This window comes from Akebia trifoliata, chromosome 6 (genome assembly GCF_017979445.1).
Source record: "Akebia trifoliata isolate Shusen 1 chromosome 6, ASM1797944v1, whole genome shotgun sequence".
NCBI lineage: Eukaryota > Viridiplantae > Streptophyta > Magnoliopsida > Ranunculales > Lardizabalaceae > Akebia > Akebia trifoliata.
The window spans coordinates 8,860,711-8,963,340 of NC_141380.1; the positions used below are offsets into that span (position 1 = coordinate 8,860,711).

The 102,630-nt window shown below is 34.2% G+C and overlaps 7 protein-coding genes, 1 long non-coding RNA gene and 1 pseudogene across 11 annotated transcripts; 4 read left to right on the forward strand and 5 right to left on the reverse strand.

Annotated features, from left to right (window-relative positions):
• Positions 1-8,348: 8,348 nt before the first annotated feature.
• On the reverse strand, positions 8,349-10,549 carry LOC147400102 (peter Pan-like protein). The gene is made up of 3 exons (XM_086445709.1): positions 9,988-10,549; positions 9,266-9,388; positions 8,349-9,166 (listed from the first exon to the last, which is right to left on the reverse strand). The coding sequence occupies exons 1-3, from the start codon at positions 10,122-10,124 to the stop codon at positions 8,860-8,862; spliced, it is 567 nt and encodes a 188-aa protein (XP_086301835.1). The 5' UTR covers positions 10,125-10,549; the 3' UTR covers positions 8,349-8,859.
• Positions 10,550-10,780: 231 nt separating this feature from the next.
• Positions 10,781-14,892, reverse strand: LOC147400103 (uncharacterized). Of its 2 annotated transcripts, none has more exons than XR_015179527.1 (3): positions 14,665-14,892; positions 13,670-13,769; positions 10,781-13,483 (listed from the first exon to the last, which is right to left on the reverse strand). It is a non-coding gene; the product is annotated as an uncharacterized LOC147400103 (long non-coding RNA). The 2 variants fall into 2 exon arrangements; XR_015179528.1 differs by having other exon boundaries at positions 10,781-13,488.
• A 30,434-nt stretch (positions 14,893-45,326) lies between these two features.
• LOC147400104 (beta-fructofuranosidase, insoluble isoenzyme 1-like) lies at positions 45,327-53,425 on the forward strand. Its single transcript, XM_086445711.1, has 7 exons — positions 45,327-45,575; positions 49,158-49,166; positions 49,267-50,129; positions 51,757-51,915; positions 52,030-52,268; positions 52,898-52,991; positions 53,099-53,425. The coding sequence occupies exons 1-7, from the start codon at positions 45,395-45,397 to the stop codon at positions 53,276-53,278; spliced, it is 1,725 nt and encodes a 574-aa protein (XP_086301837.1). The 5' UTR covers positions 45,327-45,394; the 3' UTR covers positions 53,279-53,425.
• A 4,932-nt stretch (positions 53,426-58,357) lies between these two features.
• Positions 58,358-59,049, reverse strand: LOC147400105 (small ribosomal subunit protein eS17-like). The gene has a single exon (XM_086445710.1). It carries the CDS (start codon positions 58,950-58,952, stop codon positions 58,527-58,529), a length of 426 nt encoding a protein of 141 aa, XP_086301836.1. The 5' UTR covers positions 58,953-59,049; the 3' UTR covers positions 58,358-58,526.
• Positions 59,050-64,758: 5,709 nt separating this feature from the next.
• On the forward strand, positions 64,759-67,862 carry LOC147400106 (large ribosomal subunit protein eL42-like). The gene is made up of 4 exons (XM_086445715.1): positions 64,759-64,850; positions 67,209-67,388; positions 67,470-67,544; positions 67,640-67,862. The coding sequence occupies exons 1-4, from the start codon at positions 64,848-64,850 to the stop codon at positions 67,697-67,699; spliced, it is 318 nt and encodes a 105-aa protein (XP_086301841.1). The 5' UTR covers positions 64,759-64,847; the 3' UTR covers positions 67,700-67,862.
• A 253-nt stretch (positions 67,863-68,115) lies between these two features.
• LOC147400107 (uncharacterized) lies at positions 68,116-72,089 on the reverse strand. Of its 3 annotated transcripts, none has more exons than XM_086445714.1 (4): positions 71,962-72,089; positions 69,481-69,760; positions 68,732-68,785; positions 68,116-68,524 (listed from the first exon to the last, which is right to left on the reverse strand). In XM_086445714.1, the coding sequence occupies exons 2-4, from the start codon at positions 69,679-69,681 to the stop codon at positions 68,291-68,293; spliced, it is 489 nt and encodes a 162-aa protein (XP_086301840.1). In that variant the 5' UTR covers positions 69,682-69,760; positions 71,962-72,089; the 3' UTR covers positions 68,116-68,290. The 3 variants fall into 3 exon arrangements, with proteins under 3 accessions (XP_086301840.1, XP_086301839.1, XP_086301838.1); XM_086445713.1 differs by lacking the exon at positions 71,962-72,089 and adding an exon at positions 70,542-70,561; XM_086445712.1 differs by lacking the exon at positions 71,962-72,089 and having other exon boundaries at positions 69,481-69,866.
• Positions 72,090-75,185: 3,096 nt separating this feature from the next.
• On the forward strand, positions 75,186-81,339 carry LOC147400108 (transcription factor DIVARICATA-like). The gene is made up of 2 exons (XM_086445717.1): positions 75,186-75,648; positions 80,614-81,339. The coding sequence occupies exons 1-2, from the start codon at positions 75,239-75,241 to the stop codon at positions 81,101-81,103; spliced, it is 900 nt and encodes a 299-aa protein (XP_086301843.1). The 5' UTR covers positions 75,186-75,238; the 3' UTR covers positions 81,104-81,339.
• Positions 81,340-82,606: 1,267 nt separating this feature from the next.
• On the forward strand, positions 82,607-89,996 carry SWC2 (DNA binding protein SWC2). The gene is made up of 12 exons (XM_086445716.1): positions 82,607-82,943; positions 83,258-83,327; positions 84,355-84,426; positions 84,516-84,559; positions 84,637-84,934; positions 86,471-86,546; positions 86,666-86,785; positions 87,002-87,070; positions 87,247-87,289; positions 87,712-87,777; positions 88,493-88,694; positions 89,303-89,996. The coding sequence occupies exons 1-11, from the start codon at positions 82,876-82,878 to the stop codon at positions 88,683-88,685; spliced, it is 1,119 nt and encodes a 372-aa protein (XP_086301842.1). The 5' UTR covers positions 82,607-82,875; the 3' UTR covers positions 88,686-88,694; positions 89,303-89,996.
• Positions 89,997-98,024: 8,028 nt separating this feature from the next.
• LOC147400110 (U2 spliceosomal RNA) lies at positions 98,025-98,130 on the reverse strand (annotated as a pseudogene).
• Positions 98,131-102,630: the final 4,500 nt, after the last annotated feature.

Here is a 102,630-nt window from a genome sequence, read left to right on the forward strand (position 1 = left end):
TCAATAATAATCAAATGATTGGTCTTCGTTAATGATCAACAACCAACTTGAGTCGGAAAACACGGTCAACCAATTATGATAAATTGTTAGAACGACCATAAAATCAGGAACTAACGGTGAGTTCCACACTGGTTAAGTACTAGAGCATCGATATTCAAATCGACATTTTTGTATTGGTCATGTACCTTGTCATTCTTATCGCATACACCACCATGATTAATATTTTTATGACATGTTTATGTTTCTTTCATTTTATTATGAGGTGGAGATATTTCGTTACTATTTTATTAAAGATTAGTATGTTTCGAGTGTTATTTGTTTTGTTTATTTATTTAAAAACCTGCATTATTTATAATAGATTAACTTGTTTATTCATTCATATTAGAACTATTAATTTGAAATATGGCTTTATTATTTAGTAACTTCCATATTACTCACCCTACGAACAAAATATTACAGATGTCTCAACTACCGAGATGCATATTCTTGATGAAGAACATTATATAGAGGGATCGTAAGATCAGGATGATGAACATTAGTTCTGTTATATGTAAGTTGAGATTTGAGTTTAGTAAAATTATTATATGTAGTTTTAAACTTCCTTGTATATATTAGCATCATGTGTGTTGTATATTTTGTATGTATATGTCCAGAGAGAGAGAACTAATGTTTATGACGTTAACAACTGTTGATTAATATGAGATATGTAGTTGATCTATATACATTTTTTTGTTGTAATTATAGTATGTTTTTAAGTGATGTATATTCGTTATGGTATGATAGTTGGAAGGTTGTGGATATATGGATTTTGATTATACAAGTATATTTCTACAGGTGAAAATTTCTCATAAATCCAATTTTTAGGAGAAATTATGTCGAATAAACGTATATCGTATTTTCATAAGTCTAATTTTTATGGGAAACTCTATGTATTTTTTAATTATTTTTTGCTCCACCTTCGATATTTGGGAAAATCTAATCCTAAATCAGGAGTATGACATTGAACATAATTTTAGATCATCTTGACCTCTCCCTATTGCCTTGGATAGGAGTTTGGAAGACCCTTAGGCTTAAACTTGTCCCAAATCTTAAAGTTCTCAATATTTACAACAAAACCTCTATATAAAATATAAATGAACTCTACTCTCATTAGACTTAAAGGTCTTTCACTCACCTAAGACCTCACCAATCATGATGATCAAGATGATAGGATTGCAAAAGGTCTTAGTTTCTAGAGAATTCTTTGAGGAGGGTAAAAGAGTCTTATGTCTTTGTCTTTGGGTCAGATCGTAGAGAATTAGGCTAGATGACATGTAAATATGGATGAGGATTTTGGGTATTAATGTCATTTAGCTCAACTAATTTTCTAACAATGTAGGGTTAATCTAATCTTTGCTCACAAATTCTAATGAATTATATGGGTTGGACAAAGTTGTCAACACCTCTAGAATTTAGTCTAATTACATTGACTGTTCTAGGATTGAGGATAGACTTATGGGGCATAAGTGTAAATTACCTATATTAGGCTCTAACAACTTAAGGTTAGGGTAGTTATTACACTCACGTGGGGATCAAATTGACCTAGGGTCCTTGTTAGAAGAAAATGAGATTTTACCAAAGAACCTTGGTGATGGATTTATTAAGGACTTAAGCTATGGGTAAAAAGGTAAAATAGGGAGATTTTTTTGAGGGAAAAACAATTAAGAAATGGGTTAAAGGGTAATTAATCTTAACAAATTCAAAGGCACATAGGGTTTAAAATTGTCTAACAAAATTAGTCTTAAGTAATCAACAACCAGTGCAAATTTTCCTTCTGGTCATTGATCACCTTCATACTATGCAATATATTTCTTTTAGCCATTGGTAACTTATGGCCAAGCTAAAAAATGAAACTTGACCATTGGTTGCCTCTATACAATGCATTTTATTAATTTGGCCATTGGTAACCTTTGGTAAGGTGAAAAATTAAACCTGGTCATTGGTTACCTTCATAGCAGATCAAAATCATTAAAATACAATTATTTGTTGGCTCAACAAGTAATTCTTACAACCATTAAACATTGTCTTGAGTCAAGTCCCTTCTCAGAAGGTCTTTAGTGTTTTTGGGCTCGGCATAGACAAAAATGAGGTGTCTACAGGGAGAATTCAAGAAAGTTGATGGTGAAAAATTGATTGTTCAAGATAAAATAATTATCGAAATTCTTATTAGCACGGAAAAGACTAGAAGGAAAGAATCTCAAATTCAATTTGATGAGGATAACATATTCGGTAGGGAAGAACAACAATAATAAAAAGATCATCCTTCTAACATAACCCAAGGAAGGCCAAAAAGAAACATCATATCATCTCAAAGGTATGGATGGAAGGATGAAGTGCACTTTACACTAGTGACAAGTGAGGAAGATCTCTCTAATTAAGTCAATTATAAAGGACAAGTTCGAGCATTACTTGAACTTGTTTAATCTCATTGATTATTAATATTGGAAGACACTTCCCATTTGAGGTACATAGAGATGGAAGGTTTTTCGTTAAGGTGGATGTGTTATAAATATATCGAGGTTCTAAAGTATTCAAGGGTTGAAGAGTTTTTTCGTCAAGGTGGAGATTGTTGGAGTATTACTAAAAACATGTTGGACTCGATCCAAGTGTGTGTGTGTGTGTGTTTTTTAATCGATTCAAGATAATTTGGGTTGAACTTGTAACTTTTGTAAAGTGACTCACTTTGTGATGCTTTTAAAAGGGACTTCGTTTTCTTTTGTTTTAAGACTAACTCCAAGTATAAGTCTTTTCTAGATAAGAGAGTAGAAAAAGAGAGAAAACCAAAAGAAGAGACATTGAGAGGTTTGAAAAAATTGAGATCTAGAAGAAGGTGAAGCTAAGTGATAAAGATGACTCTTTTATATCGAGGTGTCTCATTTTCTTTATAATGAAATCGAGTTCTAAGGCTCAAACCTCCATGGACGTAGGTTTTGGGTGAACCACGTAAAATCTCGTGTTATGAACATAGTGTTCTTACTCTTTCTTTAAATGATTGTTTATTTACTTTGCATTTGCAACTATTAGTTGGATTATCCTCCACTGTCATTATCAAATAAGGTCTTGGAAGGTGTGGCATATAAAGTATTTGATTAAATACATTTTTTTAAAATTTTGAATTTCCTTACCATATCTTTTTCTTACTTGGAGTCTTTCTTACACATCTAATAGGTAATCCATGAATTTATTTTTACATGAATTTGCATGATTCAAATGGTTAACATGGGAAAAAGATATGTCAAATCCTCAACCTCCACATTCAAATCCATGTAACAAGGAGGATTTTCTCCGTGTAGGACAGCCATCGCTAATAGGGCACCAACCGACACCTATCCCAATACATAAGGTACTGTCACTCCTTATTATAATCATTTTCTGTAAAAAAAAAATATTCACTTGTGAAAGAGAGTTGGTGCAATCCATATTCCACACCTTACGCCATTAAGTTATTAAACACAACCATGGTTTGACACTCGAAACCTATTTCTATAAAGTTAAGGTGTGTAGAAATATTTTATTTTACTTTTATATATTTCTTTATGGATATATTTGCTTGCTGGAATTACCAAATCATCATTTACTATTTTTGGATTTAGTTCTTTTAGTTTAATTTGCATGTTAGATTTTATTTTTTTTTTAAATATAAAAAGAGAATAAGTGAAAATATTATCATGAGATATAGAAATTTTGACTAAGGTGAGTCATATTTTTTATGGATTCAAGGAACAATTGAATCCCCATTTCATTCTCTTGAAGAAACCATTAATAGAAATGATGTTTGTGTGGGAGCCTTGTTGCATTACATGAGAAATGAAAAAATCAACAGGTCAAGGCCCATGAATTTTAGAAATTAAATTTGGATGGCCAGCGCTGTTGAAATTCTTGATCTTTCCTACATTTGACGGTTTAGAATCACATTTTTCCCATCCTCAATTAATTTGATGGTTTTGATTTGTTGAAAACAAAAATTCGACAATGAAAATTTTGATGCCTTGGTCTATCAAATTTTATGAAATTCGACAACCTTGGACCGTCAAATATGGATTTTTTTCACGTTGTGTTGTGGATGGCTTCTTCTTAACGACGTAGTCTATTTATATGCTCGATAGTGTAGAACGTTGTTTCTGATGGACTAAATTGCATATGGTAGCCAGTTGAGGTCAAAATTCACAAGGTTGATTTTCAAGTCGATTCTGGTATTAAGTAACTTAAATTTTTGCTAGGTTTAGATAACCTATGATACAAAGTTTTTACGACTACCAATACAAAAATAAAATGTTTTTACAAGTAGTTCTTTTAAAAAATTTAGATATTATCTACCATGTTTGATAAACAATTAATCCAAACCAACTTAAGATCACATCAAGCTGAATTGTGATAGTTAAGAAGCTCCAAGAGAACGTGGATTAAGATAGTGAGAGTCGATATAAATATATAGAAAACATGATTTTAAAAGATTGAATTGAGAAATAAGATTTCTTCAGCATAACTAATATGATGAAGATGATGATCATGAAATAGCCTTAATTAAACAGCCATGTCGATGTCGAAACTTTGAGTAAGAGAAAATAAAAATATTAGGCATCTATTTTATTATGAGCTATGAAAATAAAAGGTTTTCAAAAGTTTTAAAATTGTTAAAAATAAAGAGTTCTCAGGTTTTTTTTTTTTTTTAGTCTTTTTCTTTTAAACCATCCTAACATCAGATCTGAGATATTTTTCTTTATTTTTGGAACTTTAACTTTATAAATGTCATTCACATGGCTAATTAATTATTTCTTTTTCGAAACTTTTAAATTTCAAATAGAAACTTTTAGCCTTTTAGGCGCCATGTGAAGATAGGAGACATAAATAAGTATTTTAAATAGGTTAGTACACGTTACTTTGCTGGAGACATTTCAACATAGCTGACAGCAAGGATTGTCCTTTGAATATTGGTTTGAGATCTGATCATCATCTGTCGATCCACATGGATAGTTAATTATTAGAGATATTTAGAAAAAAGTGATCAACTTTGGATGAATTTACAATTCCAGCTCACTGTTCATATTAATTATCAAAACGTGAACAATAACGAATTCCAAGATTTTTAAAGTGACTATTTCACTTTGAACCTGCGAAATAGTCACTTCGTTCTGAATTTTTTTTAAAATAAAAATGTGATTATTCAATTTGATAATTAAAATGAAAAGTGATCAGAATCGTAAATAACTCATTTTCTCATTTACAGGGCATGAAATAGTAATTCACCCAAATTATCATTTATAAAATGATTTTTATTTTTCAAAAAATTTAAAATAAAATAGAAAATTTTCTAAGCTCAATGTCAAACCACCACTTGGTGGTTAGGTGAAAAACAGATTTTCTAGGTAATAGTAAAGACTTCTATACATATATCGAAATACCTTCACATCTCGCCCTTCCACTAGAGATTATAATTTTGCTTTTAAAAGTAATATATTATATGGGGAGAATGACTTTGAAGAATTCTTTATTGAGAATTTGTGCCGAATAATCCCTTAATAAAGAATTCTGACCATTTAAGTCTTATTTAATAAAATATTAATTTATTAAGAATTTTTTAAAGTTTTTTAATAAAAAAATATCTGAAATACCCCTTTAACAACTTTACAAAGTGTTTGATCTAAAAATATAGGGACTCAAATAAAAAACTTAATCAATTTATTTAATTATTAATATTTTTGAGAAAAATAAAAAATAAATATGTTATTTATTAAAAATTATTCATAAATTTAATATAATTTTATTTGATTCATTTGTGTCGACTTGCTAATTTTGATTTGAATCAATTCAATGAACATTCAAGTCGAGTTTTCAAATTATGTTTTAATTATTTAAAATTTAAAATAATTTATATATTTTAATAAATCTAATATACAAAGCCAATTTATTTAGTTATTAATAAATCTATGTGATTTAAAAATTACTAGCTTTGATATGACAAATAAGTTTTTTATTTTTTTAATTAATCTATAAGAGATGACCATAGTTAGGGTGAATATCATTAATTATAAAACATAAGAGTAGCTCAAATATTTTCAAATGAACACGTTTTTTTATTAACTTCAAAAATTATTAAAAGGATAATTATAGTATTTTCGCTTCACAAATCCTTTTTAATATTTGATAAATTGTGTACTAAAGAGTCCATAATTACCCTTTAACGAGTGCTGATTTTCTAACTACAAAGTCTTCACTCGGTCAATACTCGGATGATGTGGCATGTACAAGGAATCACAGATCTTTTTCCTTGGGATACGCAACTGCACATTTTTATTCTTTGTTTTTTCTTGAAACAGTTTTCTTCATTCAATAGGTCTGTTGATGGGCTGTGTTTTGATCTAGACCAGCCCAGACTATTATGGACAGTTCGGGTAGTAGTACTAGGCCCATTTAAATATCAGGTAAAAGTAATTGGCCCATTCATGCTTAGGTTCAAGCTCAGCTTTGGGAGCCTCCGAGCCCAACCATTTAGACGATCAGGGCTTCGAGTAGGATTTTGAAGCCCGATTTAAATCGGGCAATTCACAGACCAGCCCATATATCTTCCATGATTTTTTGGATCGTCGAGAATAAAAGTCATCCAGATTGATACTAGATCATTTCTAGTTAATTGATTTGGACATTTTTTTTTTTTTATGATGAAATAAATCATGAATATCTATATTAAAAAAATAGGATTCAATTTATGCCCATATCAGTAGTGAACTTTGCAGTTATTAGTTTGACTTCAATTAGAGGTATTTGATAAGGACGTAACCATGCAAATTGCAACATTTATTTTATTATTTTTATAAAGTAGAATAATTGCCATTTGCATGGTGGTTCACCTCACCAAGACTTTCTTTCTTTATTTTAAATTGGTTGTTAAATTGCAACGTTTATTATTAGTATTTTTAATATGAGTTGGGGACAAAGTGCTACGTATTAGGAATTGACATTATATATTTAAAAAAATAAAGAGAAAATTACTTAAAAGGACCCTCGTGGAGGGACTTTTTTCTAAATAATCCCTAAGTTTTTGTTATTAGTTGAACGGGATATTTAGTAAACTTTTTCTTTCTAATGGTCTCTCAAGACCATTTAAATTTTCACCCAAACTACCCGAACTTTTGAACTCACCACTATTTTCATAAATAAATAAATAACTCGATTCCCGACATCCAATCGTTGCATAAGAGACACCATTTGCATCGGGGAAGATAGAATAAGCTAGAATCTGCATTTTTGAAGGGTTTTATCGAGAGACATGTTTGATTTAGGTTTTTATTGGGTAGTTGAATTGTTTTTAACATAAAAATCTGATATTTATGGTTCATTTTGATTTGAAAATGAAAATAGAGTTTGATTTTATCATTTTTATGTTTTTTTTTTTTTAATTTCCGTCATTTTCTTGTTGGAGAAGACGAATGTTAGTTTTATATAACGTCGAGTTCAAATTTTATTATTGTTGAGTTTAGTAGTATTAATAATATGAACTCATTATAAATTAAATCACCATTGAGTTCATATCTGTAGACATTCCATTTTTGTATCTGCCTAATTCGACAATTCGTCATCCAGTTGTTGTGGATTCCTAATGATGAGCATAAAAGAACTCGAAGACTTGTGACTAATGTTCTTAATTCCTTCAGTTCTAGTCTTTTCATCCCCCCTACTCGTCACGATTTGACATAGAAATTTACGCACGCTTAGGATCGCTACATCTTACGCCCGACTTAGCAAGTACATACGCATAGGTTCACTACACAATACGATAACTTAGAGATCACGCTACACTAGGAAAATACGACCTCGGAACTTAGAAATAATCACACAAGGAATGAAAGAAACCTCACGCTAAAATTTGTAAAAATTTATAAAAATCACCCAAATGACAAAGATACACTACGTTATAATGCGTCAAAAACGACTGTCCAAGACAGTCGTTTTTTAAAAATACGATTGCCCCTACAGTTGCAAAAAGAGTCGTTTTAAAAGGAGTGATTTTTAAAAAGCGACAGACCAAAACAGTCGGAAAAAACGACTGTCCACAGTAGTCGAAAAAAAACAACTGTCCACGACAGTCGGGAAAAACGACAATCCATGACAGTAAAATTGGGATATAGCGACTGTCGGCATTAGGATATAGCAACAGTCGGCGACCATCGCTATAGGATATTTTGTTTTAAAAAAAAATTATTTTACACCTGCCCCCCTCACATATTGCTGAATATTGAAGATAACTCTATGTGTTGACATTGATGACCTACACCCCAACTAACAACATGAAAAGACTCAAATGCCCCTCGTTACTCTCCAACCCAATCCAATTTATGTCGATTTAAATTATTAACACTACATAATCATGTAGAATTATTTGGAAACATACACTGATGTTCGCTTGAGCTCCTCAAATAATTATAAAGACGCACTCAAATGCATCCTATATCAAGCCGATTAACTGAATCAATCCTTTATTAAAGGTACAAAACCGAAAGCTAGTATTTCCTTGATGGACTATGAAACTCTCATACTCCATAAATCATCCCTTGGTGAAGACACTTATCAATGATGCATGAACATGAACATTCTTTGGAAGTCCGATGTGCATCATAACAATGGCGGGGCAGTCTTGTCACTTGGTCTCTAGAGTTGCCAACTGGAACTAATCTTCCTCGCCTGATTCCCCATTTTCCTGATTTTCCTGCTTGTTTGTCCCATCTTCGTTTCTTGGAGAAGAAAATAAAAAAGCGAACACATGGAAGAGAACTCTTCAGAGGAGAAAGACAGCAATGTGTGTGTCGAGGAAAAGCTTTCATCCTATTTAATCGGATTTGTAACTAGAAGCCCAACAAAACAACAAAGCATCATTGGATAGTTTACAATTGCTTGTGACAAGCATCGATAGCAGGAGTCATGCAAATTTGACTTACCATATTCACTGAATATGATTCCACCAGAACACAAGCCTTCTTCAACTTTAATGAGTTGAAGAGTCATCCTCGGTCCAATCTCTTGAAGCTTGACAGTACTTTTTGTAGAAGCCCGGTTTACTCTACCAAGATCATTTGCAAGACTCACTGTTGCTGCTTCATCATTCACTTCACTTTCTGATCCATAACCAGCCCTTCATAGAAAATAATAGACATAGAAATCACTACATAGTGCGAGACAAGACGGATGGATGTTATAAAGAGGGGGGGGGGAGAGAGAGAGAGAACCTTACCTAGTAACAGAGTCACTCACATCTTGAAGAGTCCTCAAGTCCGGTACTTGATGGTTCTGCACAAATTTCCTAATTATACGAAAGACACCAACAGATACATTGATGACAACAAGTTCAATATACCTGGATAACATTTTTAATGTTAATACCACATATTATATACATTTTCAAATTAATTATGTTCAAATAAGGAGAGAGCATAAACAACATGTATGAAAATCACAACATCAGATATGAATTTTGGAACTATAGGGATGATCAGTTTGGGATCATTGAGACTTTGCTGGAATTTTCTCATGGTAACATTGAAACTTGGAGTAGCATTTAGCGTGCATTGTGTATCCTATGTTTGACTTTTTCATTTCCCATATTTTGTATTAAGTATAGTTAATTAGGGGGAGGAATCGTGTCAATCTCGGTTTTGTAAAGAGGCTTATATATATGGCCATGCATCTCTCCCATTTGCAAGTTAAATCAGTGAAATTTCTGCCCATTAGTACTATCACTTTGCCTCATTTTCCTCTAAGATTCTTTTATTATTGGTATCTCTCCCATGTAATTAAAAGATTATAAGTAATTAAACGCCATGTAATGCAGATATATAGGATTCATGTTGCTGACCCCAATAATTGGGATGAGGGGTTGATGATGATGTGTGTACGTATTTTGGAGTAAAATATATATATATATATATATAGAAAACAAATAATTATTGAACATACCTCCTCTGCACTAAACGGATGAAGCGTTGGGGAGGAACAAAAGTACATTGCATATCAACTAGTGCAACCACCATCTTCTTTGCTTCATTCTTAAACACGTCCAATGCAGCACTTGCAATTGCCACAATCTGGAACATATAACCGAGTGCAGATCATTGAGACATATGGGTTATAGATCATACACTTCTTCTCCAGACTTTTTCTCTCTCTCTCTCTCTCTTTTCTGTTTTGTTTTTTTTCTCTCTCTATTTCTGACACGTAAATTTTCATTCAAACATCAGTTGAGTTCTCAACAGGTGCAGCATTGGCGCTCCCTCCCAACTTGGCTCGCTTTGCTTCATAATTTTTAACAGCTGCTTTTATTGCATCCTCTGCAAGCATGCTGCAATGAAGCTTCACTAGGGGCAGTGAGAGATGTTTTGCAATTTCCCTGTAATATCATTGAAAAATACGCGGTAGGAAAAAAAAAGGAAGTGTGAGCAAGAAAAATCTTTTCCAAGTTTGGGTGTTAAAAATGTTAAATAGCCACCCCCATTAACCATAAAGAGACTTAGGGAAGTGAACATTTAAAAAAAAAAAAAAACAACCAAAAAAGATGACACTAAAAAATGATGGAAAGTTGTTTAAGAATACATTAGTCAATAAACACAACCAAAAAAGGGCACGTAGATGAGGATGTAGGAAAAGAAGCAAGTTCAAAGTAGTCATGGCTACTGTTCAGATATATTCAAGACTAGAATTGATGTCCCTAAAAATGAGAGAAGTTATCTAAAGCATCCATAAAATCCCCCATAGATCCCCTTCAGTCATATAAACAAATAGATTAAGTACCTGAACATTTTTCTCTCCCCACTCAGGAACAGCACAAAGCAAACGAATCAAAATCTCTACTGACTGGTCAAGGTCTTGAAGACCTTCTACCTCTTGTTTTAGAGACAATTGCTGCAAAAAAACACTACTTATTTACTACAGTAACAATAGTCCCATTCAAAAACAATCAGGGACAATCTAAATGACTCAACAAGACATAACTGTCCAACAGCCACATATGAAATGTCTGATTAAAGAGCAGAGTGCAATTCTAAAATAACAATAAAATTAATTGTCATTTTAGGCATCAAATGCCAACATTTCTGTTAAACCTTTTTTTATAGGTATAAATATATTCAATAGAAAACGACCAAGATGACTAGCCATAAAATGTTACAAGGAAGACACTACAATCTACTACTCCATTAAATTACAGACCCTATCCCATCTATATAAGGAATCTTCGAAAAATAGACCCCTAACTTCTTAGGTCACAGAAAATGAAGAAGAAGATAGGAGGTCTCATGGATCAAATGACTTCCAAGGTCGTCCACCTTGGACAACTTGAAATCATATATGACCCCAAAAAAAGGCATTTACAGTTAAGGCAAACTAATAATCCCCAAGTGCATCTTATCCACATATTAGAACTTCCCAAAGGTTCTAGTTGCAGTCAATATTGTTTCCTGGACTGCAACTCCTCATGTTTCAGGCTTTACCATTTCTACTTTAGTGTTTTAGGTTCCAGCATTAGTTTTTCAGGAGAACATGAGTGATTACAACACCACAGTACCTTACCACACTTACTAACTCTATGGTGTTGGGGAAATAGATGCCTCTTTTGACCTATGAATGTGTAAACAGTTCAATGCAAGAAGCAAACATCCAACCATCTTTTAACAATCAAACCAACAAAGTCCATATATCAACTTAAATGGAAAATACAAAAATAAAGAATTTCCCAGCTCCTCTAAAACAAACGTTTGAGCATACGTGCACAAAATTTAGATAAAATGCTAAACACTAAAGTAGTAGGAAATTTGTAAAGCTTTGACTTAAGTTCAAATAAAACAAAAACAAGAAATTTTGTGTGCAACTTATGACCTAGTCTATCAAAAAGTCTTAACTAGCAATGTGCACCTCCTTTAGTAATGATCCTTCCAAAAGGAAAACATTCTATTTTGCTTTCGAAGAATGATCTAACAAAAAATAAAAATATCCTTCAAAGAATCTTGTGTCAAAAGCAAGATAATCACCATGGACATCCCTAAGGAAACATTGCCAGTAAATGGGCATTTCTTATCAATATATGTCCTTGAAAACAAGAACACAGTTATGTAATCCACATTACATAACGCTTCTATAGGATGCACTCACAATTAATAGTCCAATGCTTACAACACGACATCAAAATGAAAATTCAATTGCTCTAAACAAAGAGTAAAGCACGACAATAACAAGAGACAAGGGTAGGCAGAACCTACCCAAAATAATAAGCTTTCTTTATTTCACAATATTCCTCAACTCTACCATGGGGAAGCATTTCCTTTTGAAGTACCTCTTTGGCATACCTACAAAGGACAGAAGCATGTAGTTCTCCTAAACATACATATCTTCACATAGACAACGTACATCATGAAGACATGAACAGAACTATGAACTATACATACTCAATCATTTTTTCCTTCATCACACCTATGGTGGATCCCCCTTTCTAAGTGTGTAAGCATTTTGTTGAGTAAGTGAGTGCCTTAGTGAAATCAAAGGAACTCCTTGGACTCTTAGGTGAGGCTATATTAGGGGATTAGCTTGAGTGCCACACATACTCTCTGCGACAAGAGGCTAAGTTAATGCCAATGTGAAAAAGTATATCAAATCTTGAAATCAAATATAAATACATTCAGACAAAATCTTCTTTGAGCACTTGAAGAGCATAATAAATCAAGTAAAAAAGGCTATTTCCTGCCAACATTTTTCTTTATAATCTAGAACTCCAGAAATAGGAAAAAAAACAAAACACTTTTAGCTCAAGTAAGATAAATCAAATCAATTTTTTGAAAAAAAACATCCTTCAATTGGGTGTCTGGTCCAAGTTTCAATTTTCCTAATTACCAAATCTCAACAAACCATAACAAAACCAATCAAACTCTAATTACAAAAAAAAAAAAAAAGATATACTCAGATCATTCAACAACCATAAAGTAATTCGATCCACCAGCACAAGCACATATCAAATCTGTGTGAAGCATTAAAGTAATGTAATTCGTTTGATTGAAAATGTTTCATCTGATAGTGTACAACAATTTCTTTAAAGAGACAATTTCAATGCTATATGCTTAACATGAACTATTGTATGTGAAATATATATTTCCCCATTTATGGGGCTTATCAAATGTGAAACTTGTTGTTGGTTTCAGACAGTAATACAGTTGTTTGTGTCTTTTGTTCATTGGTCATGAGTCTAGATAGTGCCAAATGGTATAAAAATAAAACTTGAAAGTCATAATATCACACAAAACAGATATCAATCGAACCATCTCAATTATATCGAAAACATATCTTAGTTCTCTTATACATGCAAGAAACATTGGAAAAGTTTTAGTTGTAACCTTTTGTTCTTTTGCCAATGTTTGAAAATGGAGCTAGACCATTCGCCATTTCAAATCCAAGTGAAAATGTACCCCACCTATCCTGTGAATCCATAAGTTAGTTACTTTGTATATATTATAGCTTGGAACAAGAGACATACTAATTCACGATAAAGAATAACTATGAGTGCATCAACTCCAACTAATCAGAACAATTCCAGGAATGTAAGTGATTGGGATTTGGGACACTGCTCCATAAAAGTCTAAAACTAGGACCAAAATACCTCTAGAATAGTGTCAGCACCAAAATCCTTCCTCCACTGAATCATTTCAGCCCACATGTGTTTTGCTTTATCAATTTTGAAATTTCTTGCTTTCAAAAATCTGCAATTAACAAATATATAATATTTCATAACCAGGGCCAACAAAACTCAGACGAGGAATATATATATTCTTGAGGCATACCTATAATGCTTTAAAGAAGAAATTAAAATCTAGACAACAAGCATCATTTGGATTTAGTAGGTCATTGTTGCTTAAGGTTTTGGTGAATTAGTGTTCACCATTGAAAAATGAGTAATTTGAAGGGGAGTTAGGTTCCAATTGTTAGATTTTGATTTAGGTTCTGACTTATTTGTTTATTGTTAATTAGAATTAGGTTATGGAAACTGATTTTAGAATCTCATGTTGACTATATTATTTTTAACAACTGATTTTAGAATCTAGATAAAGAATATCATTTTTGCGAACTTTTTATTTATTTATAGTAATTGATTTAAGATTGTCAGAATTAGATCATGGTAACTGATTTTCAGAATCTGGTTTGGCTGCATTGTTTTAATTAGTAATTGATTTTATAAACGACATAGATCCCACTGAATTTGAGCAGAGCCAATGTTAATGAGTGGAATTGAAGAAAAAAAAAATTGCAAACAAAATTGAAAAAAGTAATAGATCTTCTAAAATTTTCAGAAAAAGAGGTATAGTCAAATCTCAAATTGATAAATATGAAAGATAATCAGATCTAAAATTGAGCTTAAAGAAGGGTAAGAAAGGTAAGAACTCATGTTCAAAACTGAAATTAAAGAGATGTAAGAACTAGATCATGATATAAAACTCCATAACCAAACTCCATCTTATTGTTAAGAACAAGGGATCTAATTGCAGCTTGCAACAGAACCAAACAAAACCCTAAAACATGATTTAACATTGAAGAAAACGTTTGAAACCCTAAATTAATTAAGGAAAATCAGAGATTCAATAAAAAACTTTAATATACCTGAAGATTCGATCACAAACCAAGCAAAGGGAGGGAGATCCAACAAATCACTAAAACCTTCGATCAAACTCCGATCGATTCTGCCCTAAAATTTGCAAATCGAAACTTAGAGAGAGTCGATCATAGAGAAAGAGATTCAACAGAGAGAGAGTTGATCAATCTCTCTAGATCGAAACTTAGAGAGTTGATCTTCTAGATCGAAACTTAAAGAGAGATAGATTCGACAGAGAGAGAAAGAGAGAAGAACGACTAGAGAGCAACGGAGTCAAGACAAAGATAAAGTTTACTTAGTGAGAGTGAGAGACAGATCAATGAGAGGGAGAGACAGAGATAGAGTTTATCAATAAGAGTGAGACAAAGAAGAATGAGACGAGCTTCTGTAAACAAAGGTAGGAAAAAAAATTTAGAGTGGCTATTGGCACCCCAACTTTTACTACTTATCGTTGAAACCATGGTTAAACGACAACCTTTAGCAGTCGTTTTTAGAACGATTCCAGTGTCGTCAAAACCTCAATATGACGTAGTGATACCCCTCATAAATTTTGGACTTCCGAAAAATCTCGAAAGTACCTCCATTGCACTCAAAATATGATTTCGAGTCTAATGAGACCCAAATCGATGAAAACAGATAAATTTGTAAAAATCTATAAAATCACTCAAAATGACGAAAATACCCCTCATAAATTTTGAACCTCCGAAAAATCTTAAAAGTACATCCATTGCACTCATAATATAATTTCGAGTCTAACGGGGTCCAAATCGACGAAAATAGAGAAATTCAAGAAAAATCACCAAAATGACCGAAATACCCTTCAATGTCCAATTTTAAATTAGAAACCTGATTCCTAGGAAAACATGATAAAATAGAGGTCAAATTAAAAATCAAAATTCAACTAAAATTTAAAATTTAAAATCAAATTAAAAATCACTCAACCAATTAAAATTAAAATACAACCAACAAATTAAATACAATCGACGAATCAAATTAAAATTAAATCGACCAATCAATAATAAAATCAAAATTAAATTAAATTGAATCGACCAAACCAAATTAAAATTAAATTTTAATTGAACAATCAAAATTTGAAATTAACATGCAACCAACAAATTAAATTTAATCAACGAATAAAATTGAAATCAAATCGATTAATCAATAATAAAATCAAAATTAAGTTAAATTGAATCGACTAAACCAAATTAAAACTAAATTTTAATCGAACAATCGAAATTCGAAATCAAATCGAAATGCAAATTTAAACATCAAATTAAAATGTCTACAAAACATAATTAAAATTTAAACTCAAATAATAAAATTTAATTAAGTAAAATAAACCAATAAAATGAAAGTTAAGTAAGGGTCATCGTACTACGAGTAGCGTGGGATCTCTACCCCCCATTCTCTATAAAAAAAAAAAAGAGAAAGAAAATAAAATAAAATAAAAAGCGTGGGCATTCTTCTTCTCCTCAACATCTCCAACTTCCTCATCTTCTTCTCAAACTTCTCCAACCTCTTCTCCATAACTACCAATTCTCTCATCTCTCCCTCTATCATGTTTGATGGTAGAATCACTATAAAAATAAATGGGAAACAACCATTAAAGGAGGGGATTTTCTATTTGGATACGTTCCATACGTAAAAAAAATTTGCACAACCCAAGCTCCATTAAAAAAAAAACCAGCAATTCCATCTTCTTCTTTCAAGCTTTCCATTGACGTTCTCTATCCCTCTTCCTTCACTATAAAAAAAACAGTCGTAATCAAGCTCTCCATTAAAGTTTTCTCTCCCTCTCTCTTCACCATAAAAAAAAACCAGCCACAACCTCACCTCCATTAACATCTTCTTCGCTCCTCAGAAAAAAAAAACTATGATTTTGGAGAAAGATTCACATAGCAAACTCGCAAGATCACGACACTACTCATAATCTATTTTGAGTTCTTATTGAAGGAATCCAAGCGTTTAAAATCATTTGACAAAGGTAATTTTTTTTTTTACTTTTTTATTTTATTTATATATTCTTGATTTCATAATTTTTTATGCACCCGAATTGATTCACTAATTTTTAGGGTATACATGGCGTTAATAGCAATCTTTAATTTTTCGAAGTATTAGTGGATCGATTCATTGATTTTAATGTTGGTAGATCGATTGAGTTAATTTTTATACAAAATTAGATAGCCAACTCATTGATTTTAATCGGATCGATTCACTGATTTTGTGATATTAATGGATCAACCGATTGATCGTTAACATTATCGGATTAACTCACTCACGTTGTGATCAACTCATTGATTGTTGATATTAATCAAATTTCATTGATTAAAAAATACGTAGGTTAATTTACTGGTTTAGATGTACGTGACGATTTAAAATATCAAGTTTCATTGATTAAAATTGTTGAGTCGGCTCATTGATTTTGTATACATTAGAAATTTAAAATCGAAGTTTTCTATGAAATAGGCACGTGAGTCAACTCATTGATTTTGTATACATTGGAGGTTTAAAATAGAAATTTTCTATGAAATGGGCACGTGAGTCAACTCATTGATTTTGTGTACATTGAAAATTTAAAATCGAAGTTTTTTATAAAAGGGGCACGTAAGTCAACTTACTGATTTTGTGTACATTGGAGGTTTTAAATAGAAATTTTCCATGAAATGGACACGTGAGTCAACTCACTGAATTTGTATAAATTGGAAGTTTAAAATAGAAATTTTCTATGAAATGGGCACATGAGTCAACTCACTGATTTTGTGTACATTAGAAGTTTAAAATAGAAATTTTCTATGAAATGGGCACGTGAGTCAACTCACTGATTTTGTGTACATTGAAGGTTTAAAATAAAAAATTTCTATTTAATGGGCACGTGAGTCAACTCACTAATTTTGTGTACATTGAAGGTTTAAAATAAAAAATTTCTATTTAATAGACACGTGAGTCAACTCATTGATTTTGTGTACATTGAAAATTTAAAATCGAAGTTTTCTATTAAAGAGGCACGTGAGTCAACTCACTGATTTTGTGTACATTGGAGATTTCAAATAGAAATTTTCTATGAAATAGGCACGTGAGTCAACTCATTGATTTTGTGTACATTGAAAATTTCAAATCAAAATTTTCTATGAAATGGGCACATGAGTCAAGTCACTGATTTTATGTACATTGGAGGTTTAAAATAGAAATTTTCTATGGAATGAGCACGTTAGTCAACTCACTGATTTTGTGTACATTGAAAATTTAAAATCGAAATTTTCTATGAAATGGGCATGTGAGTCAACTCACTAATTTTGTGTACATTGGAGGTTTAAAATAGAAATTTTCTATAAAATGGGCACGTGAGTCAACTCACTGATTTTGTGTACATTGGAAGTTTCCAATCGAAATTTTCTATGAAATAGGTACGTGAGTCAACTCACTGATTTTGTGTACATTGAAGGTTAAAAATCGAAGTTTTCTATGAAATGGGCACGTGAGTCAACTCACTGATTTTGTATACATTAGAAATTTAAAATAGAAATTTTCTATGAAAGGGACATGTGAGTCAACTCACTGATTTTATGTACATTGTAGGTTAAAAATCAAAATTTTCTATGAAATTGGGCATGTGAGTCGACTCTTGATTTTAGTACACGTGGCAATTCACAAAAAATCAAAATTTCTTTGATTAATAATTTGTGGGTTAACTCATTGATTTTACTTCAAGTGGCAATTCAAAAAATCAAATTTTTTGATTAAAAATGTGTAGGTTAACTCATTGATTTTTTGTGCACATAGGAAGTTTAAGATCGGATTTTTTGTCTGATAAAATGTCATCAATAAGCAAATTCACTAATTTTGTTTACATGGCATTAAAAATTGATTTCATATTCTTCCAAATGTGACTGAATCGATTTACTAAATTTTGGTGCCACGTAAGCCTTATCAATCGTGGGATTCCACCATGTGAAGTTCGAGAATCCACGTAATTATTTTAGTCGTAAGACTTGTTTGGTAAATACGATACAATTTAATGATGATGTGAAGTTCGAGAATCCACGTAATTATTTTAGTCGTAAGACTTGTTTGGTAAATACGATACAATTTAATGATGATTGGACCCTAGTTTGACCTTTGGTCTTTAAATATTGACCGTAGGATATTTTTGGATTGTAATAGAGACTGATCATCTTGATCAGGTGGGTTCGGTGCCTAACACCTTTCAAAACTTGTAATCTGACCCCTTACCCGTTATTCATGGACCAACCCAAGCCATTTTGGAGTTATCTATGATTCCTAGACCTAAACTAGGTGGCGACTCCCTATTCTTTAAAAATCCTCAATTGGTGTAATCGGACCCTATTCGTTATGCAAACAAACGGCGAGGCGATTTCAATATGTAATTAAATTATAAACTCGATGGTGATTATATTAAAATCAAGTTCATAATTTAATTATATATGAACTCTATTGTAATTTAATTTCCGTCAAGTTCATAATTCAATTGGTACATATGAACTCGATGGTAATTATTATAATCAAGTTCATAATTCAATTACATATGAACTCGATGGTAAAAATACTATGAACAAAACCTTCATAGAAAGTGTAATTTGGTCATACTGTCGAATTCGATAGTAATATAATTGAATTCAATGATAATTAATTGAAGTAGATTATAATATATTTCAAATTCGATGGTAATTCATTTAACTAAATATTTTTATATTAAAATATATGATTATTGTATATAAATGATTCAGTTATCTCGTGGTATTGACGTTAAAGATTTTTTGAACTCATAATATGGTATGTATTATGTTTTTTTTTTTTTTGTTCTTATTTATTTTTTTATCAATAGTATAGGGAAAAGGAACACTCTGCTTGAATATTGGTAACCTATAGATACCTTATTTTTGCATTTGCTCGATTCGACAATCTGTCATCTAATTATTGTGGATTCTTAATGATAAGTGCAGAACATGCAGAAAATCGAAAGCTATGAGGGTTGTATCCCAATATCTTTCAATTCCCTCTATTTCTTTTCTAGTCCTCAAGATTTCACCTCTCTTACTTGGCATGTTTGACATAGAAATTACTCGCGCTTAGGATTGCTACATTCTACACTCTACATTCAATTTAACAATTACACATGCTTAGGTTGGCCGCACATTTTTGTAACTTAGAGACCTCGCAATGCTAGTTAAAGATGACTTCAAAACTTAGAAATAAGTATATTAGGATTAAAAGAAGTTGCATGTTGAAATTCGCAAAAATCAACAAATTCAGAAAATCCCCTTTGTAAATTCTATACCTCTTAAATGTCTCGAAAGTACCAATGTTGTACTCGAAATGTGATTTTAAGGCTAATGAGACTAAAAATAATAAAAATAGATAATTTTACAAAGAATTACAAAAATGACTAAAATGCCTTTTGATATTTGATACTTAGGAAACATGACTAAAATTAAATTTTCGACAACATTCACGCAAATAAGAAAATCTAAAAACCCCCAAACTTGGGAAAATCAAAAACAAAAATTCACATAAAAAGATAAAAAAATTCACGTAAAATGATAAAATTTGAAAAATTAAAACATTAACAGCATAATTAACTTAATCAACTAATCAATCAAAATGATATGAAAATTAAAAATCTTAACAAATTAAAAGCCCTAAAAAAAGATTTAAAAAAACAAAAACAAAAAAATGAGAGAGATTTACTGGGCAATTAACATACTTATTGTAATTTTGTGACAAAAACTCATTCACTTTATGAAGCTAGCCTAGCATAGCTAACCTAATAAAATTCCAAAGCTTACTAAAGGTTGTTGAGTCCACGTGGTTCATCAAATTGACAATCTAATAGATTTCAAAGGAAAATTCAAATTTAAAAATAATCCTTTTCTTGTTGAAAATGGGTGGTTAATGAATAAAATTTCATGGTGAAAACTAACTTTATGAGTTTCTAAATTCTTAGAATTTTCATAAAACTTTGAATCATGATTTTTTAGATGGTATGGATTGATGAAATTATGCCCCAACCAAAGGTATGGAAAGCAACGAAGTGTACCCCCTTTAATTTGACTTTGAGGCATGGACCTGAAAGCGCCCTGGATCCGCGGGGTGCGCGGATCCGCTTTTGACCTTTGAGGTTTGGGAGTCGCCACCTAGTTATTACGGTCTAGGAACCAAACATTGACTCTAAAAGGAAAAAGAAACTAATCTACGAAAAATAAGAAACTAAGTCCGAGGATCACGTTACGGAGTTGGAAGGTGTTAGGCACCAACCCCGCCCGACAAACGCCGGTCTCTACTAATTCCCAAATAGAACTACATTGCTAAAAAGACCTAATCAATAAAAAAACAAAAATACTTACCTTTTTCGAATGCAATGATTTTTTTCCCTCAGATCTGATAGAACAACTTCTTGTACAGTATTCCTCGCTTCGTTCTATCACCGGATCTGATTTCTGATCTCAAAGTTGAGACATTTCTTTCTTAGATCTGAATTCCTTGGATTTGTTTATGGGTTTCTGGGTATTTTTGAAGGGTTTCTAGGTGTTTTTTAAGTTAAAATTGAGGTATAGGTGTTAGGTAAGGAGTTGGGACTTCAAAATTAGGGTTTATGGTAGGCTAGGGAAGCTTTTTGACCTACTTCTCTTAGAATTTATGATTTGATACGAAAATGGGGTGTGAGAACCCTTATTTATAGATTTTTTTAAGGATTGATTTAGATAGAATTAGTGTTTAATTAGAATTCTTTTAGTTAGAATTGTTTAAGGTAGAGTTGTATTTTAATTAGAATTATTTTAGGTAGAATTATATTTTAGTTAGAATTCTATTAAATAGAGTTATTATTTAATTAGAACTCTATTAGGATTTTGACTTTTGATCTTATTTGATTGACTTTAAGATTTTGACTTTAGTCTTAATTGAATGACTTTAATATCTTGACTTTAGTCTTACTTAATTGACTTTAATTTTGACTTTAGTCTTATTTGATTGACTTTAATACCTTGAATTTAGTCGTGCTTGGTTGACTTTAATTTTTTGGAGAACCCCCCTCTATTATATCTTTAATTCTTTGGACCCTCAAATGGAGGGGCCCTTGAAGAAATATCTTGGTAACCCTCAACAATTTTGCCTGAGAGCCTAATTTATCGATTTTTTTTGTTCAAAATTTTAAATTAATTTCATTAATATTTCACTTTAATTATTTAATGTTTTATTTATTAATTTCAAAATTTTTAATTATAAAAATTGTGAAATTATCGTTTTGCCCTCGGAGAGGACTTTTCGCTTTTTAAGTTGATTTTTGATGTTTTAGGATGTTTTAGAATCGATTTTTCGTAAGGAATTCAAATGAAAATATTGGTTTGTGTCATTTATGAAATTTTTTGTGTGAAATGATCATGAACTTTATGAGGGGCATTTTCGTAATTTTGTCGAATTCTCTGAAAATTGACGAAATGATTTATTTGGTTTCGATTTGTTGTTTTATGTGTTTGAATGAGTTTTCTTAAGCGTAACGTAGGCTCTAGGGATGTTTTAAGGTTAGGGGTATTTTGCTAATTTGAACATTTTTTAGTAATTTTTATCGTGAAGCTTCTTTTTGTCTGAAAAATGATAATTTCTAAGCTTTTGGGGTTATATTTTCCTAGCGTAGCGTGGTTTCTACAGTTTTGTCAGTTCGAGATACCTCATCCGGATTTCTGAAACATATCTGGTAACAAAATAAAGCAATGGAATATACATCCATTATTGGGAATCGTTGCGATCGGGTTGACGAGTTGATTAATCAAGCAAGTGTAAAAATGGGGTGTCTACAGGACCCCACTCCAAAGTGTGTTGGGTAACATACTACGTAAAGTAAGGAAACAAGTGAATTTATTTTTAATAAAAATGTAACAGTCGCTGTTGGGCAAATCGGTAAGAAAACATTAATAATTATACTCTTAAGGAAATCTCTTCCAACCCATTGGGCCCCACGAATCACATTACAGAAACTTTGAAAAGGAGAAAAAAAGAAATTAATAAAGAAAAGGACACGTTAAAAGTTTTTCTAGAGAATTAGATATTATTTTCTCATACATCACACGAATCATGAAAAGAGATAAATTAGAATTCCTCGTAAGAAGCCATCCAAGATTTTTTTTTTTTAATTCTTTCATACCTAGATACCTAGGACTGTCAACGGATGCTTATCAGTTTGGATATAATAATATTTGAATTCGAATTCAAAATTTTTATCTGATATCCGAATTCGAATTCGAATTTAAAGGATGTTCTAAAATTCTATCTAAATTCAAATCCGATTATCCTATGAAATATCAGATAATATCCAATTAGAATTTGAATAATTTGTATATTAAAAAAAATTACAATTTTTCCTTATCCAATTGATTTTTCATTATTAAAAAAATATATTATATATTATATTATGTATATAATAAATAAATCAAATAAAATAATATATTTTATGTTATTTATATAAAAATAATTCAAATAAAATAATATATATTATATATTATTTTGAATCAGATATTATTGGATTCAAAATGTTAATATTTGAATCCGTATCTGATTCGGATACCAACTGTCACGGTCGTATTCGTTTGAAGCGAGGTCATGCGGCTTAAGGGATGCTAATCCACAAGCAAGCCTGTAAAAATGATCGTACACCACAAACGTAGCTAGCAAACAAGTAAACTAAGCAACACAAGGCAAAGTTCGGAGATAACTTTGTTGATATAATATTGAGATTACATGGTATAACACGTAATAAAAGCAATAGATGTGGTACAAGCAATAGATGATCATATGACATGCGGGACTTCCATGTAGCTTTGCTCGAGAGCTTCAGTCAACGTGGATGTAGGCCAGGGATTGGGAAACACTAGACACTCTTCCTACAAGGATGCTAATATTCTTTTCCTAGGTTTCCAGAAGGAAACATCAAAAGTGAAGGTCGGTCATACTCCCTTTATTACAAAATTGTCACTAAACTAACATAGTGAGCCTTACATAATATTACATGGGTGCTCCCAGGTGACTCTAGGACGAGCTACACTTAAACTCTAGGTGTCAGAGTACATGGTCGTTACAGTCTCCCCCACCTATTCTGTACACGTTCTCGTCGCATTGTCCCTGACAAATTCTTCAATCTTCTGCTTGAAAAGTTATAGGTTCTCTGCACTTTCTCAGGTAGCTTTACATTCTGGTATGTTCTTCCATGTAACGAAGTACTATATGTGTTGTTGCTTGCTTGAACTGCTGTTAACTTGACGCTCTGCGAGAACTTTGTCGACAACATGCTCTGGCTGGATTGCTGAATGAAAAGGTGTACGTGTTGAAATGCTGCACGCTGGATCTGCATGGAATAACTTGAGACAGCTAGCATGAAAGATAAAGTGATCTGTCTTGAGTAGAACTAAGTCACCAACTTTGAAACGATCTGGTCGAAAATGTCCATCAACCCATTTTTCAAATTTCGACTATCCATTGACACCCCCTACAAATACCCACGTGATGGACTTGTCTAGGAAGTTTTTTTTTTTTTTTTTTAATCTTTCAAACGTTCCAAAATTAAGTTATTAAAACATTATAAATAACTCACCCAAAATACTTCTAAAGCAACCTCTATAAGAATGGAGGTCGAGCCTGGCAAAAAAGGGGGCCTGATACGAGAACCCCTCTCTCTTTCTCTCTCTCTCTCTCTCTCTCTCTCTCTCTCTCTCTCTGATAAAGGACAAACCTTTCTTTCCCCCTACGTTTCATCTCTCCCGTATTTCAATCCACCCTCACACGTTTCATTTTTTTTTTCTCAAATCACCTCTTACACCCACACTCTTTTACTCTAACGACTTCTTGCAGCAACCACCACCGAGCAATCTATCTCTTTCGTACCAATTACTCTCTCAAGATCGGAAGAGGTTCCACATTGCTCTGTCTTATACATAGTAGCCCCCAATTTTTATATTTCATCATTCTCTGGCTCTTTGATTATATCTCGAACCTCACTTTGCATAAAGAAGATTTGTTCACATCACATCAGCGATTATTTTTTTATTGATTCTTTTCAAGAATCTATCTACGATAATTTGGTCATTCTTGTAAGGTTTTGCTAGGTTGGTCACCTCAACTGGCCTAGTGTTGTTATTAATGAAATGCTACTTATCAAAAAAATAATAATAATTTGGTCATTCTTATTCAAAATAAGGCAAGCTTGTAAATCAACCTTGAATCATCTTTCATATTGATCGACTTATTTTTCTTGTGCAGATTTTTCGATCATACGCGATCTTGATTTCATGTATTTCTTGAATCCAATAATCAATCGATTTCTTTAAAATATAATCATGCTTCTTTTAACGATTTGCTAATAATTGAATCGATTTGATGCTTGGGAGTTATGTGGCATGTATAAAGAAATGGCTTGATTAAGAATTAAGTAGATTCATTAGAATTTTGGGTTAACGAACCTAATAAAATTCAGATTTTTCATAGATTAGTGATCGATTAAAATTTGAAAATTTTCATGGGTGGTGTGCTCAATTAAAAATTCAGATTTTTCATAGATTGGTGATTGATTAAAAATCCAGATTTTCCATAGGTGGTGATCAATTAAAAATTCAGATTATTTTTATAGATTAGTGATTGATTAAAATTCATATTTTTCATAGATTGGTGATCAATTAAAAATTCAAATTTTTCATGAGGTTGGTGATTGATTAAAATTTCAGATTTTTCATGACTTACTTAATCAATTGAACTTTTGTTCTCTTAATGAAATTTGTGAATCGATTTGCTCAATTTTGATGAATAAGGGATACCCATTATTCCTTTATGCCACGTAAGTTTGGAAAATTTGATGATGGAAGTTAAGGTTTTTCAATTTCTTCAATGCATGCAATTTTAGAAATTCGAGTGGTGAAACCTTTTTGAGGAAATCATAGCAATGGGACTTGATTTGTTAACACGGCATAAAATAACAATGATGTTTGGACCCTATCTTAACCTTAGTCTTTACTTGTTGACCTTAAGATATCTTGGATCTTAGTAGAGACTGATTACTTCGATCAGACGGGTTCGGTACCTAACACCTTCCGAAACTCGAAACTCGACCCCTTACCCTTTTCTTTTAGTCGTAGATCGACTCAATTTTTTATTGAGGTTTTTTTTAGGTCCTAGACCTAAACTAGGTGGCGGCTCCCCAATTCTCAAATTTTCTACTTTTTATTATTTAGTAAAAAGTGTCAAGGCACTTTCATAACCTTATCAAAAATTTTGAGGGTTTAACTGAAGAACTAACCAAGGTATTTAAAGGTACGTGCTTTGGTAAATTTTACGATTTGAAGACATTGAAGTTTACACAACTACTAACTCTTATTACAATTTTAATGGAATAAACATCAACCAATTTTGACATTTTCTTTTCATAACAAAGATTTAAAGATTTTCCTAGTAGTTGTTACTATTATATTAGGATTGAAATGTATGACAGATACGGAGGTTGTAGTCGTGTCCTTTGAGAAGGATAAGAAAACCATTAGACATACATATTTCCCCACTTCTCAAAAGATTCTTACAAAGGATGTTTCAATTGCATTAGAGACTTTGGGGATTTCTGAAGATGATTTTTTTACGTTGATTCTTCTTTATGTTATCAGTATTTTTTTACTACCAACAGGCAACGACACCATCTTACCAATATACATTGAGCTTGTCAACGATTTGGACGCCTTCAATGAATGTCTTTGGGGAATGATGATGTACAAATATTTGTGACAAAGCCATGATAACACTTGGAGAAGTGGCTGATAGGTCTACATAAAATATATATGAATGTACATATGTTCTATAGGTAAAAATTATTAACTATTGCATTTAAATATTTTATTTTGTTTATTAACTCAAACTATTAAATATTTTTTGTAATGTGAAAGGTAGTTAACAAGGATTCATGGCCCAGATGTTTAAAATGGGAATCTACAACATATTTGTGGAATAAGACTATGACGATAGCTTGAAAAAATGCAAGATAAAAATATATATTTATTTTTAATGAAATTATTTTATTTTATAAATGTTTAATGGAATTAAAAATACCGCACACAAGTTGTAAGAAATTTGAAGTTGACAAAAAGTAAGGATAAATTTGTTAAGGATGTTTTAAACTTAGATATAATTCAGATTAATGAGAAATTAATTAAGACATACGATATTCCAAAACATGTCAAGACATATCGGGTAAGTAGGACTGTAACTTATTTACATTAACTTGTTAGTTCATCTTATTTAAATTAAGTTGTGTAGACACCTCATTTTTGCATCCGCCTGATTAATCAACTCGTCAACCCGATCGCAACGGTTCCCAATGATGGATGTTTATTCCAATGCTTTATTTTGTTACCAGATATGTTTCAAAAATCCGGATGAGGTATCTCGAACTGACAAAACCTTAGAAACCACGCTACGTTAAGAAAATATGACCCCAGAAACATAGAAACCATCATCTTAAAGACCAAAAAGAAGCTTCACAATAAAAATCACTAAAAAATGATCAAATTACTAAAATACCCCCAACATCAAAATATCCCTAGAGCTTACATTACGCTTAGAAAAATCCTTTCGAACACATAAAACAACAAATCGAAAATAAATAAATTATTTCACCAATTTTCATAGAATTTGACAAAATTACGAAAATGCCCCTCATAAAGTTTACGACCATTACACACACAAAATTTCATAAATGATAAAAACCAACATTCCCATTGAATTCCTTATGAAAAATTATTTCTAAAACATCCTAGAACATCGAAAATCGACTTTAAACGTAAAAAGTCCTCTCCAGGGGTAAAACGATAATTTCACAATTTTTATAATTAAAAATTTTAAAATTAATAAATAAAATATTAAATAATTAAAGTAAAACATTAATGAAATTAATTTAAAATTTTAAACTAAAAAAATCGATCAATCAGACACTCAAGAAAAATTGTTAAGGGTTCATAAGATATTTCTTTAAGGACCCCTCCATTTGGGAGTCCAAAGAATTAAAGATATAATAGATGAGGGTTCTCCAAAAAATTAAAGTCAATCAAGCAAGACTAAATTCAAGGTATTAAAGTCAATCAAGTAAGACTAAAGTCAAGATATTAAAGTCAATTAAGTAAGATTAAAGTCAAGATATTAAAGTCAATCAATTAAGACTAAAGTCAAAATCTTAAAGTCAATCAAATAAGATCAAAAGTCAAAATCCTAATAGAGTTCTAATTAAATAATAACTCTACTTAATAGAATTCTAACTAAAATATAACTCTACCTAAAATAATTCTAATTAAAATACAACTTTACTTAAAATAATTCTAACTGAAATACAACTCTAACTAAAAGAATTATAATCAAATACTAAGTCTATCTAAATCAACCTTTAAAAAAATCTATAAATAGAGGTCCTCACACCCTATTTTCGTATCAAATGATAAATCCTAAGAGAAGTAAGTCAAAAAACCTCCCATAAACCCTAGTTTTGGAGCCCCAACTCCTTACCTAACACCCATACTTCAATTTTAACTTGAAAAACACGTAGAAACCCTTCAAAAACACCCCAAAATCCATAACGAATTCGAAGAGTCCAGATCCAAGAAAGAGATACCTTACCTCGGAGATCAGAAATCAAATCCGGAGACAAAACGAAGTAAGGAATACGGTACAAGGAGTAATTTTTGTCGGATCTGAGGGAACACGATCTTTGCATATCAAAGGTAAAATTTCTGTTATTTTTCTATCTAGGTTTTATTGTTAGCAATCTAATCATATTTGGGATAAGTAGAGACCGGCATTGGCCGGACGGGGTTGGTGCCTAACACCTTCCAACCCCGTAATGTAATCCCCGGATTTAATTTTTCTTTAGTAGATTAGTTTATTTATCCGTTTAGAGTCCGTATTCAGTTCCTAGACCATAATAACTAGGTGGCAACTCCCAAAGGTCAAAAGCGGATCCGCGCATCCCGCGGATCGAGGGCGCTTTCAGTGGCAACTCCACTGGGGACCTTGAGAATCAAACTTGAAAAATCTCAAGTATGGAAGCATTGCGAAAATAACCTAGACGGTTTTTAGTTGTTAGTTTATCTTTTTTTTTTTTTTGTCATCATTTTCGGTTCCATTATTAATCGTGTGTTTAGATTATGAATATTCTACTTTTGCATGTTTAATATATTTTCTTTTGATTCAATCAAAGGCAATTCAGAATAGTCCTAAATAATGCGAGATTTCAAAGGGATGGTTTTACTGAAGATGGATTGATGACGGTTGGACGACGAAATTTTTATTTTTTATTGATTTTTTTTAGAAACGTGTGTAGATTTAAAAAAAAAACAAAACAAAACAAAACAAGGATATTTCTTTTAGGTGTGTGTGATTGATCCTTGGACATCATTTATTTTTAGTTTTTAAATTAAAATATATATATATATATTTAGGCTTTTAGGAAAAGTTGTGCTGCCCATTGACAGCCAAAAGGAAAGCAACGAAAGTAATAAATTAGAAAAAAAAAAACGTGCTGTCCAGTGGCAGCAAGAAGAAAACCCAATAAGAAATTGATTTTTAAGGTTCTATTTAGTGTTGGTGCGCCCCTCATAAAAAGTTGATTTTAATCACCAACCCTTAAATGCTTAATGTAATGGGTGGTGTGGCTGTAATAAAGTGATATTTCATCTTTAAAACCCCCATTATTTCAATGTTCATCATCTTCTTCCCAGCATCATTGTTCTCAACAGAGAACGATCGGTTTGGTCTCTCCATTGGATCGATCTTTGCCTCGAAGAAATTACCAGTTTTTTTCCCATAAGGAGGTACGGAGCTTCAAATCGACAGCCCATCTGGAGATCCATTCAAGTTTAATCGATTTTTGTTTGTCGAAGAAAATGGCGAGTTGTTTCAAATCGAAAAAACAAACCAGATCTATGTTTTTTTTATTTAAAAACGGCTGATGCTTAAACTATAGATTTCTATTTTGGTTGGTAACATTTTTTAGGAAAAAAAAAAAAGAGAGAAGAAAAAATCTCATTTGCTATTAGGAATAGCAGCGTTTTTTTAAATGGCTGGTGTGCGATTAAAAAAAAAATTCTTTTACTTTTTCTATCTTCTTCTCAACTTGAGAAAGAGAAAAAACAACAGAGAGGTGACGCCTCTCTTCTTCGTCTCTCTCTCTCTCTCTCTCTCTCTCTCTCTCTCTCTATGAGTTCGTGATATACTGTAAAAGAGCCCGTAAAGTTGAAGTTTGAAGGTTGGGTTGCAGAAAATATGGAGTGTGTTCGCAGGATTTCTCTGTGGTGTTGATAGATCTATGGTTAGTTCTTCTCTTTTTTTTCTTGATTTAAATAAATATAATGTCTTATATTTGATGGGTCTCGTTCAACAACAAACATTTTGACAAACATTTTGGCAAAACATTTTTCAAAACATGGGTTAGAGGTTTTGGAATGGGCTGATTTTTGGTGAGGATGATCTGTAGAGATCATCCTCACCAAAAATCAGCCCATTCCAAAACTTCTAGCCCCAATTTACAAGTTGAAAAATTGTGGACCGTCCATTTTTTGAAAATCATTTTTAATGGGGTTAGAAGTTTTGGAATGGGCTGATTTTTGGTGATGATGATCTCCTCACCGTAGAGATCATCCTCACCAAAAATCAGCCCATTCCAAAACCTCTAACCCATGTTTTGAAAAATGTTTTGCCAAAATGTTTGTTGCTGAACATTTCCCATATTTGATTATGTGCTTTTATTCAATTAGTAAAAAAAAAAAAGAAGGGGTTGAGTGTTGGGTTGTGTTGGCAGCCGCACGATAATGATAAAAAAAAAAAAAAATTTGAAATGTGAGTGGTGCATGCGTTTTATATTGCTGGTAGCAATGTGTAAAGAAAAAATTTATATGTTGTTGATAGCAGCATACATATATATTCTTTTTAAAAAAAAAAATTGGATGTATGTTATGACAGCAACATAGAAAAATAAAAAATAAAAATCTGAAATGTGTGTTGCCGGCAATAATGTACACGTAAAATTTTATTTTTGAAGTGTTGTGTTGGCAACATGTTGTTGGAGGCAACAACATACATAAAAAAAAAAAAAAGAAGGGGTTGAGTGTTGGGTTGTGTTAGCAGCCACATGATAATGATAAATTTTTTTTTTGAAATGTGAGTGGTGCATGTGTTTTATATTGCTGGCAGCAATATGTGTAAAGAAAAAAAAAATTATGTTACTTACAGCAGCATACATATATATTCTTTTAAAACAAAAAATTTGGATGTATGTTATGACACTAACATAGACAAATAAAAAATAAAAATATCCTCTTCATCTTGTCAATCATTGTTATATCTTCAATTCGACATCCCTTGAAATTTTGAATTATTTTAGGATCACCCAAAATAATTTTGATTGGAAAAAAAAAAAAAGGAAATGGGGCAAATCCATTTGATTTGGATAAAGAAATAAAGGGTTTTTCAGTGTGCACGTTTCAATATTGAGTTTGGTTAGGGTCACCCCAAAATAACTTTTGATTAGACCATGAGAATTACAAAATCTGTGCCTATTGTGATGATTAGATCTAATTAATTATTATAGGCCTTTATTCAATTCATTGATTTGCTAATTGATGAATGCTAGAGATGTGCATGTTCAAAGCTTAAATTGAATCTTATGAATATGTTTCTGATCAATGCATGCTTTTACTTGTGTGGTATAAGACTTTTGCTTGTATGGTTTAATTAGGCCATGAGCCCATTTATTTGAGAAAAGGCCCCGGGCACACCCCACCCTGTTTTGCACACACCACATGCACGTTTACTGTTTTACACACTTACACGTCCTATATACCTAACATGGCACTAGTGCATGGCCTGGTCTCTTCGGAGATGCAACGTCATTCATGAAAATCACAACTCCAGTCACGTACCTTAGGGTATATCAAACTGGGACATCAATACAGTCCGATCAGGTGATTCTGAGAGGTATATTGATACACCCAAGTTGGAGCGACCTGAGCCTTTGACCTATTGTGAGCCACACAGTCATATGTCCCGATTGCCAACGTAGTACTAGTACATGGTTGGTCCCCTCGTGGGATGCCAAACCATTTATGAAAGTTACAACTCTTGACTCGTACCCATAGGTATGTAAAAGATAATCTAAGTATATCAATTGCACTTCTTAGTCAAAACCAGTGCCTAAGCGAAATCTTGCCCTGCTGTACTCTACTGTACGAGGGAGATAGACTACATCTATTCTAGACGAGAGGTATTTAAGTGGGCTCTTGGTCAGTATTGTGCGTCACCTCTCAACTGGAGATCAAACTGGTTGTTTTTTACTTCAAACTTCAAAGAAGTGAGTTGAGATTTTAGATTATCACCTATATGGTATATCAAACCAAGTCACCACGTATCAAAAGATATATAGGTGTGCTTGGACAAGGGTGACCAGATAAAAATGCATTGCACGTAGTAAGCTTAGAGTCTAGAAACCTTCCTTGTAGGTCACGACTCGAACTTATCGTGGGTGTTCCCGGGTTGTTTATTGAATGGAACATTTTGATTGATGAATGTATGCGAATGATGTGAATGATGAGATCAAAGTGTATGATTGTCCTCAAGGATCAAAAATATTATTTTTGAAAATTAAAATGGGTGCACCGACCCAATAAAGAATCCATTTTTTTTACAATAATGACCCAGTCCATCCCGATCCAACAATCATGATGGGCCGGGCCATTTAAATTGAAATAGAAATCAAATTTTCAAAGAAGAAAAATGGTTTACAAAGCAAAAATGTTTTCCAAGAAAAAGTGTTTTCCAGAAAAGATTTTCCAAAAGAATAAGATTTTCCAAAAGGAAACACTTTCCAAAAAAAAAAGTTTTCTAAATGAAAATGTTTTCTAAAAAATAAGAGGAAGAAAAATATTTTTCAAAAAAAAAATGATTTACAAAAGATCTATTTTTGCATGAAAAATTATTGAAATATATTTGTTGGAAATTGTTACTCAATGAAAACATTATTTGTCAATATTTTTCAAGAGTGCAGTAAAATTATTTTTCTTCTGAATAATCAGAACATGGATGAATTGTTTAATGGATTGGTGCACAGAATTCAATAAAATCTCAGGGTTCATTTAAAATGTTATCAAGGGGGTGACACTGAAATTGATTAAATTCACCTTCAAAGAGGTTTAAGGGTTATCATTGTACCTAAGCTCAATCGTCCATCATCTTATAAGTCTAGTCAGTTAGAACAAACGTCAGTATCAAGTCAACAGTCAGAAATGACCTCAGAATTTCTCAACATCGCCCAGTTGTTCTCTAAAGATCATAGTGCTTCAATCCTACCAGTTGTAAGCAATATCTCAGTCCTCAGTCCTAATCAAACTCGTGTGGGTACTTGTCTTGAGTTTTCATGAGTCATTTGGGTTAGCTCGAGTCCTTTTTTCCAACAAGGTCATGTCTTCCTTGGATTGAGTCTACTTTTTTCCTATTGAGTCAAGTTAGTTCATCGAGTTTATAGAGGTGTCTGCCACCCCATCTGAAATTGATCGGATAAAAGAAATTTTTTATCTCACGTACGAGATAGGGCATTCATTCTGTTCCAGATCTATTCATTTCCAGATTCAATCCCTCTTTTCTAGATTCATTTTCAATCGTTCTTTCCCAGATTTATTCCTTTAGTCTCAGTTTTACTCAGCCAGATACCGCCAAGGGTTTTCTCGGAATTATGCTTAGTTACCGCCGAGGGTTTTCTCGAAATTATGCTCAGATGCCGTCAAGGGTTATCTTGGATTTTTCTTAGATGCCGCCAAGGGTTATCTTGGATTTTGCTCAGTTGCCGCCAAGGGTTATCTTGGATTTTGCTCAGTTGCCGCCAAGGGTTATCTTGGATTTTGCTCAGATGCCGCCAAGGATTATCTTGGATTTTGCTCAGATGCCGCCAAGGGTTATCTTGGATTTTGCTCAGTTGCCACCAAAGGTTATCTTGGATTTTACTCAGATGCCGCCAAGGGTCATCTTGGATTATGCTCAGTTATGCTCAGTCTATGCTCAGTTTATGCTCAGATTATGCTTAAATTATTCTCAGATTTTACTCAGTTCCAAATTAAACTTTTTGAAATTTATCATAGATTTTAAATCACGCACTTGCACAGTTGTTACATCAGTCAAGGAGAATTTTCTATAATTCAAGGATCTGACACTGTCAGTGAGAGCTCTCGCTCAAGGACCTGACAACTTTTTAGTTCGGGGAGAGTTTTATCCTCAAGGATTCGAACACCTCGACGAATTGCTAAATCAGGCTGCAAAATGAACTGTCACTAGCTTTGGCATTCGGATATCGCACTGTCTACCAAAATAGATTTGTTATCTAGTTTGCTTCAACCCTCTGCCAAAGAGGGGCATCTGTAGACACCTCATTTTTACATCCGCCTGATTAATCAACTCGTCAACCCGATCGCAACGGTTCCCAATGATGGATGTTTATTCCAATGCTTTATTTTGTTACCAGATATGTTTCAAAAATTCGAATGAGGTATCTCGAACTGACAAAACCTTAGAAATCATGCTACGCTAGGAAAATATGACCCCAGAAACATAGAAACCATCATCTTGTAGACCAAAAAGAAGCTTCACGATAAAAATCACTAAAAATGATCAAATTACCAAAATACCCCCAACATCAAAATATCCCTAGAGCCTACATTACGCTTAGGAAAACCCTTTCGAATACATAAAACAACAAATCGAAACTAAATAAATTATTTCACCAATTTTCATAGAATTTGACAAAATTACGAAAATGCCCCTCATAAAGTTTACGACCATTTCACACAAAAAATTTCATAAATGATAAAAACCAACATTTCCATTGAATTCCTTATGAAAAATTATTTCTAAAACATCCTAGAACATCGAAAATCGACTTAAAACGAGAAAAGTCCTCTCCGAGGGCAAAACAGTAATTTCACAATTTTTATAATTAAAAATTTCAAAATTAATAAATAAAATATTAAATAATTAAATTAAAATATTAATGAAATAAATTTAAAATTTTAAACTAAAAAAATCGATCAATCAGGCTCTCAGGCAAAATTGTTGAGAGTTCGTAAGATATTTCTTTAAGGACCCCTCCATTTGGGGGTCCAAAGAATTAAAGATATAATAGAGGGGGGTTCTCCAAAAAATAAAAGTCAATCAAGAAAGACTAAAGTCAAGGTATTAAAGTCAATCAAGTAAGACTAAAGTCAAGATATTAAAGTCAATTAAGTAAGATTAAAGTCAAGATATTAAAGTCAATCAATTAAGACTAAAGTCAAAATCTTAAAGTCAATCAAATAATATCAAAAGTCAAAATCCTAATAGAGTTCTAATTAAATAATAACTCTACTTAATAGAATTCTAACTAAAATATAACTCTACCTAAAACAATTCTAATTAAAATACAAATCTACCTAAAATAATTCTAACTGAAATACAACTCTAACTAAAAGAATTATAATCAAACACTAATTCTATCTAAATCAATCCTTAAAAAAATCTATAAATAGAGGTCCTCACACCCTATTTTCGTATCAAATAATAAACCCTAAGAGAAGTAGATCAAAAAACCTCCCTACCCTCCCATAAACCCTAGTTTTGGAGCCCCAACTCCTTACCTAACACCCATACTTCAATTTTAGCTTGAAAAACACGTAGAAACCCTTCAAAAACACCCCAAAATCCATAATGAATTCGAAGAGTCTAAATCCAAGAAAGAGATACCTTACCTCGGAGATCAGAAATCAGATCCGGAGACAGAATGAAGCAAGGAGTACGATACAAGGAGCAATTTTTGTCGGATCTGAAGGAACACGATTTTTGCGTATTAAAGGTAAAATTTCTGTTATTTTTCTATCTAGGTTTTATTGTTAGCAATGTAATCTTATTTGGGATAAGTAGAGACCGGTATTGGCCGGGCGGGATTGGTGCCTAACACCTTCCAACCCCGTAATGTGATCCCCGGATTCAATTTTTCTTTAGTAGATTAGTTTATTTATCCGTTTAGAGTCAGTATTCGGTTCTTAGACCGTAATAACTAGGTGGCGACTCCCAAACCTCAAGGATCAAAAACGGATCCGCTCACCCCGCGGATCGAGGAAGCTTTCAAGTTGTTCATCATTTTTTGATAAATTCTTATACTTTGTATTTGTAGAAGGCATAAGGAAAAGAAGATGAACCAAGATTGGTGAAAAAATTAAAATTTTCTACACATGGAACAAAAATACATATATGGAAAGAAGAGAAGAAGAACAAAAACAAAGGGAAAAGGAAAAGTGAAAGAAGTTCAGGAGAAGCATGGTAGCAAGGGAAAATGGTACAGGGAGGGGGAAAGAGGAAGGGCAGGGGCAAAGGCAGGTGAAAGAGTTTTGATATTTTTGATGAGGAAATAAAGGATGTCGAAGAGATGAAGGTTGAAGAGGATGTTGTGGAGATGATGATTTAGGGGTATGTTGTGGAGATGAGTGTTGAAGATGCTGTTATCGATAAGATGGTTCAGGGAGATGTTGTGGAGAACAAGGTTCAGGAAGAGGTTAAGGAGAGTAGGAAAGATGAAGAGATGAGAAAGAATGAAGACGATGATGGTAAGGAGGTGAAGAGACTCAAAACTTATTCAATAAGGGACCTCATAAAACTTGTAGTAAGTTTTCAAAAATGTTCGTTATTTAGAAAACAATGTGACTTTTTTAGAGGGAAGAGTATCTTTACTTGAATAAAATAAAAAAAATGAGGATGGGTGAGGGAATGATGATGTGGATAATGCTGAAAAAGATGGTGGGGGTGATGTTGAAAAGGTTGGTGGTTCTAGGATAAAGGGGTGGAAGATGGTGGTGGTAATGCTGAGAAGGATGGAGCTAGTGAGGACATAAAGGATGGGGTGGATAGGAGGGTTGAGGAGGATGTTCTAGAGAGGATGGTACAGGGGATGTTGAGATGACTACGGAAAATAAGGATCTAGAGGCTGGTGGTGTAGGTGGTGCTAATAGTGATGGTGGGGAAGGTGATGCTGAGAAGGATGTACTAGGGACGGATATCATAATCTCTCCTTATGTCCTTGAGTATGTCACATGCTATATATTGTGGATTGTCTTTCAATTTACTTATGACTAACTTTGAGACTAATTTCTTGATTGCTTGAGGGTGATCAGTCTTAGAAGCAATTTCACCACATGTATGTCAATTTGTAATTATCTTTATTGTGAACTTTGGATTAATTAGAACTGTTGATGCATGTAACCTCCATGGACACCCATCGATTTTGTACTTTGAAATTATCCGAACGGAGTCATTTTTAATGGAGATCATAACAAAATTGTGAGCTATTGTGTATTGCCTAAACACATGATGAAGATCTTCCCTGTCACTAAATTTTTGTCCCATGCTAAGAATATTATCTTCCCAAAATTTTAACAACAAATGTAAGGCCAATTGGTTGTTTTCTGATCGTGGTGGTTGTTAACTATCAATGGCTTTCTCACTTTCTATTAAAGTCATAGATGTTATAGCTTTTGAACTTTGGAATCTTAGAGGTGGATCCAATTAAAACATACAATATATATAGTTTCTATTAACCTACATAAATCAATCAAAGAAGACAAAGTTTTATCCGTTGAAAGGTTGATCAAAACTCTGTTGTTATCAGACATGGAATACTTCAAACAAATATCTTCCTTTGATATATTTGTGATTTTAGCAACTCTTTCTTTAAATGATGAGAATATATTATTGTTGTGTATGTGATATAATTCAGAACTACCATCACCCTCAATGTAAGTCCTGGAACCATGTTCCTCATTCATTGAAAAATTACCACCATATCTCAAAATAATATATAAACTCTTTTCAAACATGATGTTATGATTCCTATTGCATAAAAAAATAATTATTATATAGAACACATGAGGTGAATTGTCATTTAATTAAAAAGTTAAAGTGGATGTGATCATTCACTAAAGGTACAGTTGCATAAAAAATCTATATTAATTAGAACCGAGTTCGACGGTTTTAATATTATTTAATACCGAACTCAATGGTAATTAAAAAAGCATCGGGTTCAATAATATTATTTAGTATCGAATTCGACGGTAATTAAATTACCATCGAGTTCATAATAGTATTAGTATGAACTCGACGTTGTAACTGATTTTTGTTCAATTTTGCAGTTTTGGGTTCCAACACAATTTTTTCATCAAAACAAAAAAATGAAACGAAATGAATAAATCGTAAACCCTTTATAAACCATCTATTTACTTGGGTTTTGACCTAGATCTATTATATTCATAGAAAACAAGTATAAAAAAAATATTTAAAAACTTACCTCTTGAGTCAATTTTATCGTAGAGTAGATTGGTAAGAAGAACTTGAGGGCATGAGAGTAATATCGATCTATTAGAGGGGTTTGAGAGTAATATCGATCTATTAGAGGGGTTTCTAAGGCTCTATATCATCAAGAATCAATGAAAGGGCAATTCTGACATTTCACATGCCAAAAATGGTGAAAATGGTCATCAGAGATCATTTAGAAAGAAAAAGTTTACTAAATGTCCTATTCAACTAAATCAGAAAACTTAGGTACTATTTAGAAAGAAATCCCTCTACGAGGGTCCTTTAAGTAATTTTTCCAAAAAAATCCCCGAGATTTGCTTCACTATGTGAATCTATAGAAGAATGTAGGTACATCACACAATTATTACTTTTTGAACGGTATATCATACAATTATTGAACTAGTTAAATACATAATTAATTAGACCATAATAATTTAATTTATTATAAGATAAAATTGCTTATCCAAGACTTAGGTTGGAACTCACCAGGGATTAGCTGAGGTAGGGAGGGATTGGGTATACTCCCCAAATCCTGACTTCAAGTCTTTATATACCCCTCTATAGCAATGTGGCTGCTTAAATGGTATCACGTAATCGGATATTGGATAAAGCCTGACACTCAAGAATTAGTTCTGATGGATAAGATTGCCCCATGGGTTGGACAAATCCCAATGGACTTTAGCCAACCCGCAAGAGATAACTTATTCCAAAAACAAAACAAAAAAAAAGGCCTAGGAGGGATTTTTCAACCTGTGGTATGAGTAGAAACTTGAATCAAACAGGCTGAAGAGCCAAATTGGAGTGGACACTTGGTCTAAGTACCTCTGTGATGCAGTATTTTTTTTTTTACAAGTAGTTTTTTAAGATTCTTAAATATTTTCTATTATGTTCATAGCGTCACGAAGAAAAGCAATTCAAACTAAGTTTGCGTCACATCAAGCTGAATTGATGGCCTAGATCAAATTTTTTTTATGTTTTAAAAGATTCCCCACATCATAAGTTCAAATACACATGTGATGTTTATGCCTAAATAAAACAACATTTTACTTTTAAAAAATAGAGTTGTTATTGCCATACCAACTTTTACTAATGCCACACCAATTCTTATGTAAATCACCAAAGAATTGCACACAATTTGTGTGGTGATAGTAAAAGATGGTGTACATTTTGAAGAATTTACAATTCCAGGTCATTGTTCATTTTAAAACAATGTTAGAGATTTTAAAGTGACAATTTTGCAGGCTTAAAGTGCAATTTCGTAGGTTTCTTTGGGGGGGGGGGGGGGGGGAATCACTTCAAACCTGCAATCTCTTCACTTGAAAAACCTGCTATTTCACACGATCATGTTTTGGTAATTAAAATGAATAGTAAGCCAGAATTGTAAGTTCGTCAAAATTTGGTCACAAAATGCTAATTTGCCCTAATTAATTCTAATAAGAGAGTACGTGCAAGTTCAAGGTTGGATTAAGGTAGTGAGGGTTTTTATGATCTAACTTACAATGGTAAAAACTTGATTTTAGGCAAAATTGAATGGAGGCACAAGATTCATTCATGAGAACTCAAACGGTGATGATGTTCTTGAAGTAGTTGTATGCATGCAAATTTTAAGGAAGTTCTTACATATTTCATAAATGAAGAAAAGCCCATAGGAGTCATAAATGGGTTCACACACCTTACATTGAGCCCTTTGAATAGGGATTGGTCTCCTTTAACTTGGATTTTGGGCTTTCGAAGATAAAGCCCGTTTTCAAAAAAGTTCAAGTGTCCACCTTAGATATTGGGCCATTCACCCAACCAATGGGTTAGCCCATGGTTAATTCTAGAACACACTGAAATAGGTCAGATCAATAATCAAATGCTATTTAAACCAATTATGTAAAATCCAGTTAAGTTATGGGCATAATTGAAATTGTCCACCTACCTTGAGTTTATAAATATCAAAGCTTAGGCCATTTGGGAGGATCCTTGGATCACATCACGTAAAGATACCACAGAAGATCAAACACCAAGCCAACATCTACAAATCCAAATATCCTTCCCAATTAATCAAGCGTGAAACCCATTGAGGACAAAACCACATGTCACATTTGTTTTTCTATTTGATTGTTAATCAAAGGAAAACACATTTTTGATAGTGTACTAAGATATGTACCATTTTATCAAAAATCAATATAAAAAAAATTATTTACAATCTAATTTCACGCATTTCGAGATAGCTCGTGAAACTTGTTGTCGACAGTAGCATTAAACAACAATGTTGAAAACTTAGATAGGAATGAAAGCAAGTGGAGTAAGAAAAAGCTAAAAAGAGTGATATCTCACACCTTTGGTAATATTGGATCAAGAACAGGGGACAACAATTTGTTACAATATTTTTTACAACGCTCATCCTTTGAAAATAACATTATTATTGATTTGAAAATCATTATTAGATAGAGAAGGCTCATACATTTCGATTAAAAGACGAAGAGAAAAAAAAATTCAACTTTAAATAGGGATGATGGCACTTTCGTAATTTGAATTTCGATAACTTGTGATTTTCTGCATTCAAATGAAGGAAATTAGAATTGGCCCAATTACGAAAGTTTCTCACAATAAAATTTCCCATATATCATAAGCTTTAGTGTAGTTTTATTCTCTCTAGGCTTCGTGCATAATTGGGTGAGAATGCTGCTTTGACAGTGACTTTGTTTGTGCTTAATCTTATGTAGAGATTTCTGTAGATTTTCTTCTCTCTAGACTTTGCATTTTATCGATTAAAAAAGATTTTTTGATTTCTAAAAAAAGACTTTAGACTTGATTTTTTCTCTAATTGGAATCCAAATCTCTTGAAGAACTTTGTTTTATCTATGGAAGATGGCTTGAAAGCTTCTTCTTTTCTGGAGGCAGAGGTTCTGTCTTCTGAGAGAAAATGATCCTGATCTTTTTAAAATAAGGGAGGCTTTGGTATTTATAGGCTTAAAGAGAATTTAGTTTTTCAATTATGCCCCAATTTGAAAGACTTTGATTGGTTTATTTAAAAGTCAAACTCGTCCAAATCTGATTTAAAAGATTTTATGGACTTTTGGTGAGTCAAACTCATTTATTTGGGTGTGTGGCCCAATACTTCACTTACATTTATTTTGGACCATGGGCTTTATCTATGAAGACCCAAAACCTCCGTTTTTAGAAAGGCAATCCATGAGTCCTAATTAAAATGTAAAGGCCCAAATGTGATTTTAGGGATTTTCTCAATAATTTAGAGAGTTGCAAAGTCTCTTAAAAAATTTGGTACCTACAACAACATCCTTTTCAAGTCCCCTAACATTGATGTCTAATGTTCCATGTGAGATAAAGCAATAAAGTATGAAATTAAAGAGGTAGACTTCATAAACCACAAAAGTTCAGAATATCCTACACCAGTCGTACAAAAGATTCTAATAGACTGATGTTGTCTGCTTGGTTACTGGGTTATTTTGAGTAAACACTCTTGGTTTTGGTGAAAATTAAAGATGTCTTTAAGAACCACTATATGACTGTTAGGGTATGTTTGATTGCATATGGAAAATAGGGTGGAAAATGACATTCAAGTATTTGATTGCACATGGAAATGAAAATTCATTTTCTACCTCAACCAAAAAGTCCACCAAAACATGGATGTCACTTTCCCACCTATATGGGTGGGAAAGTGAAATCCACCCAAATTTTCCATCATCAATTCTTCCACACTCATATCTTCTTCTTCCCTACCATCACTACCACCATCACAATAACCTCGTTGCCGTCACTGTCATCACCATCTCCAACCACTTTTTCTCTCTTTTTCTCTCTTTCTCTCTCTCATACACACACACACACACACATCTCCTCCGCCATCACCACCACCACCACGCTCTCCCCTCATCTTTCTCATCATCTTCTTCCTCACTTACCTCTACCGCCACCATCATCACCGCCGTCACCACCACCACCACCACATTCTCCCCCCTCCCTCTTCCTCTTCCCCTTCCTCTCCTCTCATCTTTTTTCTCCTCCTCCTCCTCTCATTTTTCTTCTTCTTTTTTTCCATATAATTTTTGTATTATTTTATCCAAGTATAATCAAACAATAGAATTTGATTTTCCAACCCTACCTATTTTTCACCACTATTTTTCCATGGATTTCAAATTTCATGAAAAGTCACTTTCCATGCAATCAAACATATCCTTAGAGGAAATTTGGTAGGAAAATATTTATTCCTGAAAAATACAAATTTCAGATGTATGATTTGATTTTTTTTCTATAGAAATCCATTTCTCCACAAAATGTTATGTGTCCCTTCAACAAGAAAATTCTTACCCAATCCCCCAAAGAAAATGAGTTTATTATTGTTATTCTCACATGATAACACACTCACCCCCAAAACTAAAATCCAACTCTCTTATTGATATTTTCTCAATCAAATATCAGAAGTTAGTTTCCTAACAAACTCATTTTCCTATAAACAAATTCATTTTCCCCAAAACTAAAAAAATGCATATAGCCATAACTTTCTTTCTTAACTCATTAACCTCATCTTGACAAAAACCTTTCACATTTTTCCCTAAAACCCAATGCCTCCAATCTTCCTAAAATTCATATCTTATTCTTGAGATTTTAAGATTGAAGGATATAGAATTTTCAAATCAAAGATAACGATCAAGATACAATGAATTTTTTTTTTTTTTTAAATCTTTTCTGAGTTAAGGTTGGGAAGAGGGATAAAGGGTTTTTTTGTGAAAGTTGAAGAAGAGGGCACTTCAGTCATATTATATTAATCTTAATGGAAGACCAAAGTCAAGAGATATGTCATTAGTTTGTAATTTCTGGAGGTATCTCTAATTTTTACAAAAATTGAGAGGGGTACCTCAAAATTATTACCCTACAATAACTACTATTAGGATAAATGTAACCAAAAGTCTACCTGGTTAACTACTATTACGATAAACATCCAACCTGTAATCTATATGGTCGGGACTCGGTACTCGGTATTTGTAAGTTTTATGCTACAACCTGTCAATAAAAGGAGAGGGAGTTAAAACAGATATTGTACAGTTGATACTGTACATTCGATGCACCATATTATACTGCTCAGTTTATGGTCAAATGACTCTTGGAAGACGGACCCATAAATTAGAGCCATGTGTAGAAAGAAGAAGGTTTACTGTACATAATTTTCGTACAGCTGTTCCACACGGGATCACAACCTGACCAAGTCTGTATCTGCTAGATTCCTAGTTTAATTTCACTAGAATCACGGTTAAATTTCATTCTAAAATCGCACCAACTTTTTTTTAATAACACACCCATTAACAAAATTTAAATAAGGATACAAACACATTATTTATTATGTCCACTAACAACAACAAACCTCCCCCCACCCCAAAAAAAAAAAAAAAAATCTCATGCAGGTGTTTGGAGTTGAAATTTTAATCCAAAAATATTAAAGATGACATAAAAATCCACTTCATGTAAAACATCATTCCATTCTAAGGATGTAAATGGGTTAGTTTTGATTCAGTTTCGATTCCAATTCTCAAATCAATGGATCCACGGAACGATAAAAGGGATCTATTGTGTCTTACCTAACACTAATTGATTCCAATAAAAAGAGAATCAATTTTAATTCTAATTGAATGGGTACCCATTAATAGACACCCCTATACCATATGTCATATTATATAAATATTTTTTCTTTTTTAAAAAATTGTTGATTATTTATATCTTAAAAAAATATTAATGATTATTGCACTTAGAAAACTACAATAGTATAATTGTGAAAAATATAAAATGTCGTAATAATTACAGCTTGAAACATAAAAGGTAAATTATACTTCAATTGTCAAAATATATTAAATATTTTTTTTAACAATAATAAACTAGTAATATTGATCGAAAATTATTTGATTGTAGATAATCAATTCATACCAGGAGTGATATGTTTATCTATTCCATGACCAAGTTATGGTCATGGAATAGATAAACATATATATATATATATTTTAACGTGGTGATGGTAGTGATAATTTGATCATGTAAAACCGTAACTCCATAATTTGAACATTTCTACTTAGCATACCCAAAATGTGTGGACTCCAACTTTTAGTTATTACATTTCTACTAAATTGAAAATTAGTAACAATAATATAATAGAGGGGGATTGATTAGTAATTTAGCATTCTCTCCCTTTAAAAGAGAACATTAGGTTTGATATTTTCCTATATTTAGAAGAGAGAATTCAAAGAGTGAAGACCATGACATCAATATTGATATGAATATTCGATCACTTTGATGAGTTGTTGTGAGTAGTGGTATTTCATGCCATTATCATCTTATTTAAATGACTTATGTTAGCTTTTTTATAAGTCGTGTTGGGGTGACACAAACGGAGACATAGGGTCAACAAAATGATGCGGTGTCGTGCACATTACTGTAAATATTTTTTTGTAAGATACGAAAGCATCTACGGTTATCTGCGCACCCCCACATCAATTTTGTCACCCTTGTGTTTCCTTTGTATCATTTCAGCATTTTCCTTTTTCTTATTAGATTTTTCTTTCGAAAAATATTGAAATGACAAAAAGAATTTATTGCAATTCTCAGAAGTCTAACATGAGATGTGCACATAACCATAAATGTGTTTCCTTATGATACAAGTAAAAATCATCTATGGTTATTTATGCATGTGCAAGTCAAAATTGTGAGAATCACACTAAATCCTGTATCACCCCCAGCACGACTCTTTTTGTTAATGATGTTTATGGGTTTGATAAAGAATTTAAGAAATTGAGACGTAATAAGTAAAAATGTTGAGGTGCAAATAGATTTCCTCTTTCCCAATTACAACACCCAACTCTAAGAAGATAATAAAGTTTCCGATGGATGACTTAGCGATTTTGACAAGAAAAACACTTTTCTTACCAATGTAGTAAGATTTCAAATCTTACAAGGATCGCTAGGACCACACAGATTACCATATTTGCAATCCAACACAACAACCTTTAGATTCCGTGGAATCTTACTTAGTTAGTCAAGTGAGGCTGACTATTTTGACAATGTATCCCAAGGACTAAGTCAGATAATATGATATATGGAAAACTGGAGTCTGATAGAAAAATAACTGCGAGAAGTACTAGATCTACAAGTTAAACGAAAATATCGCGAGAATTATACTAAAAAATAAAGGGTTCCAAGAGTCCCGTTTCTATATATTGGACACAATGTCAAACTTATCTCCTAACTCCTCTCCTATAAATACTTCTTCTTTTACACCCTTTTTGAAAAAAATTATTATTATTATTGTAAAACCTCTCTCTCTCTCTCTCTCTCTCTCTTTATCGACTCTCGCCAATGGCGATTTCGAGAGTTCCGGTTTGGATTGTAATAATCTTCTCTTTCAATCTCATAAGCAACAATGGCGTCGAAGCATCTCACAAGGTTTACCCAGAATACCAATCTCTTATGGTAGAAACAGTCATCGAAGAACAAAGAACAGGGTACCATTTTCAACCCCCGAGGAACTGGATCAACGGTCAGTAATTTTTTTTTTTCAGTAATTTTTTTTATTATTAGAGGGTGCGTAATGCACATCCATCCCTAATTTTTAGGGCTGTGCTAACATGCACCGTCAAGATTATCTACCTTACAAGTCGTAATCTTGCTGAATGGCTAAGAAACACTAACATGCGCCAGGTAGTTCATGGTACCGTACCTCTGTAACTTGAACATAGTTTTCTATTACATTTTTTTTTTTTTTTTTACTTCAGAATTTATGTTAGATCCATTGGTCCCCTATTTAGCCAAGCTATTAGAATAATGGGTTGATCTCAGCCGTTAAAAAAATCAATTTTTTTTATCACTAATGGTGTAATCTTGATTGGTGTGAAAGAAAATTAATTTTACTGAGAAAATGTGAGATAATCAAATTGGGTTGATCTTTGGGTTTCAATGAGAAACAGATCATTGACGCCATCTGTATCTGATGGTTGTTAGATGGGACCCATTGGTGGACCCCGTATTCTTAGCCTTATATTACTTTTTAGGAAAATTACCAAAACAGTTTTCTACGGTTATTATCTGGATGATTTTATGAATTTATTATTATGCCATTTGTTGAATGTATGTTCCATCTGGACCTGATTGTTGTTAAATGGGACCCATTGATGGACCCCGTATTCTTATCCATATATTACTTTTTGGAAAATTACCAAAATAGGTCATTATATGGATAATTTGGTGAATTTACCTTTATGCCCTTAGTTATATGTAATTCACATAAAAGGGTAAAAATGTAAATGTTCGCAACTTTTTGGTATGAATAATTATTATAGTGTGATGCATTTGACTGTTTTAGTAAATATTAATCTTGCCCTTTTTCAGGAAGACCCTTCTTTTTTAATAAAATTTTGTATTTATCCAAAAAAACAATCTACATTTCTTATAAAATTTTATTTCATAAAAAAAAAAAAAAAAAAAAAAAAAAAGCAAATTTGATAATTTATGTTCATTAAATTCTTTTCATTAATTAATTATAGTTATATCCTTATTTGATATATTCTAAATATTTCTTTAATTGGAATATATCCAAAATTGTAAGATTAGAGGTAAGAGATAATAATTTTTTGAGGCCCCCTCTCACATACATCTCTATCACAGAACCGTAGATCATTTGCATCGGAATACGTAAAATCATAAGTTTTGTTCTTGTGTATCTCGAGGCAAATGATATACGATTCTGTGATGGAGGGCATAGGGGCGTCACATTATCACAACTCATGAATATAATAAGAGTTTAACTCAAGATTGTGTTGGAGTAAAATTGAAACGGACATCGTTTCACACATTTTCCTTAACTAAATGAGTCCAACTAGTCTTATTAAGATAATGAGGAAAAAAGGCCTTACTAAACCTCGTCCACCAACAAAAGGACCTCGAGAATTGTAAAATAAATTCTCGAGATGCATAACAAAACTCGAGGTCTTGTTCTATACATCTCGAAGTTTTATGGACTATCGATGAGGCTTAGTAAGCCCTAATTCCTCACTATCTCATTAAGTAAAGGGTTTCTCTAACTAAATTACCTTTCTAAAAATACGTAATAAAAAATTATCCGGCATCTGAGGTTGGTGTGCTCCAACTGATTTCTGGCGACACAATTACTTTCACCTATTAGTGGACCCCCTTAGTCATATTGTTTTATATTTTAGTATATTATTAAAAATAGAATCTTATGTGCTTTGTCTTTTGGAAAATTACTTAAAGGACCCTCGTTGAAGGGTTTATTTTTAAATATGCCCGAAGTTTTGCACTTTAGCTTGATGGGATGTTTTGTACACTTTTTCTTTCTTAATGGTCCCTCATATTGTCTAGTTCATAATTTTTACCATCGAACTCGACGTTTTTTTTTATTTAATATCAAGTTCACATTTTTTACTGTCAAACTCACCATTATTTATTGTCGAGTTCACCACATTTTTAAATAAAAAATGATGAACTCATCATTGGTAAAATACACCCATTTTCAATTTTCAAGCTTTACCAACTAAAATACATAGAAAGATCAACTAAAAACTTGAGCTAACAACTTGTTTAAATGATTTCAACCCAAAAGAATCATTATTGTTTGATTTTCATCCAAAAATTTAAAAAAAAAAAAAAGTAAAAAACTCTAATTTTTTGTATACATGTTCACAATATTTGAAAAAACTCTTGAAAATGACTTTTCTTCTTTCGTAAATTCTTTTTGACAAAATGAAATCATTGAAACTCAATTGAAGTGTCAAAAATCCAATTTTTGGATGAAAACAATGATTTCAAATGATTAGGGTATTCAATTGTGAGAAATGTGGGAGATAAGGTCCAAGGACCATTTTAAAAAAAAAAAAGTTTACTAAATATCCTACCAAGCAACCCCTGAAAACTTAGGGACTATTTAGAAAGAAGTCCTTCCGCGATGGTCTTTCAAGTAATTTTCCCTTGTCTTTTTCACATTTTTGTTTTGATTCAGTTCCAAACCTGAACAAAAATAGCAGAATGACATCGGATTAGTTATTGGTACAGAAAAAAAAAAAAAATTCATCTTCTAAGATATGTTTTGATATTCTGTTTCATTGATACTTTTAAATAGAATTAAATAATGAAGCTAACTTTGTTCCATTAATCCTAATTTTTTTAATAAGACTTCGATATATGCCATGATACTCCACAACATTCTACATAAACCAGAAAAATTGAATTCTATTTGTTTTCTTTTTTATTTTTTTTCCATTTAGAGGATATATGATTGTTAAAGAAAATGGTTATCCGTGTTGGATTGCATATCGGCAAATGTTGAAAGAGAGTTGGGTTTTAGGTTTTGGGTTTGGGGCTCGAGAGATCGTTATCTATTATACATTGATAAGGGATTTATGGATTCTGAATAAACGATGAGCCATCGTGGCCCCCTTGGACATCACCTAAATCACCATATTAAATTGGAAGTTGGATCTACATTGGATATCACCTAAATCGCCTTATCTATTCTCGTAAGGAGTAGTAGGAGTACACCATATTAAGGTGCCTTGGATGATCCACATCTTCAAGGCTAGAGCTGATGAGCACACTGTCTTAGAAGTTGAATGAATCAAAATCCATTTTTCTTGTTTCGTCTCCGATCGAAACTCATTTGCTCCCATTTCCACATTTTATAAGTAGGACCAAATTTATTTATTTTTTCCAGCAATTCAGTAGGCTTTCCACATAGCTCTTCTAAATTTCAAATAGTACTCGAGAAAAGAAACATTATCATTTGTTTGTTATTCCCTGTGAAGTAAGAGTTTAATTTTCTGCACTATTATTGCATGGGAGTTTTTGGTGCATTGGTTAGGGAGGTGCACCTCAGTAAAATCTTTATTCATTTGCTAAGTTGAACTTAATTAAGCTTGAACCAAAATGTATAAGAATTGTGTCATGAACCCCGCCTCCCGTCTTGTTGTTGCTGTTGTTGTTGTTTCTGTTGTCGGTAAGCTGAATTTATTTTTCTTGTTTTTTCAACTGCAACGGTGTCTGACTTATTTGTCTTTCTTTCCTTCATTGAATGGCATTCTAATTTTTGCGACGACAAACGAACCAACAGACCCAAATGGTAAGTTAACAATCTAAGAATTATTAGTCTTTTCTTTTTTTATCCACATTTTATCTATAATAATTCTTTCTCTTCAATTTGATTCCAACAAATGAAACAGGCCCTATGTATTACAATGGCATCTACCATCTTTTCTACCAATACAACCCCAAGGGTGCTGTGTGGGGCAACATTGTGTGGGCCCATTCCATATCTAAGGATTTGATCAATTGGATCCCACTCGAACCAGCGATCTACCCTTCCAAGCCATTTGACATAAATGGGTGTTGGTCAGGCTCGGCCACCATCCTCCCTCCCGACAACAAACCTGCGATCCTCTACACTGGCCTCGACCCACAGCATAGGCAAGTACAGAACATTGCATTTCCGAAGAACTTATCAGATCCGTACCTTAGGGAATGGACAAAGCCCGATTACAACCCATTGATGCAACCAAACAATGGACTGAATGTAAGCGCGTTTCGAGACCCCACAACAGCGTGGTTGGGCAAAGATGGGCATTGGAGAGTATTGGTTGGGAACCTGAGGAAGCATAGGGGCATGGCTCTATTATATAGGAGTAGAGATTTTGTTAATTGGACTTTAGCGAAACATCCGATCCACTCTGCACCAAATACGGGTATGTGGGAGTGTCCCGATTTCTATCCTGTCGCGTTGAATGGGGAGAATAAAGGAATAGATACATCGGTAGAAGGGAATCACGTTAGGCATGTTTTGAAGGTGAGCCTTGATTTAAGAAGGTTCGAGTACTACACAATTGGTACTTATTTTCAGAAGAAGGATCGATACGTACCTGATAACACTTCGGCTGATAATTCTATGGGGTTGAGGTATGACTATGGGAATTTCTATGCATCTAAAACGTTCTTCGATGCTGGGAAGAATAGGAGGATTTTGTGGGGATGGGCGAACGAGTCTGATACTAAGAAAGACGATAATGAAAAGGGCTGGGCTGGCATTCAGGTAAACTTGTCAGACACACTGATCAGTTAATACTTTTGTGTTTATTTTTGTTCATGGTGTTCTTTTTTGGAATGATTGTTGATGTGAATGAGAAACCCTAGATTTTTTTTTTTTTTATATAAGTAATGAGAAACCCTAGATCCGATGACCAAGGTACTAAAAGTTAGATATCACACTGAACACAAGAAGATTTTGTGATTCGTTAGTGCCGACGTTCAGGGATGAGATGAGGGCAATTCACTCTCTTGAAAAAGATATTAGTCTGAGATTTCTCCCTATACCTCTATGATCCCCACAATCCTGAAACCATGAACTTCCTGTTTGATTGGATATATATATCTATATATATATATAGGGAAATGTTCAACAACAAACATTTTGGCAAAACATTTTTCAAAACATGGGTTAGAGGTTTTGGAATGGGCTGATTTTTGGTGATGATGATTTCCTCATTGATTTTTGGTGAGGATGATTTTTACGATGAGGAAATCATCATCACCAAAAATCAGCCCATTCCAAAACTTCTAACCCCATCAAAAATGGTTTACAAAAAATGGATGGTCCACGATTTTTCAACTTGTAAACATGGGGCTAGAAGTTTTGGAATGGGCTAATTTTTTGTGAGGATGATCTCCTCACCGTACAGATCATCCTCACCAAAAATCAGCCCATTCCAAAACCTCTAACCCATGTTTTGAAAAATGTTTTGCCAAAATGTTTGTTGTTGAACGAGACCCATATATATAATGCTAATGTCCAAGACATCATATGGACGTTAACATTATCCACCACATTCACTTTCCAATGATACCCTTATCTATTTTGTCTTTTAGTGAAAAAGATAAGGATATGTTGGTATTTTTACATAATAAATACTTGTTTTTTTTACATAATAAATGCAAACAAAAGATATTCCTCACAAAAAATCAGCTCATTCCGAAACCTCTAACCCCATCAAAAGTGGTTTACAAAGTGGTAAAAATTAACAGTCCACGATTCTTCAACTTGTAAACCACTTTTGATGGGCTCGAAACTTCTAACCCATACAAGACAAAATGTTGGCTTTGTTTGTTGGCTGTTGAAATTGCCCATATATCCATACATATATATATGGGTAGCGATCCATGGCCAACAGTTTGGCAAACATTTTGGCAAACACATTTTTCAAAACATGGGTTAGAGGACTTGGAATGGGCTGATTTTTGGTGAGGATGATCTCTACGGTGAGGAGATCATCCTCACCAAAAATCAGCTCATTCCAAAACTTCTAACCTCATCAAAAATGGTTTACAAAAAATGGACGGTTCACGATTTTTCAACTTGTAAAATGGGGCTAGAAGTTTTGGAATGAGCTGATTTTTGGTGAGGATGATCTCCTCACCGTAGAGATCATCCTCACCAAAAATCAGCCCATTCCAAGACCTCTAACCCATGTTTTGAAAAAGTGTTTGCCAAAATGTTTGCCAAACTGTTGGCCACGGATAGGGACCCTATATATATATATATATATATATTATTAAAATCCAAAATATAAAAATTGCCTATGTTCCTCGATTTGGGTAGAAGTGTTTAGTACATTTTGGACCACTGTATGATGATTAGTTGACATTAAGTACATGTCTTACAGGCAATTCCAAGGACAGTGTGGCTTGACAAAGGTGGAAAACAGCTCCTACAATGGCCAGTCGAAGAAATCAAAACTCTAAGAGGACACAAAGTTGAGCTGAGCGATGTAGACCTCAAGAAGGGGGGACTTGTTGAAGTTCATGGAATTGATCCTGAACAGGTATGTTTCTTAAATACCTCCTCTGAATTCTGTTTTAACTTCACAAAATGTAGCTTCTTTTTTTTGTGGGTCTAAGTTTCCTTCACTCATTGGGTACTTATATGTTCTTCAAAGGCCGACGTTGAAGTAACGTTCCATATACCAAGCTTAAAAGAAGCAGAACCATTCGATCCAACTTGGGTCGACGCCGAACTGGTCTGCGGTCTTAAGGATGCTTCCGTTCAAGGTGGTATCGGGCCCTTTGGCTTGTTAACTTTGGCTTCCAACAACCTAGAGGAATATACTGCTGTTTTCTTCAGGGTTTTCAAAGCTCAGGACAAGCATGTAGTTCTCATGTGCTCTGGTGGTAAAAGGTTAGTTAATAATCTCTTGTAGATTTGGAGCTTAAAATGGGTGGGGTTTTATCTGATATCCGAGAGGTCCGAAACCGATTTTAGCGGTATTGGTTCACCGGAGTATACCCAAATAAAAAAAATGGGTCGAATATGGGTTGATGTCCCTCGATCCGAGTTGGATCCAAATTGGGTGCATCCCTATATCCACTAAGATCCGAATGATATATTGCTTCAAAAATATATTTCAAAATATCATTTTTCTACTGCTTTAATATAACATGAATTCTTATAAAATAAAAAACAATTATAATGGTAAAATAGAGTAGTATAGTAACTAGAAAAGAAATATAGCAAAAATATTGTTGAACAGTCCAAAATGATCAAACCTGACCAACTCGAATCAAGCAATTTGGTCAGGTCGGATCAAATACAGATTTAAAGAAAGAAAAATGATTTGGATATGGATTCGGATCCAGATAAATAAAAAATCAGAACCAAATACAGATACTCAGATCCACCCCAAACCCGGCCCGTCTTAAGCTCCATTTAGATTCTCTTTAACTCAATAAACTTTTTCATATAAAACCATGTCACTTTAATCTACTAACTGCCTTGTGATCTCCATCTCTTGATGTATAAAAAAATAGGTCCTCCTTAAGAGAAACAGGACTATACAAACCATCTTATGGAGGTTTTGTAGATGTTAACTTAGATGATGGAAAGCTTTCCCTTAGGAGTTTGGTATGGCTTTCTATCCTTGTTTCGTTACAATTTACAGTTTCATGTATTTCAAGTACATTTGATGTTCTCGTTTTTGGTTTAAATTTTTTTTGTTGTTGTTGTTACAGATTGATCATTCAGTTGTGGAAAGTTTTGGTGCTGGAGGGAAAACATGCATCACATCTAGGGTTTATCCGACTCTCGCAGCAGGAAAGGATGCCCATTTGTTTGCATTCAACAATGGGACTGAGAACATAACAATAAGGAACCTGAAAGCCTGGAACATGGACAGACCTCAGATGAATTAGGATGGAAAGACCCTGCAATTTTGAGTTATTATATAGTTGTGTATTTAAGATCTTAATGTTATGTGGCAGTCCCCACTTCTTTGTGGTTGATTATTATAATTGCCATGGAATAAAAACCAATATTTTGATGGTTGGTTTATTTTTCAATAGTGTTGCCTTTTATCAATGTTTTTACCTACATTTATGTTTTGAAAATGGTGTGTAGGTTAGTTTATTTGGATCCTCCAAAAATAGCCAGACAACTAAAAAATAACTTGATCAAACGATTTTAAACATTGATGGAGCTTAAGTTTTTATGTAGAAAATTTCATAGATGGATCCAACTATTTGAAATTCTTTGACAAAATCATTGGCCCCAGGAATTCCTAGAGAAATTTTCCTGTCAATAATTGGGAAGAAGAGAGTTTACAGCATCATATATGAATTAGATATTCTTCCTTATTTGAAGAGGTCCTCAACTGTTGTATTTTGAATTCAAGTTGATTATGTTTCCTTTCTTCTTCAAAGAAAATTCCCTTGAGATCTTAGACTAGTTTGCACCCAATATAAATTAGTTATGGTGATAATGATACGCTCTACGTTGGCAAATTCCCCACAATTGGGACCAAAAACTAAAGAATCATTTTCCTACCAAGAAATAACATTTCTGCCAACATTGTAATAGAAAGTGTAACAATTTTGGTCAAGCCCAACTGATTTGCAAAAGACACAAAATCCAAGTGGAATGAGTTATATGTTGCAATGGACTAAATATGATATGACTGTTCTCACCTCAAATTTTGCACATGAAACATTAGGCAATCAAAATGGTTCCCTTACAAATAAGATGATCCATTGTAAGAATCCAATAAAACACAACGGACCATATAAAATGACGCCTTGGACAGACATGAAAACCCCAAATGAAAGAAGCTATAAACTCAATAGTAGCAGAATTTTGACTTGAAGATCAATAAAAAGAACTCAAAAAAAGAATATATACCATCCTTATTTCGCAATCAAATGACATTGATGGAGCACAAATAGATGACAAACTACTTATAAGACTAACAGCAGACTCCAATAGAGTGATTCCTTCTGACCACTGAAGCTTAAAATTAAGGAACTTTTCTTTAGAAAAATTGAGTAGAGAGATGCAAATTGAGATTTTAAGGATGACTAGCCACATCAGACATCCTCCCAAAAGTGAATCTCATTCCCTTTTCCTGCTCTAAAGACAATTCTCCAACGAAATTTTGGATGAATCCTTGGAACACCTTTACAAACCCCACATCCATATGAGCCTCTCGCATTCCCACTTTCCCACCCCCTTGGTTCCAAACCATAATCAGATTGCACAATTCATTTCCACTTTCCACAAATTGTCAAATTTCAACCCAGATCTCCACAGCCATAGAATAAGATTAGAGACATGCCAAGTGGGATGTGCTATTTGTTAGAAATATATGCAACAGGATTTGAAAAGACACAAAAGACGTATCCATGCCTCAAAGGGCAATTGAAACAAAACAAACTTAGACTCTCACCTTACATCCAACCCAATTGTCCTAAAAGTGCGCAAAAGCATTATAGTGATGCAAGGAGTTTGTTCCTAAAATCCACTAAATTTTTATTTGGGTCCATAAGACTACAATTTTTTTAAACTAGTAAACAAATTTTATTAACCAAAGAAAACGGTGGTTGAAATCACCAGCCACAGTACACCAAAGCAACACTTGCAAAACTAAGCCAAGCACAATGACTCCCATCTAAAAACAAACTCCTCAAAAATCATCCCTTTAAAATCCGGGTCAGATTTACTCTACAAAAACAACCACTCCATGACCAAGTCTTGAAAGCTAATACTCACCCTATGGAAGATCCTTTGATTTATTTCTCGCCACATGGCCCAGCATATGGTAAAAGAGGTGAGAGCCCAAAGGGTTCTTTTTCTACCCGAGAACACATTATGGCAACCCAAGGATTTGGCCTAGTGGCAAGCAGAGCCTTGATAAGCACCTCAAGAAAGGTAGGTCAAGTGTTCGAAACCCCCACAAAGCTATGAATTCCTTGGGGCCACCCTCCAGGGTCCCGTTGACCCTGGACTCAACCAGTTGCACGTAGGACTTTCCGAGGGGACAATGCGTGTAACTATGGGATTAGTCTCACCCAAAAGGTGGGGATACCGACGATAAGCAAAACGAAAAACAGAGAGAGAACGCATTATGGCTCCAAGCTTGGAAAAGTGGTAGGACTGAATTTGGAATCACCCAAGAGCACTTGAAAAGGCACAAGCAGTGTTGTCAAATGGTCTATGCGACCAGCATGGGCTGTTTGCATATGCAAAATCGCATATCACATATGCCACGGCATATTCAGCAAAAAAACAATTTGGGAAAAATGCAGAAAAAAAAATATAAAAAAAAAAATGCTAAAAAATTCAGAAAAAATCCAGAAAAATACTTGGTAATTAAGTAATGCATAAATTCTATATTTTCATTCATAAATCATAGTTCATACACCAAAACATGAGAGTTGAGAATGAGTGATGAATGATAATAGTAACTAGTGAGTAAGTGACTTGAGAACTTGAGAGTTGAGAGGCTTGAGAAGAATTGAAGAAAGAAAGAGATTGGAGCTTAAAGAAGGTAGTAGAGAGTAGAGAGTGTGTTGTAGATGAAGTATGGGGAGTAGGAGAGGGGTATTTATAGGAAAATGGGTGAAGCAAAAACAAAAAAAAAAATCATGTGTCCAACAATCATATTTTTTACCATTGGAATTATGCCAACGCATACTTTCCTGGACAGCATATTCATGTATATGCGAGTATGGCATATGCAATTTTTTATTTGGATTTCGCATATGCGGCCACATTTGACAACACTAGGCACAAGAAATGAAACCAAAGCTTTGCCACCAAAGGGCAATGAATCAAGATATGAGCAATCGAGTCACCATTCTCTCTACAGAAAAAACATGTATTTGGCCCAATAAAGCCTATGCTCATAAGGTTATCAAAAGAAATGATTTTTCCATAGGCCAACAACCAAATGAAGAAAGCCACTTTCAAAGGTACTTTGTAACCCCAAATGGGACCCCACAGGGAAGGAAGACAAACCGTGTGAGGACAACGCTGAACAGAAAGATCATACCAAGAAATTTATATCCTTTGTACAAGTCCATTCCCTCTTATCAACCCCCGAGAGCTCCACGAGAACTTGATCAAGTTTGAAGGCCAAATATGCCAGCTCCTGAATCTCCCAATCATTAGAATCCATTCTGAAGTCGAAATCCCATGAAAAATCATTCCCAAATCGGTTCAAGAAGGCAGTAATGGGAAGATCAATTTTCAAGGACAGATCGTAGAGTAACGGGAACTATATGGCTAGTGGAGAATTGTCGAGCCACATATCGTCCCAAAAGCAAATCCTGCCACCACTCCCAAAAGTAAAGGCCACCGACTCCCTAAAATGAGGACCTACACTCATAATACCTATCCTCAAACTTCACCCATAAAGAGACTTCACCTCCTTACTTCCCCATCCATGAATCTTTTAACCATGCTTTGTCTTAATCACTTTCCTCCATAAAATTGACCTCTTCTCTGAATCTCCATAACCAATTCCCTAGCAGGGTCACATTTGACAACTTGAAGCCCTTAATGCCCAACCCCCCGATCTTTTTCAGGGAGCAAATCACATTCCACTTAATCAAATGAAATTTTATTTACCCTTCCTTATTGTTCCACAAAAAATCCCTAATCAACTTTTCCAACGACAACTCGACACTCTTGGGGATTTCATATAAAGATAACTGGTATACTCAAATACTCGAAAGGGTGCTCTTGATCTGTATGGCTTTGCCACCTTTCGACAAATACCTCACTTTCCAAGAATTCAACATCTTCCCCCACCTTCTCAACAATAGGCTCCTAGATTTCTCTACACTTGAACCCTGCCCGAAAGGAAGACCTAGATACACAGATGTAAAGGACCCTTGCTTACACTCAAACCTCGTCCCACTAAAGACTACAATAATATATCAATGTGATTTGAACCTTCAGCACACCTACCTGGTCTGATCATTTATTGCTCTTTGTTTTTAAATTCTAATGACATTTTAATGCAACAGAGATGCTGTCTCATTTAGACCTCTTAACTTTCAGACATTTTCCTCCCTTGCAAGCATGTATACTTGCAAATATACTCACTATACTTGTAGAACGGCAAGTTTGTCTACTTTGTAACCTAAGCCACTCCTTGCTTACAGCATTCTAGACTCTACAAGATCACCCAAAAATTAGTCATTTATCCCAAGAGAGGAAACACATAGAGCTTTAATCTCATAAGATATTGAAAGAAGTAAAGTGAGATAACAATCGTCACTTTCATCAAGACATTAGGTGTGGGCCCTTGAACTCAGCTTTTGTCCACGTTTTCTTTGCACAATAATCCTGAAGGCACATCAGACTGATTTCAAACATATTAATCCAAAGCATACTAATAAAGGAGATGATTTTTGACAACGATCACACAAACCATGTCACAATATTATATCAAAAAGATTGCTCCAGTGCCAACTAAGAAAAGAATTGAGTCAGCTTTTTTTTCTTTGAAAGAAACCAATATGGTATTGACTGATATATTTGATACAAACTGATACATCCTGATACATACTCGGTACATCCAACGTTTTGGAGTCAACGTTTTGTATTGAACTCAGCCAGTATTGATACGTATCGACCGATACAATTCGATATTTTAAACCATGATACTAACATCATCAAAACTGTGTCATAAAACCCTAATGACTTTCAAAAAAAAAGAAAAAAAAAAATAGACTTCAAATTATAACATAAGCATTGAAATCTATGATGAAATCAATCCAATGCTTGCTAATCTTCACCTCTAACAAGAATCATACAAACTAAATTGAACCCAATACCATAAAATGGATCAAAAGCACACTTAACTGCTTATTTCCCACAACAATCACAAAAACCAAATCAAACCCAGATCTTTAACAAATCCATAGACTCACACCCAGAAAATAAAATTCATAAAAGAGAAACACACACAACTGTCCATTCCCACAACAATGTAACAAAATTAAAGTCATAATCATCAAAATTTAAATTATCTCCATTATAACAAGTAAAGAGTAATCATCTAGGAGTCCAAAACAAACTGAAATCTCCATATTAAAAGAAAATCTCGATTAATTGAAACAAAATACCAAATTCACCACTAACCCATAAAAGCTTATATTCTCAATATCTCCTTCCAGGAACACCAGCACCTCCCCTACCGAAAGCCGGCGCAGGACTGGGATCAGCCTGCTTAACCACACCAGGAAGATCAGACATACCCAAAGCAGCAAGCATGTCGATGGTCTCCTTATCGACTTCGATGAGATCAGTCTTAATGGCGGACTCATCAGGTACGAAATCCATGCGACGCTCTCGCTCCTCTTCTTGGAGTTTGAGAGAGATCCCACGAACTGGGCCTTTTTGGATTCGTTTCATGAGATGGGTTGAGAATCCAGCAATCTTGTTGCGGAGACGCTTCGAGGGGATGATGGCGACCTCCTCCAACATCTTCTTGTTTGTGTGGAAATCTAAAGTCATCCTCGAATAGTACCTCTCGATCACTTGTCGAGAGGATTTCTTCACTGTCTTCGTGCGCACCCGACCCATCTTAGCTGCTGCTGCTGCTGCTGAAAGAAGCTGAGGAGGAAATCTTTGCCTGCAAAAACAAAAGTGGAGGAAGCGAAGGAGACGAAGAACAAATCTAGGGTTTCGATTTTTTATATCTTTTTGAGGAGTTTGGGTTACGGGTAGGGCATGAAATGGTGCGGATAAGATCCGATATCTATCTATACTACGGTGTTTGTAGTAGACTCGTGATGTAGTTGTTAAATTGCATTATGAGTGAGTATATTCATATTTACAGGGCTGTCAATTGGACGACGTCCAGATCGGATCTGTGTTGATTTGGTACTGATCCAATAAGAATCAGATCCAGAATTAATCCGATAACTATTGAGTCGGATTTTATTAGAACTTTGTACATCTCAATAAGTATATAATATAATTTATATACTTTCTAACATATTATCGAATCGGGACATGATTTATCTAGATCTAATCCAATAAGATGTCAGATCGAAAATCTTATCTGATTGGATCCTCATTGGAATCAAAAACATCAATCCAAGCCCGAAGTTATTGGATCGGATTTTAGGTCTAATCTGATCCATTAACAACCGTACATACATATTTTAGATTTTGATAAATAAATAAAAATCATTACTGAATTGGGATTTTACTTTGCCAAGTCACTACTCGGTTTGAGTTGAATTGCATTTCCTATTAGATTAGATACGAACATTCGTGATATGAATAAATCATCCTTAGATTCAGGCCAATCAAATTAACTTGAGTCACGTAATGTTAGGTCAAGGGATATTATAAATTAGGGGTGTCAATGGGTCAAGTTCGGGTCAATTCCACATATATCCAAAATTGGATCCAAACTTCAACATCGATTTTGGTTTCGAGTATGAGATCTTGGAACCAGAATTGACCCAACAAATACCTGATACCCATTAGTTACCCATTAATATAAGAATAATAACTATTTTGACTTGATTTCTAAGGTTCGTTTTGCTCAAATGAATTATCACATTTACAATCCAACACCATAACCCTCTAAATTTCATCCAAAAACTCATATTAAAAAAATCGAAAATATTTATTTTGAGTTTGATCTAAGGTTTTGAGAATAGACGGCTAACGAACTTTCACCTAATTTTCTAAAATTTCTGCAATGAAAAATAACTTTTTTTTAATATTTTTTTTCAAAGTTCATAGAATTTTGTCTTCCAGCAACCCTAAATCACCGGATCATGGTTTTTTATGCCACAAGAATAGACCAAGTAGCCTTTGTAAGGCTAGAATCCTTACTAACTTAGTAAGGTTAGTTGGACTGTTCTATTTGTTTGTACTTTGAATGGAGTGTTTTAATCTTTAAAAGCATTAAAGATGAGAAAAAAAAAAAGAATCTAACTTGTAAGCAGTGAGTGTAATTTTGTTCTTCTTTGAAGTTGAAACTTGAGAAGGAGAGAAAGAAATATGGATAAAGGTTTAGAAAATAGAAAGAATTGAGACTTGAGACTTGAGAATTAAGTTATTTGTTTGAGAATATATTAAATATTGAAATATCCCTCCATAATAATTAATTACTATTGATTAATTATACTACTAAATAATAAATATAAACATCATCTTAAATAATTTTCTTCAATAAAAAACATCCTATTTACTCATTTACCCAATGGGTACCTAATGGAGACCCGATTCTCAATGTGTCCTTAAAATTACTACCCATAACTAAACCCAAAAATTGATCGGGTCTTTCATAGTGGACCCCAAATCGATTAATCGATTTTAGGTACATCGAGTAATTGGGTATCTATTGACACCCTTAAATTAAATCATATTCGATCCATTATTTTATTTGGATAAGAAAACCCGGAATTTGATTTTCGGATCACTCAAATTTCGAGTCAAGATATTAAACCATGTGGAAGAGTTGGGGTGGCAATGGGTCAATTTGTGCTGTGTTGAGGTAAGAATATTATGAAAATTTACCATACTCAAACGCAACTCATTTAATAAACACGTCAACAACTTAAACCCAAATCCAACCCATTTATAAATAGACATACCTGACCTGACCCATGTATAACTATTTAATAAAGTTCTAATCTTTATTGGAAAAAAATAAGTTCCATTTCCACTACCAAAAATAAAGTCACAACCATAAATAAAGTTCAATGGTGAAAAATAACTTTGTTTTGAATTTTTTCAAAGTTCATAGAATTTTTTCCTTTACACCACTTGTGGCATCGGATCATGTATTTTGATGCCATAAGGTGATGTAGTCAAAAAAATCTTTTTTACTAACTTAGTAAGGAAAATATTTTTCATTATTATTACATTTGACTAAGCAAAATGTATTTCATTATCACATGCCTTATTTAGTAAGATCTAAGATCTTACTAAGGGTCATTTTTCCCACATGGATCAGGAATCAAATAATACATGCATCTAGATTTCAATGAAAAAAACATGTTCAAAAAAGTATAAACGTAAATAAAGAAATAACTTCGTAAAAAAAGTATTTTTTCTTCCCAAAACTAAAAGTTTAACCACTAATTATTTGAAAAATATTTTAAAACACCCTCTATATTTTATTAATTTAAAAAAATTGTATTATGAAAAAAGTTATAGAAAATTCTAGTAAAAAATAAAAGTAATTTAAAATTTTCTTAAATAATTATTAATATATTTAAAACTACACATTAATGACAAAATAAAAGGTCAGTTCTTTACAGAAGCCAGCTCCAACTCCAGAAGCTGGCTTCTGGAAGAAGTAGAAGCCCAGAGCCTGAAAAGTCACATCCAACAGAAGCTTGTTCGTTACGAAAGCACATAAGCCAAAAATTGATGTTCGTTTGACGATTTTTTATTGCTGGATTCTGATAAAATGATTAAAATACCCTTAATGTTGATAATGCACAAAAAATTATCAGAATACCTTAATAAATATATAGTTACACTAAATATATATATATATATAATAAATTTTTCTTAAAAAATGATAAAAATAATTATTTTTAATTTAAATAAATTTATAAATTTTATAATTTTATTGAAATTTTGACAGCATCTCCTCTTAAAAATGGACATATAAAATTTTCCTGATCAAGAAAATACCTGCATTCACAGCCCTTTTACAAGAAAATTTTCTTTTTATAAATTATAACAACTACCTATAACTTACTTTTAATTGCTTATAAGCTAACGTAAATACGTTCTTAAAATACCCCTCCACAAATGTGAAAACACCCATCATCCCTTTGAAACAAAAGATGTGATTTTAAATCACTAAGCCCAACAGAAACTTCCACTATATCAGATTGGACGATATGTGGTCATAGAACAAGTTATACTATACAGGAAAAACTATAACTTTTCCCTTCAAGTGGTCATGAACAAATGCACATTAGAGATTTCTTCAAACAATCTTAAGATCTAAACTAACATACTATCAAAATTCTCATAAAATCATCAAAAACAACAAAGAATAATGTCTTTAGCTTCACACAACCAACCATTAGAACTTCACAAACTGTAACTTCATTTACTGGACGAAATATCAACATAGAAAAGATAAAATCTTTTAAGACTCAAACTAACAAAATATCAAAATTCAGATAACACCATAAAAGCAACAAAGAACATTGTCTATAGTTTCACACAACAAAAAAATTAAAACTTCAAAAATGGTAACTTCATCTACTTAACAAAATGTTAGCGTAGAAAAGATAAAATCTTTCGTTAGAGAGCTGCTATCGGCACCCCAAATATTTTGCTTATCACACCCCAATTTTCTTAAATTATTTATCACACCAAATATTAAAACTCACACTTACAACATTACAAGATTTTAGCTAAAATTATAATCTCAACATTACAAAACATATAACTCTTTGAAATAATTTCAGTAGTTGTTTATAATTATGATTAGGCTCATACAAAATCCTAAACCCAAAAAATAGCAATCTAGCTATAAAAAAATGATCTATTGGCATCGCAACTTTTACTTAGTTCGTAGGTTATAAAAATGACAAATGCATGTTTTGGGTCTGAATTGAAAGATTTTACAATTTCAAAACGCTTTTTCTTATTCAACAGAGCCATCCAATTGCAAGTATGTGACATTGCTTTGAAGTAAAACTCCAAATATTAGATAAAACTGTGGGTGTCAATAAACATTATGAAGTTGGTTTACAGTTACAAAATCATATTAGGAAACATACTCGACATCTATACCCTAAGTAATATGATATTTTAGTTATGTTCAGAAAGTTTTTTGTTTCTTACATAAAAATGACACAAATATTTAAGTAGATCTATAAGATGGAAGTCTATCCTATGATTGCAAAGCTGTGTTTAGCAACTTGATAGTTGGATCAACAAACTCATGAGTTCGTAGGTTAAGATCCAAACTAATAAACTACCAAAATTCCAATAAAATCATTCAAACCAGCAAAACACACACTATAATTTCACACAACCAACAATAAGTGGAAGAAAAATTGAAGAAGACCAGACCTGAATGGGGAACAGTTGGGTAATTCCTCGTCGAAAGAGCGCGGAGACGATCTCTTCCGAAATCCCAAGTTTGGAGATGTCAAGAGGGTTACCTTTTGTGGAAAAATAGGGGCCATTTGTTTCGATAGTGATGGGGAATCCAACGGAGGAAGAGGAGACATGAAAGGTGGACCTACGAGGGTTGGGGTTGTTGGAGATGGAGATGGAGATTGAAATTGGGGAGAAATTGGAGAGGAGAGATGGTGTCAAATTAGGATTTTTATAGAGAAATGTTGTTGAAGGTAGAGGAGAGAAGAAGATGAGCATCACCATTAGAAGAGGTTGAAGAAGAGAAAGAGATGATTTGATTTTTATGGACGAAATGAGTTTTTGCTACAGCTTGAACTGTTGAAAATTCAACAAAAGATGGAGGGCATTTAGGTAATTTCATCTTAACCGTTTTACGGTAATGGGCTTCGCGCAAAAGCCATTTGAAGAAGCGGGCTGAGGGCGACTTCAATAAAGAGTCGTCTTTGGACTTTATTTAAACTCTGCGAAGCAAAATAAGCCCAAACGAACATCTTTCGCCTGGCTTTTTGGGCTTAAAAGTAAAATAAGCTGGAAAAGCCAACTCCAAAAGCCCAAACGAACAGGCCCTAAACGATTTAAGCAGGTTGACGCTCTTAACCCGGACTCTTGACCCTTGTAATAATCATGTTAGACAGGTCAATACTATTATGACTCAAATAAGTCGGAGCTAGTAAAGAGTCTATGATGGGCAATTGCTCCCACAATTTTTTTTATATATATATTTTTTACATTCTTGTTTGTATGTTTTATTTTGAGATAACTTTGTATTTTCAACTAATTGCCCTCACATAATTTTTTTTTTGACATCCTTGCTTGTATACTTTATTTTGAGATATCCCTTAATTTTCAACTAATTACATGCCCATTTACCCCCATTCCATCACCTCTTTCTAATTTTTGTCCCTCTTCAGTTTTTTTTAAAGATGATATTGCCTCTTGACTTGGACCTTCTCTCGTAGATTAATTGGAAATGATCTAAATATCTTTTTTTCTTCAACTTTTAATCAAAAATCTCTTAATTTCTTCTTGAATAAGTCATCTTCAAGTTCTTCAATTGTATCATTAACCATAGTTTGCCCTAAGTACAAGAAAATGTTGACTTCACCCCTAGACCCCAAATCTAATTAGGATTCACTCAAATCCACTAATTTCGTGTCGACCCATATGCCTAATAACTAATAAGTCACTCATTTACCCATGTAAGGGTATTTTAGTAATTTAAAGGTACAGATTCCTAAACCCTAATCATATGGCGCCATTTAAAGTCTAAAATGCTTGAAGTTCGTTTTTTGACCCTCTACTGTGTGCGAAACTGCAACTCCGAGAGATCTTCTTGCAGCAATGGTAAGTACTTACCCACAAAACCATTCATTTTAGTTTTCTTTATCTCACCATGAAACCCTCTTTTACTGACTGAAACATGAAATTCTCAAATTACTTAGCTCATAGAGAGAAAATATATATATATTTTTTCCTTCTAACTCAGACTCATTTTGTTGCTTCAAACCTTGATTTAACAAGACCATATGTGCTACCAAATGACTTTGTGTTATATGAAAGAAGAAATTTAACTCTTTTGCTTGTTTTCATGGTGATAAATGGCATTTCACTCAGATTTTTATCTTTATTGTTATGGTTATTGATAAAATTTTATTGGTTTTTTTGTTTTTTTTGTTTTGTTGTATTAGGAAATCTGATACAATCCCATTTGAACATTTGCAATTTCTGTTATATATATATATATATATATATTGATTATATATAAGGAAACTGTACTTCATTTGGGCTCTGGAGTCTGGATAATTGTTTATATTTTAGTGGGTTATTTTGGCTGGATTTGAATCCTCTTTGGATAAGGCTTTGGTGATGCTGTTGATGGGTTTTTTAATGAATATTCGACACCGGTGATTGTAAATATATGTATTGTGTTTGTATGTGCTTTTTTAATGGTAGAATGGACTTGGTGCTCATTTATTGATGTTGTTGGTGCTGTTTTGAATTATAATTGATGGGCCCAACCTAGGGAATCTCCTTACAAAAAATTTATCGGATCCGAGTGATTATGGCTTTTCAGCCTCGGCTTTCTGGGTCGGTTTTTGCCTATCTCCCTATTGAGCTCTTACATTTACTGTCTTTGGTTGAGCTATGGACAAATTGGGATGGGGGAACATGGTTCGTTTAGGCCCCAAACCCTTGGGACAATGCTTTGATGATGATATGCAAGAGATGTAACTAGAATTGAATTAATGTCCCACATGCAAGTTTTTTGGATAAACTTTGAGGAAATACATGGTTATGGGCATGGTTTAAAATCTTGTTTCGTTTCAATTTTTCTATTTTCTTGATAACCAATTCCTAGATATTATCGGAACATTTGATATATTTTGATGCATTCATATTAACATTTAAATAGTCCTTCAAAGGAGACTGAGGTCAAGGGGCATGTTTTCAGTTTGAAAACACATGTATTTCAAATATTTACCAAAACATGGAGGAGTTTGTCTAAACCCTTTTAAGCGAGTTTCAGAGGAGAATCCAAGGTCAAGTGGAGGCATGTTATCAGTTTGAAAACACATGTGTTTCAAATATTTACCAAAACATGGAGGAGTTTGTCTAAACCCTTTTAAGGCAAGTTTCAGAGGAGAATCCAAGGTCAAGTGGTGGCATGTTATCAGTTTGAAAACACATGTGTTTCAAATATTTACCAAAACACGGAGGAATTTGTCTAAACCCTTTTAAGGTGAGTTTCATAGGAGACTCCGAGGTCAAGAGGGCATGTTATCAGTTTGAAAACACATGCTGCTTCATTGCATGAAGAGCTAGAGAATTTTGCTCCAGGCAGAGTGCAAGTCATTTAAAGAATTTAGAGGGTTGTTTTTGTGAGGATCTTTCGTTTGGGTGGGTTTCAGTTTTTCATGAGGGTAGTAGTCCCCAATTTTATGTTTATCTGTTCTTTTGTTTGGTAGGCCTTTCGACCTCCATTCCTCTTTTAGTTTATTTATTTTTGTCCATATTTGGTCGTTTTGATTGGAGACCTGCTTGGATGTCAGTTTCAAATACTTGTTGAGGCAAAACGTTATGTATATTTATAAATTATGTATCACATTGGGTCCTTGGGTTAAATGCTATGGATATAGGAGTATGTGGTCGATGTGCCTCATGGCACTGTTGAATGGAGCAGAAATTAGATTTGGTTGCATAGAAGTTCTACAGTTTTAATTTGTTTGGAATTAACATGCTACTTAATATCTTGGGGTGAACACTCCCTCCTGGTCTTCTTATCATATCTTCTATTCATCATTTCGACATTTTTTAACTTCACACCGACACAAAAAAAAAAAAACCCTTTATTTAGTGATTTATGTAATCTTGGACCTATAAAGGAGTGCTGTTGTGTTTCATATTGCATCGATTTATCAAGTTAAAACAGCTATAGTTGTCGATAATATAGATGTACTTGGGTTTATTGAATTATTGGATGACACCATGGTTTATTGAAGGGCTTTCTTATAGTATATTTTCATGTATTCCTCTTATTTAGATTTAAAAAAAATCCCTTTTGAGTTAAATATAGATGAAATATTGTTTTAGAATTAAGTTAGAGCTCACTCAACACTGTGGTTCTACTAGATTGTGAACTGCCGTTTGTATCTTATTGACTGAGCACATGTTTCTAAAAGAAGTGTGACGTGCGTTCTACAGGTGAACGTTCCAAAGACAAAGAAGACATACTGCAAGAACAAGGAGTGCAAGAAGCACACCTTGCACAAGGTGACACAGTACAAGAAGGGGAAGGATAGCATAGCGGCCCAAGGGAAGCGTCGTTATGATCGTAAACAGTCAGGTTATGGAGGACAGACCAAACCCGTCTTCCACAAGAAGGTAAGAATCCATCTCTTAAAAAAGCAATTTTATTTTGCGGGAGTCAAGCTGAAATCCCCTCATCTCATAATTTTATTACAGGCAAAAACTACGAAGAAGATCGTGCTGAGGCTTCAATGTCAGAGCTGCAAACATGTATCCCAGCATCCAATCAAAGTAGAATTTCTACATTTTTATTACCCATTTTATGGCGGCTGTTGTTTTGATATTTTACTTTTTAATTAATTGGATTGTAATTTATGGTTTTGCAGCGGTGCAAGCATTTTGAGATAGGTGGAGACAAGAAGGGGAAGGGGACTTCTCTCTTTTAAGATGATTATGGCTTGTTCAAGCGAAATTTTATTAACTTATTTATTGCTGACCTTATTTTTGAGTTGGAAAGTATTTTAGAATCTTTTTTATTTCGCAAATTCGGTGTAATGTTTTTGTTCAAGACATCTTGATGGCCATCAAGTTAGCAAATTTCTATATTAACCCGCCAATTTTACTTATAGCGCCACAATTGTTTCCCCACACCGCGCATTATCTCAAACACCAGTTATGTATCCTCGACCTCTCTCATCCTCTCCAATGGTCTCTCTTCTTTAATTTCTCTCTACAAATTTGCAAGAAGTTACTACTTACACAGCATTTGAATCCCATATCCTAGCTTCAAATTTAACTTTTTTGGTTTGATTTTTTTAATTTTTTATTCAAGTTGTAATTTATCAGATCAAAAAGCACTTCATGCATGTAAAAAATGCTTATGTGCTCATTGCTTTGCACTTTGAAATACTTTTACAACTCTTCATTAGATATCGAGAATCAGACGTACAGGCTCTATTAAAAAATCCAAAGCTATATAATTAAAGCAAATTTTGAAAGTGAATATAAGTTCTTTGATCCATCCACCACACCACCCCTTACACTCTAGAGATCTCAACTGACTTTTTGAGGGCTTCAAGTAGGCTTCTCATGATTCTGGGCTCGCCGGGAGGTGACTGATCTTTCAAGGTTCCATTCCTTATAGCTCGAAAGGTAGGACCAGAACTTTGGGTTCCTGGAAAAACCAAGCAATCTATGTACACAGGAACTTCTGTCTTGCCGTCTCCGATTGTGATGAAGCCCAATCTAATTCCTCTAGATATCTTATCAACCTATTCAATTGAAATCAACGCATTAAGGGTACAATTTCATAAAAAACTAATATAGATAATTTAGAGATTTTAGAGATAACTTATATTTGTCAAAACTTGGCTATCACTCGTATTTAAATATACATTCCATTTTTTTTTTCTTTTAATTTTCGTCTTTCTCTTGCTCTTTTTATTTTAATATTTCCATTATTATATTTTAATACTAACCTTAAGAGGCATCGGAAGTGGCAGATTGGCTCCTTGGCAAAGACTGTTCGCCCACTGTTACATCCCCAAAATATAATCAAATTAATTTTTTTTAATTAGAACTAGAATCCCAAGACATGGCACACTCAATCAACTCTCTTGACGTGACAAGTTCGAAAATCATAGATCTTTACGCCTTGGGATACATAGCTGCACTTCCCCATGAAAATGTATATCTCAAGGGAACTGTGTACTTCTGAGGCATACAGATCTACGGTTCGAACTCGTCAGGAGAGTCATTCCTTTAAAGGGTCCTACCCAAAACTCATAGATTACTTATCCTAAATCCCATACAGGCTCATGTGCCATGGAGCACACTTTTCGTAATCTCTGATACGTGACCATGGCCCAAACTTTGTTGAACCCATGGTTCAAAGTTTTGTACATTCTGATTTCAGCCAAGATTGGCACAAAATATTGACCCGGAAACATTGAATGTTTCGGTCGAGGCCATCATGATTTTTCTCCTTACTGAAGCATTATATCAATAACAAGAATTTAAACCTTGGTTGAACCTACATAACCAAATTTATCTTGATTGGTGGTGATTACTTAAGCCCACTAGGAATAAATGTTGTAATCCAATGGCTAGAGATCACCAATCAGATGGATGTTTGATGTGGATCTAAATTAATGTGCCTCAACTACAATGTGAGATAAATGTTGGGTAGCTAAAATGTAGGACAGAGCTGAGTTCATGTTACAAATACCTGGAATAGCAAGCTTTCGAACCTTGGAATATCGATATTAAATGGTAATTTCATGGTTCCAAGAGACACTCCATCCTCCTCCTCGTCATCAGCTTTAACAATGTTGTCATTTTCCGATGAGGCCTTAGATACAATGGTCAGATTCCGATGACCTGAGAACTCGATCAATTTAGAGAACCCGTGGTTGTCCTTATTGAACATGACTTTCCGAGAATTGCATTGAAGCAATGGTGAGGAGAGTGGCACGTGCGATGCACCATGCCTTGGCTGGATGAGTTGCCTGCAAGCAACAGCAGCCATTGCTTCTGAGGAGACCATAAGACCAAGAAAAATATGAGGGCATTGAAATGGTGATATTATGGGTTGGATAAGATAGTCTTTGAGATTGGAGATCAACCACAAGTTTATGAGGTGGAAGATTTTATTTTTTTTGAAAAATTACCAAAATAACCATCAATTTCTCTAAAATTGTTAATTAATTAATTTTAGGAGAACATAATTACAGTACGCCCGAGCTTGGAATCACACCAAAATGATGGAGAACTCACATATCTTATTTTTTTTCATTTTCCCTCCACAAGTTTGATAATATTTAAGATATTCTCCTAGAATTTTAAATTAATAGCATGCCCCTTTGACCTTGGTCTTTTGCAATACACTGAGGAAAAATGACCAAATACCCTCAACTTCAACTTAGAATAAATAAATTAAAAAAAAAACTTGATTTTTTCTTCCCAACATCTGCCATCTTCAATCTTTTTTTAACCCTGGTCATCACTTCAACCTTTGGAGCCACTCATCTCTGTCTACCCCTATGAACCGGGTTCATTCTTGAGTGGCAAACCATGAATCACAAACCCAGAAATCAGTTACCATAGAGCTAGACTGCCAAAAATCAGAAAAATGTTACAATATAATGGGGTTGTTCCTTATACAACCAATAGGCTAGATAAAATTTAGGTTCTGAATCTTATAAAATTTCATTTACAAAGCAAACTTGAATCATCACTTGTTTCTTCAGCTTCAGAATTCACACTCACATCTACACTAACATCACTGACCTCATCGATAATCTTCTTCCCACGTCTATTTTTAAGAATAGTTTCTGATTTCGTCATTAACTTAATGTATTTCTTCCTCACATCCAAGATGGGATGGGTCTCCATTGCAGAAACATCATTATAACCTTCTTTGAGAATCACAGTACATGTCTTGTTCTTCAATGAAAGGTAGAAGATGTGTGGGTGTCGATCAAACGCCTTGTAAAACTTCTGGGGCAACCCAAGATGGGTTCGGAGGCATAAAAGCGTTTTTCTTTGTGCGGAGTGATCAACAAAGAGACTAAGCAATTCATGAAGAACACCTACAACCCGTTTCTCCGAAACATCACTACATCGATTCAAATGTGTATGGTCCTCATAGGGGGACATGTAGGGAAGATTTTGAAACTCATCTAACCAGTTTGAAATCTTCCTTTTCAATCTCAACCCCTTCGAAGGGAAAAGAGGGAAAGCAAGTGGCATCGATGATCCCTCCAAATAAAGTCCCCTCTTTACTGCATTTTTCTGTAGCGTCGACAATATCTTCTCGTGGGTATCGACACTCAATCCTCTAAGCCCATCTCCCATTTCAACAAATTTGAAAGAATCATCCAAATTAATTTCTGGGTTTTTCAAGAAATCATCTGGTAACCCTAAATACCATTGCATCCCATGAATTATCTTCAATGGGAGCCTCTTCTCCTTACTCATTAGTATCAGTTTCTTTAACCTGTTAACAAGATCCAGCCGTCGATCTAAATAAACCACTCGCTCTTCTCTATCGAGATCGACTGCTTCAGGGGTCAACCTAAACCAAGGTAGATTGTAATTTGGGCCTGTAAATTCTTCAAATACAGAGGGGAATTTCCTCAAAAAACTGGCAACTTTTTTGATGGGTACCCCCAATTCGAATCTGCTCTTTGAAACTGCAGAGATTGGGATGCATCCATCGGGTTCATTGGCAATAAAGTTTTTAAGAGAGATTAATGGTTTTAGTTCAGGGGAACTGTGGATGATTTCGATGGAATCGAAGAAAGAGTCTTTCTTCCATTTCATCTTCACATCGACATAGTTGGATTTCTGGGTGTAGTTGAAAATGGGTTGTTCTTGGTAGAGGAGAATTGGTCTTGGATTTGGAGAGGAAAGAAGTAATTTTTTCAGTTTTGTGAGGTTGATTCGATTGAACAACATGGTGCTGGGTTGGGGGAGAAAAATCTAGGGTTTAGTGTTTTAGGAAAAGCTAACTCTTTGTTCTTCTATAAATGTGATGCTGCTGGAGACTGGACTAAACAATATGGTTGGATAAGGGGGAAAAATTCAAGGGTTTAGGGTTTTAGAAAGTTTACCCCTTCTTCTCTTCTAGAAATGCTATGATGCTGATTTGAACAACCTGGTTTGGTTTGGGTAGAAAAATCTAGGGTTTAGGGTTTAAGAAGCTTACCTCCCCTTTACTGTTCTGATGCTGCTGCCCAGATGATCCCTCTCTCACATACAAATTAACAGAGAGAGAGAGAGAAGGGAGACGACCAGTTTTTTGAGTTGGCCAACGACCAATGGTGGTCTCAGTTGGATTTGAGTAAAATGGGAAGAAAAGAAGAGAGCTTCTATTAACCCACCAATATTTACTTATATAACACACCAATCTACTGAAATAACTAAATACATGGGATTGGTGTGTTGTAATGGTGTGTTGTAAGTAAACGTTGGTGTGCTAATATAATTTTTTTAAAGAGAAAAGGATTAAAGAAGAATAATAATGAATGCACAACTGACATGGTAAAAACACATAACCACACATCTTTTTCTTATGTATCCCGATGAAAAAGATCTATGATTTTGTGTTATTGCCACGTTAGCCGTGTGCATTCATCACAACTCTTAAAAGAAATATTCTATTGCGACGCTAATTTTTACTTATAGCGCTTTGAGTATTAATCCTTCATTGGTATCCTATTAATTGAGGGTTTCTAAGAAAATGTTGATGTGGAATAGAATGTCAAAAGAATTGAATTCTATTTTATGATGGACTATAAACAAGTAGGCTGAAAAAATTATCCATAAAAAAGAATTCAGAACGAATTGGTAAATCTCTCTCTCTCTCTCTAAAAAACCTCAATTATCGAAGATTGAGATATTAATCAAGCAGTTGTCGAGTCAGCTGAAATTATTTGTGGGACCTATGCTTATCTTTGTATGGAGTGGATTAAATATCCACAAAATCTTTTATTATTTTCTAGTATTTAATTTTCTTTAACAATTTAATTTTACTGATTATGTATTTAAGGTATTTATTAAGTAGCAATTATAAATTGAAATATTTAATTTTCTTTTATTGTCAACAAAATCTTTATCATTTTCTAGTATTTAATTTAATTTTCTTTACCAATTTTATTTGACTGATTATGAATTTAAGGTATTTATTAAGTGAATTAAAAATCCATTAAATTTCGTATAACTTAGGTAATTATTCTTTTACCATTTTTGCTCTTATACAAGAGTATGGCAAGAATGTTTTAAGGACTTGGGAGGTTTTCTTGTCTGAGAAAAAGATAATGAGAAATGATGAAACAAATTCTCTTCTTCTTTAGAGTTTGTCAATTCCAACCATGGTTTCAAAACTCATCCGAAATCGAGACGTATTGTCCAAGTCGTTTCGGTATCAAGCATGAACAAGATAAATGCACAAATCAATTTTTAGAACGAGATTTAATACCTCACATTCATTTTTGAAATTTTTGGACGAGATGTCTCAAACGTATCGAAAAACTCGTCAAAAACTACTCGGTATCAGGCATAGACGAGATAAGACGTGAAATCGAGTTTTAAAACCATGGTTCCAACTATTATTATGTCGTCTTTAGAGTTACATATTTCTATGTAATGGCATCATAATGTGTTGAATTGTGTGCATTACCATACTCATTCTCAAGAATGCCTTTTGCTTTGGCATTTGGTATCATGGTTAAAAAACTTGTTTTTACGTCTCATCCATGAACGAGATCGAGTCGTGTCGGACGAGTTCTCTAATATGTTTGAGCTATCTTGTTCGACAATGAGAAAAATGAATTGTAAATTTAAATCTCATCTGATATGTTTGACTGGTCTATCTGTCTCTTTGGTGGACGATACCAAGATGTATCGGACGAGATTTAAAGTCATGTTTGGGATAGAGGGAATTAATCATCCCCGCATAAGCTCAAATCCTTCCCTAAAATAGTATTTTGTTGGAATGAAATCCTCCCTAATTTTTCCTCAATAACTTGATGGTCCATTTTGTATGTACTTTTTCCTCAATTGGTGAGATTGATGATTCAATTTGTGGAGATCAACAATTCAAATTATTAAGATCGACCAAGATCAACTTTTACAACTGTCGAGATCAAAAGATTGTAAATTGTTGATCTCGACATTTGAACATGAGTCAACCATACCAACAATCAAATTATTGAGAACAAACTTGTTAAAATCGTCGATTTCAAGATCAAAATTTCAATGGTTTATCTTAGATGATTTGAATTCATCATTATATCCACATGAGGGATATTAAGAAAGAAAGATTTTAGTAACAGGGTTGTTAAAATACGACCCCAAAATTATATATATTTTAAATAATGATGCAATTCACATAATAAAAAGTGAGGGGTATTTAGGTTAAAGTCTAGAGAAATTTACTCGACGATAGGGATTTAGTGATTTACTAGGCAGATTGATCTGTTGTTGTTGTTGTTGTTGTTGCATTTTTATTATAAAACAAAACTCCTTTGAAGTTCTGAAAAATCCAACGAAACCTTACTTTATCAAGATTGTTACTCAACAAACCTTATTGTATCAAGTTTGTCACTCAATCAACTGAACTTACATTAATATTTTAAAAGAAGAAATTCCTATAACCCCACTCCCAATTCTTTAAATTAAATACTTATTAGGGTAAATTACCATTTCACGAGTTGAATATGATGAAATTCCAATTTTAGCTCATTGTTCATTTTAATTTCTTAAACATGAAGTGCAAGATCTCAGATATTTTTAAGTGACGATCTCGTTCATGTAAAATAATAAGATCGTTGATATTTATTTTTAAAATGACTGTTTTATCAGTTAATAAAGTGACTATCTCACTAAAAAGTAGCGAACCTACAAGATCATCAATTTTATAACCATTGAGATTGTCACCTTTCAAACAAATTTTAACTATCTTGCTACTTTACATTAGCATCAACGAGATCGTTACTTTAATACATGTAATCTTGCTCTTCATGTTTAAGAATTAAAATAAAAAAATAAGACAAAACGAAAATTTCATCAAATGTTGATCATGTTTTTTCCCTTTCTTTTTCAATCGAGTTCTATCATAAAATTGGGAGTGTTACGTTGTCCGATTGCCAATCTGACCAAGTGGGCCCAACAATATCTTTGAGATAGAGAATTGATGCAGAAAATAGGTATTTGATTTAAGAAATGAAGGTTATTATAGACATTTCCAAATAAAAATTAGAACAGATAGGTCTGCCGATTAAATCTCCAAAGTTAATTTAAGTATCCCGATTCAATTAAAATACATCTAAAATTAACAAAAACGTGTTCAACAAAACCAACTAAAAAAACAATATTTATTTCTATTTCTATTTCTTTTCTTCTCCAATAAAACCTTGCACGTAAATAAAACTTATCCAGTAATTCTATCTTTGAAGATAAAGATTAGAGTTATCCAAATCACGATGTTTCCAAACGATTTATACAGGATTACAAACAATTCGTCTCCATCGGATTACTCACGTGACAATATAAACTGGATAATAGACAATTCGTTTCCATCTCTGCTTCCTTGGTCACGTGACGAGGATAAACTCTTTGAAGAAGCTCTCGTACTTGTCCCTGAAGGCACTCCAGATCGATGGAGAATAATTGCAGATAAAGTTCCTGGAAGAGCACCATTGGAAGTTGAGGAACATTATGAGGTTTTACTTCACGATCTAATTGGGATTTTTGAAGACCGAGTTGAGTTACCATGTTATAAAGATGACGAGTTGGGATCGGTTACGAGTCAGATCACTTCGCATGATTCCAAGAATAAGAAGACTGGGTGTGGGAGGAAGAAAGGGATTCCTTGGACCAAAGAAGAGCACAGGTTAGTAGATTTGTTTTTTCTTGGATTCTTCTTTCTTTCTTTCTTTTTTAAAGAAAATTTAGGATCTCAATGAAAGCTTTTCTTTCTCCAGAACTTTGTCAAAAACTTAAGCAAATATTTTCGGGAAAATATTTTGTATGAAATCATAATTTTTTAACCTAAAATTCTTGTCTCCATCGACTTGAGAGAGGAGAACTCTACCCGCAAACGAGGATTGAGATTTCCCATCAAACAAACTACTGAGATGGTAGGCGCAGATGTTCATAGGATGCCAGTTACGGATCCCTAGGAAACTTCAAATTTTTTTTTTTTTTTTTCCGTATAAAAACCTAATTTTTTTTTTTTTTTAAGGAAGAGTAAAGCTAACCTTACTAACTTAGTAAGATTTCTAATCTCAGCAAGGGTACCCATTTAATTGAAACCAAATCGGAACCGTTAGGTTCTATCTTAAAGAGTCTCTTTCTAGTTGCTCTGGAACAATTAGAAGATTCTTTAGAAGAAATACAGGGTTCTGCTTTTGGCGGCAACATGTTATTGGGTGGTGATCCCACTTATAAGGTCAAATCAATACGTTCTAAGAAGAAATATGATTCTCTCTTTTTCCATCCAATTTGTGTTCATTATAGGATACCTAGATGGTTAGAAATCCTTTATTTTTTCAACCCGATCGCTCTTTTAACTTTGGAATAAATTATCATTAGTCATTCATTGAATGATAAATCACTACAAGTGACGGAGATACACGATTTAAATAAAGGAAGATCCAATATTTAAAAATTGTATCTAGAATGACTGGAAAAGTGGAAACAAGACCAGATATAATTTGATCGTTATGAGCAAATCCAAAATCTTTGTAGACATAGCCAATCATTAGTTCCCAACCATGGGGCGAGTGGAATCCGATACATAAATCAGTTAATAAAAGAATAGAAAAAGCTTTTATTGTGTCGCTTAAGTTATAGAGGAATTCCCGAACCCAAGAATTAAGAATGACAAGTTCTTCATTACCCAGAATAGAATAACCACTTAGAATAGCGAAACAGATTATATTTGTCGAGAAGTGCAAAATGGTATGGATATGACCTTCATTATGCATCTTGACCAATTCTATCGTTTCTGTGTGGATTCCTATACCAAGCTTTTGTATATGTGTCTCCGGGTACTCCTTTATCATTTCGTCCAAAAGGAATAGTTCTTCTAATTCTATGAATTTTTCTAGAACGTTCTTTTCTTGAATATAAGTCAAAAAAGTTTCGGATTGCCTAGTATTCCACCAATTAGTAACCTAAGCCGGTGTTTGTTTCCGCTTTTTTAAGCGCGATTTTCCGCTTTTGCTTTAAAAAACTGCGACTCACTCCGAAATTACCGTTCGGTAATAAAAACCGCGTTAACAAATTGCGTTTTGAAACGCAAATAACATAAGCCGCTGAAAGGGGCTTTTTACCATCGCGTTTGCGGGTGAATCTGAAGTCGAAAAACTGCTCAGCTCGAAAGACCGAAATACCCTTCTTCTTCCCTGCTCTTCTTCTTTGCTCTGCGACTGAACCACACCGCAACTCGACGGATCACATCCGTTCTCCGTCTCTATCTCTTCTTCTCGACAGCACGCGGCTGTTCTTCTGTCACACCTCTCTTCTTCTCTCATTTTCTTCTCCGTTGAAGAACCACACACAGCAGTTCGATTTTTACTCAACAGATCACAAATCTGTTATTCTCTTCATCTCTTCGTCTCGAAAATACATCGAACAACAGATCAAAACTCTCTCTCTCTCTCTCTCTCTCTCTGAAAAGTGAAGTCGAATCCATCCATCAACCTTCGATATACATACGTCTCTCGTGAATCTCCAGGTACTTCGACTATTTTTTCTAGGGTATTAATTTCCACTAACAGTTCTTCTCTATATTTATTTATTTTTTAATTATTATTTTTAAATTTCAGATTTTTAGGTTTGCATTTTAACAAATAACGACATTTCGTGTTAATTTAGTGAATTTTGAAATTTTTTTTATATTTGTTTATGAATCAATTTGAAGTTTTTATTGAAAATTTTTAATCCTGAATCTCAGATGAGTAAAGTTTATGGTCATGTGCTTGTGATTTAATCTATATTAATATTTTTTCCATGGAATATGGAGAATTTTTCTGTTTATTAATTTATTTCTAGTTCATCTGTTGCTTTACATGTATGTTGTTTGCACGTTGTTTTGATCTATCTGAGGTGGTTAAATATTATGTTTCGTTTGAAATTGGAGATATACACTTGTTTTTAGGGATAAATGATTGGGCAGATGCTTTTCTATTTTCAGGTATATTTTGTTCTGATTTTTTAGAGATCCCATCATAAATAAGGGTCCCGTTCAGCAACAAACATTTTGGCAAAACATTTTTCAAAACATGGGTTAGAGGTTTTGGAATGGGCTAATTTTTGGTGAGGATGATCTCTACGGTGAGGAGATCATCCTCACCAAAAATCAGCCCATTCCAAAACTTCTAGCCCCAATTTACAAGTTGAAAAATCGTGGACCGTTCATTTTTTGTAAACCATTTTTGATGGGGTTAGAAGTTTTGGAATGGGCTGATTTTTGGTGATGATGATCTACTCACCGTAGAGATCATCCTCACCAAAAATCAGCCCATTCCAAAACCTCTAACCCATGTTTTGAAAAATGTTTTGCCAAAATGTTTGTTGCTGAACATTTCCTCATAAATAAATATGGGTATTTGTGGGAACTTGCAGATTCTAAAACATATAGGAGTTTTTATAGGTTGAAGTAAGGGAGTTTTATTTGGGTTTTTTTCGGAATTTTTTTTTTTTGGGATATTTTTTTCTCATGCTTTTTGAAAAATTGAAGTATTTGGTTATGTTCTTGGTATTGTAGAAGTTCTATTTCCTTCAAAATGTTATAAGATACAGATATTTCTAAAATAAATAGTAGTTTTTTGTTTTCTATTTGTTTTGTGAGATTTAATAGTCTTCTAAAATTGATTTTATAATAAAGTTTATCGGTCAAGCTCTATCTCATATTAGTAAGAGGTTTTTAATAATTTTTATAAATTTTTAATGAATTATAAACATTTTAAAATTAAAATAATTATTTTTATAATTTTTTTATCAATTATATATATATATATATATATATATTAATGTAATTATATATTTATAGGGGTATTCTGTTAATTTTTTATGCATTCTAAGTGCATTATCAACATTGCGTATTATGCAGGTATTTTGTTTATCAAGAAAATTTCATATGTCCATTTTTAAAAGGGGATGCTGCCGAAATTTCTATAGAATTATAAATTTTTAAAGAATTATAAACATTTTAAAATTAAAATAATTATTTTTTTAATTTTTTTATATAATTTTATTATATTTATAAGGGTATTTTGGTAATTTTTAATGTATTTTATGTGTACTATCAACTTTAAGGGTATTTTGGTAATTTTTAATGTATTTTATGTGTACTATCAACCTTAAGGGTATTTTGGTCATTTTACCTTAATACAGTAGATTCTAGAAGCTGTATCAAACAGTAATTATCAGATTCTGGTCAACAGCACAACACTTTTACAAAGCTCTATCAAACAAGCTTTTCAGTGTTTCAGCTTCTGACAGCAGAAGCTGACAGCAAATTCAAGCAGCTGAATCAAACGGGGCCTAAGATTCCAGACTTTTATTAAATGAGAGAGAGATCCACTAAGACAAAAATACTATAGATGCAAGATATCGGAGGAGAGAATAATTATCCGCAACTTCTGATCCTTTCTACAATTAGATCTTATGCCCTCAAGTAAAACCCCATTCGTAGTTCTTATTATTGATTCCGATAAACTCAATACTTGTTCGACTTGTTCGCTCCAAAGAAAATAACTTATTTGAATAATTTAATGCTCTACTTGATCGAATTTGAATATCCGAAATAGATTTATTTTGTCATTTTTTATATTATAGATAATTTAAGGCATTCTCTTATATCAAAATGAATGCATGTCAGATAAAATTCTTCAATTTTTTTTATTATTAAAACTTAAAATATGCTATATCTTCTAAAAATTTATTTCTTTTAATTAAGATAAAAAAAATTGAAAAAATTATTAATTTGTATATTTAATGTTATAAATTATAATTAAGTTAATAATTTTGCATACCCGTTGAATATTTAAAAAAATTATTCATAACCACACCATTATAGATAGTCATTTGGATGTTCCCCTTGGTTGCTCTTCAATATAAACCATTTTTTTTTAAAGTAAATAAAACTTTTATTCAAATTTTGTAATAAAGTCAATCTATTTCAAATAAACTTCATTATGTGAAAGAATCGCATTTTTTTTAAAGACAAAAGTTTTGAAATATTTATTATTTATTTTTTTTTAAGACAAAACTTTTGAAAAAAAAAAATTATAGTAGAATTTTTTTTTTAAATCAAGCATTTATTGGCTTAGCCTATAACTATATATATATATATTGGTCAGGTTGCCATATGAGAAAACATATGTAAAAATAATGTAACATTAATAAAATTTTAAAATATGAGTTAGAAATTTTGGATTGAGCTGATTTTTTGTGAGGATGATCTCTATGATGGGAAGATCATCCGAAAAAAAAAATCAGTCCAATCTGAAACTTCTAACCCCATTAAAAGTGATTTAGAATGTGGACCATCGATTTTTTGTCAATTTTTGTCACTAATTTGTAAATCACTTTTGATGGATTTAGAAGTTTCTAATTGAGCTGATTTTTTGTGAGGATGATCTTGTCATCATAGTGACCATCCTTGGAAAAAATCAGCTCAATTCAAAACCTCTAACCCTTAATTTGAAAAATCATTGTTTTTTCATATATTTTTATATATGGCCCTTGAACTGCCCCCATATATATATATATATATACTTTGTTTTAAATATAATGGGTCCAATGAAATTAACTGTGAACTAATTTATGTTATTTGTTGGTGAAATAGGCTTTTTCTACGTGGACTGGAGAAGTATGGGAAGGGTGATTGGAAGAATATTTCAAGAAATGTGATTGTATCGCGAAGTCCCACTCAGGTAGCTAGCCACGCTCAAAAATACTTTCAGCGTCTAAATTCGGAGAAGAAGAGGTCTAGCATCCATGATGTAACCATCAATGATGACCCCACTCCGCTTGTGCCATCTGGCGATTCGATTCAACAAGTAATGGGCCCACCGAGATCCCTCCCAGGTCAATCATACATTTTAGTGAATGATGATCATATAACCACAACGGATGACCCCACTCTGCTTCTGCCATCTGGCAATGCTATTCCACAGGCAATGGGCCCACCAAGATTCCTTCCAGATCAACAAGATCAACAAATGATGACCCCACTCTCGCGGATATATTCAACAGGCCATGGGGCCCACCAAGATGCCTTCCAGAATCTAGATCTGACTTGTGAAGGATTTTCTATTTTTTTCACGCACACCTAAACTAGAGCATTTTTGTTTTGTGATGTTTTTTTTATTTTTCTAAAACCCCAAAATGCCCTATAATGAATTACCATCAAATCTAAGGGAAAGAAACCCTACCACCACCTCAAGATACGTGATGCAAGATTAGAAATTCAAGTCAAAAATTTTTTTTTTTTTTCAATTTATTCCTAAAATGGATCTTGTTCATGATGGAACTCGGACCTGAATTGTACCCAATTGGATCATTTTAAGAGACTCTCAAATTAACTAAGGGCCTGTGTGGATACACCTCTCCGTGCAAGAGCAAAAACTCAACCACTCCCCGCAAGAGCAAAAAACCTCTCCGCGGAAGAGTAGGTCTTTGAAGCTTCTCCACAAAGAGCAAAAAACCTCTCCCCGCAAGAGCAAAAACCTCTCCACGCCAAAGCAAAAATCTATCCAAACGTTTGCTAGCTCCCCGCAAGAGCAGAAGTCGTCAAGAAACTCTATCCAAACGCAGTATAAATAATTGAGATGAAGTGAAAAATCACATTATTAACGCTACATGCATAATCTCATGATAGGGTTATGGTCAAGTACACAATTGTACACAATAATACAATACAAACTATTATAACAGTCAAATAGTATCATACATATTGTTCCACCTCTGATCTTTGGATCCAATCTCTTCTAAAAAACAAGAGTCGTGATAAAATGATGCACCATAATGTACGTGATTTGTACGTGTTTAACGTAGAAAATGCACAAATCCATAGATCTTTTTCTTTAGGATACACAAGATAAAAGATCTACAATTCTGTGTCCTTGCCATGTCAACCACATATATTTTAACGCATCATTTTATCATTATCCAAAAAATAATATTTTATTAATTTAATTTCTTTTAAAAATAAAACTTCGATCATAATTGTCAGTTCAAAATGAGTTGGATTTTGGATCGGATCCTAACATCCCCAATCTTTCCTCGTACTTCCCCATGCAGGATAGTTTACAAATCTTTTTATAAAAAAAAGTGATTTTGGCAACATGAGGAAAACTCACATTCTTATTGGTCCACCATATTGAAAGCATCCAATTACGAGGTCTCTAAGACTAATTACCCATCTTAAAGAAATCTCAATTAGGATTTAAAATGAGTCGGATTTGATCTAAATATATCCATATTTAGATCTAAATCTAATTCAAATCCTACTAGATGAACCATATCCAAACCATTTTGATTTTACTTAATCCAGGTCTAATCTGATCCGACCAAATTGCTTGATTCAATTAAGATAATTTTAGATAGTACAACATTTTTTCTTTTATACTTTTTGTTAATTGTTATAATATTCTTTTTGACCAGTATGATCATTTTGTAAAAAAGGTATTTTGAAAAACCTAAAAATATTATTTTCTAAACAATGTATAATTTGAATCTAGACGGATATATGGATGGATTCGTATACGACACATCAAACCACGTGTCCAACTCGTTTATTTGTCCTAATCTATTCTAAGGACCCCAATTCGCAAAATTTGGATTTCAGATCACTTGAATTTTGGATAAAAATCCGACCCATTTAAATGCCCCAGCTATTTCAATAGAAAAGTTTGGATAGGCCACGTCATCCATCCACGTGACATAGATAGGCATGTCTGTCCAGAGAAGAGTTTTCAAGGGCCGTCCAGAGTTATTTTCTCTTCTAAATTACTCTTTCGTCCTCCAAATCACCAAAGCTGAGGAAGAGAACTAGAAGTTGAAGCACCAGCAGCAGAAGCAGAAAGAAGTACAGTGAGGAGCAGTCATGGCGACTTCCAACGATCAAGAATCTGCTTTTCTTGGACGTCCTTCTCGAGTAACAAAAGGGAAAAGGTACTCTTCTTCTTCTTCTTCTTCTTCTCTTCGATCTCATCCGATCACAAGAAGAACAAAAATTGAACGAGTGATCGAGGAGGAGAGATAGAGTCAGAAAGAGAAACCATTTTAATTGACCATCAATCGAAACCCTAATTATTCATGTAGAAAATTGTTCCTTAATCGGAAAAAATAGTGTCTTTGTTATCTATAATCTGTTTTTGAACTGTTAAACATGAACAGAATTTGAAAACCCTAGATTCAGATCTTGTTGTATTTGAGTATCAATCTGTTTCTGTAAAAAAATTGATCTTCGTTGACATGTTTGTTAGGATGACTAAGTTGCTTGATGACGAGATTCAAGAAGATGAGATGTTCTGGAATCAGGATGCTCTTAAAGAGGTATTAATTACCAAGCTTGTTTGTAAATGGTCTAAATTTTTCATTTTTATTTTTTCTGCTTGATTTAAGATACAAGATACTGAGGAATCCATTAAACTTAGTTGCACAATGTGAGAGTATATATATATATATGTTAATTAGGGAAAATATTAAAATGCATTTCATATATTAAACAAAATTCTAAAATTTCATATTATAAAAATGTATATTTCATGTTAAACGTCGTATAAAGAAGTATTATTATTTTATTTTTTTAATTTCTTGAATAAGTTGGATTAACTTACCTATTGGAAGAGTCACGAATTAGTTGCGGCTTTTACGAAAAATAATTGGAGATTTTCGTCACTGTGCTTGTGAGTGTTACAAGGAGCCCCAAAGTGCACACTTTGCAAATGAAAGTATTGCACTAGGGAACCTGTCTGAGGGGAGTTTCATTTTTTAGACATCTTTTGAGATCATCACTATTTTTTATATATATTTTCTTTTAACCAATGAACTGGAGATAGGACATAGCTTGAGTAAACCTCAATAGATAAATGGGCACTGATGGAATGGTCTTGATGAGGTCATGTGGTTGAAGTTGGTAATAGCTGTTTAATATTGGATTATTTATTTGTTCATAATGTACAATGTATTAGCTTAGAATTCGGTGCCTATGCAATGCGAATTGTCCATGATTCCTGGATTCCATTTGCAATCCTCAATCCTGGACCTGCCAACATTCATGAAAACTTGGTTGTGTTGGTCCTCCATTTATCCAAATGCGAAATATGGTTAAAACATTTAGTAATTTATTATAGTAGTTGAATGAAGTCACCTACTCCATTGGCCACGTGCCCACGTTCAACCAATTATTGACCACAATGGGTCAATTATTATTTTTCAATGCTAGTTTTTCTAAGTTTTTGTTTTTGTTTTTTTAGCAAGCCGATATCATTTGCGGGGTCTTCTTATTTTTGCATCTACCTATGACTAAAATTAAAGTCTGTTTTCGTTGTTTTGCAATACATGGTGATTCATTTTTCAGGAAGAGGATGATGTAAATTATGAAGAAGAAGGAGAGGTTGCTGATGTGTTTGATAGTGATTTTGATGAAGATGTGAGTATAATGAGAACTTACATCTTGAGTGGTTATTGATGTTTTTGATGGTGATTTTGATATGCCTCATCATATCATGATGTGATCAGGAACCCGAGCCAGATGAGGAAATAGAAAACGATGCAGATGAAAGGTTTGACTTCGTCCATTGAGTGTTATTGAAAACTTACACCTTGGGTGGTCATTAAGTTCTCCACATCTATATCTCAGGGTGAAGCCGAAGAAGCGATTGATAGTTCCAGGAAAGCAGTTACCGAAGAAGCGATTGATGTTTCCAGGAAAGCAGTTGCCGAAGAAGAAAAATAAAAAGAAGGTCCTATCAAAATTAGAAAATGATCCCAAAGATGAAATATTTCCTCATACAGAGGAACCTAGCCCACCTGAACATCATGACATCCCCGAGGATTTAGAAGGTGAAAGAATAGTGAGGAAGTCAACAAGAACTTCAGTCATTGTGAGGCAAGCAGAAAGAGATGCAATACGAGCAGCATTGCAAGCAACCATGAAAGTGAGTTTTGGAATATGTGCATTTTGTAACCATTGCATCTTTTAATGAGATAATGATCAATACCGATGGGCATAACCAATTTTGTTTTAATGGGGATAAATCGTGGGTGTTATTGTTTTAGTGGAAAAGCAAACATACCTAGAAAGATTATGCTTCACATTAAAATTTTCACAGTTGTTTGCTTCTAAATAGTTCAGAATTCAAGCAAAGATGGCAATTATTTTTCTTCTGTATCGTTAGGTACTTTTACCTGGTCACTCTATTTTGTTTGAAGCCAAAGGACCTTTGAGTTCAAGTGGGGCAAGTTGGATAAACTCCATGGTGTTAACTTGTAGTAGGTCCAAAGATTGTTTTGGTTTCAAGAATCTATCATGACTTTTAACTGTCCAGCCAGGGTCAGTATGCTTTAGATATAAATGCATGGATTTGATCATTCATTCTCATGCTGTATTACTAAAAAGTTTATGCTGTCCTTAGATTGTAAACTCAGGCTAAGATCATCCTCAAATTAGAGGTGCATCTTGGCATACGAGTTTCCTATCAGGAAAGTACAAATATTTAATAAAAACTGACTTTGGTGGAAGACAATGTGTACCTTTCTGTTGCATGGTGACGATTTTCAAGATAGATTTATAGCTTCTAATAGTAGGAAGTAGATGTGTTTCACTTGCAATCGTGACTAATAACCAAGATTTTTATCCTTAGTCCCAGGATATTATTTTTACCTTTGCTGGTGATAAATTGCACACTTTGGTATCAGTTCTCATACCATGGGATGATTATCTGTTCGCAATGGGAGAGCTTTCTGGGCTTTGAGATCCCATTTATATTTAGGGTTCTTGATTTCCATTAGTTGGGATCACAGGAACATTTTTCTACAGGTCAATCAACTTTTCACTTTTTTGACTTTGTTCACACTCGAGACCCAGGTTTTGGTCTTAAGTTTTTTATTTATGTTTCAATAGGTATGAATTTCAGCAATTGGAAAAAGAGGATACAACATTCTAAGGAGGTCTACGAGATGTGCCCCTAAAAACAAAATCGAAGAGGGACATACATGATTATCTGAAAGAAATCATGGAAATATAAACATTATCAATGGAATGAGTAGCATTGAAGCTGATGATCATAAGTCATTTATGGAAGGATAATTATTGTTATATTTATAAGTATCTCTGGGATCTTTAGGTCCTATATTTTAATCCTTGCCATATATTTTAATCCTTGTCAAATACCTCTGTTTAATGCCTCTGGTTTTGTAAGTGTATCTGCAATTGCCTTGTTGGGTGTCTGCCTTGACCACCTTTTCTTTCTATTAATAAATTTTTTATATCTATCAAGGTAAAAAGTGTATTTACAATCTTTGTGCTACTTAATTTTGAAGTACTCACTGCACACAAAAAATGAAAAAACAAAAAAAAAAAAATGAAAAGAGAAAGAAAAATGCTTTTCCTGACTAGTTGACAAACTAAGCTTTATTTGTTGTGAATTCAAATGAATTAATCTTCTTCATCTTCTTCTTTTTGTTACTGCCAGCCTATAAAAAGGAGGAAGGAAGGGGAGGAGAAGCGAATGACCCAAGAAGAGATGCTTCTAGAAGCAGCCGAAACAGGTGTTGACTATGTGGTTCTGTCAGAGATGATTTATAACTTGCAGGACACTTTATTCAATGTTGGATGTTTATGAGGTCTCTATCTTGTTTTTGGCTTGACTTGAAATGATGTGCTGTAGAAATCATGAACTTGAGGAACTTGGAGCGTGTGTTGGCTAGGGAGGAAGAAGTTAAGAAAAGAGCAATCATACATAAAGAAGTTTATACCGGCCCTCAGATACGATATTCTTCTAGAAATGGCAAGTTTTCCCATGTTCTGAATCTTGAGTTCATATTCTCCAGAAATGTTCCACACCACATTTTAACATGGAACTTTTAGTTATAATTTAATTACTTGTTGTAGTGAGGTTTTATTAGAGTACCAGTAACTGTTGTGAGCTCTCAGCTTCTTATCCCATTGAATTTTTGTTTTTCTTTTGGTATCATTTTCATGTTAACCCAGATATTTCTTACAGGTCAATCATTTCTGGAATTCAGCAAAGGATTGTCATTTCAATCAGAGATTTGTACAGCAGCGATCCCATGTAAGTAATCAAAAGAAAAAAAAAATACTCATCATCTTTTATTATGATAAGTACTTCACATCATCTGTTGTTATCTTAGTAAATCACGCAAAAAGCATTAATAACTTCAAGTGTAAAATGGCTTTTGGGATTTCGTGAAATGTGGTTTATTAATATAGTTTTGGCATTTTCTTCAGATCCTCAGAAAGCTGTGTGTGCGGTTACTGGATTGCCTGCCAAGTAAGACCTCTTTGACTATAGGGAAAGTCATTTATTGTTTCATTGGATAGTTTTATTTTACTTTTTGATAAGCAACGAGAGAATTGTATCGAAATGGGGGAAATTATCCATCATTTACACATGTTGACTATTAACATCTTCTTTCGCCACCAAGTAGGCATTTTTGCTACAATTTCTAAAGTATGTACATCCAGCTATGATACCATGATACTTCAACATGCGTGTCGTACCCGTGGAAATGCCATAGAACACCGATGCTGGGTCGACATGTAGTATGGATTGTTCTATGGCACCATCCTTGCTGGTTCCGTTCTCTGCCACCTTCACGGCTTCACTATGGTTTTGTTATATGTTAGAATTAGTGTGAGTAGATGGTTTTTCATGGATGAAAATGTCATCTCAACAATTATCTCGTGCTGTAGGTACCGTGACCCAAAGACTGGTCTACCTTATGCAACAAAAGAAGCCTTCAAAATTATACGGCAACGGTAAATTTCTTTTAATTGCCTCTTAGGGGACACATCTATGTTTTGATGGAATATTATAGCTACTTTCCACACTTGAATATTTATTTTTATTTATTTGTGTTCTAGGATTAGTTTTCGCATTCCCTCATTCCTATCAACCATGAAATTATTCACTGTCTGAGTTGCACTTGCAACTTTATTGAATGTGACTAATCTTTTAACTAGGACGGATCAAATTTAATTAAATCAGGAAGAATGCTTCAGTCTTCATTACAATGTTAAAGTATCCAGATCCGTAATAATGTATGTAGAATCTCAATTAAATGAGGAACAATGTATGATTAACTTGTGTAATAATCTGGATTTAAATAAAGATCTAATATTGGCCATATATAAGGAGGGACCTACGAAATATAAATTTCTCTTTTTCATTTCCTTGGATAATACTTCTTTTGCCTCCCAGGACTATCAAGCTTGCTAGCTTTGATAGGAATATGTAAGTATTATTTTTATCAGGGTCTGAATACATAATTTATGATCTGGCTTAACTGAAGAAATGCTAAAATACAGTTTAACCACTTTGAGACTACAACACAGATGTATAGGATTCCATTGTCATTTCAATACCCAAGTGACTTTGTTTTATTCACTAAACATGGATTGTTTATGTCATATTCCCCTCATTCTTTAGATATCCAGGTTTACTGCATCTTCCAATTTTCTGCTGTTTTTGCAGTTTTTCAGAGGAAAGCAGTAGGGTAAACAAGGAAAAGAAGGAATCGGGGATTCTATATGATTCAATTTCAGGTCAAGGATTTTTGGTCAAGCGGAAGAGATCAAAAATTATAAATAGAGATGAAACATCATATCTGCGATACTTTGCTCGCTTCCGCAGTATTCCAGCTCTTGAAAACCTGGATCTGGATTAGCTTTCCAAGGTAACTCTACTTTTGATTCTTTTCTCTGGCTTGCTCTTAAAAAATTCCATTTTGGTCTGTGGTAATGTAATCGGGATTTCATCTCCTAAATTATCTTAGTGTAATATGTATATAGATTTTTCCACATTTGATGAGCTTTCTATTTCATTAATTTGAAAGTTGACTAAAGAAATGTTTGTACTCACTCCAATCAAAATTTTAGCATAACTTTAATATATGGCTGTGAATTTTGGTTGCTTGACTATTGTAATGGTGTTGGATAGATTAGTCAACCTGTGGAAAAGCGAAACAGATGTTCATCCATCGTTTGAATGGGGGAGTACATATGCTTTTGTTTATGTTGTTTAGTCTAGAGTAGGTTATATTGGGTTATGGAACAAAAGAGAGAATAATTTTTTTTTCCTGATAATATTGTTTTTCTTTTGATGGGTAAGCTGGACTTGAACCCACGACCTCAAAGTTTCTTTGCAATGTGTCAAACCAACTGAGCTATGGGTCTAAGCCCATCATCTACCCCTCTCACTCTTCTTCCTTTTTATTTAACAGCCATATGGACATTCTTTTCTTATCACTTACGTGTATTTTTTTTTTTTTCATGTTGTTTGAAGGATTCTTTACCAGGTGGTTCTTGTCCTCTGATGCTACGATTTGCATGCTATGATGGATTCAAAGATCGTCCATTATTGAGCGTCATTGGACCATTAGTCGTTCATTATTGAATGTCATTGGAACAGTTGTCGAGAATTATCTTTTGACTTCTGAGATGCATTTAACTACTACTACTGCAACACTTCCCCTATAAGGTTCTTCATATGCCATGGTCTTCAAAGAAGCTCATATCTGGCCAATGGTGTGAAATCCAAAGCTTTTCAGCTTATGCCCACCACAGGGAAAATACAGGCTCACCTCCTAGTGATAAGGAAGAAGTTTGGAGTGGCATCGGCTGAAATAAGGAATCTGTTTTTATGAGAGCTAATGGTGCTTTGCTTCCAAGTCCTTTCTTATTTAGAGCTCTGAAGGAGACAACCATCATTGGTAGGCATTGTGTGGGTACACCGTGAACAGAGCCTCTGCTTCAATTCCATGGGCTTTGGTCCTGGCCTAGCGGTTAGGTTGAATAATGTGGCCCTGCTTGTGAAAAACAGAAAATATATGGAGCTTGAAAGAACATAAAAATCAGGTAAATTATGAAGTGCCATGTTCTGTATCGTTCAACAAATTCTATCATCAGAAACGCTTAGTTATTTTCATTTGTGATTTTTCAACAAAACCTAGATGTTTCATGTTTACGCACGTTTTTTACAGTTTGGACTCTTATTTGAATGGGTTCCCCAGATGGGAGGAACGTTATAGTCTTGGTTCATCTTTTCAAATGTTCATCTTCTGTAAATGGCTGAGTTGAATTCAGGTAAATATTCCAAAACATCCAATAGATAGCACAGGTTGTTGAGATGGTTGGTGTGTGTCCACCCAAGCTCACACCCAGCGGGTTAGTTCCATGACTCAGGCGGCAGGTTTCCTCATTGGTACAGTTTGAAGTACCGGATTTGAGATCGGACAGGTATACATGATAAAAAGTCGAGTTTTCAAAAACTCCACTAGTTTTTCTAAATATTAATCGATTTGAACCTAGTTTAGGCTGTGTCAAGGGTCTTGATTTACATTGGCAAAACTTGCTCACCATTCACATCTGTTCAGACTGTAAATCATTTTAGAAAAAGATATTAGATACGGTGATGCACAGAAAGACCATTTTTTTCTATTTTGAAGAAACAAGATCCTACCGAGACACCAAGAAATTTATCTTCTCTAATTCCCAAGGAAAAGTGATTTTGATAAAGTCTAGTTGAGATATAGGATGGTGTAATTCTACGAATTTATCAAAATTTCGTGAACTCTGTTTTATTCCCCCCTCCCCCCACCCCCCACGGGGCGTGTGGTGCCTGGACCTGTTAGCCTGATTAGGGGATGAGGCAATTGGCCCTCTTAGAGAATTATATCTCGCCCAAATCCCCCGGGTACATTTAATACCTTAGATATCAGGTAAGTTGGCATAAATCCCTGTGAGTGGCCAATAAGAGGGTTTGAACTCAAGACCTTCCCTTTTTAAAATTTTGTGAACTTAATGGTAATAATACAACATGGAACTTCTGCACTTTGTGCACCTCAATAAAATAGCGTGGCTAAAAGAAAGAAAGGATATTGGACCAATATCTTGATTGGCATAAGTTGAAGAACTGTCATCCTTGAGTTCTGATACAATGAGATTTGATATTTACTATTATTATAATGAGAGAAGGTGGAGTAGAAGTGATTTGACACCAAATTTTGGATTATAAAAATGCTCCTCACGTTTAAATTTACTACAATCAAAGTCATTTTGATCAATAACCAAGAAAACTACAATCACACTTCCTTAAAATTAGGTTGAGTTAATTTTCAAAAGAATATGCAGAATCATAAAATCTTTTTCTTGTATATCCTGAGGTAAATGATCTACGATTTTGTGATGGGGAGTTAGATTGTCACGACTCGTTTTAAAGTTACAAAAATATCATTTCTTTTAATTATGTAATGTAAGCTATATTATTTAGATGAAGAAAGAGGTCCTCGGCCATGACTTTTTCGACTTTCTTACCTAATATTGTGACATCATCTAAAGCTCTTGTATGGAGGGAAGTAGCGAAAACAAAAGATTTAGTAATGTAAATTCATACTTTCTCATAATCACATTAGCCTCTCCCATTTCCTTAATGTTTACATTATAAATGTATGTCCCAAATCCTCATACTGGCAGATTCTCGCTCAAGAGTTCTCTATGAATTTGCTGAAGATGCAAATGTCACCTCCATTTCTCACGAAACCGTTGGAAAACATCACTTCCTGAACCAGTCATGCCACAGCTAAGGAGCTTGTTTTAGGCCGTATAGTTACTTTCTCATTTCAGGAGTACTTAATAGGTTTACTCCCTATTGGCTGAAAGCATGGTTTCAAAACTCAGTTCGGCATCTCTTCTAGTCCACAGATGAGACGAGTGGTCTCGGATGAGGCAATCCTTAGAGTAAAGTATCATGAATCCACTTTCCTAAGATCCCTGAAGTTAAACGATTTGATCCAAAACAAAGTCAAGCTCAATAATAGCCAGGTATCTGTATTAAGATTTGATCCAAAACCGAATCAATTTTACCATACCATGTCGATCCTAATAAAGAACCAGACACATTTGTATCGAAATATAAATTTTCTGGTTAGGGTATGTCGATCCTAATAAAGAACCAGACACATTTGTATCGAAATATAATTTTGGTTAGGTGTATGTGATCCTAATAAAGAACCAGACCCATTTGTATCGAAATATTAACAATTTATGGTTATTTTTGGAGGGGTGTGCCAGGCTGTGCAGTAGTTGCAACGCCATAGGCGGGACACGCGAAGAACCCATATCAAGCTCTGTGGTGGGCCCTCCCCCGAGAACCAATTAATTTAATATCGTGTGGGCCGATGTGTCACGGCCCTATTCTTTCGAAGCGGGGTCGTGCGGCGCAAGGGGGTCAAATCCACTTGCAAGCCTGTAAAATGATCGTACACCACACACACGTAGCTAGCAAACAAGTAAACGAGGCAACACGAGATAAAGCCCGAAGGCAACTTTGTTGATATAATATTGATTACACGGTGTAACGCGGTATAAAAGCAAATAGATGCGTTACAAGCAATTGATGATCCTATGACACGCGGGACCTCCACGGAGCTGGGCTTCAAGGGCTTCAACAACGTGGGTGTAGGCCGGGGATTGGGACAGCACTGACACCCTTCCTACAAAGTGTATGCTAAGTCTTTACTAGATTTCCAGAAGGGAACATCAAAAGTAGAGGCCGGTCATACTCCCTTATTACGAAAATGCCACTAAGCTAACAAGGATGCCCTGGCACGGGGCTGACACGTACCCTAAGCTAACAGATATGCCCTGGTACGGGGGCTGACATGGCTTCATAACGAGCCTTACATAGTGTTACATAGGGGCTCCCGGGTGACTCCGGGGCGAGCTACACCTAAACTCTAGGTGTCAGAGTACATGGCCGTTACAGTCTCCCCCACCTATTCTGCAGACGTCCTCGTCGCATTGTCCCTGACAAACTCTTCAATCTTCTGCTTGAATGGTTGTAGGTTCTCTGCTCTTCCCAGGTGGCTTCACATTCTGGCAAGTTCTTCCAAGTGACAAAGTACTCCATGTGCTGCTGCTTGCTTGAACTGCTGCTGACTTGACGCTCGGCGAGAACTTGGTCGACAACACGTTCCGGCTGGATTGTTGAACGAGAAGGTGAACGTGTTGGAATGCTGCGTGCTGGATCTGCTGGATCTGCATGGAATGGCTTGAGACAGCTGGCATGGAAGACAGGGTGGATGTTGCGTAACCAGTGCGGTAACTTCAGCTTGTAGGAGACCTTGCCGACTCGAGAGAGGATGAGCATTGGACCTTCATAACGCTGTAGTAGACCCCTGTGTGCTCGCTGTACTCGGTTGAACCTTCTCAACTGATCTGTCTTGAGTAGAACTAAGTCACCAACTTTGAAACGATCTGGTCGACGATGTTCATCAGCCCATTTCTTCATCCGCTTTGACGCTTTTTCAAGGTAAGATCTGGCAATTTCATTGTTGTCCTGCCAAAACTTAGCAAACTTGTACGCCCTTGGACACTGTCCCTGATATCCTGAAACAATAGTATGAGGAGTTAAAGGTTGTTGGCCAGTAATAAGTTCAAAAGGACTCTTGTTGGAGGAAGAGCTCTTCTGAAGGTTGAAACAGAACTGTGCGACATCAAGTAGATTCGCCCAATCCTTTTGGTTGGCAGTGACAAAATGCCTGAGATATTCCTCCAACATGGCATTAAATCTTTCAGTCTGCCCATCTGTTTGTGGATGTCCACTGGTCGAAAAGTCAAGCTGAGACCCAAGTAATCTGAACAATTCGGTCCAGAATCTCCCTGTAAATCTTGAATCTCTGTCGCTGACAATGTTCTTGGGCACACCCCAATACTTGATGACATGCTTGAGGAACAAGTGCGCTGTTTCTTCTGCTGAGCAATATGTCGAGGTCGGTATAAATGTAGCATATTTGGAGAAACGGTCCACAACCACAAGGATGGACCCATACTCTGCAACCTTCGGCAAACCTGTGACAAAGTCCATAGAAACACTTTCCCAAGGCCTTTGGGGGACTGGAAGCGGTTCCAGCAGCCCAATAGGTTTGTCGCGCTCGATCTTGTCTTGCTGGCAAATGAGGCAGGTCCTCACATAGTCTAACACATCATCACGGATGTTCGGCCAGTAGTATCCTCGCTCCAAGAGAGCTAATGTGCGGCGCCAGCCCGGATGGCCAGCCCATGGAGTGTCGTGACACTCCCTCATCAGTTCTCGTCTTAGCCCGTCCGCACGTGGAACAAACATGCGGCTCTTGGTGGTATATAACAACCCATCCCGAAGCCAGAAACGGCGTGCTTTCCCCTTCTGCACCATATCCAATATGGCCTTCGCCTGGGGATCACTGTTCAAACCATTCTGAATTCTCTGCTGTAAAGTGCTGGTAACCTGAGAAACTTGTCGCTGAAGTGCTGCTAGCTCTGCTTTGCGACTCAAGGCATCGGCCACGTTGTTGTTCTTTCCTGGCTTGTAATCCAAGGCCAAGTCGAACTCTGCGAGGAACTCTTGCCAACGAGCCTGTTTCGGTGTCAACTTCTTCTGAGTCAGGAAATGGCTCACAGCCACATTATCAGTCTTCACATGAACTTGTGACCCCAACAGATAATGTCTCCAAACTCTCAAACAGTGGACGACAGCTAACAACTCTTTCTCCTGTGCGGTATAGCGTCTCTCAGCATCATTGAGCTTCCGACTTTCATAAGCAAGCGGATGCCCATCCTGTAACAACACTCCTCCAATAGCAAAGTCAGATGCATCTGTCTGAACTTCAAACGGCTTGGTGATGTCGGGTAGAGCTAAGACTGGGTCTTGCATAACAGCAAGCTTGAGGTCTTCAAACGCCTCATTACACTTGTCCGACCAGGACCAAGTGTGATCTTTCTTCAACAGGTCTGTGAGAGGTGCGGCTCTTTTGGAATAACCTTGGACGAAACGTCTATAATAGTTCACAAGACCGAGGAATGACCTGAGTTCTGTGACAGTAGAAGGGGTTTTCCATTCATCAATAGCTCGCACTTTCTCCATGTCCATCCGGATCTGTCCATTACCCACAACATGGCCAAGAAACATAATCTGCTCTTGGGCGAATGAACACTTCTCTAGCTTAACATACAACTGATTGTCGTGAAGCACTTGGAATACCTTGCGTAAATGTTGAACGTGCTCTTCTAAGGTAGAACTGTATACCACAATGTCATCGAGATATACCACAACAAACTTGTCGAGGTATGGTCTGAAGAGGTCGTTCATCAAGGTGCAGAATGTCGCAGGTGCGTTCGTAAGGCCAAAAGGCATAACTAAGAACTCATAAGCACCATACCTGGTAGAACAGGTAGTTTTCGGCTCATCTCCATCTGCAACCCGTACTTGATAGTACCCTGATCTCAAATCCAACTTGGAAAAGTACTTGGCTGCCCAAGTTGATCAAACAAATCGGCAATCAGTGGAATCGGATACTTATTCTTGACGGTAACCTTGTTCAGCGCTCGGTAGTCTACACAAAGTCGCAATGACCCATCGTGCTTCTTCTGGAATAAAACAGGCGCCCCATAAGGTGCCTTCGAAGGTCTGATAAATCCAGACTCCAGAAGTCCATCAAGTTGCTTGCGTAGCTCAGCTAGTTCCGGAGGACTCATCCTGTATGGCCCCTTTGCAGGAGGCTTGGTACCAGGTACTAGTTCGATTTGATGATCAATCGGCCTACGTGGCGGTAGGGTCTTCGGAAGCTCTTCCGGCATAACATCATCAAATTCAGTCAAAACCTGTTTAACCAATGGGGGAGTTGAACTATGGTCCTGATCATCAGGTTCAACTCGCAAGGTAGCAAGAAACGTTTGCTCACCTTTCTTCAACCCTTTCTTCAGCTGAAGGGCTGAGATCATCTTTCCCTCTTCTTTACCTGTAGAGAGAGGAATGAAGCTTGGACTTTCACCTAGCAAGCCCAAAGTGTTGGCAAATGGCATCGGAACGGCCCTGTTCTGTCGCAGAAAGTCCATCCCAATGATAACTCGGAACTCATCGAGTGGAACTGGAACGAGAAGATCTAGCTTACCCTTCCATGGACCCATCTTGATGGCCACGGACTTGGCCGACCCTTGTATAGGAGTGGCCTCGGAGTTAACAGCTTTCATACGGCTTGAATCCTTTTCGAGCCGGATATTGAGGCGCTTCGCCTCTGCAGGGGAAATGAAGCTATGTGTAGCTCCCGTATCAACCATTGCCTGGGTGGTCTTACCACCAATCTCCACATCAACATACATGAGACCCTTACGCTGACGGATCGTCTTAGTCTCAGAGGTCTGTTTCATTGCATTCAACAGATGCATAGCTCCCATATGAGAAGATTCATCCTCATCTTTCTCACTTGAACTCTCGTGACTAGGGTCACTCTGGGAAGCTAACAATGCATTCAACTTGCTTCTTTGTGGGCAATTGAACGTCTTATGAGGACCACCACACAAGTAACACTGAATCTTGTTGCGGTGATTGTTGGACTGGGTACCGGTGTTCTTCGAAGGGGAGGAATCCTGGTGGGATCTCCTGCTTGGACTGTGTCTAGATCCTCCATTTTTACCTTTGGAAGACCCATGGGTGCGTTCACTCTGCGATGAGAGTACCCTTTCGACTGATTGGATACCTTCTTCTTATTCCCATCCACGGGAGAATAATCCGTCAACCGCTCAGCTGCGGCGATAGCAGTCGTGAGGTCTTGCACACGTTGCCTCTGTAGTTCTGTCTGAACCCAAGGCTTAAGCCCTTCTGTAAACGAGAACAGCTTGTCTTTCTCTGACATATCACGGATATCAAGCATCAATGCGGAAAATTGCTTGACGTAGTCGTGCACGGTACCAGTATGTTGGAGTTGCCTCAACTTCCTGCGGGCAATGAACTCCACATTCTCGGGTAGGAACTGATTCTTCAGCTCCCTTTTGAGGTCTTCCCATGTATCGATGGAGCATTGGCCACTCTCCATCTCGGTGTACTTTGTTCGCCACCATAGCTTAGCGTCACCTGCAAGATACATAGAAGCAGTTGTTACTTTTACCTCTTCTGAATCCGGTCGAGCTGCACGGAAGTACTGTTCCATATCAAACAGGAAGTTCTCGAGCTCTTTCGCATCGCGTGCACCACTGAAGGCGCGTGGCTCGGGGACTCGCAAGCGCGAGGGAGGAGCATCACCACCGGTAGGCCGCTCGTTACCAACGGCTCTTACCAGGAGGCCTACCTTAGTAGTGAGCTCCGTGAATCTGTTCCTGTAATGTAGCTATGGATCCTCGGGTATCTTCCTCGAGGTCAGTCACTCTGGCTCGGAATGTCTCGGATCTTTCCTCCAGCGTGTTCTGTCGATCATCCAATTGCGCAATACCATCAACTATCCCGGATAGCATACCTACCTTTTCCTCTAATACCTCTATGCGTTCCTTGTTTGTACGTGGTGCTGGTGTGTTTGGAGCGGGTTGATCCGCGGTACTAGTAGTTCCTCTTACCATTGTTCGCGTGAACTGAATGGGATCTCCGGGGAATAGCTAGGGGGGATACCAACCTTGCTCAAACAACTGCTGCTCTGATACCAACTGTCACGGCCCTATTCTTTCGAAGCGGGGTCGTGCGGCGCAAGGGGGTCAAATCCACTTGCAAGCCTGTAAAATGATCGTACACCACACACACGTAGCTAGCAAACAAGTAAACGAGGCAACACGAGATAAAGCCCGAAGGCAACTTTGTTGATATAATATTGATTACACGGTGTAACGCGGTATAAAAGCAAATAGATGCGTTACAAGCAATTGATGATCCTATGACACGCGGGACCTCCACGGAGCTGGGCTTCAAGGGCTTCAACAACGTGGGTGTAGGCCGGGGATTGGGACAGCACTGACACCCTTCCTACAAAGTGTATGCTAAGTCTTTACTAGATTTCCAGAAGGGAACATCAAAAGTAGAGGCCGGTCATACTCCCTTATTACGAAAATGCCACTAAGCTAACAAGGATGCCCTGGCACGGGGCTGACACGTACCCTAAGCTAACAGATATGCCCTGGTACGGGGGCTGACATGGCTTCATAACGAGCCTTACATAGTGTTACATAGGGGCTCCCGGGTGACTCCGGGGCGAGCTACACCTAAACTCTAGGTGTCAGAGTACATGGCCGTTACACGATGGCCCACGTATCAGATATTAAACTGATAAGAACAGATACTACACTTGATCTTAGCCAAAAGGCCGAGAAAGGTATGCTTTCAAACGTCTTTCAATTTCCTTTTTGTAGGCTTCACTTCTTGCCCCCCTTCTCTAGTTAACCGATGTGGGACTAAATCTAACCAGAACTCTCCACTACACAATAGAAATTGGAATAAAAAATTGTTTGGCTATTACAAGTGGTTGGATGCATGATGAGATATCTATTTCTAAATCGCCCTATCATTTAACTCATCCAAGATTCAAGTCAACTCGGCTGAGAAAACTTGATCGACTCAACTAATGTTGAAGATGGTATTTTATAACTATTGTATCAATCACGATTTCTTATGAACATGGTGACTATTTTAGTGTTGCACTTCTCAAGATCAAACATCAATAGCAAGTTTTACAATGCAAATCTTATTGACCTAATCAACTTGAATCTTTTTCTTCTTCGAATGAATGTAGTTCTTGTGACATTATTTCAGTGTGTGCCAAGGAAGTTCTGATGATCAAGTAAAATGACAAATTAATTAATAGATAGAAAGAGTTTCAGAGATATTCAATCAAAATGTTTAGGATCTGATCCGTCCGTTAGTAGGAGGCCACCCCCACACAATTCACTTAGTATTTGCCAAGTGCAATAGGAGCCCACTTGCCAAGTAACATGCCACGTGGCAAGGTAGATGGTTTGGGAAATGAATCCATGGTAGCACACATTCCTATAGCAGACTTTGAATGATTGAGAGAGAGGTATTTTGTAAAAAATTAACATCTCAACCTCTTGTGTTCATGACTTAGATCTGATTTTAAAATAAATAAATTTTATGAAGACCCATGACTTTAAAAATGAACGGCTACTGAACTCCCCCAAATTTTAGGAGTGAGATCTAATTTTATCGCTGATGTGATACATTTCGAACCGTTTAAAATTTGCTGCAGGAACAATGTACTATAGAGGATCCACTTTTGCTGGTTTGGTGTAGATCTCTTGACTTCAAGATGCATTAAGATCTCTGTACTAATTCCCATATCCGAGATACCTTGAATTCTTCTATACATATCTTGCAAAACACAGTGGACGACAAAAATTTGACCCCCCCAAGTTGCTATTATGACAAGTGGTCAAGGCATGCCCACCATGATATTATATTACCTTTGATAAGGAAAAAAAAAAAAATCCTATTTCTAATAAATGAATTCAGTAAGGATCAAAAATGTTTATCATGATGTCGAAGAACACACACACACATATATTGTATATAGATCACAAGCCCCCATAAAATCAGGTTGTGTGATAAGAGTCCACATATATATCACACCTTGACGACCACCCTATAGGATTTCAAAAAATCTAACATTCATAACCTAATAAAAAAAATTGTTAGGGTAAATTATACTTTGATCCCCTGTAGTTTGGTATAATTCCTTTTTGACCCCCTAATGTTTTGATAATTGCACTTAACTCCCATTTCACCAACGTGGTTAAAATTCAGATGTTATTTTACTATTGACCTTCTCATTTTATATTATTTTTTATTAAAAAATAAGTTTTAAAACAAAAATCAAAATACACCCTATACACATTCATTGAATTTATTTTTGCATAGATATATTTTTATTTATAAAAAGGAATAACATTTTTAAAACAAGCAAATTGGTCTTTATAAAAGGAATCTAATAGTTAGTTTGACAACTTAAAGTATAAGGGAGGTAAGTGCAATTATCAAAATATTAGGGGTCAAAATGGAATTACTTCAAACTAAAGGGGGTCAAAGTGTAATTTACCATTAAAATAATTATATATTTTCTAATAAAATAAGATAGATTAGGAAATAATTAGTTAAAAAATCATGTTTTTTTTATATAATAATTATTTAAATTCTAAAAAAATTAATTATTTCAATTAAAATTTACAAAATCCCAATTAACTCGACCTAGATTTTCAAAATATCATATGAGACATCTTATTTATCTCACAAGATGTTGTAAATATTAAGACACCATGTATATCCATATTGTTGGTGGGCAGGACTGAGACAACTCGAATGAGTCATCTCAATCTCAAACAAGATTTAAAAACCGTGACTGAAAGTAAACCAAGTAGATGTAATGTGTATTTAAGAGGAATATATAGTGCGTTGAACTATATATATAAATGAAAACATAGGTAAAGCATGCCAATAATTATATAATATTAAATAAAAGAAGGATATGAAGAGGGTGTTTGATAACGCTTCAAAAAGTGGATTTTTACAATTTTTTAGTGTCAAAACGTGATTTTGTGCAGTGATTTGCGTTTGATAACGCTTCAAAAAGTAGATTTTTGAAACATTTTTTTTTATCACAGTTTTAAAAAGTGGATGAAAGGAGCTTCTCACAACTGCGTTTAAAATCATCGAGGTGAAATGACCTAATGCCCTTCTTGATTTTAATTATTTCCAATGACAGTCCGTGACTAAAAACCTAACTCCTTTTCTATCGTTCTCATTTTGTTTCGTCAACCTTCGTTTTGACAACAACGACGACCCTATTGACAACGACAAGTGTTTTTCCAATTGAATCCATTGTCGACGACAACGCTATTTTCGTTCAACCTAAACTCATCAACGATGCTATTTTCGTTCAACCTAAACCCGATCAAGATGGCGACCACAATTGATGCCTTTGATGACCTCATTTGTGATCGACGCCATTGATTAACCCAGACGTAAAGTCCGATCGAATGAAATCCATCCGCTTGACCCCTTTTCCGATCGACGCCTTCAGATTCTCACAACAACTTTTTACGGCATCTCCGTGAGCTCTCTCTCTCTCTCTCTCATCAATCTCAATTTCTATTACTGATTCTTGACAAAATTGCAATTTGAAATGTTTTAATGTCTTATTTGAAAGTTGGATTAACAGAAAGATGGAATTTTTCTTTCTTTCTAATTTCTTGATAGGTTTTATTTAGATGTTGAGATTAGGAAATTATATTACTTCTTCTCTTTTCTAACATCTTGTTTGAACTGCTCATGGGATTTTTTTCCCTATAATTTACTATGATAGATTGTGTTTTGATTTTGATTATTGCCTTATATTGTTGAATTTCTTGTTCTGATTTAATTACTTGAATCCCTAATTTGGCACAAGTGTAGAAATAATTGTAGTTTAATTGAATGTGGGCTCATCTAAGAGTCTTAAAACAGGTGAATTAGTTTATTGAGTCCTTTTTGTTTTAGGTTCAAGATCTGTTTCCTAGCGACAATGGGTGTGATGTCTTTGTGAAATATTATGCTCTTCAATTAGCCCAATCAATTTTACTCTTCAAAATTCGAACGTTAAAATTTACAAATTGTTCGTCTCCTACAATCATCATATTAAGAATTTTTCTATAAGCATTTAAATAATCTAATATTCAAGAAGACAAAGATGAGTCTTTAAATTTGTTGGTCTGCATTTTCTTTTTACCTAATCATTGGTCATTAACTTGAGGCATTGGTTCAAATTCAAATTATATTTTATAAATCAATGCAATAATTTCTCGGCATGCATTTTCTAATTCAGTAATTGGAGAAAGGTGCATTCGACATCTTTGGTAAGAAATCATAACTTTCCCTAAATTCAAATTACTGGGTGTGAATATTTATTATTGGAATACCATTATTTGGATTTGAAACTTGTAAGTTAATAGTATGTGTTAGCCTTCTTTTAATTTTTTTTTCTTTCCAATTTTAAATATTTTTATATAAGTTAATTTTGTATATATGAGGCTTATGCTTCAAGGCTTAGGTCTTGTGATACTAGTTGTTTGAACACCTTGCCTCGCACCTTAACATTTTAAAACATTATTTTCTTTGGTATGAGAATATTTTGCATGTTGAAATACAAAGTGACTATACTTCCATTGTTTTCAATTGTATATTATGCAGGTATTTTTTTTATCAGAAAATTTTTATATGTCCATTTTTAAGAAGAGTTACTGTCGAAATTTCCATAAAATTATAAATTTTTTTAAACTAAAATAATTATTTTTATAATTTTGTAATATAAATTTATTATATTTATATATGTTTAGTGTAATTATATATTTATAAGGCTATTATGGTCATTTTTATGCATTCTGGGTTCATTTTCAACATTAATTATGTAGGTATTTTATTTATTAGAAAAATTTTATACGTCTGTTTTTAAGATGAGATATTGCTGAAATTTCTATAGATTTATAAATTTTTTAAAATTAAAATAATTATTTTTATAATTTTTTAATATAAATTTATTATATATATATATATTATATATATATATATTATATATATATATATATATATATATCTATATATATATATATATATATATATATTTATAAGGATATTCTGATCATTTTATCCTAATACAATAGAATCCAGAAATTGTATTAAATAATAATTCTTAGATTCTATTAAACAGTACAATACTTTTACAATACTCTATCAAACAAGCTTTTCAGTATTCCAACTTTTTATAGTTGTTTTTGATAATAATTTCTTATAGTAGAATCTGACAGTTGTATCAAACAGGGCCGAAATGTTTG

Coding starts and splice junctions, on each gene's coding strand:
- LOC147400104 (XM_086445711.1), top strand. CDS start 45,395: ATGGCGATTTCGAGAGTTCCGGTTTGGATTGTAATAATCTTCTCTTTC. Junction 50,130..51,756: donor AGGGCTGGGCTGGCATTCAG/GTAAACTTGTCA, acceptor CATGTCTTACAG/GCAATTCCAAGGACAGTGTG. Junction 52,992..53,098: donor AGCTTTCCCTTAGGAGTTTG/GTATGGCTTTCT, acceptor TTGTTGTTACAG/ATTGATCATTCAGTTGTGGA.
- LOC147400107 (XM_086445712.1), bottom strand. CDS start 69,798: ATGGTCTCCTCAGAAGCAATGGCTGCTGTTGCTTGCAGGCAACTCATC. Junction 68,786..69,480: donor TCGAAAGCTTGCTATTCCAG/GTATTTGTAACA, acceptor GGGATGTAACAG/TGGGCGAACAGTCTTTGCCA. Junction 68,525..68,731: donor CACTTCCGATGCCTCTTAAG/GTTAGTATTAAA, acceptor TCAATTGAATAG/GTTGATAAGATATCTAGAGG.
- LOC147400105 (XM_086445710.1), bottom strand. CDS start 58,952: ATGGGTCGGGTGCGCACGAAGACAGTGAAGAAATCCTCTCGACAAGTG.
- SWC2 (XM_086445716.1), top strand. CDS start 82,876: ATGGCGACTTCCAACGATCAAGAATCTGCTTTTCTTGGACGTCCTTCT. Junction 83,328..84,354: donor ATCAGGATGCTCTTAAAGAG/GTATTAATTACC, acceptor TTCATTTTTCAG/GAAGAGGATGATGTAAATTA. Junction 87,778..88,492: donor TTCAAAATTATACGGCAACG/GTAAATTTCTTT, acceptor CTGTTTTTGCAG/TTTTTCAGAGGAAAGCAGTA.
- LOC147400108 (XM_086445717.1), top strand. CDS start 75,239: ATGTTTCCAAACGATTTATACAGGATTACAAACAATTCGTCTCCATCG. Junction 75,649..80,613: donor TGGACCAAAGAAGAGCACAG/GTTAGTAGATTT, acceptor TTGGTGAAATAG/GCTTTTTCTACGTGGACTGG.
- LOC147400102 (XM_086445709.1), bottom strand. CDS start 10,124: ATGTTCCAGATTGTGGCAATTGCAAGTGCTGCATTGGACGTGTTTAAG. Junction 9,389..9,987: donor ATCCGTTTAGTGCAGAGGAG/GTATGTTCAATA, acceptor AATGTTATCCAG/GTATATTGAACTTGTTGTCA. Junction 9,167..9,265: donor GTGAGTGACTCTGTTACTAG/GTAAGGTTCTCT, acceptor TTTTCTATGAAG/GGCTGGTTATGGATCAGAAA.
- LOC147400106 (XM_086445715.1), top strand. Junction 67,389..67,469: donor AACCCGTCTTCCACAAGAAG/GTAAGAATCCAT, acceptor ATTTTATTACAG/GCAAAAACTACGAAGAAGAT. Junction 67,545..67,639: donor TATCCCAGCATCCAATCAAA/GTAGAATTTCTA, acceptor ATGGTTTTGCAG/CGGTGCAAGCATTTTGAGAT.